Source organism: Magallana gigas, chromosome 6, assembly GCF_963853765.1.
Source record: "Magallana gigas chromosome 6, xbMagGiga1.1, whole genome shotgun sequence".
Lineage (NCBI taxonomy): Eukaryota > Metazoa > Mollusca > Bivalvia > Ostreida > Ostreidae > Magallana > Magallana gigas.
The window spans coordinates 19285670-19429848 of NC_088858.1; the positions used below are offsets into that span (position 1 = coordinate 19285670).

A 144179-nucleotide genomic window follows, 5' to 3' on the forward strand; every position below is an offset into this window, starting at 1 on the left:
TTATCACATTATCAACAAACCAAATATTTAATGAATGCATATACTTTATGAAAAAATAAAAACGATGACACAGCAGATTTTGCTGTATCACCCCATTTCCTCTTAGATAGAAAGAAATTGTAAATATTTACAATTTAAAATTTATTGATAATAGATGGTTATTTGTACTCATTGAAAATAGAATATAAATACATTTAGATATAAAATATATATAAAATTTCCGATAATGTAGCATATATTTGCAAAAATATATGTAGTTATGTAGTTTACCGGTTTGGAATTCTTTTCTATACAATCTTTTTACGAAAGTCTTGCTTTAAAAATTAACTAAGATGTCTTATACGAGTATTATATAATACGCTTAATTTTGCGCCTACAAAATCGAAATGTGTGGTTTTGTAAATGCGACCTTCAAAATTGAGATCTTGCATTATTTTACACACAACAAAGAACCTTCACTGCTCAATGTCTGTAAAGCCTGAACAATTGTCGAAATTTAAAAACGACCTTCATCAGCAGTTATGCGTGAAGAATGCTTGCTACGGTTATACGAATAATACAATCTGCATATAGAATTATCCATGAAGGAAAATTCTTGTTAGCCGTTTTGTTGCAATATATGTACTAGGTCATAGCATCGTATCTAAAAACCTTGAATATCCTGAATACCATATGGCCTTAAAATTGGTCGTCAATCCGGTTTTTATCCATAAATTTCGCGAATACATTTTCCGAATAAATGTTTTCAGAGAATAATTCATCCGTGTACTTTTGACTTTACATTTTTAGTTAATAAAATGAAAACTGCATATATTCAAAATATGGAAGACGTAGAGTTTTGATTGAGGATGAAATTTTTCACCAAAAGTCAAGAGGCAAAATTTTAATAACGATTTAGAGGTGAATACCGCTTGTTACGATACAAGCATTTATTTGACAAAGAATCTTTTTCATTTTCATTAAGAAATTAGATATATCAGAATGAACATTAATTAGTGACAACTGAATGTTCTTTCCAAATCAAAAATCTTCACATTTATTATTAAAAAACAACTGACAACCAATAAGTAGTACACATTTATTAACTCAGTATTCAATTAAGATTATATTTTTTTTTATGAAAGCTTAAACCATATCCCTTTCAATAACACACCTGCAAAATATTCAATATTATTTAAAGTATTCAGAATCTAGAATAAGGATGCTAAAGAAAAGCTGAAAGAAAGAGATAAGGATGTGTAAATAAAGATATGTTACAAAAAAAAAATAAGTTCTACGAAAAAGAACAGGAAGTGTAAACGATATCTAAAAACCGATGTCTAAGAAAAACAAACATAAGAACCTTTCCTTCTAAAAATAAAACTCCTTCAAAGAAATTTGAGAAGAGGATGATGTTTGAAATGAAAAAAATCCTTGCTTACATAATTACCCAAATTGATTTTTTATGTTTAAGTTTTAAATTTATTCTTGACACCAAATTTCAAATCTTTATTATGTATATGTGCAACAACAAAAAAAATAGCTTGATTTTGTCACACTATTTTGGCATCGATGCTTAATTTTATTTGGTGTACTTGAATTTAGGTTCATGATTTAAAGCTTACTAGTTTATATTCTCTTTGCAGATGCTACTTTTCTGATAAAATTGAACTTTTAAAAACAATCTACATTACAATAATGGTGATAATGATGGGTACATTTCCATTTTCAACCACAACTTAAAACAAATTGGGAACGATCACTGAACAAGTGAACTAAGATTCAATTATATTGTGGTTCTTTTCACGAATCAAAATGGCATTTGTATTGAATCTTGTGGACAAAAACCTAAAACCGCGGTAAACAGGAGAACAAAATTAAAGAAATTAATTAGAAACCTTTTTTATTAATACTTCCACAAGCATAGGAGCATTGCGAATAGTCAGTAATTTACTACCCCAACGTAGGTCTTTTTCTCCAGCGAAGATTAGCTATTTTGTGATCCCTGCGGCATTCTTTTACAAAGGTAAAAACAGCATGGATCGAGTTCGACATACTACAAACACGAGACGAATTTTTCTGAACGGTGTTATTAAGGTAGAAAAGGAAGAGAAAAAACAAATTATACGGAAATAATGTTCGACCAAGTGTTTACGCGGCTAATTTGCTCCGACAATAAAAGATAAGAGTTAGTATCCTGCAGCATCCCAGCCTTATTGTTCCGATATCAAATTTCTAATTGCAAACCCGATGCCGCGTGTTTGAGCAATTTTTTTCTTTCCTGGGTAAAACGATGCCTCTATGGTATTCTTTACGTAATAAGAAAAGAAGCAACCAAGAAGTTTGCCTATGCGAATGTGTCTTCATTTCGTTCTTGCCTAAAGACATAAACGCTTGAAGACCTCCTATATAAAGAAGATAAAGTTTTGAATCGTTGTCTAACAAATAATTTCTTTGAATTATGTACAGAGATTTCAGTTGGCACTACAGGTGCATGAAGGTTAATAACTTCAATTCCTCCGTGTACATTAAAAAAGGTAGACTGTCCCTTATTCTTCTGCTAACAACCCTTGACATTTGATAAGAAATTAAATATAAAAAATATATAAGGAAATATCCGATCTCAAATTTAATTTTTTTTCCTCATGAGAATTAAATCAAATCTGTTTTCCCTCCAAAAATAGCATTGCAGTTGTTAGCATATTCAGCCTAGTATTTAAGTTAATCAATGTTCAATGGGGCATGGTCACGATTTTAATCAATATATTTTTTTGGTTTTAATTGGTTTCGTAAGGTATTTCTAAAAAGCAACCAAAATTTGTATGTCTGTCGTCGAGTTATAAGCATAATACGGAGCTCACAGTTCTTTATTATGTACACAAAGATCAGGTCATGATTTTATTTACATTTTGAAGACTCCATGTTTAAACCTAACATGAATGTGAAAAACCCTTGGAACTGTATTTTTTTTTTACAATTTATGTTCAAAACGAGTTAGCAGATATAAAAAAGAATTTTTACCAGTACATGGTACCAATGTAAACAAAACATGGCACTTGCCTTGTTTACAAACATAACAAGGAATTGTTAGCTGTGTATTTTGGTTCATACCTCTTCAACTGATATCAAATTTTGGTCGATTATTAGAAATGCATTGATAAAGCATTGTTAACAATAAAAAAAAGGAAGTTGAAATTTGGCCAATATCGTGACCATGTCCCTTTAAAATACTTACCTTTTCTGTTGTATTCCCATTACACTGTTGCAAGTTACAGTTGAATTTGATAAAGAAAGCATGTAAAGAAAGTATGCCAAAGTACGACTTTTCATATGTATACATGGAATTCTCATTACTTGTCTTTACTGTGAGCGATACGTTGAGTGTAAGATCCCTGCATATTTTCATACTCCTTGATATAATTAAACATAACATAAATTTCTGTCGTAAAAACGCTTTTTGTCTATATGCATGAAATTAGATTAATTATTTTAATGAATTTGTCGGTGTATTCAACTAAATTTTAGTGCTATAACAAGACTTATCTGTCCTTAATAATGAAAATCAGTTCATTTACTTCTAGGAAGAAATCTTCTAACATTAAATATTTATGAAGAAAAAATTCAAATAACATTCATTATTTATCTAAATCGATGTGCAGTTAAGGTTATACATTATTAAATATAATGTCGTCTCGGAAATTCGAATTGCCCGTGTCTGCCTTAATTTCCATGGACAGCCTCTATTCGTTGCCAAGCATGGAGCATTAAAAGGAAAGTAGCTAGTCCTTGTCTGAGGTCTTGGGAACAAACAAAACAAGAAAAAATTAATATCATTTCTATTAATCATGTTATTTGTATTGTTCAGTGGCCATGAGAGTTTAAAGTAAGATGAAGTTTAAGGAGGATGTATGGTCATCTTGTATACGTTGATTAAAATTTAAACGTTTCTTAAAATGATTTGCTGATTAAACTGACCGAAACTGTTGTCAAAAGATACAGAAGCGATAAATACGAGGTTTTGCGTGTTTTGGGACAGAAATAAGTCAGTTCAAGAAATGTTTACATTTTTTGCCCTCAAATGTGTATCCCCTCTTAAAAATCCTAAGTTTGCATGTGGAGACTCAAATTAAAGAACATTGATACATGCACGTCAATGTAATTAGTTTTTCTTATGTGCATGATAAACATCAACATAGAGCATATAGTAAGTATTAAGTTATGTGTATTTACTTTGGGACCCTACTGGAATCTGTTCAAAATACGCGAAATTTTTACATTTACCTATGTTGTTTGTATTTCTGCTCTATGGATTCTTTTCCAAATGTATGAAAACGTTTTTTAAAAGACGCCAAATGGTAATTTTTAAAAGATGTTGACATCCTGGTTTGGTTCTGGGATTATATCAAAGTTTTTTTTCTCTCTAAAATTAGACATATTGCGGTGTATATATATATATATATATATATATATATATATATATATATATATATATATATATATATATATATATTGGCTTAAAACTTTTTTTTTTTTTTTTTTTTTTTTTACGTAATTACACTTTTTAATTCTAAATGTTTCTTTGATGTCATGTCAATTAATTCTTATTTTAAAAATCCATGGCCACTGTTATTGTGTCATTGGTTTTATGCATAGTTTACAATACCGGAAATCGATGACGCGTAATTAAGCGCCATTTTAACATTTAACCCTAAGAAGGTAAAAAAAAAACCTCAAAAACGTTGCATATAATATTTATTTTGTAAAAAAAAAATACAAAAGAAAAGAAAACTATAACATTGCACCCTATGATTGCATGAAAAAAAAGATGCGCAAAGTCAATGACATGCGCACTCAAACTGTACTCGGTCTCGTAAGCTTTTTAACTTAACAACAAAAAACAACATGCCCTTATACAAATTATAAATATATTGTAAAATATGCAAATCCAAAAGCATTGAGCTAAATTCTAAAACTACATCGCAAGATCAAGAAGAAATTGTATGAATTAAAGAGGAAATGAATTTAAATTGGTATGGGATATCCGTCCATATTAATGTGGATTAAAGTAAATACTAATTAGAATACTTTCATCGGTTTAGAACTTAAAAATTTTGCAATATCTAACATAAAAATAGCTTTTGAAAATATTTGGAGAAGTAAAAAATGTAAAACTTCCAGTGGGATTCGAACTCATCACCTACATAATCCTAGTAAACCCTCTAACCCACTGCGCTACACTGTTACATGTAAGTGACAATATCGGGAAAGAAACTGCTTATATAATTACGTTTCAGCTTATTGTTTATTTCGATAAACAGTACGTCACGACATGGAAGTGTCCAATACAACCTTAAAAAGAAAGGATAATACAAGGAACATTAGAAAAATATGTACTTGGTGAAAAAGAAGATTCGCCATCAACACAATATTTTGCGATAAAAAAGATGTAGAATCATAGGGTCGATTTGAACGTTTTATTTTATTTTATCACTGAGGCATTTCTGTAATCCAATTTTTGAAACAAAAACATTGATAACACGGATTATGGTTATGTCAAAAATATCAAAACAAGTAAACCTATAATTACAAAGTTCAATTTATACATCCTCTTTAATCCCTATTAATTACGATGTCTAGTTTGACCACGCTATAAAAGTTACCGATAAGTCCTTTTTCTCTTTGTGGCTTTGTGTTGTCCTTGCCGTTCGATTCATAGTCTTGAGACTACCCCAACAAGTTTCCAACGTCATTAATTAACTTTTTTGACATTCCTCTTCAGGCTCTTGCATTCTCATGCATATTCACAGTTTTGCTGATGTTTTCCCCAATGCAAAACGTAATGATATAACAGTTCCGTGAGACCCCGAAGCGTCATTTTTTGCGAGCTCGTCTTTCCTATTTTGGCCATAAATCATGCTCATTTGATTTACAGATCACTACATCAGTCCACAATTCGGCGCACGGAATATTAAAAGAATAATCAGTGTATGTCTTTCAATTTTATATTGATTCATTTTTTCAGTCGTTAATTTCAAGTAATTCTTAAATACAACATACTAATTGTTTAACTTCTTTATAAATCTAATTGACGAGATTGTTCAAAATGTTCGTTTTAATATTAGAATAATTTAAACGCTATGGCTTAAAGATACTTTCCCGTTTTTATTCGCAGAATTTGTAATAGCGGTAATAAATTTGATACATCCTGTTAATACTGCATATATTTAATATATTACGAAAAAAATTTATAATCATACGGAAATTTAAGGTAATCGAGTTTGCATATATTGTTATAAGAATTGCAACATTGTTAAATTTTCATTGTGTAGTGTTATATCCATACCAAAAACGGTTGCATATTCATTCTTCATCTGTTTCGTGTCCTGTTACTTGAGAATATAATGTGACGATAAACCTATGTTTTCTTTCCGTCTTTTCTAATTCAAAAAAATCAACAAAACAGTGTGTTTCAGATTTCAAAGCAGTATTTAATTCATCAATTACTTCAGGTTTGAAATGATATTACGCCAAATATTCTTTCTTTTTTTTATCAAATGCAAAAGTTTGACAATTTATTTGGACTAAAATCAAATCTTTAATTGAAACCCTATTTCTGTTCTTCTTTTCGATATATATATATATATATATATATATATATATATATATATATATATATATATATATATATATATATATATATATATATATATATATATATATATATATACACACACATTTTTGTTTTAAACTGAAACGTCGTGTGATGATATCGTGTAAAACGCTGATATTTTCTATGATGCCGGTATATGTGGCTTGTTATATACCGTTTTGTATTGTACTACATATATATATATATGTATATAGTATGGTCTTGTTTGTTACAACAATGAGATTTTCATTTCTAGTATACTAGTATTGTACATGTTTTATTTAATATTGTTCTATTCTGTATTAATATGAATAGTAATGCTGTGTAATAAACATTAAACATGGTTTGTTAAATACACTGTGTTCTTTTTTACCATGTTGTGTCAAAAACAGCAAGACTTTTACATTATATTTGATATTTTTCATGAGATTTAATATTGAATACATGTATGCTGTTTGGTTTATTTTCAATCATAAGCAGTGTTCCTTGCTTATATACATGATGATGTCTGTCAAGCAATGATATTTTTATCATTTGTCATATGGTAAATATTTTTTATGTATTAGGCTTTGTTGTTGTATAGATATATCTATTATAATCTTATCGTTTATTCGTATTAGCTTTCTCAATCTCAGATTGACAAAACCAGTGTGCTTATATTTCAAGGTATGTTTATATCAGTTCTATCTAAGGAATAAAGATTCATTCTTTATGTGGCGATCAGATCTATCAAAAAGCCTTTCAGATTTTATTGGATTTTATAGGATTTGATCACGCCTCAACCGTAATGATAACCTATAATTCCAAAGAATGATTCCTTATTTATAGAATAAAACTATTTATATAAATTTCAGCAATTGTGTGATTACATATTAAATTATTGAAATTTTAACGTTGTTTTGTTATGTATAATTATGCAAACCTCGTTTGCGTCCCAACTGCGTCATTGATATGACGTATTAAACTAAATTAAACTAAATTACAAGTTTGATTCGTAGTTTTATCATAAACAAAGACACTGGAAAATGTAAATATCTTGTTATATTTCAAACCTCTAATAACCTTAAAGTTATGTTGACTATAGAGACCAACAGGATTATGTTTATTTCTTACATAGTCTTGGGACCTTTACTTGTCTTTGGTTGTTATACTTCTGGTTTGTTCATACATGTATAACTACGATGTTATTACTCAGTAATTGCAGCATACCATCATTTAAATGGATTATTTAGGCAAAATTATAATCTTATTTTTCAAACAATTTACACTATGCCCAATCATTCTAACCAAATCCTTTCTAATTGATTTTGCATAAATTATATTCTGATATTTTGTTCGTACGTATAACTTGTGAATAGCATACAAACATGCATGAACACAATTGAAACTGAGATGAACACGCACCCGTATTTGATATGTCGCTGTGAAGTATCACATACGGGAGATTTAGACTGCCATTTACTTGTACATACATAAAAAATCTATGAATTGATACATTGTGATTTTTGACAATGTTCAGTGCCTTCTCCGTCGTGTGTTTAAAGAGATCTACATGTACTTTGTTGCAAAACTGGGAATTTGTGATTGGCCATGAACATTCATTAGAAATAAACTTTCGTAAGATATGCCCTCCTAACTAACCGTAATTGTCGGTTTTAAAAAAAGCACCTCTGTATCACGTAAATAAATACAGTCAAAAATAGCGGAATTAAGTTGCATTATTGATTTTACACATGTGTGCCGCAATCAACACTACTATGATATAGAGTTGATCCATTGGTTTGTTAGGATCTATTACCAATATACCAAGCTGTCCACACACACAAAAACATTAAGGTGTTATGAATGACCTAATAGTGCATCTCATTGCATTGAATTCATATTGCTGATTCATGGTGACAATATCCTTATCTAATTAATTATTTTTAATTTTGAAGAATTATGTCAAGATTTTTCTACATTGATAGTTTTTATATAGGTTCAGAATGTTTTATTTTACAACAGAATGGGGAAAAACCTACAATATATCAATTTCCCGTTTCTTTCAAAAACTTTAAAACATTTTTTCAGTTAATTAACTTCGAATCTATTGTGATCCTATTTTGGTGTCTGTATCGGATTACCTCTCTCAAAAATTGATAAATTACTTTGCTTTACCTCACAGAATTTCCTAACACCTTTGCTTTTGTGTTCGGTAAGCAGTTTGACACGTATTTTATAAGCCAATTCTCTCCTCCCAGATCAGACTGAGATAGGACGAGGCCCGATAGTAACACACCCGCTCATCTGACATTTTGAAAGACAATTGTCGGGATCGGGTTTCACCTCTATCTGTTAAACCGGTCTCCGAATGAAAAATGTATTAAAATTATGGCAATATATCCCGGATTGGGGGATTGATAAATTGAAATTTTTAGAGAAAATCTCAATACCTGGGCCTATCGAGTTACCTTATCGTATCGCATCGTGGCTTAAATCGGCCATTTTGTTTTTATTACGCCGTGAAATATGGTCGATATCTAAGCGACAAATTATTTTTCAAATCTAAAATTGTTTTTCCTGGATGAAATCTGGAGATGTTTATGAGGAAATAATGAAACGGGTACACAAGACCAAAACGAATCTTCTCGCCATAAATGAGATTTAGAGAGATAAGTGAGGTCATCCATCATATATGCAAATAGTAATCAAGCTATAAATACTCCTTAATTTTCATGAAGAACATACGCAAGGCAACTTACTGAATTTCAAAAATGCAATAATACATGTTTCCGGGGTAAAAATGTGATGTGTCGTTGAACTTTTTTGTTTACAACTAGAGAGATAATAATGAGGATAAGATTTGTTGTTTTTTTTTGGGGGGGGGGGTCTTTTTAAAAAAATATTTTTTAGAATGACTTTAGATGTAAAGTAATTTAGTAATCCAATGAATATGACTTTTCTATATGACAAGTGGCATTGAATAATTTGGAATAGTATTGTAAATGTACATAAATTAGCGCGAATAGAACTGAGTAGGTATATATTAATCGGTGCATTCGACGCCGATCTTTAATATCGATTAGTTCAATCATATTCAAGAAACATTGAGCTGACCATCAAACATATCAAAGTGAAAAAAATATCAAGTAAAATTGTTTTTCTACATCTGTCGCAGAATTAAGTCGGTATGGTGTGAGTTAGAAACATCCGACGAATATTATAGATTGATGACAAGACTTTTCTTAATTTATTAATTGTCTTTAATTACGAAAGTATGGGTGTACATTACATGTACATCACAATTCATTTTCGAAATGCTGTCTATGAACAAATCCAGACTTTACAACACATCACATTAAAGAGTTGTGTAATTTGAGCAACACCTTAATTTATTAATGTTCAAAATTAAGATCAAAATATTACATTATTATACATTCTCTCTCTCTCTCTCTCTCTCTCCTCTCTCTCTCTCTCTCTCTCTCTCTCTCTCTCTCTCTCTCTCTCTCTCTCCATAACTTATTCATGTATGTAAGTTAAACCCAAGAATCGTATCTTTCTTGGTAATAAACAATACAATATAACGTCTACTCTATATAGATATGTTGAACGCTCACCTTTCAGCAAAAATTGTTTTATCATTTTAAAAGCCTTAAGCATAGCTCAGCGCTTTATAGTTAGACTTCTACTTCCGGTGCATCGAATAACCGCCCCTATAAGCAGAAGTTTACACCATTTAAACTGGTTAGGAAATCAGTTTCAGGTGTTTATGCACATAACTGCACGGGCTTTTGTAAATCTCATGTACGGGCTAATGTGAATTTAATGTACGGGGATTACATACATCATTGGAGGGGCTGCCACGCAGTGATGAGGAAATATAGTGCGTATGCAGAAGCTGAAAAGTTATATATACATGTACATATATCTGTTATATACATATAGAAGCTGGGTTTGCGCTTTTCAGTACTATCAGTACTTTGATTTTTTTATCTGCGTCAAATATAATTGAATATTGTCAAATATAATTGAATATTGCCGATGAGCATCGGAACAGTAACACACATTGAAAAAAGTATTGACTTGATTCTAAACGAATATCTATGAAACACTTAATTTTTTGTAGTTTTATTACGGGCCGCCGGAAGGCGGTCCGTTATTTGATACACATTTAAATATTGTTACTGCGTTTCTGCGGGATAGTTCTTTTTTAATAGAATTAATACTATGCTTATTTTTATGAATTAAACGTAAATTTGCATGTAGAAATATGTTTTATGCCTTTTAGAAAATATCACATATTTTTTGTTTTACTCGTAAATGAAAAGTATGTCATACTTAGTAGATTGTCGTATTTGGCGCGTTTTTATCGAGACTTTAATCTATTCGGAAAATTTCGGAGTTCTTCATTCTTTTCAAAACAATGCATCAGGATCGGTATGCGGGACATACTAAAGACCTGAAATACGAAAGACCTGAATGTCATTAAATTTTATATAAATGATACATTTGAATTTCTAAGTGCCGTGTCAAATAAAATGACTATATAATGCATTAAGTTTTCATTCAATACAATGAAACAAAAAAAAATGGTTTGAAATACATAATCTCCAAGAGAAAAATGATAAGTTGAACTTTTTATTAGAGTAATGTAAAAATGAATGTGTTCTCCATTACTTCATACTATGGCAATGATCATACAATTTCCGTTAGAAATGCTTACAGTAACGAAATCGATTCTTTATGATAATAGTAAAATGTTAAACTTCAAAGCAAGTTGCTGAAAGTATATTAAAATTTACCATACAAATTAGTACAACCAACTCTTATTTTCTTCTTTGTGGTGTGTTTTTATGTAAACAACCAATGATTTATACAACAATTATATTTTTTGCGGCCCATTTGACGCTTGCGTCAATATGATATCTTGTTCCATTTAAGTTACATTAAATTTTATAAATTTCAATTTTCGATAAATGGCAGGGTTATTCGTATCGAGCAAATCCGACGACCGAACTTTTATCGTTTCCCATTAATAGGGAGTAAAGCGCAGTACATGTAGTCTATGAGCAGCTGATGAGACGGTAGCAGAATAATCAAGATTATGTCAACAAAGAACCTATTGCATTTATTTAAATGTTAAATTCAATGTATTCGAAAAAAAAAATTAAAATTATCTATTTCAAACATTAATATTATGATTTGTATACAACTTCGTTGGTCATCCGAGGGACTCAGGTGAGCTAAAAATCGATATGATTTTTAATTTTTTTATTCATGAGGAAAACGAAGAGGAAAACGAGCTATAATTATTAATCATAATGATGATATCATCTTACATCATTTGCATTTTTATTGTACAATTAAAAATCCAAACCTGCAAAATTAATGTGGAATACGATTGAAAACTTGCAATGCACAAGTATTGATTAAAGGTGTACCCGTCTTTCGTGCACAATCAATATAATTTTATCATTAAGACCCATTTTACAAAATAAGGTTATTCTTTAATTTTTATTGCCATTAATGATAGTTTAATGTTAATTTGTTTTTTCCGAATTTAAAATTTTCGTCGGGTTTTTTTTTTAAAACTTGTAAAACCTGTGATACAAAATCCTCTTACTTTATTATTTATTTCGAATGTAATTCACAGAAAAACACAATTTTTTTTACACAAATTTCTGCAAAATTAAATTAACGGAAAGCTCTTGGGAGATTCAAAAGATGCTTTTATTACCCTATTGAATTGACCTATCGTAGAATCTTGAGGTTATAGCAGACGACATTTGGTAAACCGCGTTTTCTGAAATGGGGGTCAACTTTATAAATGTTTAGAGGTCGTCCCATCTGCTCGAAGTCGTCACTATGACGCAATGAATATTCTATCACATAATACCGTGTACGATTACAAGATTAGGAATGGATGACTGCGAGAAACCCAGTCAAAACACCAGCAGTGAGAAGCGATATTTAAAAGAAGCTTCTACAGATCGGTTCATTAAGATGAAAATTAATATTAACGGATTTCCTCTCTCATTTAAGAAATCTTTTCATTAGAAATGATTATGGCATAATTCACATGTTATCTGTGAAACCAGTAACACATGTTCACCGAAAAGGATATAATCGACAGAAAGAAATTACTACGATTCGGTAACCTCAGTACGAGCAGAAAACAACTCCCAAAAATGACATAAGGAGGGAGCCAGCTCATATCAGAGCTTTCTCAATTAAAGATTGACAAGTGCAGGGTATCCATATAGAAAATGTTTGTTTTGTGTTCATTTTCATCCTTGCCTTAAGGTACAACAGTCTCTCTCTCTCATAGTCTCTCCCTTTCGCGTCAGCAGAATATATATATATATTTCAAACGGTGACGATGAAAGTTATATTTAATTAAGAAGACTGGATGACTGTGACCATTTTAGACTAAATCAGTTTCCTTTATATGAAGAGCTCTTTATAAAGGTGCAGGAAAATAGTTAAATTTTTGAATCTGTAATATTTAGATTTTTCTATAAGAATAAATAGGTTATAGCCAAAATTATCAAATTTTAAGTTTTAAGGCAGCTCTGATATGTAATTTGTTGACCACTTGACCTTCTTAATTAAGTTTCTATAATGAATAATGTTTACGTTGTTAAAGAATGCATGTATTATACTTTTGACTGATCGAAACTTTTAGCTAAATGAAACACAGAATGCACGGACTGTCGTCAACCATTGGAATGAATTTATGCCAGCCTGTTTTTATGTGGAAGAATGGTCTTTTTGTTCTGTGCAACTTTACATACTTATCGACAATATTTACATTTAGTGTATATTTCCCCTTATGTTTGCATTGGAAATCTGGACGTTCAATTTCCTGTGAATACACCTTCTTTTTCATGGCGCAAGAGCACAAATATAAACGTCATCACACGTTCTGAATACATTTATTATTGTAAGGTTAAATGAAACGTTCAAATTTACATCTGTTGGCATATTTGATGTGTACTTATGAAAAATAATCATTGAATCATATCCACTTGTTGATAAAAAAAAGAAGAAGACTTTTCTCTACAAAGTTTCTAAATACATGTAACATCAAACTAAATAACATCTTAATGTGGCTGTTCCATGTACGTTTCATATCCCTGACTGAGAGCGTAATACATGTATATAAACTTCAGGCTTTAGAGCGACGATACACAAATATTTCATACAAATAAACATCAATATGATTATAAATGTAAGCTAACGCGCGGTATTCAATTTGTCTGCACAGCCTTGGTGTGTCATAGGCAAAAATAAGCATCCAATGCCTAAATGACAATAATGTAGGTATATTTTACTCACTTCATATCAATGATTTAAAAGAGACAGAGAGGAATGTGTAAATATTAAAGCAGAAAAATTCATTCTTTGGTAGTTCTCTGCATCGCGCGCTACCTTCATACCCGCATGAACCATAAATAGAAAGCGTTTGATTGCGTTAAGGAGGAAGGGGAGGTAAAAACGTCAACATGAGCATTGTCATTTTTTTGTAACCAATACCGTTAAAGTCAGCAGCTTCTGGATATTTTTAATGTTTAAATCATAATACTTTTTCGTTTTAATTAATTGTTGTTGTTCCCCATCGTTTCTGAGATAATGTACAAACAAAAGGAACAAATATCTTACGATTTCGTTTTATTTTGAAAATACCATAAAACAGCAAACATCATTCCAATTGGTCTGTTAATGTTCTCGTCCATGACAAAGGTCATGACCTCTGATTTTGGGATTTCAATCACGTCAATCATCTCTCCTTCCTCCACGACACCCCCGCCCTTTCCAGTCCGCATTTCCTCTGTTACCTCAGCATAGAATAAATACTGCTTTGATCCGGTGGTCCCAACGCCAGACCTTTAGAAATAAAAAAAAAATGTCAGGGTTTGTAAAATATTAAAATATATTTAATCTGAACAAAAAAGAAAGTCTTCATTACATCAATTCATTGTTATTACGTATTGACCATAAGTCGATTTAGCTCAGATGGACATAGAGACATATTTATATAGGTGTATCTATCAACTTCACTAAAATAAAAAAAAAATTCTAATTTAATCAAATTTCTGGATTTCAACAAATTTACTGTCCTTTGTAAGACATTCCCCCTTTCCCTTGGAATAAGTTAAGGATAGATAACTCTGAGATGGAACTTTTGCAAAACTATGGACGAATATAATATAATTATTTTTACAGTCAATAAAAAAAATTTATAAAATATATTAAAATCACTAATTTTTATAAAATCAATAGTAACTTTTAACAAGTGACTAATGTACAATACGAGGAAAAAAAGAAATACGACATTAGATCATACTTTGTGATTTTTCCAAACTACAGTTTGCTCAACATAAATTTTATGTGCCCACATGGTATTAAAAGTCAATTACCACTTTTGGAAGTTATCTAGTTGTTTCAGTTAAATATTTCTAAATATCATTTTTAAAATATTGCATTGCATTTCAACTGGGTTTAACTTAATTGTGATTTAAAAAAAAAATAGTTTCAACCAATTTGAATAATATACTGCATGTCCAGGGGTACCTGGAAAAGGGGGGGGGGGGTAAGGAAGAAAAAATAAAAAGATCTAAAATTCATTTTAAATAGTTAAAATAAGTCATTAACAGCCCCCTTATGAAGAAAAACCTCCATCAGACACCCAAACCCTGCCCCAGGGGAAAAAATTATGGGATCCAAAAACCAAGTACTTTTATAAAAATTAATTCATAAATGTATATATGGTTGTCAGATTTTGTATGAACAGAATAATGTCTGCTACTACAAAGCAGTTTTGACAGATAGCTCTTTAATTCGTTAAAAAGGAAAATTTATTGGGGTTTTTCCTATATGCCACCAAGTTGACATGTTCAAAGATGTGAACAATCAATTGTACTGAAACTCACTGATATCAATTTTCAGACAGAAATGACACGAGTTTTAATTGAATCCTGAGAAATAAGTCACATTTTTGTTCCCAACAGAGAGAAGACTCATATAGAAAAGAAAATAATCTTTTTTTTATTCAAACTTGTGTATATAGATCTTCTGTATACAGAATTTCTTTCTGTAATGAAAAAAAAAATAACAAAAAATTAATTTTTGAGATGAACAGTATGTCACCATGAATTTAATTTCAGAGATGAAACCGGAAGTACCCCATTTTCATCAAATTTTTAATTACATTAAAATTAGCATAACTTTATGCTCAACTTATAAATATTACAATCTGCAAATGAATATATAATTAGAAATTTCCATTTTATCGTATGAAATCTATATCCCGCACGTCTATAAAAAGTGTCCTAGAGCTGACGAAGGATTTATACATGTTATATTTTTCTCACCATTCATAAATATCCTGAATGCCGAGGGTCGCATAATTTTGGATCTGTCAAATGATTGTCTGATATGAGTTGCAGTGGCGTAATCTGTATTCAAAGAAATGACCTACCCTATGGCTTTCTTTCATTCTGCACACAAATCCTTACAGAACTCTATTTCATGTTAATATCCGACATTCTAAACTTCAGGATTTTAGCGCTGTACAAGTAGACATGGATATTGAATCCAGACATTGTGTGTTGTGGCAGACATTTTAGATTTTATTGTTGTTATTCTATTTCAGTACATGTATTTTGAATGCTGAGTAAGGTTAATGAACTGTATATTACTTTTTTTAGCGCTATAATTTTAAAATACATGCATATTTATTCAGAATCCTACACAAGAAACTAGATATTTTCTTTATAAGAGTATCGTATTAATACCATTTTATCACTCATATGTATATTTCTACAATGAAAATCAACACATACTGTTAATTTAGAAGGCTAAATACAACAAGTCAATATTGAGAGAGAGAGAGAGAGAGAGAGAGAGAGAGAGAGAGTTAAAAAGTTACTTGAAATAACTTCTTTGATTAAGCATATACATAAACAATACAAAATATAAAAAGGATATATCTGCATTGTGCTATCTTATATATCGCTTTATACAAAGTGTTAAGATAATCTCATCTGTAGACACAAATAATTTCTTTGATTAAGCATATATATATAAATAAAACAATACAAAATATTAAAAGGGTCCCTGTATTAATTGTGCTATTTATATAATAGTGTTGTGTTGTGCATGTACTATGCCTAAATAGTAGTCAGGGTTTGATACATAGTGCATGAGCCGAAGGCGAGTGCTCTATGTATCAAACCCTGACTACTATTTAGGCATAGTACATGCACAACACAACACTATTGTTATTATTATGCCGACTGTTAAATATACTGACATGCTTTGCTATAAGTACTTATGTAGCTGTGACGTTCGGGTGTTGACAAGACCCTAAAAATAATTACCGGAAAAGCAAGTGTTTGGTTTTTTTTCTTCAAATTAATCAATTGATTTGATTGTTTATTTAATCAACAAGTTGTTGTACAAAAAAAGGTCAACAAAGGTTTATGTTCTTTTCAAGAAATGAGAGACGTTTGGCCTTGCCGAGAAAACTCGAAATGTTTAGCAGACGAAATCTCATTGAATTTTTTTCTTGTACATTCTTTATAGAGCGTCATTTAAAAAAGCGTTTTTGTGATTCTCGTGTAGAATTTCTTTGAAAAATGTTCAATTAATTTGTTCAAAAGTTTATAAGAAACTTTAACTTTAAAATTACCGTCAATAATGAATTGTTATTGGAAAAATGAATAATTTTAATTGCTTGATGTCAGTCGTATATATCTACGTTTTATATATATAAAAACGGATAGTTTTAATTACGGCTAATTTAGCGTAGCGGTAACGCGTTGGGCTTCAAGCTTGAATGATTTTAGAGTCGTGAGTTCGAATCCCGCTAACGGCGCTTGAAAGATTTTCGTTGAAAATATTTGCCGTGCTCTATTTCGGCATAGTATGCTTACGCTGTATAAATCCTTTAATACTATGCGAAAATAGATGAGTATTGAATATATACCCGGTAGTGACAAACTGACAGAAGGCATAATAATTTTATATATCGCTTTATACAATGTGTGAAGATAACCTTTAAGAGAGAACCCATGCGCGGATCTAGAGGGGGGGTCGGGGGGGTCCCGACCCCCCCTGGAAAATGAAAATTTATTAAATTTACATAGTAAAATTATCGCGAAAATATGCCTCGGACCCCCCCTGGCAAACACAATTATCCTTCGGACCCCCCCTGGAAAAATTTTCTGGATCCGCGCATGGAACCTGTGGACATATACCACAAATACAAACTACATGTACTCTCATGTGCTTTTGTCAGATTCAAGTTAATAAAAAATGCAGGAATTTTTTATCATAAATCTATTTCAGCCAATCACCTACCTGTATGAGGTCACATGTTCGATAGACTCCATTGGAACATCAAAGCCACATTCCTCATGGATTTCCATTTTGGCAATTTCTGTTGGACTGACATCTTTGTCGATCAGTCCAGCACAAAGCTCATACGTAATTCCCAGTGACCCAGGGAATTTATCTGTGTCAATTATTACTTCATCATTCTTCTGTTCAGTTTTGCTGTTATTCAAATAAATAGCTGGAAAAAAAATTAAAGGCAAATCAAGATGACTGAATAGCAGTAGTCATGCAACTACTTCATAATAAGAAATGATGATTGCTCTTAGTTCTTGATTACATTTATTACAAAAACATGCCTTTCGTTAATTCCAAATGACCTACCGGTATTTAACAGCTAGTACATGTATTTTGTTTATGCACAGACTACTTACATGGATATATAAGTTTTGCCTGTTTGCTTCAAAGGAAAATAAAAGATATTGCAATATATTTACCTGGTCTAAACTGCCTCACAAATATAAAAGAGTCCGTAGATTTGTTGAGCAGAAGAACAGCAACACTGTAAAAATTTGAATAGTACACAAATACATGTATATGTTAAAATGGGCAAGAAAAATTAATGCATTAAAAAATCTGTCAAAAGGAGTTTGATTTTCTGAAATTTAATTAACACTGGTTAAAAAATTATAAGTACCGGTATATAATGTTAATCTAAAAAGATAGTGAGCAAAGGCCAACTACATGTATATATTAAGTGTTTGCTATAGATGATGATTTCTACACCTATAATAACAAGGTCTCAAAGTAGAAACTTTTAAAATAAGAACTTATAGTTGGGAATTTAGGCTGAAAGATGAGAGTTTATTAACAGAATCATTTTTACAAGAACTTGGACCTATGGTAGGACACAACTATCTATTTCTTGAATCAAAACAAGTTGAAAATGACGCTGGTTTCGAGTGGAATATGCATAGATTGCTAATCTTAGCTCAAAAGTCGGACAAATATTGTTGATCTCAAAGAGCCATAGCTGACTATATTATCCAACAATGAAATAAACCGGCCTACATCACATCATTTTTGACACAACTACCCAGAGTCCAAGCCCTTATTAAAATGGTTCTGTAGGGGTTCCTTGTATAAATTCAAACAATAATAAAAATTTGAATATACTAATAGTCTTAAATGTTATCATGCAGTTAATTAATTACAAAGTATCTCAAAAGTTAACAGCCTTCTACCCAGTGAATTTTATTTATCTAGAATCTAGATCATCTAGATTTATTATAATATGTTTCAAATTTTACATTAAAAGGTTACATGTACTGGTATACCATATGTCTTGAATCGTTTCCAGGGACTATCAGATCAATATTAATTATAATGTAAAGTTTAATTTTACGTCGTACTTGAATATATAGAACATGGACCAAAGAAGGATAACTCTACTGAGTGACGAGGATTGAGTGATCCAGCAAAGTGTGTCAGATTGTTAGAATTTATAGAATTATGCACTGTATTTTATAAATCTAAGAAAATATTTGTTTCACATGTAAACATACCTATTATGTACTTGCATTGCATCCCATATTTTCCCTGAGCCATTCTGAAGAAATAATCATTTGATTTTTGTTACATATTTTAATTAGAAATGTTTAATTATTTTTTTTTCCCGTATATAATTTCTGTGTGTTTGCTTACCTGGTAATTTTTATGGTGGAAGTACATGTAACAAGTTTATACTGAAATATTAATAAATAGAAAAAACTCAAATGACATTCTTTGCAATGAATGTGAATGAATCTAAAAACTTTTTTGGATTTGAATTATTAAAGAATGCAGATTTTCAAAATATTTTTTCATTTAAATTCATATTTTAACAAAAGTCCTGTTAAAATTTAAATTGTACCCATTCTGATGCTAATTGCCATAACTAAATCAATTGAAAGTAATTAATTACCATAGCATAAATTCAGGTGTATATAGTACCCACTAAAGTATCATATATATAAAAGTTGGGTAAAATATCATTGAATATATACTGCTGTCCATATGTATAATCTGCACCAGAAAATGTCACCATACTGGTTAATTATTTTTAGTGTACATGTACAGTTGTAACATAATTTTAAAAAACAATCCTGCATGGGTTCAGTTTGAGTGTGTTGATGCAATTGCAATATTAAAGTACCTTTCAACAAAAATGACCTATTAATAATCAAAATAACAGAAAATTAACACCCAGTGAAAAAGCTCATGTTAGTTATTATACATGTATATATGTTTGAATTCTTTTTCTCACTGATTGATTTTAAGCATCATTATGCAAAATCAAAATCCCAATTAAGCCAGAGGAAAATGAGTGGACATCATCGCTCTGCCAGCTAGCTAGTACATGCCATGAGCATTCTCATTGGGTGTGAAATCCTCTGTTACTTACTCATCATGTTCAGATATCAGGTCCCAACACTTATCTTCTTTATTCTACAGTATAAAGACAACAGTCTCTTAAATTAGTTGGCCAGAATTAATTCCCAAAAAACTCTACATGAACAACATATATTTGCTATCTTGCTCATGCAGCCAAATTATTTACTAGTAAGTTATATGGTAATGTATGCTATCGATTTCTTCTTCATTCGGCAGTCGGCACACAATGTTGACCATAAGTACATGTATAAGTAAAACTGTATTTAATAGGATATAACTATTGTGTACACGCTACATCATAAAAAAAAATAAGAAATGATAATCGAAAGTTGTACATGTACGTATGTTACCATCTTTGAAATTCAAGGATTTAAGGTTGAATGGGCTACACCAAAATGTAAATTGATAAAAGTTAAATTTCTGCAAATTGATTTGATTGGTCGAGACACTAGATACATCTACATCATGTACATGCATGGATGCTCTATAAACTTGATTAATTTCAAGTGAAGAATTTTTTTAATTTTTCTATGAAAATGATAATAATTTAAAAACTGTTATCATTGCTAAGAAGCCACTTCAGTGTTGATAACAAATACATGTACATCATATTAATACATTTAAAATCAACATGTCCAAAATTCTGTTGTTCATATTATAAAACTCTTATCAACAATTATGATGTGATACTATATCTTAAACTATTATAAATCAATTAAAATATACCTGTTTATATTTCAAACGCATGGGTGTTATGTATCTTGATTTTGTACATTCTTCAACAGTAACATCTGATATATTTTCCATGGCTTGGTCTGTTACAGCTAAGTTTCGTTTAGAACAGTTTTGCTTTCGTTTTTTTATTATTTGATCGGGATCGGTCTTCATCGAATCAGAGGAATTGAAACGCTTGTAAACAAAGAACGTTGGAGAACTTTTACTACAACAGACCCGTTCGAAATTGATAAAGTTTCGCAAATAATGGAAAATGGCGATGAAGAATGTTATTGCAACGCCTGAATATAGGCAAGATACATTGTTAGAGGTATGAAACATGTCAATATTTTGCATTTTATATAAAAAGGCAATGACAGATATATTTTCCATCGTAATCACCTGAATGCTTGTGCAATCGCAGTTCTTCTAAATTTCGACATAGTAACAAAACCAGTTGCATAATTATCCTATGAAAACTGTTATAAATAAGTTTTAGTTTGTGGCACACTGTTATTATATCTAATGTGCTTACGCTGTTGATTCCGAAACCCTATTATACTTACACCTCTTTTATATTCCTCAGTTTCTAGTCTGCAAATTAAGTGCATTTATTCAATTAAATACTCACTGTGCTGTGTAAGTGCACAATTTTACACTTACATTAACTTTTTGACATTTAAATAGAAAGAAATGTCTTTGAATTAAAAAAAATGTTTAAGAATCTTCACATACTTGCAAGTGTTGTAAATTGTTCTTTTTTAAAAAAGGTTCATTTTAAACAATATAGTTATCATTGTCACATAAATTAATAATATAGTAATCAGTGTTGTGAGGTTTCTAATGTGCAAATTATTCCATCACTAGTACTTTTCCACAAATGTTGGTTCATATGGTACATGCAAGTAAACAACCTTTTTTGGCATGCAGCCAAAATGAGCACACTGAATAATGGTAAATTGAATGGTAGCTGCATGTATCTGGGAGGTCAGTGCATTTGCACCACACATGAGATATTGTAACTTAAAAAAACCCACATGATGTTCCTAAATATATTACCTTTAATGAACGTAGCAGTTGCTTTCATGTATGGTATGTGTGTTTGAAACATGATTTTTTCAGGAAAAAGACATACGGTAATGATATTCTGTTACAGGAATGGTGGAACAGCTGTGAAAAAGGAAACTTACTACCAGCGCTAAAGAAGCACTGGAGGATATTTGTTCTTAGTGTCTTTGGTAATAATCATGACCCAGGAAAAGAGGAACGTTTGGCACACAAGTTCTTGTTTCGACCGATGGAATATTTCCTGTGTCGACAAGATCCAGAGGTCGTTTTTGAAGAACTCAAAGCAAAAAACATGCCTTCACAGCTGTGTGGTAAAGTCTTCAAAACTGGAGAACCCACCTACTCTTGCAGGTAAAGAAGGAAGTTTCAGTCACACATAGAAATAAAATTATTATAGAGTATATGACCAAGCCATTTTGGAAAGGTTAGCAATTTGATATAATCTTTATCTGCATAATGAAATTTTGAAAGAATAATCTCCAAAAAATTGTGATAGCCATACACAATTTGTTCTTTTTCTTACTTACCCCTATAAAGTTTTCTAAAAAGTAATTTTCGAAAAAAAGAAAACAAAGAGAAGAAAAATTGACCTTTAGTACAAACCCATATTTATAAGCTTGTGTTAGATCTTTTAGTAAAGATATCTCATTTGCTTATTCAGATTGCATAACCTTTTATTTTTTTATTACAGGGATTGTGCCAATGACCCAACATGTGTTCTGTGCATAGACTGTTTTCAAAATGGTGCACACAAGAACCATAGATACAAGGTAACCTCAGCAAAAAGTAGCATCAGCCAAATTTGTTTCCTTTTATTAACCGGACTTTTCCAACGGAAAAATCCGGTTATTAAAATGGTGAAAATGGCGGGCGGGCGGCTGCCAAAAGGGTACCCTCATTGTACGGATAACTCCTCCTAAAGTTTTCAAGATAGGAAGTTGTTCTTTTGCAGATCAATTGTACATATATCAGAGGTGTGCATATTGCTAGGATTTTGATTTCTGATAATTTATCGAAAAAATACCAGCTTTTGAACTTAGTCATTTTTTGTCAAAATATTGCGTATAGGGTACCCTCATTGTACGGATAACTCCTCCTACAGTTCTCCAGATAGGAAGTTGTTCTTTTGCAGATCAATTGTACATATATCAGAGGTGTGCATATTGCTAGGATTTTGATTTCTGATAATTTATCGAAAAAATACCAGCTTTTGAACTTAGTCATTTTTTGTCAAAATATTGCATATAGGATACCCTCATTGTACGGATAACTCCTCCTACAGTTCTCCAGATAGGAAGTTGTTCTTTTGCAGATCAATTGTACATATATCAGAGGTGTGCATATTGCTAGGATTTTGATTTCTGATAATTTATCGAAAAAATACCAGCTTTTGAACTTAGTCATTTTTTGTCAAAATATTGCATATAGGGTACCCTCATTGTACGGATAACTCCTCCTACAGTTCTCAAGATAGGAAGTTGTTCTTTTGCAGATCAATTGTACACATATCAGAGGTGTGCATATTGCTAGGATTTTGATTTCTGATAATTTATCGAAAAAATACCAGCTTTTGAACTTAGTCATTTTTTGTCAAAATATTGCATATAGGGTACCCTCATTGTACGGATAACTCCTCCTACAGTTCTCAAGATAGGAAGTTGTTCTTTTGCAGATCAATTGTACATATATCAGAGGTGTGCATATTGCTAGGATTTTGATTTCCGATAATTTATGAAAAAAAATACCAGCTTTTGAACTTAGTCATTTTTTGGCAAAATATTGCATATAGGGTACCCTCATTGTACGGATAACTCCTCCTACAGTTCTCAAGATAGGAAGTTGTTCTTTTGCAGATCAATTGTACACATATCAGAGGTGTGCATATTGCTAGGATTTTGATTTCTGATAATTTATCGAAAAAATACCAGCTTTTGAACTTAGTCATTTTTTGTCAAAATATTGCATATAGGGTACCCTCATTGTACGGATAACTCCTCCTACAGTTCTCAAGATAGGAAGTTGTTCTTTTGCAGATCAATTGTACATATATCAGAGGTGTGCATATTGCTAGGATTTTGATTTCCGATAATTTATGAAAAAAAATACCAGCTTTTGAACTTAGTCATTTTTTGGCAAAATATTGCATATACACTGTACTTGAAGGGTACTCCATTTCACTGGATAAGGGTTGACATGGATTATGGATACAGTTTACATAAAAGAAAACCCGGTTTGCTGTCACATTGACAGCTTTTCACTTGTTTTACATTGACAGTATTTCTATCAGAATTTAATGTAAAGTTTATATGAATTTATAAATCTGAATTAAGAAATTTAAAATTGATTGTTAACTCTGCATTTTTTTGATTTCTCTCTCTCTCTCTCTCTCTCTCTCTCTCTCTCTCTCTCTCTCTCTCTCTCTCTCTCTCTCTCTCTCTCTCTCTCTCTGTACAGGTGAATAACTCTTAGTTTAAAATTGTTAAATGAAAGCAAGCAATTTTGTTTTCTGTACAGATGAATACCTCTGGGGGTGGTGGGTACTGTGACTGTGGGGACCAAGAAGCCTGGACCTCACACCCCTTCTGTAACCTACATTCTCCAAACGAGGTCAATCAGGATGAAAAGAACCCCATAGAGACACTGCCAGTAGACTTGACTGATCGGGCCAGTGCCCTCTTCATGGCTGCTCTGCAGTACATTGTAGAGGTTCTGACCTGGAACCAGTGTGATAATCTTCCGTCCGACCTCCAGGTGGAGGGCGAGCTGAACGATACATACATCACCATGCTGTTCAATGATGAAGTCCATACCTTTGATCAGGTGATTTGTTGTACATGTACTACATTTCACCTGTGTATTATAGAATTTTTAACCATAACAGCAATTTGATTCTTTAACTAACTTGATCATTGTAGTGAGAAAATAATACATGTATAATCTTCGGATTAGTAAGAGTTGGTTTTATAAATTGGAGATATCAGTCTTGATAGCTCAAACCAGGCAAGAGTCAAAACGAGGAATGTATTTAGATTGTTCTTACAAATCATAGATTTATCTCTCAAAAGGTTCTAGTCTAAGGACACTAAATAGAAGGGTGAAAGCATTGTAAGCTACATATTTCACATCTTACAGAATGTTCTAGTTTAATTATGATCAGGTTGACATATACAATGTTGCATGTTTCAGGTGATCAAGACCCTACAGCGGGCTGTCAAACACTGCACGGCCCAGCAGGCCAGGGAGTTTGCCACACTTGTGGACAGAGAGGTAAGCTGTCAAAGACTTAAATCATCAGAATCCATTACCTATACAATAATCTGTGATAAAACAAACTTTGAATATATGTTCAGCCAGGTTTGTTGGTTGATGCATGCATGTACATTGAGAGTTCCATGCATTTAAGATGCATGTGCTGGTTTGGTAATTTTGTAACAGTAGTCTGGACAAATATATATGAAGGAAAATTAAAACATGGTCAGAGAAAAGATAAGTTCACTGATAAAAAGTACATGTAGATTTGATGGTATTTTCACTCTCTATTGTTTTGAGTATAATCAATGATTTCTTTAGTAATTTGAGCTTGTAACTTTGTTTTTATAGGGCCGTGCTACTGTGTACAGGGGATGCTTCACTTCCTGTGAACAATGTAGAACTATCATAGATGTAAGTACTTTTCCATGTTTGATTTATAATGGGGATGCTAGTTAGATGATGCACTGTACCATGTTGGCCTACCTTACACTAATTGAATCAGTATTATTTTTAATCTAATATGTAGTTTGTTTTCACGGAGAAGAAAATTTCAGGTTTTATTAATAGGTTTATGTGGAAACGGCCATAAAAATCTTTGTAGTAACAAATGCAATTTTTGTTTTGCAGCAGAGTACCTCCAGACACGGTAGCAAACCTTTGAAGGTTCAGGTCATGCATACAGTAGTGGTGGCTCATCAAACATTCTGCCTTAGGTTGATGGTGTGGCTCCAGAAAATGATTGAGAAATCAGGTACAAGACCATAAGAATCTGATCAACATATGTTACACTTTTACTGCATTCTGCTGTGTGAAGTGTATTATGTTAACATATTATATTCATGAACATATAATTGCAGGATTATTATACATGTACAAGTATGTGCATTTTAAATGTAGGGTGTATTTTATGAATATATAGATGGAGTGTATGTTATGAACATATAACTGTATAGTGTATTGTATGAACATAAGACTGTTTTTGTGTATTACATAGTGCAACAATACATAGTGTATTTTATGAACTGTATAGTATAACATACTGTAAGACTATGGGGTGTGCTTAATGACCATATAACTACTGATACACTCCTGTGTACTACCACTATCTGACTGGTGACTCGTTGCCCTGTAGATGGATTACGTAGGCTGTTCTGCCTCCTGAGTATGAAGCCACAAGAAGATGGGAAATCCTTGATGGAGAAACTGCTACTCCATGACACTCAACTGTGGAAAGGTATGAAACAGAAGACATAGGAGGGCCATAATGCAAGCTTTTACTCTTAAAAATTCACAAATGACACCTGGTCTACACATAGTAGTTTTCAATTGATATAATGCTGTTTCATTAATTGAAGTTAAGTTTTCATCAGAAATCCAAAATTGTTTGTAAATAAGGCATATAGCATGGGTTTCTGACAAAATTTTGTTTAATACATGTATATGCTGTATGCTTTGATATTGTATTCAACACAGAGTTTTTCCTTTTGTACATTTGTACTTTAAATTGATGCATAATTTAATTTGTACTTTCAGTGGCAAGGATTCTGAGTCATCAACTGTTAATGGCTGGGTAAGTTCATATTACAATTACCGAGATATGTAAGATATTTATCATATTTTCATGTAATAACACTAATTTGTTTATAAGCAGTTGACAAATTTCATTTTAACACTGAATGTTTATAAGCAGTTGACAAGTCATTTATCTTGTGTATGGCTTGTTCATTGTACATATTGACAGAGTTCTGATGGATCAGGAGTGCAAGAAGCAGTTTGCTGTCATATTTACTAAGGTATGAGGTTAACTTTTTAAAAATTTTTGGTGAAATTAATTATGAGGAACTTTCTGAACTTTTAATTAAATTGAATTCATTAAGTTAAAAAAATAGAATTTATACTAATAAATATAAAATAATGCAGTGTTAATTGTAGATACATATGTGATATAATATCTTTTATTTTACACAGGAAATAAAACATCTATTAGGTAGACTTGGTTAAAAAAGTAAAAAAAAAAAAAAAGATTAAGTAATTAAGAAATTTCAAATGAAGCTTAGTATTGCAATAACTGTTTTAACAATAATATCTTGGTTCTTCATGTAGCTACAGTATTGTTTTAAGTCATAGTACCATCCCCGTTTCCATCCAGAAAGGCAATCAGGAGAGTTGGTAAAAAAAAAATTGACGTCCAAGAATATGCTATATACATGTAGTTTGTGGTTATCGTTAACAGTGGTATCCGAATGTGATGCGTGACTTTGCTCGTGACGACCACGATCACGAAGTGTGTGTTGCCTCTCTCTCAGTACAAATTTACACGGTTCCTAGTCTGGTACGTGAACTGCTTAAAGTCATTCAGCATTTCTACTTTTTGTCTAATAAAACAGACTGATTGTAGAGCCAGGTTTATTTTTTTCACACCAAAATTTTAGTATTAAATATTTTGTGTATGTGTGAGTGTGTTGGTAGAGGTATTTTGCTGTAAAGCATGCATGATACTTTTAAGTGGAATATAAAAATAAGAAAATGCATGAATCAACAGATGGTCAAGAACTTTCAGAGCTTTCAATAGTTGCTTCTCATGGCCTCTGCAATCAGCTGCTTTCAGGTGAAAAGTAGAAATGGTGGGGGACAAAGAAAGGGGAAGGAGTGAAGTGGTTGGATGAAGTCCCGACCGGTAGATGCACCCCCTCCCCTTTGGTTTTTTTCACTGCTTTGTTTGATGGTATGTTTTGTTCTTGTAGCATTATTCCATGCTAATGTCGGAGTTTTTGCTGGACACCCATTATCGCCCAGTCTCCATTACCTCTTTCTCTGTTCAAATTTTTGCCGTAGGAACAGTGGTACGTCTTAGAAGTTTGTACCCCACCACATGCGCGCTATATGCATTTTCAGGCATCTCCTTTGAAGAACAATCTCTATTCCCAAAGTTCTGATCTGTTTGAATTTGGGAATTACTTTAAATCAGGGGTTTGGAGGTTGTGTTTCAAACTGTAATTATGTGGAGTTCTCATTTCTCGTTTCCATACCTCAGTGTCGTAACCACTGTAGTTGCTTTTAATATAACAAGTCAACCAGTAACTGTGAACATTAACTACCCCTAAAATTTACATTTACTAAATGTATTGTTTGCATGTTGTTTTTGGTCAATTCATTTATTCCGTTATTGCAAAACTTAAACTGTCTTCCTATTTATGTAATTATGCAGGGCAAAAATTTCAGATAATTTTATAAAATTAAAATCAGATCTACAATGACCCAGGTGTCCAAGTAGCGCAGTGGACAATGCACTCACTTATCAGCGCTGTGACCTGAGTTCGATCCCTGTGATCGACAGTGGTTGTATTTGACAGGGTATGGTGGTCGCCCTCTTGGACATGTGGGTTTTCTCTGAGCACTCCAGCTTCCTCTCATATCAATGAAATTTTTGTCTTATTAATGATGACTGTTAGATTACGATTTTAAAAGTAGAATGTTTACTATAGAGGACCATTATATTTGCAACACTGGTAGATTTAGTGTAAAAGCACCACATATGTAATATTTTTAGCTCACCTGAACTGAAGGTTCAAGTGAGCTTTTCTGATCACCCGTTGTCCGTCGTCCGTCCGTCCGTCTGTCTGTCCGTCTGTCTGTAAACTTTTCACATTTTCAACTTCTTCTCAAAAACCACTGGGCCAAATTTAACCAAATTTGGTACAAAGCATCCTTATGGAAAGGGGGTTATAAATTGTTAAAATAAAGGGCACAGCCCTTTTCAAAAGGGAGATAATTGCGAAACAGTAAGTTTAGGGTGCATGTCTTTAAAAATCTTCTTCTCAAGAACCACGGCACCAGAAATACCAATATTTACACAAAAGCTTGTATATATAGTGAAGATTCTAAATTGTAAAAATCGTGACCCTCGGACCAAAACTGGGGCCCCAGGCGGGGTTCAAAGTTTAACATAGAAATACATAGGAAAATGTTTAAAAAATCTTCTTCTCAAGAACCACTGCACCAGAAATGCCAATATTTACACAAAAGCTTTTATATATAGTGAAGATTCTAAATTGTAAAAATAGTGACCCTCGGACCAAAACTGGGGCCCCAGGCGGGGTTCAAAGTTTAACATAGAACAACATATGGAAAATGTTTAAAAAATGTTCTTCTCAAGAACCACTGCACCAGAAATGCCAATATTTACACAAAAACTTGTATATATAGTGAAGATTCTAAATTGTAAAAATCATGACCCTCGGACCAAAACTGGGGCCCCAGGCGGGGTTCAAAGTTTAACATAGAAATACATAGGAAATTTTTTTAAAAATCTTCTTCTCAAGAACCACTGCACCAGAAATGCCAATATTTACACAAAAGCTTGTATACATAGTGAAGATTCTAAATTGTAAAAATCGTGACCCTCGGACCAAAACTGGGGCCCCAGGCGGGGTTCAAAGTTTAACATAGAAATACATAGGAAAATGTTTAAAAATCTTCTTCTCAAGAACCACTGCACCAGAAATGCCAATGTTTACACAAAAGCTTGTATATATAGTGAAGATTTTAAATTGTAAAAATCGTGCCCCTCGGACCAAGACTGGGGCCCCAGGCGGGGTTCAAAGTTTAACATAGAAATACCTTAGGAAAATGTTTAAAAAATCTTCTTCTCAAGAACCACTGCACCAGAAATGCCAATATTTACACCAAAGCTTGTATGTATAAGAAGATTCTAAATTGTAGAAATCGTGACCCTCGGACCAAGACTGGGGCCCCAGGCGGGGTTCAAAGTTTAACATAGAACTACATATGAAAAATGTTTAAAAATTTTCTTCTCAAGAACCACTTCACCAAAAATGCCAATACATACACAAAAGGTTGTATACATAGTGAAGATTGTAAAAATCGTGACCCCCGAACCCCAGTAGGGGTTTAGATTTTAACATATGTAGGAAAATGTTTTAAAATCTTCTTCTCAAGAACTATAGTGCAACTGTTTGGGATATTACTATGCATACATGTACATCCTTAAATAATGTAGATTCAAAAAATTGTAACTCCCGGACAATTGATGGGCACCAAGAGGGGTTCAAAATTTAAACATTTTAAAAAACATAAAGGAAAAGTTTAAAAATTTTCTTCTCAAGAACTACAATGTTTTAGTTTGTGGAATTTCTATGCATGCATCCTTCGCTTATGTAGATTCCTAATTGGTAAAATCGTGACCCCCGGACCAATACTGGGGCCCCAAGATGGGGTCAAAATTTATTAAAGAAATATAAAGGTAACATGTTAAAAAATCTTCTTCTCGAGAACTACAATGCTTCAATTTGTGAGATTACTATCATGCATACAACCTTGGATAATGAAGGTTCGACAGTTTTAAAATAGTGACCCCTGGACTAATACTAGAGACCCAAGATGGGTTTAAAGTTAAATGTAGAAGTACCGGTATATATGGAAAATGTTTAAAAATCTTCTTTTCGAGAACTACAATGCATCAATTTGTCAGATAACTACGTCAGCACCCTCAAATAGTGTAGATTCGAAATTATAAAAGCCGTGATCTCAATCTAATACTGGGGCCCCAAGAGGTGTTCAAAGTTTAGCATAGAAATGTAGAGGGAAAATGTTAAAAAATCTTTTTCTAGGGAACTATAATGCTTCAGCTTGTGAGATAACTAGGCAAGCATCCTTAAATAATGTAGATTCCAAATAATTAAAACTTTAGCACTGGACTAATACTGTGGCCCCAAGAGGGGTTCAAAGTTTAACATAGAAAGATATATTGAAAATGTTTTTAAAAAGTTTTTCTCGAGAACTATAATGCTACAGTTTGTGAGATTACTATGCAAGGATTCTCAAATTGTGTAAACTCTAATGTAGTGGAACCAAGAGTTATCTTTCTTGTGTTCTGTACAGTCTGAGAGTTATTCCTCTTGAAGTGGAACTCTGCTATGTTCAGTTTTTCAGGTTGTGTACGTGCGGTCCCACCGCAGTGCTTCACATTTTCATTCCTATGTTACTATTTATGTTGTTCAAGCCAACCATAAACCTCGGACCATAACTGGGTCCCCAGAAAGGGGTTCAATGTTTAAAATAGAAAAAGCATATGCTACGAAATGTAATGTTACAAGGAACTGCTGTTCAGGTGAGCGATGTGACCCATGGGCCTCTTGTTTAGAAATTAATTCCATAGTTAATACTAACACTTTCTATGGCCAAAATGAAAGGCCTGTCAGTGGATAAAATGTTCATGCTTTTAATTCATTTCTATGAAAATAACAGAATCTGGATAAATTACCGGTATGCATGCTTTTACTGGAAATAACAAAATTCAAAGTTTAAGACTTCAGCATTTATACGCCCTAATTATTAGGCAAACTATTAATCACATAACTGGCTAACAGTCACATGGTCTGGTAATATGTCATTGGGATTATACATATCCTCTTACATAGTTTCATAAAGATATAATTGATAGCATGCTGATAATTCATTGTACATGCTTGTTAAGTGAAGGAAGCAGAAAGTTTAATTTACATGTATATGATATGTGATGAGAGCTCTACATATTTACTGAAAAAGTATGCTATAGATATGCATTGGTCATGCTGCTGCAAAATTTCAGGGAGAGGGTGCAGGGCTATGCACTATCATAGATGGCTGCTAACTAAATATTCACCACAAGTATGTTAATCAAGAAATCTTGTTAGTTGGGAGTACAAAATGCTATGTTCATTACCATTTATTCTATAACAAGCCAGGGTTTTGGGGTTTTGTAATTATTATTTATCCTGGCTTATCCCTACTTGCCAACATGCACAAATAAGTGTCATTATATGGCACTGTTGTTAATTTGATATAAAGAAATTTAAAAAAAAAATGAAATCCTCTTAATTTAAACAGCAGATAATTGATACTGTAACAGTTAAGTAATTTTTCAAGATTAGGAAAAGTTTGAAAAGTTAGGGGCAATAATGTTTTTCTGATGTCATGATTGGCAAAAAACTGGCCCAAATCAGGAGACAAAAACCAGATTGTGTCCTTATTGACATGTTCCTGACGTGAGTGTCCATTGTACTTGTTTATGTTTGATTTCTGTAATTGGTAATAGAATGTCAGAATTTTGTCCAACTGAACAACTTTTATATAACGGCATTAGGCATAATTATAATAATATTGTCATTTTGAATACTTTCGTAGGCAGTGTACTGTATACTGGAAAATTTTTAAAAGACAAAATCTCCTGTTTATTTGTAGATACTTTCTATAAGTGTACCCTGGTGTATACCAGTTCTATGTTCATGTACCTGTTAAACACCTAGTTGTTGCTAGTTGTACTGTCTTATCAGTGTGCCTGTATAATCGGAACAGCTTCAGTGTATTCCTATACAACTCACACAGAAAAACCTGTCAAACCTTTGATATACAATTACCTGTTTATATATAGATATGTGTGTAATCTGTGTATACTAGTTTGTGATAGAGTGGATGTAGTTGGTGAAGCCATTAGATAAGACTCCATCTTTTTTGTTCAGGCTCGGATGCTGGTTACTGATCATGATTTGTTGGACGTCATTTTGGTTCCATTCCTGGCAGCTTGCGAGGAGAAGAAAAATGGTACGTTCTGGTTGTGTTTGTCATGCATCGAGTAAGGAGAAAATGTGTCTCCTTTGTATAATTTTCAATCAATTTTTCCTGCAACTTTACAACTGCATTGTAACTGGTAATGGCAGACAAAAATGGGATCCTTTGATGAGCAGTTCATCACTCTGCTGAGGACAATTGTTCTTGTAAACAACATTGCATGTACTGGGTTTTGCTTCTGTTGCAGCTAATGGTGTGTTGTCCTTGAGTAAAGCAGACCGGACTCCTTCATTCAAACGGGCCTGTTTCATGCTCTATGATCTCAAGTTAGTGCATCAGCCATTTACAATTCTCAAACCTCAAGAGGAGAATAGTTACAAGAATTAGATCATACACTTATAGATGTGCATGAAGGCAGATGATGCTGTTTGATAATGATAACAATTGTCAATATTTACCTTAATGTTTCATCTATATTTCACTGAAACTGGATTGCTAGATATAGATATTCATTTGATGACTTGTGAATGCGGATGTTGTAGATACCTTGATGTGTTGTAGATATGCCTTACTGTGTAAGCCAACATCTGACGAGTGGTCGGATAAGTTGAGGGAGAGCTTTCTGAGAGGTCACCAGTCCTTTCTCAAACTTCTAAAAATGATGCAGGTGGGTAATTTCAATAGTAAAAGTGTATCCCATCTTGGTTTGAAAGAAACTTGAATTTCGTAAGTTTTGATGATGAGTACTCTTTACCAACACCAATCACCCCACACAGTCTGTACAGTCAGCAGACTTTTGAATCATACTTGAGAAAGAAAGAGATACAGAGAGAAAAAAGGAAACGAGATAGTACACATCTGAAAAATTATTTCTGTTTTTTAGGTCATCATAATATTATGTGTAATTAAAGTGCCCTTTGGGCATTAGTTAGGCAGCTTGCATAGTTAGGCATCCATCCTAAAATATTTTTCGTGATATGCAGTCTGCATCATCAATTTCATTCTAATGTATATTTTAATGTAATACTTTTTCTTGTTTATTGGTATTTATTAATACTGTGTTAAATTACTTCTACTGTTTTTATTTTATTAATATTTTAATAGGGAATGGATGAAGTCAAGAGGCAGACTGGAATGCATTTGGAGTATGAGCCGGAGTGGGAGGGAGCCTTTAACCTCCAGATGAGAGTGGATGATGTCATCTCTTCCTTCACTGAATGGTGCAGCACGGATGTAAGAACGTTTTTCACTTCATATGGAACCTTATTATTGTTGTTGAATCTCAAAATTGTCTGAACACTCCACACACTAAATAAATCAATGAAGATAAATTTCATGTCGACTGGAACAAAGTTGAAGTATTCTTAATTTTTCAAAACAGAAATTGTGCCATTTTTTTGTGTGTGAACATTTAATCTCAGGAAATAATATATTCACTCACTCACAGTACTTGTTTGAAAATACCCTCTAATATATATGTTTGTTTGATTTTCCAGAGAACTGTGTATATAGAGGCCTACAAACAGGCAGCCCAAATGTTGTCCCAGTGTAGAGACACCACGCAGAAATCTGAGCAGCACACAGGTTCGTTGTGTATACATCTATATATGTATACATATGCAATTAAGTATTTTGCATTCTTAAGAAATCCAGCTTATACAGACTTTGTCAAGTTTGGCAGAAAAGATATAGAAATACAATTTATATATACATATAATATAAATAATGTATAGTACATTAAATTATGCAAATAATATTATATGAACCATTACAACATTATGCAATGGACCTATATGAATTTTTTTGGTCTGTTCCGTTATTGTTATGAGAATAATTAGTTAAGAGGTAACCTTACGTGCTAATCATTTCATTGCAGTGTGTGGACACACAGTCAAATGTTTGAAATATGACGTACAAAGTCAACCTGTCTCTATTCATCTACCACTTAGTCGTTATCTAGCAGGTAATTTGCTTCTTTGTTTTCATGTTAAAGTTTCCAGTTTTCCCCTCATTATAATCATCATTAATTTTGATTATCTTTATATTGAATGTTCAATTATAAATACCGCAGTATCTTGATTTTCAACACTGCCTTTTTTTTTTTTAGGACTTCATGTTTATATGGGAGATTATAACTTGCAGTTTGGATGCCCAGAATTAAATGTTCAGGTAAAAATGAAAAAGTTGAGAATGAACTGTTCACAAAAAATTCCTCTGTATGATTGATAAATTTTTAGATAAATTGGGTTGCAGCACGAGTAAATATCGAGTAAAATTGTGTACCTTATTTTCTTCATCTTTGACTAGGGCTTGGACCCGGTGAAGATGATAGAGCCGCCCCTCAAAGTACAGGTGTTGATCGCTCAGAGCCAGGCCGGACTCTGGAGGAGGAACGGATACGCTCTGTTGAACCAGGTACAGTGTACAAGTGGTCAATATGTACATGGAATTTGTGCTTTCAGTACATACATTCCCATGGATGTCTGGAGTGTATGCATTTATACTCTGAAGTATGTTATGCTGAAGTTTATGTGTTTAATTGTGAGATGGTTACAATTCTGTTCAGTTCACGTCAGTGCACAAAACTTTTCCTGTTTTGAATTGATCAAATTGAGGTTGGTTGAATATAGACATCATCACTTATTTTTGTACTTTCAGATTTACTTTTATCACAATGTGAAGTGCAGACAAGAGATGTACGATAAGGATATTTTAATGCTTCAGGTATGTTAAAGTTCATGTTGATTTTTCTTTTTTGATGGGTGCTAAGCAGCAGGCAATGATTTTTGACTCATTTTAATGTTTAACGAATATCAGTTTTTACATTTATCTACAACTTAATAAAAAGAAAAAGAGAACATTGAAATTTAACTTATAAAACACAACTATTTCCCAATTTGTAATGAACCAAACATTCAAAAGACACGCTTATTCTAAACTAGTATAAGCAATGCATTCTGACATGCCTTAACATTTCTATGTGTACATGTGTATTTTAAATCTATTATCAAGATCGGGGCCTCAGCTGTTGACAGCAATGAATTCCTGATACACCTTCTGAACAGATACGGCCTGCTTCTGTGGATCAGGTCAGTGAGATATTGTGTATACTCCAATGTATAAAACATGTTCACAGGGTAGCTCTGTAATTTCTAGATTTTTTGGATTTGACATGATTGTCCTTGTTTTTTTACAGGCCAGAATATGATGTACCCACAGGGCAGGACGATAATGTTCGCCAAACTATCATGTTAGCAGAGGAGTTTTTAAACCTTTTGCTCATCATCTTAGGTAACATTTTATTGCTATTTTGATATTAATTGTGTTTAAGAAATACATCTAACAATGCTGGCTTGTCGAGTCATTGGTGAACCATTTAACTGTTTATTTTGCATTTCATAAGACAGGAGACTATGCGTAAAATAATGTCCCCATAATCACATAAGATTGGTCAAACTATCAAAATCACTCCCTATAATTTGAAAATTCATCTATGAAGGTTTGACTGACCTTGTTGGTACATTGTACCAACTCATTGTACTAAGTGTAATGTAGACATATCTCTGTGTTGTGTTTCAGGGGAAAGATATGTGCCAGGGCTGGGGCAGGTCACCCATGAAGACACCCTCAAAAGGGAGGTCATCCATCTCCTGTGTATCTCCCCAATGTCCAACAGTGAGCTCTCCAAAAACCTGCCAGACAGTGTGAGTTCATAGCCTCATCATACACCTGTAGATGCAAAGTACATGTACAAGTTAATGTGTAGTTATAAGTTCATAACCTCATCATACAAACGTAGATACAATGCACAAGTCAATGTGTAGTTGTGAGGAAGTGGCTCTAATGTATAATGAAATACGAAAGATATATAGGGCCTACCTGCTTACGTTCTGATGAGTGAATGGGACACTGCACCTATATTTACTTGTTTGTCTGTAATTGTAGACCAACCTGAAGGCAGACATAGAGGATGCCATTCATGCAGTTGCTAACTTCAGGTATGTATATGTTCTGTAGAAATACATGTGCATGTTAATGTACTGCATGTAGTAATGAAATCAAAAAATGAAATGATAAATCTTTTAAAATGTATGGTTGTTTTGGTTTTATTTTTTTGGTTTGATCTCTTGTCTCATAGTTTTTTCAATTGCTCCTATGTTTGATAGAAAGCCAACCTCAGTAGGTACTGCTGGGTCAGGGAAGTTTGAACTGAAGAATGAGTGTTATAAGGAGTTCAACCCTTATTTCTACCATTATTGTCGAACTGACCAATCACAGGTAAGATAACATGCTGTGTTTTGAGATAACTCATTCTTGACAAAAATTAGAACACTTTTTGATGCACATTTTAACCGTTTTCAATGTTGGTTTAAATATCAACCGAATGTCTTGTTTTTGTCATTTTATAGGCAGAAGAGACACAAATCAAGAGAAAAAAAGAGGAAAAATCTGCAAACCATAGTAAGTGTAACTTATATGGAATGGAAAAGTCCACAGATATTATTATGTCTCATTGGCAAATGTTTGAAAGCATATTTTATTTTGCTGGGGGAGGGGGGGGGGGTGGCTACATTTACAGTATTTGATCAAAATCACTGCATCTTGTATTAAAAATTGACCAAATTGAAGGAGCTGATTGAGTACTTAACAGTTAAAAGTTATCATTAGAGTCACATGTCTATTGAATCATCTTTACGCTTGACCAGTTCATACATACCTGGTATATGTTTGTTGTATGTCATATTAGGCTTGCAGGGAGGAGGCACACCTACAGGTTAATGTAAATCTATGAACTATTTACAGCTCTACCTCCCCCAGTTCCCCCCAAGTTCACCCCCCAGTTTGCTCAGATCTCCAACCTTCTGCAGAGTGATGTGTTAGTCCACATTCTGAGCCTTATTCTACAGAGAAGTGTAGCAGTCAGGTCCAGATCCTGGTCAGAGACTCAGCTAGATAGGGTAAGAATCGGACAGTTTAATCTAGTATACATATCCTTATACTACAGATGTATATATATCTACTTTAAGATACTTAATGAACTAGTTATCATACTTAGTGCTCTCTGGCTGCTTCTACTGTCCATTATTAAAGCAAACTGGAATAGATGATTAGCGCTAAATTGTGAACAAACTAATGAGTGTGGATGATTACTAAAAATAGAATGGCTTTGTTAATGTAAATTCTTAATATCATGCTAAATTTTCTAAGCAAAAAGAAAATGATTCTGACAAACATTGAATGGCAATTTTTAAATGGAAAAAGAAATTTAATGTTAATCAAAATGTATGATAACATGTTTTAGGTGTTGCATTTGATTGGTTTGGCTCTCCATGAACAAAGAAGAAACATTCACGAGGGAAATCACAACTTTGACTTCATTGGCAAAGCTCTGAAAGGTACTGTCACAAATCCAATTTTGGCTTTCAAGAAGATCACTGTAGTTCTATATACTGAATTTTGATGGTGTAGAATTTAACAATATCCTAAGTTTAAACATACATTTCAGTTTTAATTAGATTTATCATATTTAGAGTACATTTATGCTGGATACTACATGAAATAAACCTTTTACAGGAGAACCAAACTTTACGCAACTACTGGAATCCTTGGTGACTGATCCTAAGAATATTTCCCACGATTCCACAAAGGACTTGCTGTCTTGGATTCTTCAGGTATCAATAAGGGTTTAATGCAAGCATTAACAACTAACAATCAATTACAATAACTGTACACTGTATATTTTGCCCCATGTTATTTTTGCCTTCCTTGCTTTGCAAAAGGCTTTGCCCCATCTTGAATTTGTTCAGATAGAGTTGTGTTTAAAGAAAAATAAGTTAAGACATTAGAATTCGCCTATTCTTAAATTCCTTCATTGACAATGAGGGCGAAAGGGCGAAAATAAAATGGAGCGAACATTTCCCTGTATACAGTGTATTGAATGAACTTATCTCTGTTTATATCTTTTTACCCTTATTAACAATTCTACCTCATTTTCTGTAGAAGTTTATAGAGGTGAGGCAGATGACAAGTTCTGCAGAGGCCAATGGTCCTGTAGAACAACTTGCCTCCTCTAGCAAAGAGGAAAACGAGGCAGCAAAGAAGAGGAAGGCCAGACTGGCCGCAAAGAGGAAAGAGAAGATCATCGCCAAAATCTCTCAGATGCAACAAAACTTCATCCGAGACAATGCTGATCTGTTCGAGTCCACTGATGCAGATTCCTCACTTACACGGGGAACGTCAGAAATGGACATCAGGTAAGTTGTTAAATCCTGAGTGATAGATTCAAACAATTAGAGCAATGGGAAAAACATTTGATTCAGAGTTTTGTGTGCAGTTGCTCAGAACATTTGGTTACATTAAGTATTCATATGATACTGTGGTTTCATCAATATTCGTTAAATACCAATTTTCATTGATTTCGTTGTTAAGTTTATCCTTGAAATTAAATATTCATTGAACTGCAATTTCCACTAATATTTTGTATTGATAGGGTTATTGGCCACGAATTTACGTATCCTTGAAACTGTGATTTTCACTTTATCCACGAAAATTGATACCCTTGAATATTAATGAAACCACAGTAAAACATGTGGATTAGTATACTTCTTTTAACAAATATGTTGAACATTTTTTAAAGGCCGAACATTTTACAAACGCCCCCTTTTTTACCTGTACAAACTTCAAAAAGATGCCGCTTGTCAATCAAGTTTGAAACAATAGCACCCAGTTTGATTGACGTGATCGTCCGAGCGTGATCTTGCCAGGTTTACTAGCAATTGTCAGGTTTACTAGCAATTAACAACGTTATCTTTAATATCTTCCGTGTCGTATTAAAAGGGGGATTGAAAATTGAGTTCTTAACACTACCAGTATTAACATTGATTATGAAAAATAATTATTCAGTATTTGAAAATACGCAATTTATATTTCAATCATGTTGAATGCATGTGATCTAATAAATTCTACGAAGATGCATAAGCAGCTCCAAAGCACATACACTCTTCTGAGCTACTAAAGCTGTATTTACTGGTAATACACTCAAACTGGAACTTGTTGCACGAAAACGTCACTCCATGGAAAACGAACTCCATAAATTGTCACTGTGTAATGGCTGCTTTTGCATTCCACATTCCAACTGATCGTATGGTTTTCTTATACGATTATATTTATTAAAATTACCTTCCTAAACAATGTCAAGGGCTAAACACAATGTACCGACTTATATTTTTAAAGCAGAATTAATTTACTGAATTTTTTTCATTCATACTTTACACACGTGTGCTTAGAGAAAATTTGGAGGACGCAAAAATCGCTTCGTATGGTAATTAGAACAATAACATATTCAACTTAAGACTAATTCTGACTTATTATTTATTTCCTGTGTATTAATTTGCTTCCTGTGTATAGTGATTAGCAGCGTTCACGACCGCAGGTAGACTGCAAGCCCCGAAGGCTTTCACACCTCTAGAAATTAAGCCCCGCCCTCACCTGAGATTTACCACCCGGTAAAAATGTTCGGCCTTTAAGTATAAAAATCGGTAACTGATTGGGTCACGGAGTTAGTGTACATCAGGATGACTCAAGGATTTAGAACTTAATTAAGAGGCACATTCTGTACTTTTTCCTTCATTGTCTAGTGAAAGTGCCCACCATGAGACCCCTGTAGCTCTGGGGAAATATCAAAGTCTTCCCTGCAGTATCGGCATTACCAAGGCAACCTGCATTCTGTGTCAGGAGGAACAGGAGATTTCTCACAATTCCAGAGCCATGGTGCTGGCTGGATTTGTTCAAAGGTAAAAGACTACAGTGACTGTTCATCTTGTATATCTACATGTACAGTATAAGCAAGGTGCCTAGTATATGATTATGTATGTCTTGAGCTAGCAACCTGTGTGCATCAATAAATCTTTAACTGAGGAACTTGAAGCAAGAATGGTCATTTTGACTTTGCTAATATATAAAGTGAGGTTTTTTTACACCATATATTATGAGTAATGCAATATTTATTTAAAAATACATTGCAAGAAATCAGTTAATATTGCAATTTACATTCATGTTTGTGATATTTTTTGTTTCAGATCTACAGTGATGTCACAGTGTAAAAGTAGAAACCCTACTGATGGAGAAAACTTGGATCCTCTGTTCACGAGTTCTGATCTCCATGTTGGAAGTTTTACTAATTCCTGTGGCCACACCATGCATGCTGACTGCTGGCAGAGGTAGGTTACAGTTACAATATCAGGTCACAGGGGCCTCAACTTAGTAAGGCATTGATACATGTAGTCGTCCGTTAAAGATTTCCATTGATAATATGGTTTGTCTGTTCCCAGACTTTAACCCCCTCCCTTCGACAAATATTATAATGTACATCTACATATACAACATACCCAGTTACTTTTTTTTAAAATTATAACTAAAACATATTAAAAAAAAACGTTACAAATAATCCGTTCTCAAATAATGTAAATTTACCAAAAATAATGTTAGTCTTTGAAACATTAAGATCTAAAGCACTTGTCCTGTTCTCTTTCAGCTTCTTTCAAGCCATTCTAGTCAAGGAGAGGCGGCGTTTGTCTCGGATCCCTCACTCCCTGAGTTATAACATTGTCCAGCTGGAGTACCTGTGTCCCCTCTGTGAGAGTCTAAGCAATACTGTGATACCCCTAGTTCCTGCTTTACACAGTCTGGTTACTGACAGGTCAGTTTGAAATAGAAGATCAAATGTACAGGATGTAAAGTGTATGGTCCAAGTTATCATAATGTTTTCATTGTTAACATACTGCTTAATGAGATGACATAATATTATTCTATGTTTCAGTGATCTATGTGATGTGAATTTGAGTTTTGGAGACTGGTTAGACGGATTGCAAAAAACTGTAAAAAATGCCACGAAGCAGGAAAGCACTAGTGCCAGTAAAGGTTAGAGACAATTATCTCTTACTTGATTAAAGACAACTATCTCTTACAACTACCTCATTAAACAAAGCATTGTGAAAAAACATCATCATTATACCCCCCGCAAACAAAGTTTGGGGGGGTATATAGGAATCACCTTGTCCGTCCGTCCGTCTGTCCGTCTGTCTGTCTGTCTGTCTGTCTGTCCGTCTGTCTGTGCAATCGTGTCCGGTCCATATCTTTCTTTTGGGGAAATATTGGAAGTTCTTACTTCATACAAAGATTGCTTATGACCTAAGGGTGTGTCATGACCTTGACCCAAGGTCATTTGGGCAAGGTCAAGGTCACTGGCAGAAAAAGTGCAAAATTCGTGTCCGGTCCATATCTTTCTTATGGGGAAACATTGGAAGTTCTTACTTCACACAAAGATTGCTTATGACCTAAGGGTGTGTCATGACCTTGACCCATGGTCATTTGGGCAAGGTCAAGGTCACTGGCAGAAAAAGTGCAAAATTCGTGTCCGGTCCATATCTTTCTTATGGGGAAACATTGGAAGTTCTTACTTCACACAAAGATTGCTTATGACCTAAGGGTGTGTCATGACCTTGACCCATGGTCATTTGGGCAAGGTCACTGGCAGAAAAAGTGCAAAATTCGTGTCCGGTCCATATCTTTCTTATGGGGAAACATTGGAAGTTCTTACTTCACACAAAGATTGCTTATGACCTAAGGGTGTGTCATGACCTTGACCCAAGGTCATTTGGGCAAGGTCAAGGTCACTGGCAGAAAAAATGCAAAATTCGTGTCCGGTCCATATCTTTCTTATGGAGAAACATTGGAAGTTCTTACTTCACACAAAGATTGCTTATGATTAAAGGGTGTGTCATGACCTTGACCCAAGGTCAATTGAGAAAGTTCAAGGTCATTGTTTCAAAAAAGCTAAATCCTGTCTGTGTCATGTTTTGTATTAATGGAAATATTAGAAGCTAAAAATTAACAGTTTTCAAAAATAAAGCAGTTGTTATTTATAGAAAATGGACCGTGAAATAGATTCATCCAATATTTTCTATAATAGCAAAAATACACGCGTTATGATTTTTTTATTTAGCGGGGGGTATCAATTGTGAGCTTGCTCACAGTACCTCTAGTTAATTCAGTTTCAATTTAGTGTACAATATTTCATTTGAGATTGTTTTCTCTCATTTCTATAAATGTAAAGACATTTTGGTTTCCCCTTCAGGTGACCCCTTTCCGTTTTTGCCCTCCTCACTCAGCAGTATCACAAAGATGATGGCTGACAGTGTGGCCAGCAACTTTCAGTTACTATGGCAATATGTCAACAACACAAAAGGGTAAGTTTGATGATTTGTCTGAGATTACTATGTACATTTTTGACTCGGTTTTAAGGTACCAGTATCATAAAGACTTATCATCAGTTCGTCATGGTGAATTTATTTTCCTAGTATGTTAGGTTTACTTTTATGCATGTATATTCATGAATGCCAAGCACTCTAAGAAGAAAATTTATTTTGATACTGTAATATTTATACCCCCGCTCCGAAGGAGAGGGGGTATACTGTTTTACCCTTGTGTGTCTGTCTGTCCGTCCGTCTGTCTGTCTGTCCGTCTGTCTGTCTGTCCGTCCGTAACAAAAATTTCTGTCGCATTTATCTCAGCAACTATTTATCGCAGATGCTTGAAATTTTAACACAGTGTGTGTTAAGGCATGCCATATCGTGGGATATATTTTTGTACCAATCGGATGTCAACTTCCTGTTAAATGACGACTTTGCTTATTTTTTAACCAAAATTTTCAAACAAATTTTCGTCAAAGATTTCTCAGCAACTGTTTATCGCAGATGCTTGAAATTTTAACACAGTGTTTGTTAAGGCATGCCATATCCTGGGATGTATTTTTGTACCAATCAAACGTCAACTTCCTGTTAAATGACGACTTCGTTTATTTTTTGCCAAAATTTTCAAACAAATTTCCGTCAAAGAATTCTCAGCAGCTATTTATCGCAGATGCTTGAAATTTTAACACACTATTTGTTTAGGCATGCCATATTGTGGGATATATTTTTGTATCAACCGGACGTCAACTTCCTGTTAAATGACGACTTTGCTTATTTTTTAACCAAAATTTTCAAACAAATTTTCGTCAAAGATTTCTCAGCAACTATTTATCGCAGATGCTTGAAATTTTTACACAATATTTGTATAGGCATGCCATATCGTGGGATATATTTCTGTACCAATCGGGTGTCAACTTCCTGTTAAATGACGACTTTGTTTATTTTTAGCCAAAATTTTCAAACAAATTTTCGTCAAAGATTTCTCAGCAGCTATTTTTCGCAGATGCTTGAAATTTTAACACACTATTTGTTTTGGCATGCCATATCCTGGGATATATTTTTGTATCTATCGGACGTCAACATCCTGTTAAATAATGACTTTGTTTATTTTTTGCCAAAATTTTCAAACAAATTTTCGTCAAAGATTTCTCAGCAGCTATTTATCGGAGATGCTTGAAATTTTTACACAGTGTTTGTTAAGGCATGCCATATTGTGGGATATATTTTTGTACCAATTGGACGTCATCTTCCTGTTAAATGAGTACTTTGTTTATTTTAGCCAAAATTTTCAAACAAATTTTCCTCTAAGATTTCTCAGCAGCTGTTTATCGCAGATGCTTGAAATTTTAACACACTATTTGTTTAGGCATGCCATATTGTTGGATATATTTCTGTACCAATCGGATGCCAGCTTTCTGTTAAATGTCGACTTTGCTTATTTTGCATATTCACATCAGAGCGGGGGTATCACTAGTGAGCATTGGCTCACAGATATCTTGTTTGTGATTTGATACATATATGTGTGTTTTTGTACATTCTAGTGGACGGTTCAGTGAAAGTTTGATGGAAATGATGAAGAAGTTTGCCAAAGATGTGTACTCAGTAAGCACACAAAACTTCATGTTATTGTTGTTAATTTGTACATGTTATGTGATACGATTTCATTGCACAGTGAAATCTATGTATCTGTTGCTCTTGGGTAGTAATAGGAATATACATTGTAAGCATATTGGACAAGTACAGTACAATTAAAGATTGGATTCAAGTTAATTATGGTAGGCTAAATTAATTTGTAATTGTAATTGATACATGGATAATGTTAACATTTATATCTGTGATTGACAGTTTGGACTGGGGGTGGACCCTGATGACATGAACCACAGGGTCTCGATTGTGGCCTGGAACACCTGTGCTTATACAATCATCAACCTGGGTAAGACACACCTTAGTATACTATAGGGAAGCTTTGTAAGGTCTGCTGATGAATTTGTAACATCATTTGATAGCCAGATCCTTGAAGCTTGTTCTCAGTTAACCTTTGGTTAGAGAATACTTATTGCTTTGCATGATGCAGTTGTAGTTTTCTATTAAAAAAATAACCTGGGTAAGACACACAAGTAAAACTTGTAAAAAAAAAAAAAAGAAAATATTTCACATGTAAATTTGACTGTATACATGTATGTAAATGCATCCCAGAAAACCAAAAAAATGGACATGTACCTTAAGGATGACGTTTACTCAGAATGAAAAAAAAATCCACTGATGATAATGAAAAACCATCTATTGTGTGTTATAGACCTTTGCTTGTATTGTTATTTTTCACTTTCAGAAAAGTAGGTCAATGACCTACTTTTTGAGTTAATGGCCATTGAATATTTATTGAAAATTCAAGAAAAATCCCATAAAATTTTACACTACGTTTGAGATTTTCTTAATTATAAAAATATTACAAATAATTAAACACTTTAAAAAATAAGATACAGTTAACGAATGGTAGTGGCACTAAATAAGTACACAACATTAAGATTTCAGCATCAATTTTTAAAAATAATTCAGTCCGAATTTCCTCTATCAGTTTTCAAAATCCTACCCATTTTTGATTCAATTTTACAAAAAATTGAATGATGATAATACAAAAACATTTATGATATTAAACTACTTATATTGACCTTATTCTGTTGGCATAAAAATTATATGAGGTCAATGATCAAAATTTTGAGATATGATGCCTTTTATCGTTTTTAAGCATTTTTCAATATTATTATTATTCGTGCCATAAGATTATTTTAATGAATAAGTGAGGTAAAACCAATGGAAAATATGCAAAATTACGTAGACTTAAATATAAAATCCTAACTTTTAATATTAGACTACTGCCAAAAAACTTTTAGCAGAAAACAGAATTTGCAAAATTTAGTCCGAATTTCCTCTGTTTGGCTAAAAGTCAATTTTTGTTTGAGCATAATTCCATAATAAAGTAAAACTATTGAATTTTTTGTCAATAATAATCCATTTCATAAATACTTTTTGTGTTTAGAACAAATTTTACTCATTACATTGAACTTTTTAACAATCGGAATTTGAGAACTCAAACCCTGAGTAAATAACACCCTTAAAGTAGATCCTGTGTTCTGTGACGTCACACTTTTTTGTAAAACTTTGAATTCTTTCAAAATTGTGCAAGATAGTTTTATTTATTTTATGTGAATATAATCACATGGATGTAATTAGAAGTATTGGTAGGTTAAAGATATTTTCGCACTTAATACTAAATTTCCAAATTTTGATATATTTTATCTATGCAAAGGGGAAATAACTCTTTTTCTGACTTTTCTCTCAGTTGTATGTCTAAATGCTATAGTTTTTCTTATTCCAACGATTAATTTTAAAATATTTTTGTAATTTTAGTTTTCTGATAAAGTTGACATTAAAATTAAACAAGAAAAACAAATTTCTGCATACAAGTTTTTACTTTTAACTGAAAAAAATACATTTTTCTAATGCTAAAATATGCTTTAGTTTATGTTTATCTGGCATCTCAAAAAGTGTGATGACATTTATATTTTTTCTAACAATTGATGACATTTAAGTCTATTAAGTCGAAACCAGTTTGGTTTTTCAACTTTCCTCAGAGAATTTTACGAGTATGGAGCTACCTTAATCCTCTACATCTAATTTTAGAGCAATACCTTCGTTATGAGAACAAGCCTTTGTTTGGGGCCTCCCCCTCCAGAAATGTGGACTGTATCAATGCCCTAGTCAAGTTCGCTGCTGTCTGTAGTCACATCATGCCTCAGGAAGTCATCAAGAAGCACTGCCTTAGACTCCTCTCAGGTGAGTACTTCACACAAATCAGCTGATCATAGGCCACCCTTTAACTGTATGCAGTTTGAAATTTTTGAAAATACGTGAAAAAAAAGGATACTGGTACATTTATATTAATCTGAATTTAATAATATGGAAGTTTAAAACAAAAAAGTGATGAAATTAATTTATTGATAATACACATGTATGCAACAGTACATGTATAAGTTGTAATGCTTCCTAATACATATAGTCTACCTTTCCTTTTTCCTGTACATGTACATATATGTTGCAAAGAAGTTCTTACTGTATACACCCGTTTCAGGTTTACTGAGCAATGGTCTTGGGGAGGGAGACGACCCCCAGTGTATCATTGACGTTGACATGTTCCACTACCTGGTGGCGGTCACTATGGCCCTCCCTAGTCTATACACCGAGGGAACCACCGCCAGCAACCTGCCCCTCAACAGCCTCAACAACCAGTACATACTGGAGCTGGTGCTGACCGCCCACATCGTGCAGGTCATGCTGCTGCACGACCGGTCACAGGATGGAGAAGAAGGTAAGGGCTGGGTACTGCTGTACGACCGGTCACAGGATGGAGAGGAGGGTGAGGGCTGGGTACTGGGGGTTTTACCATCCGCCCATTTCCTGTCGACTTCTTCATCACAATATTCTTGAAGTCCTTATTAATCTTTTAATGTTGTGAAATCCACATTAATCTTTAATAAAAGTATAATTAAGTGAAGAATCAATTTTTTTTTGGTTGAACTTTTTGAATTTGAGCGACATGGATTATATATTTTTGATTTTATGGCTATTTCCTTACTTGTTGGAAAATTTAAATTTCAGGTGGTATGGAGATGGAGAATGATGCAGACTCTGTAGCCCTGATGTCTATGTACACAGAAATTAGGAGGAAAGCAGGGTATGGAACTTGACTTCATTTCTTGTTTTTGATTCATAAAAGCAATTGAATAGTGTTGCAAGTGTTATGGTTGTTGCAAAGTTTCTTCTCCAATCTCAGGGAAAGTTCATTTTCAATTAATTGCTTTGATAGTTACTTTGTAAAATTTGTGAGGAGTATTCATTTAAAGTGTTGAACTATGATTTATGTGACTAGCAAACACCGTTTCATCTGTTGTGTATGTCGTTATATTCACATTTTTTTCCAGTGATGCTAATTACCAATTTACCATAGAATTTAGTTGTTAGTTATCACTTAAACATACTGCATCTCCTGTGAATAGTATTATATGCACAACAATGTTGTTATTTTATTTACCAACTAAGTATTGATTTCTCAATTTGTAAACAGGTGTCTACCTCCAAGCAATAATGACCCATTGCCGTGGCAACTGACAAGGCATATTAAGAGGGCAGTACTCCCCTTCCTACGCTGTGCCACAGTTTTATACCACAATCTGACCGGAGTCCCCATCCCTGCCCAACTCCAGGGTAAGTCAAGCATACAGTGTTTTACCACAACCTAACCGGAGTACTCATTCCCTCCCAACTCCAGGGTAAGTCAAGCATAACAATTTTGTACCACAACCCAACCGGAGTACTCATTCCCTCCCAACTCCAGGGTAAGTCAAGCATAACAATTTTGTACCACAACCCAACCGGAGTACTCATTCCCTCCCAACTCCAGGGTAAGTCAAGCATACAGTGTTTTACCACAACCCAACCAGAGTCCCCATCCCTGCCCAACTCCAGGGTAAGTCAAGTATAACAATTTTGTACCACAACCCAACCGGAGTCCTCATTCCCTCCCAACTCCAGGGTAAGTCAAGTACATGTATAAGAATTTTGTACCACAACCTGACTGGAGTCCTCATTCCCACCCATCTATAAGGCACCACACTGTGACTGCCCAAATCCTGGGTAACAGTGCTACAATGCATCTTGTCTAAGTCCCCATCCTTGTGCATTTGTAAATATTGTTTGCTACAAATGTGACCCAACACCAAAAATGGCGTTCATGGGAATATTTATGTACTGTACATAAATAGGAAAAAATATATTATACAAAAGAAATGAAATATTGTGTGTTTTAAAAATAATTTCCTCCCAAGAGAATGAAATCCCAGGATTTACATGTAAATCACTACAATGCAAGTGTTCTGATTACCTTATTATTTATCTAAACAGAATAACGGTCTTTATTCTTACATTTTCCTGATTGTATAGTTTATTTACAAAAAGAAATTTTTTTGGAGAGTAATTAGATCTCCATACATGTATTTCCTGAATTTAAATGTGACTGTGTTTAGTGTTTGCGTAGTCTATAATATTCCCCATCGTGTTTTCTGTTTTAGAATGGACAGAGGAAGTTGAGCCTTTCTGTTCCTATCTCTCCCTGCCCACGAGCTTTTCTGAACTCTTCCTGAATCAAGGAGAACTTCTTGAAAGAGTTGTCAATCAGTAAGTTTCTTTCAAAAATAGTGTACCTTTTTTATGCCATATTGACTGTTTTGAAGACTTTACTAAAAAAAAGTTAAGTATATATTACTTGTTAACCAATCAAATTCCATCTACACAAAAGCTACCTAGGAATAAGTTATTACAGATATCTTCTTTGTGTTACAGGTGGTGCAGCAGTGATGTCCTGAGGTCCCGCCTGTACTCCGCCTCGTCGCGCTCCGTCGTCTCCTACCCCCTGCCTGTCAATCATCTCATTGACCTGCCGGACGACTACAGCCAGCTGATCAATCAAATCTCGTCCTTCACGTAAGTTTCCTCATCTAATTTACATGTATTTATTTATATTAGGGAATTTCTGCATATACATGTATATATTTCCCACTTTGTTTAGGAGCCCACCCGCAAATAATAGGAAATGTTTTATACCACTAGCTTCTAAACCATGATGCCTAAACTTAACAAATGTATTGTAGTAGATTGTATCAAACACTGTCTGTCATTTTTGTTCACCACATGAATATTAGGGTAATAATTTAATTACAATATATTTTCTTGATTCATTCTGTAGCTGTCCCAGCTCTAAGGGCAATGACAGCCAGCTACCCACCATGTGTCTGGTATGTGGGCTGGTGGTCTGCTCCCAGAGCTACTGCTGTCAGACAGAGATCAAAGACATGAAGGTGGGGGCCGCCACAGAGCACACCTACAGGTGCGGTGCAGGTGTGGGAATCCTGCTCAGGTAAGTTCTTGCACCTGTTTTGTTGGAAAAAGTTATCATACTGTCTACTGTATTACACTTGTTAGTAATTATTGATGACCAATGTTTTTGCCAATTTACATGAAAAATTTTTGGTACTTGTAATTGATTTCAGTAAATTCTAATTCTCCTCCTTTTCCCTTTGAGAGTCCCTTTTCATACTTGTTTAATATTTGATAGGCAATATTTAATACAGTGTACTGATAACAATGTTTGACATTGACAGGGTTAGGGAGTGCCAGATTGTTCTATTGGCTGGGACTAAGGGCTGTTTCATCCCGGCCCCATATGTTGACAGCTATGGGGAAACAGACCAGGGATTAAGGTATTGAATAAAATGCTATAATGGGATGTTTTTTGTCTCTCTTTTATTAATCTCTATGCATTTTTTTCTTTCGACAATGTACATGACAGTTTGTTATCTTTTGATGTGTTTCAGACGTGGAAACCCTCTCCATTTGTGCAAGGATAGCTACAAGAATCTACAGAAAATGTGGTTTACACACTGCATCCCCGAGACGGTGGCTCACAACATAGAATCTCACATGAACTTGATGAGCATCCACTGGCAGCATCTCTGATGATGTCTGCTTTGGTAGACCAAGGCCTTGCAGATTCCCATAATGTTATGACAACTGAGAGCCAGTGCATTGACAGTTTATTACAATGTATAATGCAGGGAAACTCTAATAAGGCCTTTATTTGGGGAAATGTAAAGGGTTATCCCCTAAGTAAACCATGTCAACTTCTTTTGATTTGACATAATTCATTTAATAATTAATTTTTCAGTTTTTTGTTGGTGTTTATTATGTTGTTGATTAATTACTAGTATATTTTTTGTTATGAATGGAATTATTTGGAGCATGTAAGCAGATTTCTTTCCTGCAAAGGTGTATGCTTAATCAACTTGCATTAACTCTTCAGATTTTTGGATATCAAAACTTATTTTGTAAATATAATCTCAATTAAAGAAAAAAAAGTCTTGTATCTGAAAAAAAAAAATTTAAAAAAAGCTATATTGGTTTCATTTTAATAATTAAATCATTGTATGTTTCGAAGACTTTAATCACAAGTTTTAAAAAAAACCTGTCTTTTTGAGCTGTGAATGCAGATTATAAGAAATAACGTATGACAATGATGTGAATGAATTAATATTAAGCAAACTCCTTAACTACGGGTTGACTGCCAGTTCAGTGATACATATCATATAAATGCTCAGGATGGACTCTTGAGTATGAAGCTGAGTCAAATAGTTCTGGTCATGATGAGAAGATAGTGCTAGAATATTAGTGGTTTTTGAATTGTTACAAAGGATATTGGGAGCCCATTCAATGAAAGTTTAATTATAATATTAATGCAAAGTGCTATGAACTGAGAGTGCAATGCCTGAACAAATTTACAGTTGATGCAGGAAATGGGTTGATTTTTTTCTCTCCAAAATCTGTTTGTATCATATCCTAAAATTTGTTAACTTTTTGACAATGACGTAGATTTGGTTGCCGGATTGTTATATTTTACTTCTGTAATGCTTTGTTAATTTAAAAGTTGTTGTTAAGGATGCAGTTTGCATTAATTAATTTGTAGGCATTTGATTCATCCATTATTTTACTTGAAAATATAGAACATTATTGTCTTTACATGATGTGTTCTAAACCATTTTTTTTGAAGATTATTATTTGTAAAATACAATTGTATGAGTTTTATAATTTGATTTCTCTAAAATATGAAGAAATTCTGTGTGGCATATGAAGAATTTACCATAGTGGCATATGTAAAGTAAAGAATTATTTTACATTTTTAAAAAAAAATAATGCGCCTCATTTGAGATGTGCATACATGTCAGATGTATTGTTGCTGGTTTGAGGGATAGTTAAGATGCTTATTCCATATTTCTATGTTATTCACTGTATTACAGTACAATGTCTTTTACTTGTGAATGCAATTATTGTTCGTTAACTTTTTAATTATGATGTATATATTGAGGAAAACCTATAAGAAGTCTTTCAGTAGGTAAACATTTGCATGCCCTGACTTGTAGAGAAATATAGGTTTAATATATTGATATTTTGTTGCTAAAAATGGCACACCAGTTGTAACAGCTAATACATATTGCTGTATTTGGTATGACATATTTTTTCGCTTTTTTAAAAATATGTACAATATGAATTACATGTATCTTCACAAAATTGTTATTTTTCAGTCTTTTAGATGTTTATTCAATGTATATCACCCAACATGGTATTAATTCAAATATAATGACTTCTTTCATTGCTTAGTTAAAAAACTCACTTCCTTTTAAACTGAATGGAATTTTAAGAAAGACACAATGTCTAATAAAGATGTGAATGTTTTTTGTTCTTTGTTTTCTTTTGTAACATCACAAGCCTTTCTTAGGAGGAATATTTATATATAAATATATATTGAATATTTTTTTTAGCTCACCTGAATCAAGGGTTTTCTGTCATTTGTAAACTTTTCGTTGTTGACTTCTTCTCTAGAACCACTGGACCAAATGTAATAAAATATGTGTTTATGGAAAGGGGATTCTAAATTGTTAAAGTAAAGAACAAATCCTTTTTAAAATGAGAATAATCATGACACAATGAAACAGATTAAGTGCATCTTAAGAAGAACCTCTGCAGCAGGAATGTCAATATCCCAGAAGTTTCAGTTATCCTTTATTTATTCATTGATTTATATATCTGGAATACATGAAAATTATGCAAGAATCACAAAATTTAAGAAGAGTCATATTTAAACATTTCATATTTTCAAAGGAGATAAAACCACTGTTGTTCAAGTGAGCGATGTGGCCCATAAACGTACGTCTTACTGTTAATTTTCATCAGGTGAGGGAAAATTGTAAACTATAGAGGTAAAGAAACACCTCTATAGCCCATAAAAATAGTGTTTTCCCTGTATAATTTTATTATCATTTAGCATTCCATATGTTTTTGATACCGTCCTTGAATCAACATTATAAGACGAATAAGTTTGTGAACCATCTGTTAAATAATATATATCAACTTGTACATGAAGTAGCTGCTGCCAAAGGTAAAATTCAACAAAATCGACTATGAATAGTTAGATTTGGGTTATCTACCATTTTCTGTATAACTTATAGATTCTTTTCATTAATTACATTTATTGAGCAATCGTTTTGTAGAGCTAAGATGCAAACGTTAAAAGTATCGAGGAAATTTGGGCTGTATGTAAATGCTATGAAATTCATTTAAAACTAAGTCAGCTGTAAGTTACGTATTTGTATACGCATTATTATATATTTGTAGATCATGAAAAAGAAGGCTAAATATAAGAAAAGCAGACGCTCAACTTCAGATAGAGTGTCTAAACCAGCAGTTATCGCTGAAATTCAGACTGAGATACACTGCGACGATTTGGATCAACAAAAGCAAACAGATAAGAACACAGACACAGTGCAAGATCGAGGATCGCAGTCTATAAATTGTCATGACGATGAAAGTGAAAAGGAACAAGCTTCTGAAATCTTTAAAGAAAACAAAAACAAGCCCCAGTTGAAACGAAAGGGACGACGTGGATCAATCAAGCAAGAGAAACCCTCTGGCCTTTTTGTCTGTGGCGTTTGTTCTTCCTCTTTTTGTAATAAACGAAAATTGACCTTCCACATCAAAAGGAAACACAATCAACACAAGCCAATTCCTGAATCAGATTTGACATGCTATTTATGCTATAAAACTTTTGCCCAGCGGTATAATCTCATGCGCCACATCAGCAGGGTTCACAAGAAGGAGAAGCCTTATGTTTGTGATCGTTGTGAGAAAAGGTTCTCAGAAAAAAGAGCGATGGTTCACCACCGACTGTATCAACATTCCAATCACCGCTGCACGCTCTGTGGGATTTCATTCGATAACCCAGAGGATTTTGACAAACACCAGTGCTGTGCAGTGTTTATTGAAGGTTCGGAGAAACCTTATGGATGTAAGACATGCAAGAAATGGTTTGGGAACGGAAGTAAATTACACCTGCACGTGAAAACTCATTCATTTATGGAGGATGATTCCACAATGCTCACACATTACACCTGTGGTATTTGTACAGAAATCTTCAGCAATAGAGGTGACTTCAACGAACACATTAAAATTCACAAGAAAGACTTGCAAAATGTACCTCCAGAAAATCCAATAAATGAGGACACTTTCATCTACCAGCCAGAGCAAATAGTGGTAAAAAAGATTGACCCTGAAAATGGGATGGTGCTTGTGGAATGTGATGTTTGTGGGAAGACTCTAAGTATCAATTCCATTCAAAAGCACAAGAAAATTCACAGTGGAGAACTCAATATGTCAAGTTGTACAATATGTGGGAAAGTACTCTCAAACTCGTATAATCTAGGAAGGCATATGAAAATTGTTCACATGAATGTGAAGTCATTTTGTTGCGAAATTTGTGGAAAACTGTTTGCTGAAAAGCGGACTATGACTTCTCATATGCATTCACAACATGCGAGACATGCTTGCAGAAATTGTGGGATCTCTTTTCAGAGTAAGTTCAGCCTTCAGAAGCATGAATGTCTTGCAAGATTTACTCAGGACACTGGAACAGGCAAAATCCTTTATGGCTGCAAGAAATGTGAAAAGACCTTTATTCATAAATGTAAACTTCGACGCCACATTGAAAAACATATTAACATAAAAAAGAGTCCAGAAATGGTAACTGCAAGAAGGAAGCGTTTACTGGAAAAATATTCAAGCTTAATTGAAGAAATGGACTATGTTGAAGGTAATCAGGCGGAAAGTGGAAATTCTCAAGAACTAGAAATGAATGAACAGAACGTGGATTGGGAAGAGGAAAGGGTGAATTACGCAGAAGTGAGATTTGATAAAAATCCAATAACTGAGGACACTTTCATCTACCAGCCTGAGCAGATGGTGGTAAAAAAGATTGACCATGAAAATGGGATGGTGCTTGTGGAATGTGATGTTTGTGGGAAGACTCTCAGTATCACTTCCATTCAGCAACATAAGAAAATTCACAGTGGAGAACTCAACATGTCAAGTTGTTCAATATGTGGAAAAGTACTCTCAAACTCACATAACCTAGAAAGACACATGAGCACTGTTCATATGAATGTGAAGTCATTTTGTTGCGAATTTTGTGGAAAACTGTTTGCTGAAAAGCGGACTATGACTTCTCATATGCATTCACAACATGCGAGACATGCTTGCAGAAATTGTGGGATCTCTTTTCAGAATAAGTTCAGCCTTCAGAAGCATGAGTGTCTTGCAATTACTCAGGACACTGGAAGAGATAAAATCTTGTATGGCTGCAAGAAATGTGAAAAGACATTTATTTATAAATATAAACTTCGACGCCACATTGAAAAACATATAAACATGGTAAATAGTCCCAAAATGATAACTGCAAGAAAGAAACGTTTACTGGAAAAATATTCAAGCATAATTGAAGAAATGGACTATGCTGAAGGTAGTCTGGCGGAAAGTGGAAAATCTCAAGAACAAGATATGAATGAACCGAAAGTGGATGGGGGAAAGGAGAGGGTGAATAATGCAGAAGGGAGCTTAGATAATAAAGGAAATGTTTACTTCTGTGAAAAATGCAATTCATTGTTTGCCTCATTTGAAGATTTTAGTTGTCATCAGATGTGGCATGAAGATGCAAACGATGACACGTATGAAGACTTTGAATGAATGAACTTTGGATTTCAGTAGGGACTATAATGTTTATTTTGGTGCCCAACTTTCATAACATTGGTTTAAAGAAAATGGATTCAGGATTCAGGAAGATCTTAGATCATCTAGGTTAAATCAAAATTCTGATCATTCATAAAATGCCTGCCATTATTTATCATAGCTAGATCAATAGATCATTTAGATCATATTATGTGTGTATGTTAAAATGACTTTTCAATCAGTAAACAATATCAGACAAATTCGGGACCCTTCATGATTGTGGGACTTGTTAATTTTTTTTTTTACCTAGATTGTATTTCTACTTTTCACATTTTTATGTTTCAGATGAAATACTTTTGTATTACATTCCACTATTTTTTGATTTATTTCATTAATACATGTACTTTCCAGCCCTGTAACAATTTTCTGATCTTTGTTTTCCAGACACTTGTTTTAATATATTGATCTTATGATAATTTTAAAAACATATACATGTTCTGTTAACCAACTTTAATGCAATTGCAAGAACATTTCCTGGGTTATTAAGAACATTGGGCATGTACTCCTCTTTATTCTTTCCTGCAAACCAGTCCTTTATACTTAATGTCTCTTGTATTTTTAAAGATTAATATACACAGATCTCGGTGACGAAATTAGTTCTTGGGAACCAGCTATTTTCTCACTCGCAAAGTATGAATAGTTGTCAGGAATAAAAGTTGATTTACATGTAAGAGCAACAATTCAATGTTACCGGCAATTTAATTTATTTTTTGATTTTTAATGCCAGAATGGCAGAATCAAAGTACATGTATTGATATTAGCTGGCACATTTTACACTAGCACATCCAAGTAAACCAGAATTTTTACAGCACATAATGAGTAACCCGGCAACATTCCACATACCGGTACTGTGGAATCATTTAAATTCCTGAGGGCAAATTTTCATGGATTGTTGAGGATTTGTGGGGATGTAATTTCATGGATGCATCAGTTTCAGAGAGAAAGATAACTCTTTCAAAGTTAGTTTTCGTTGAGGATGTAAATTTGTGGAGTTGGACTATCCACGAATGGCACGATTGAAAATTGAGCCACCACGAATTCTAATGATTTCACAATGGTTTTAAAGATATATAATTTTACACTAAACTTCTTGTTTGATTTTATGTATTTCCTTTTACATTCCATTTTAAATGCTGTTTCAGAATTTAATTAAAGGACAAAATTATTCTTTGAGATGACTGAGTTGTAACATGTCATATGGCATTTCTTAACAGAACCAACTAGGCCTCTTATGAGAGATAGTCACATTAAGTTTTATGATTATCATTTGTTTACAAGAAATTATAGAGAAAAACATTCCAAAATGAGTGCTTTGTCAAATTCCTTAGTTCTACAAGTAGTACTAATACTGGAGAAAATAAGTTAGAAACATACATGTAAGAGGGGAGTGTGTTTTGATTGTATGATGAGTTGGGGTTATTTTGGTAAAAATAAGTGATTAAATGTAGGCGTAGAAGCTACATTAGAGTTTGAACCTCAAACTGGTTTAATGGTTTTATGATATATGATAAACTTGTATTATTGTTAGTGTCGTGTAAACTTTTCTAGTCATACTTTTCTAGTAAGTTTTTGAGCCAAGTTTGTCAGCTCAATCAGTGTTGTTTTATTTCATTGTTTATGCCAGAGCACTTTTACATTCCACGTTCAGTTAATTTTTTCAAATATTATTGTTATTTTTCCATCAAGCTGTGTATAGGGACAATTATAATGGCAATTGCTTTTTTTCTAAAAAAATCTCTAAATTGCACAAAAATAAATTACAGTCAAACTTGTATTTAGCAGTCACCTTTGGGAGGCACACAAAGTGACCTCTTAACAGAGGTGACATTTGAATAGAGACTTAGGAATTTGCCATCGTTAGTTACCTTATCTAAACAAATATTAGAGTTTTTATATACTTGCAATTTAGCATACTGATCAAAATTATGAATTAAGTTACTCTTTGGATTTTTATAGCATTTATTATACATGCATTTGCAAATTACATGCAGTGCAATTACAAAACAAAGAATTATGCAGGCAATTTTTAATTTATTTTTTAATTAAAAAAAAAGTCACTTATTTTTGTCTGCACTCCTGACTTGCACTTGATGTATTCTTCTGTTATCATATCATCAATAACTGTAAGTTTATTTAAAATTTGAGCATGGCCATGAACTTTTGCATAAACTTTAATATCTGCCAAATTCTTGCAGAACTTCTCCGACAAATAACAGATTCTTACTCCTCACTCTCTTCATCCTGATAATCCTCATCTTCCTTCTCATTCATTTCCCCAGTCCCTCTCTTGATTGTCACATGTTTCCATATTCGCGTCCATCTTGACTAACGCTAGGAAGTCTCAACCGAAAAGTTCCCTTGACAGCTGTAGGACAGCAAGTGGGACATCATCATCTTCATCATCATCACCCCCATCATTCACATCCACTTCAGTGGTTGGAAGGTTGTCATTTTGCATATCAACAAAACCACATTTTTTATAACACTTCACTATAGTTGATGTTTCAACTTCTTTCCAACGTCTGTCAATCCAGTAGATTGCATCCAACAGAGAAATATTTTTCAGGATTTCTGATCCACATTTGGAGCTGTGATCCATTTCACGAACCATTTTCTAAAGTTGGCGATTTCTAAATTTCAGTTTGAGGGTTTGAACAATTCCTTGGTCCATTGGCTGTAATTTTGATGTAGTGTTTGCTGGGGAAAACTGAAGATTAATGTTAGACAGATTTATTTTCAGGTGTGATGGTGCATTGTTAAGAAAAAGTAAAAATTTTCCTTTTCTGGCGGACCATTTTTCTGTTGACTGACTTAAACTACTCTTCAATGATGTGGAAAGTCATCCAAGCTTTTTTATTGAACTTGTAGACAACAGGTTGTGCACTTTGGTCCACCCTATTAAAGCATCTCGGCTTTTGACTCTTTCCTATGACTAGAGGGGGAGTTTTTAACCTGTCATGCTGGCACATAGGGCTACGGTGATCCTTTCCTTTGACCGTTTTCCTCCAGCACAGTCTTGTCCCTTAACATGAAATGTTTGTCTTGTTGTAGCTCTATCAAAATGAAAAAAAGTTATGTTCTATACACCAACTATTTTGTTTATGAATTATTAAAAAAAACCCAAACATGTACCTGAAGAAAAGGCCCGTCTCGTCCATATTGAAGATATTCTCTCGGGTTCGTATTCCTTGATAAGATCTGGAATCCTTTCCATCCAAGATTGCACAAGGCCATTGTCAACATTCCCCCGCTCACCATTCTATATAAGCTATCATGTATATTATAACTTATGACCAACAAAACTATTCAATTAATTTTGAGAACGTTAACAAAAGTATTTGTAAAAAACCCTCTTTTATTCTAAGATAAGGGTACTAATTATTGACTTGCAAGAAATAGATATACAAATAGTTACATTCTTTGATGTTTTCATTCAGGAAATATATGTTTGTTTTTAGAATTTTGGTGGCTCACGCTTTTTATACACCTTGAATTAGTTTCTCAAATCACCAAAAAATAACTTGTTAAGATTGCCATTCAATCTTTAATCAAAAGAATGATGTTTTGTTAAACTGTTTGTATCAATCGATTTGGTTAAATATTATCATAGATCAGTGGTTAAAGCATCAGGTTTATGAGCCCTAGTTCATGAGTTCAAATCCAAATGGGACTTTTGTTCATAGTTACAGAACAATATATTTTTCAAACTCAATTTTTATTCAAAATTGCATATCTTTCGACTATATTTGACTTGAATATACTTATACATCATGCTATCTATCATAATCAAGTATCTTTTCCTTGATTTTGAGAAACTATTTCAAGATGTAGTGAGCCACCCTAAATATTGTTACTTAAGTCTTTATAGCCTCAATTGGAGGTCTACATCATTTTGGTTAGTTTGATTAAAAATAAAATGGAGCTAATGAATGTTTGGATTTAATCAGACTGCATTTTTGTGAATGAAATTTAAAGCAGCTTTATAAAACGATTCATGTACATGTAAACTGAATTGTAAAATGATCTTTGGTCTACACATAATTCTTTAACATTCCAGACATTGTACAATTACATGTATTGTTCTAATTATTTTGTTATATTTTTTTGGTTGTACTTTGTATTCATCACATGCTGATGTGAAACTCTTTCTGTATGATGGAATTTGGTACTGTGAAATAAAGAGATATTTATCTTTTTTTGTCGTTTATGGCTTTGAGTTATTTCATGGTCTTTGCAAGTAAAGGGATCTTACGCATGCGCTGATCTAGGTGGGGGTTCAAAGAATATCACTTGTATATAACAAAAGAATTGACCTCTAGGGCCGGTATTGGTTTTTGTCTTTACAAGAAAGCATATCGATTTCCGTTCCACTTCTTGATTTTAGGTCAAACATTGTAAACTCTTAGGTGTTAGTTCTCATAAAATTCAACATTGTTTCGTTATTCAAATACAAATCTTTCGTTCTAGAAAACATGGTATAAATACCCTTTTGTCCTTGTTCTGCTCTCTTTTTCAGTTTCTAAGAATGTACAGTTATACAGATACTAGTAACACCAAGGTAAGTTAAGCTATCAAGTTAAGCTATCATCATCTAGTAACAGTCCGTTGTATGACCAGAGTTCATTCGTGGGTAATTTACCTCCATTTCTGAAAACAACAAATTTAGTTTTTGCCATATTAACAGTAAGAAGCCATTTAGTAGTGTATTCATATGAATTATCATTTTTTGTAAACCATCTACAGATTCTGAGAAAATAACCACGTCATATGCATATAGTAGTACAAACGAGTTTAAATCTTGAATTATCTTAGGAATAGTGTCAAGCTAGAGTGCTACACAAGAATTCAGACATAAAAGAGAGAACAGAATAGGTGAAAGAACTTCACTTTGCATCCAACTTTTTAAATTTTTTAAAAGTTTGTAATGAAACCATTAACACGCGCGTTTGCGCGGTTTGATAATTTGTCTGCACCGCTTGGTGGGTAATAGGACCGACGACATCTTGAAATAAACATTCAATGCTTAATATATTTATATTCATGATGTCTGATTGTTTGAAATATATGTGTATTTTCGCTGTAAATCCATTGTTATAGACAATGAAAGCAAGTGTAAGTTCATAAATTGTTTTATTCTATATATTTTGGCGATTGTGGCACCGACCTCCATAATATAATCTATGTAATATTCACATATATATTTTTGCAATCTGATTAAAATCAGCTGTTCTGATACGCTACCGCTCTCGAGAGCGGTAGCGTATCAGAACAGCTGATTTTAATCAGATTGATATTTTTGGTACAAAATGTTACAACATATTGAACCTTATAATCCTTATCCTTATAAAATAAATACCATTATAATGCTTAACCTTATAGCAGTTTTATAATACTTACGAGGGTTGTCCCAAAATAGCGTAGACAAGTGGCGTTATTCAGTTAATCGAAGACAAAGGAAGATGAAATTTGTGCCACAAAGGGTTCAAGAAATTTGCATTCAAATAATGTTTTAAAATCGAATATTGTTTGAGATTAAATTAGTGAAATGAATGCATGTTAGATCAGAAATTCTACATGCGGCGCAATGTCAAAAACAAAAAGTTAAAATCAACATAATGAATTGAAAATTGGGCGGAAAAGTACTTTTCGAATGAAAAAATTCAAATAAAACATACACCGATATTTGATAATAATTCTATTATTTACTCAGAAAATGTTTTGGCTATAACAAAACTTTTAAATATTTTATAGCGCGTTTTGTGACAAGTTGAAAAGTTAAGTGGTAATAAAATGACGTTTTCAGCGTTTAAGGCGGCGCAGCAGTAACTGATTCAATTTTGTAAAGACCATGAAATAAATCCTAAGCGGCTTTGGAAGTAAATGAAATTAACAAAATCGATGAGAAATGCGTTTTGTGAATAAGTAGTTAAACAACATTGAAAATATTTGAACAAGTATGATGACAATAAGTGGAAAAAAGAAACCCCGAATGATATCAATGGACGTCAAAATGTTGAACGACACATTTCGGTAAGACGGACGTTAGACAACAAGTAATACAGGGCAAGTTTGGAGCCGACAGATCGTTTGCACTTAGAAAATATTTAAAAACAAAACAAAACTAGAAATATGTATTGAATGTGCACGCAGAGTACATGTTCATAGATAATATTTTTTCTAAGACTTTTTCGGAAATAAAACGTAAATGTTATCGTGAACGAGGGTTTAGCAACAACGTAATACTGGAAATTTTTGACGTGGCACATTGCGCCGCCTGACAAAACTTGTTGTTACTAATTATTCATTTTCTCGAGAAATAAATAAAGTACAGATTTTAAACTTTTCAGCATTGTTTGCCAAAGGGTCATTGAAGAAAACATAGACGTCTAATGAAATTGCAGTGAACAGATTATAAATTATGTGTCCTGTCTACATTATTTTGGGACAACCCTCGTATTTCATACTGATACTGGGTGAGCAGATATAGAAGGTGTAAGCTCTATAAATTAGATAAAATGCGTCTCGAATAATCGCTAAATGGTTGTCTATTGAAAAGACAACCACCGTCAACAATGTTTAGTGGAATGAGCGACGCTTAACATAATTATGTAGGTTTGGCCACAAGAAAAGTCAAGCTAGCTAATATATTTTTTCTGGAAAACACTTTTGTTGCAATGTCCTTCAGTTTGTAAGTTAAATAGCAGTACACAATTACCAATGTTCGGCACGGTTGAACTTCATCACTACAAAACATCTCTTTTGCACGTCACGTGATTTCTGTGTATTTAATAAAGAACACACCATGATGAAAGTTCACATCAGATACAATAAATACAACAACCACAAAATAACAATTGATGATTCAGTAGACTGAAGTGGTTGTGATTTTTTTTTTATATACACTGAATGAATTAATTATGGTGTTATATCAGAGAATGATTACTATGTATTTCAAATAGTCGATGGTGTTATTGACTAATTAATGATACTATTAATTGAATACTCTTTTACGTACTTCAAATAATCTTTTTTAGTTAACAAAAACTCTTAAATATATATATTACATAAATATTTTGGTCTATATACATAACATTTACATTACCAAACTGTCTCCATTACATACTGTTAATCAAATCTAAAAAAAGCAATGTTTTATTTAAGGAATAAGGAATCATTCTTTGAGTATTATGAGGTGATAATATCGGTCGGGGCGTGGTCAAATCCAATAAAGCCTGAAGGGCTTTATGATAGATTTGACCACGGTAACTGGTCACGGTTAAATAGAGGGAATTTGCAAAATTTACCCCAAACAACTACAATTATACCAGCTGGTGTACATACTTTTGCAAGATTAAATTGATATTTGAATTTGAAAATGATGTGAACTATGTGAAATGTTAATTTTAAATCTAGTTTTGTATCATTATTTACTCTGTAACCAAAAATAAATAAAAAACAAAACAAAACACAAACAAAAAAAAAAAAAAACAAACAACCAAAAACCCAGATTGATTCTTTTAGTTCTGTACAAATTATATACATTTATTCAATACAATATATATTCTTTGGGGAAATGAATCCCATACATAATGAGAAGAAAAAAAGGTATAGATGATATCTGGTGTTTTGAGAAAATTTACATCATAGAATGTGTTAATTCTCCAAAATATTGTAGATAAAAACTTTCATTTAGTGTTAATTTACCCTAATAAATACAATTATATCAGTGCCAATACTTTGGCTATATTGAATGAAATGTCCTCTGTTCATGATAAATTAAAATGTAATGTTGGATCAAGTATATTCTACATGGATTTTGGAATTACAGAGTATGTAAAATAAGGTGTTTTATCTGCAATTAAGTATACTTTAAACAATATTTTATGTATTTACGAGTCAATTTTAAAATTAGTAATCCCGGACTTGTGTACGTATTCTGCATTATTTTGAGGTAAAACGTCAAAAAGAACAAATATATTTTCTTTTATCATTTTGGAATGCGTTAATTATATCAAGATTTTCAAAATTCATATTTCACATCCAGGAGTTACAACTTTATCGAATAAATCAAATTGACAGTCAAAAGGTAGATCATAGAATCGTGTATTTCTAACAATACCGTACATGTGTTTTTGTACTTGGTTACAAAGAGCATATGCTTTTTTGCCTTGCAGAATGATCCTGATTTTCATTTTAAAAAAAACCCAGATAGTTAAATTCTTTGACTATTTCTATATCCTCGCCATTGAATTTAAATGTATGTTTAGGAGCTGGTCCTTTAGAAAATATGACAGTTTTTTTTAACATTTACATGAAGTTTCCATGTTTCACAGTACTCAAAACATTCGTTAAGTGCATATTGAAGATTACTCGGGGTTTCAGATAATATTACAGTGTCGGCCGCATTGAAAAATATTAATAGTTTCATAAAAATACACAGATCATCATCAATATCGTTAGAAAAACTCTCTAAACCACTAATTTTATTTTCAATAAGATGCTTCTCTATGTCAATAATATAAAGTGAAAATAGAAAAGGCAAAGGGAGAGGAAAACCAAACAGACGCACGGACGAGGAAACTAAATAGTGTAAAAATATTTTTTATAGGAAAGTCCATTTTATTTGCTTCCTGGAACTATTTTGAATTATTTCTCAAACAGCTCTTATAAATCCTAGCTGTGAAACTTCCTTCCCGCTCTTAAATCCTAAGAACATGTTCTAAAATTGCATATGGTAAATCACAATTTTTAATCTATTGATGAAATAAAAATTATAAGTAGAAAACATTTTGTAAATAATATTTTGATTATTTTTCAGCATAAATAAGGTACGATGTCATATTGGAAATGTTTTTTTTCTCTGCTTTATGGAAAATTCAATGTTTTCAGCAGAACAGATACAGGTTTAAATAAGTCAGAAGTTTTATTTTTTAAAAATAAGACCATAAGTTGATTCTTTCAATTTTATTAATGCAATTTAAACAGTGGCAAATCTTCAGTTTCTTTTGATAACAATCTTGCCAACTTCAATGTAAAATATATAAGGGGAATCATTCTTTAATTTAAAACATCCACAGGTACAACCGCTACTACAGTCGATCGAACATGTTCTTTTCTTTAAAAAAAAAACCAATCAAACAGATCTATAACAAGTTTGAATTTTTATTAAATATCACATCAATCTATAAATATTTGTTTTCTAGAAGAAAAAACCCTCCAAAAAAAAATAAAAAAAAAATTAAAACAACAAAAGCAAACAGCCACTCATCCCAACCCCTACAAATCTCTTATTAGATGTATCGAAACATCCACAAAAGAATAGGAAACCCTAACATTTTGTACGATTGTTTTTCTGGTAATATGAAGTGAACAATTCGGCCATATTTATTGGTTCTAAAACTACAGTGTATGGTCAAATGCATACGTCAATGTTTGACGTCACTACTGAAAGCGGATTTGGTTTATTCTTACATCACCCATGATCTTCATGGTGTCAATTTTTTTCAGTGGTTGCAGACGATGGCCGTACTCCACCAAATGCTGGTTGTTGACAGCAATCTGTCCAATAAAAGATTTAATGAATAAGATTACTTTGAATACAGTATATATGATATTACAACAAAAGACAAGACTGTCGTGTACCATATAATCACCTTGAATTTGTCCTTTTCTGCAAGTATAATCATGTCGAAGCTGCCATTGGGAACGAAGGGAAAATATGGACACGGTCTCTCCTCACCTCCCCAGCCCCCACCCAGCAAAGAATTCCTCACAAAGACGTTAACATCACTGCCAAATCGGAGGCGTACGTCACAATGCAGGGCGATGTCACTTCCGTCATAGGGACCGCACATGAAGTTAATGGTGAACCTTTTTAAATTTCAAATTATGATAAGTATATAATTCAATATCAGATTACTCAAGCTATATTTGTTTTATTAACAAAGTGAGCCTGGAGATATGTTCCTACATGTAATATAGATTTTCTAAAAATCTCTAAATTAGGATAGTGCGCAGAGAGTTTGCTTTTTCGTTTCTGGAGTATTATAAGCTCTCACGTTGCTTAAATGTTTATTGTAAAAAGCAACATAAATCCAATTTGCCTAAAACCTTCAAACAAATAAGCTTAATGCATAATACCATTTAAACTGATTTAATTAATTTTGCGATGAAAATATGGTGTGGTGTTCATTATAACCTTTTACTAGTATAAAGGATATAAGTATTTAACATTATGAATATCTTATCAAATTATTGAACCAAAAATCGATCAAATTCCGTATCGTAGCAAATGCCTAAACGGTGATATCATAAGACACCTTTATGACAGTTTTTCGTAGTTCATACTTTCTCCATTTGTTAGACAACCCCATTCACAAAAGAATGACTACAAAATTCGTGTACTCGGGAATAATAGTACTTTTACTCATTTTCTGTCAATTTCATGCACTGACTAGAGGTTGCTATTTATCAGTGAAAGACCGAGTTTCTTGCACACAAACGACCGACACGAAAATACTTTCAAGAGAAAAATTAGTCTTATATAACGTTATATTACTAGATTCTTACAAACATCGCGAAATTATCATGAAACCATGTAGATTTTGGTTCAAATTTTTGATGTTTGTTTATTAATGATCATGTAATTTGCTAATGTCCTGTAAAAGAAAACATTAATTTAGAAATTACAGAACGCAATTATCATTGTACAATTGTATATTGAGGAACGGCTTTCGGAAAAAAGAGAAACATCTACGGGAACCTAGTAAGCCAAACACTGTATCGTACGAATCTTGAGATGAATTCGAAGTCGCACAAAAATTTTACCTTGCTGCATTGGGATTTAGTACTCCACTTATGAAAATCATTTTCCCTGGGAATATTCCTCCAGATATTGGTGCAATAACGGGCATCGGCTAATTATAATAAACAAGAAAAAATACAAAAAACCAGAACGATAACTTAGTATATAGCAATCACCAGATATTTAGGTTGTCTATGACCAACATTAAAACTAAATTTACACCTCGTACTCACAGGGTCATAAATACGGTAGGGTCCTCCTCCCGGGTACCCCGTGGTCGGATACCCTCCAGACGAGGCATTAGCTACAACAGGCGGTGTGGGTGGAGGCATGGTACACTGTGAGGCATCGACCGTCGGACATACACACTCGTGGCGGCCCTTACAACGACGACACTTCTTTGAGGCTTTGGACATGATAATCTATTACGCGATGTTTGTCTATGTCGTAGTGCTCGAATAAATTTTTTCCAATTCAAATTGGCAGTTTATAGAGAGATATCATGTCATCAACGGAAAAAGGAAATTAGTTCAGTGGTTTTTAGAATTATTTCCTTTTTTTAATTTTGTATTTTACTAGACTGAAAAGCACCTAAAGCTATCAGACATGTAGAGTTGATAATCAGTAATTGAGTAAGTACAGATTTTCAAAAGTTGATGTTTACTTATTGAATCTTGTACCAACACACCTGGAACACTTTTTTACTATATTTTTTTCATATTAAACTAGATACTGGTTTAACGAAAAAAAATTACAATGTTGTATTGTTAATCTGCAAAATATTACAGTGAATATTAAATGTAGTTTCTAGTGATTGCTATCTCATTGAGTCTGCCTTTTCTTTTTTTCTAATTCTGAATTTGTACGTGAAAAAAAAATCACTCGCTGAGGCCTTCAACTCAGCATTCAGGTATATTGACGACGTATTATCAATTAACAACTGTTATTTCCATACTTAAGTCGACTCAATATATCCTAGTGAACTTGAAATAAAAGATACCACTGAGTCTGCGTCATCTGTTTCATATTTGGATATTTGACTGGAAATGGACATTGGTGGTAAACTAACAACAAAACTCTATGATAAACGCGATAACTTCAATTTTTCTATTGTCAACTTTCCTTACTTATCAAGCAATATACCTTCATAACCTGCATATGGTGTTTTTGTCTCTCAGTTAATTCGATACACAAGGGTATGCTCTTCGTATGAACAGTTTCTAAGGCGAGGCAAGCTACTGACAAACAAGTTGATAAAACAGGACTATCAACAGTCTCGTTTGAAGTCATCTTTTCGTAAGTTCTATGGTCGATACAACGACCTTGTCAGCAAATACAATCTTCCACTGGGTCGCATTCTGACTGTAAATTTCATTCAAGCTACTTTTTTAAATAAAAGGGATTCGTTGCGATTTAATATAAATGATATAACATCATTTCCAAATTATTATCATTTTCAACATTTATAGTACTAGAAATTGGACGTAAAATGCATTTTGAATATTCTTTTAAGGATTACGTTTACTCAGAATGAAAAAAATCCACTGATGATAATGAAAAAACCATCTATTGTATGTTATAGACCTTTTATAGTAGTGTTATTTTTCACTTTCAGAAAAGTAGGTCAATGACCTTTTTGAGTTAATGACCACTGAATATTTTTTGAAAATTTAAGAAACTTCCCTGAAAAGTTTACACTTCAATTGTGTTTCTTAATTGTGAAAATAATACAAATTTTGAGGTATGGTGTCTTTTATCGTTTTTAAGCATTTTTCAATATTTTTGCAATGTGTATCGTACGTTTATCTTAACGAAAAAGTGAGAAAAATCCAAAAGAAATATGCAAAATAATGTTGACTAGCAAATAAAATTTTAACTTTTGATATTATAATACTGCCAAAAATATTTCAGTAAAAAATTTGAAAAATGTAGTCCAAATTTCCTCTGTTTTGCTAAAAGCCCAATTTAGTTTGAGTCCAATTCCATAATATAGTAGAATTATCGAATGTTATGTCAATAACAATTCATTTCAATAACACTTTTTGGGTTTATATCAAAGTTTACTCATGACATTGAACATTATAACAATCCAAATCTGAGAACTTAAACCCTTAGTTAACAACGTCCTTAAAGGTAAAAATTGTAAATTCCCAGGCAAAGTTAACTTAAAATCATAATTGACAAAATCCTATTAAAAACCAGCAGAAAGTACTCAAGAAACTGAAGAATACAATCCCTCCTTAGCACTCTAAGCCGAGTGAAAAGGTCGGCCATATAAGTAAATGACCTCCTATTATCAGGCCATACTGTAAGATGCTTATTGCTCATTCATCGTAAAATTCTGTCCGGTGATATTTTGAGGAGATTAAGGCACGATGTTAGTGTTTAAAAGCAGCAATGTGAGTTTGTTTTATGCATATTAAATGTATTGTGGATATTGTAAATATTTTTCTGTCAATACCAAATACATTGGTAAAACATATCTTAGTTGGGTGCCCTTTGATAAATAAGAGTAGCAGGTTGGGCATACATTGTTGCTACGTGGCCAAATTGTCATATTTCATTTATAAGAGGATTAAGACGGAAAACAACTTCAAGCTAATCTTAGCATAAATTTAAAGTGATATGTTTATAATTAAACCTTTAGGTATGCTATGCATTTGCTATGATTTATTGGAGATGAGGCGATTGATAACTTCATATTCTGATTTCACTTTAGTTCTGCTTAGTTGGTTTTGAGATTCTTCAAACACACTTATACCAGTGTATCTAGTAACACTAGAAAAAAATAAAACAAAATAACATCATAACCCAACGAACATTTCTTATGCCTTGATGTGTTAAAATAGCGGATAAGGCCATCGTCATTAAACTGAGCTGTACAGTTCTTACATTCTGTTTCTCCGTTTATATTGCAAATTTGTTTCTTCTGGACTATTTGTGGTCATGCAATTGTGGTCATGTAAGGACTATGTGCGGTATGGTCAAATATCTGCCCCCGATTTCAACCAATTTTTAAATGGTATCGTATAAAAATAAAATCTTCACAAATCAGTGTATAGAGGATGCCTATAACTTTAATATTGATTTTAGTCATCATTGCTCATTCGCTGTTTATCTATGACGTCACCTAAATGACCTTATTCCCGCAAATTTGCAAACAAATGAAAATATTCTCGTTTTTGCAATATATTTTGCATTCGGAAACATAGAGCGCAGGTCTGCTCAAGTGCGATTTTAACATATGTTTTTCTTCAGATAGTTATACACGTTATACTAAAAAATGGTACTTGAGCAAGCCTGCGCTCGATGTTTCCCAGTCGAAAAACCATCGGAAAACACCCATATTTTGCTACAAAACACCAATTTATCAAAATAATACAATCTCCATGACGTAATTCCTACATTATGACGTCACTGTGGTGATAACCTCTTACACCTTTATTTCCAATATGATTTTAACTATCTTTCACTTTAATTTTAAAGCTCTTTCTAACACTTTGATTTTGGGGGCAAAAAATGCATAAAACCGCACATAGTCCTGTGTTTTCTGCAGAAACAAGTTTAAGATTGAATTAAGATACTTCAATAAGCAAGAATGGGTGACTTCTTTAAAATTAGATCATATGTTGATTCAAGTTCATTAATGCAATTTTAACAGTGATGAATCTTCGGTTGCTTTCGATAACAAACTTGTCCACTTCAATGTAAATATATAGTCGAGTCAGTCCTAAATATCACCTACAGGTACAACCGCTCACATACTCTCGTATCGAACGTGTTTTTTTAAAAAAGAACAATAAACCAATCAAAAAGATCTATTAGAAGTTTTATTAAATTTTATAAAATATTCCATCGGCATATCATCCTATTATTTCTTTAATTAAAAAACCCAACAAACACCTAAAACAACAATAACAACGACAACAACAACAAACGCCACTCACCTTCACCCCCACAAACCCATTTCTATTAGATGTATCAAAATATCCGCAAAAGAAAAAGAAAAAAAAACCTATTATTTTGCATGATTGTTTTTTGTTAATATGGAGTGAACAAGTCGGCCACATTATTAGTTTTGTAACTACAGAATATACTCGTAGTCAGATGAACACTACAACGTTTAACCAATGACGTCATTACTGAAAGCGGATTTGTTTTATTCGGACATCACCCGTGATCTTCAAGGTGTCGATTTTTTTCAGTGGTTGCAGACGATGGTTGTACTCCACCAAGTGTTGGTTGTTGACAGCAATCTGTTAATTAAAAGAATTCATGAATTAAATTTCTTTGAACCCAGTATGACATTTCAACAAAAGACAAGACTGTTGTGCCATAAACTGTATAAAGGAAAATGTTTTGCCCCCGTGTTATTTTCGCCCATTTCGCCCTTGTTGTCAACGGACGAATTTAAGACTGGACAAATTCCAATGTCTCAAATGATGTTGCTTTAAACGCAACGGAGTCTGGGCGAATTCAGGACATGGCGAAACTGTTTGCAAGTGAAGAGGGTCGAAAATTACACGGGGCGAAAATAACACTGTATATAATAATTACCTTGAATTTGTCTTTCTCTGCAAGTATGAGCATGTCAAAGCTGTCATTAGGCATGAAGGGAAAATTTGGGCTGTGTGTCTCCTGACCTCCCCAGCCACCGCCCATGAAAGAATTCCTCACGAAAACGCCAACCTCGCTGCCAACGCGGAGGCGTGCGTCACAATGCAGGGCGATGTCACTACCGTCATAGGGACCGCACATCAAGTTGATGGTGAATCTGTATAAAATTCAAATGGTGTTTTTATTTTAATAAAAATCAAATAGGGAATCTTCTAAAAATTCAAATGACGAATCTTATTAAAATTTAAATGGACATCCATATGATGTTGAGAAGTATCTTTCAATGTTAGATGACTCAAGCAAATATCGTCTATTCAACAAAGTGAGCCTAGATGTATGCACCAGGTGTGGATTAAAAAAATCAATGAAAATATAACGTTGTAGGCAGAGTTTGCTTTTTTGGTTTCTGGAGTATAGAATGTGTATGTTGCAGTAACGGTTCTTGTAACGGTGTATATGATGACCGGTAATATTGATAGTCATTTGATTTTATGAATATCTTATAAGCGAAATAATGGGAAAAGGCGCTATACTTCTTTGACATATTTCGATCATACTTTCACCATTAGTTAGAGACCCCTCTCCACATAAGAATGACTACAAGATTTGACTTTTTGTAAATACTAGTAATAATCTCTTAAACTCAATATCTGTTAATTTAATGTAATCCAAGTTAGTTATATTAGGTCGGGCGTTTAATGTTCCGGACTGAAGTTCTTACATAAGATCGACAGTCGCGATAATACTTAAGAAATATTGCGACGACCGGGTTCTTACAAACATCGCGAAATGCTCATGCAAGCAAGTAGAAGTTTATTTTCGGATTTCTGATATATTATATAATATATAATTGGCTAAAGTTATATCAGAGAAACTATTTTACTTTTAATATTACAGAACCTACTTAGTTATCTTTGCATACTAAGGAATGTCTTTCGGAAAGAAAGAAACATCAATGAAACATATGCTAAACGCATGGGTATGCATTATAAATACGGTGTTTGAAAGAAGCTCAAGCTATTTAGTCGCACAAATTGTACCTTTCTGCATTGGGATTTAGTACTCCACTAATGAAAATCATTTTCCCTGGGAATATTCCTCCAGATATTGGTGCAATAACGGGCACTGGCTAATAACAATAGAGAATAAAACGATAATTAGTATAGCAATCACCACATAGTTACGTTATCTATGTCAAACATTGGAACTAAATTTACGACTCGTGCTCACAGGGTCGTTGATACTGTGGGGTCCTCCCCCCGGGTACCCCATGGTCGGATATCCTCCAGACGAGGCATTAGCTACAACAGGCGGTGTGGGTGGAGGCATGGTACACTGTGAGGCATCGACCGTCTGACATACACACTCGTGGCGACCCTTCTTTGAGGCTTTGGACATGGTAACCTATTACGTGATGTTTGTTTGAGTCGTGGTGATCGAATGAATTATTTCCAACTAAACTTGTCAATATATAGAGAGATATCGTGTCATCAGCGGAAACAGGAATTATTTACAGGTTATTTTAAAACATGACTATTGTTTTAAGTTTCTCAACATTTCTGTATTTGAATTTGACCACAAAATGTAGTTTGAATATTTTGGGGGGGGGGGGGTGAAATTGTAAATCGCCAGACAAAGTTAAAATCATGATTAATTATATCTTATTCATAAACCAGTGGAATGTACTAAAGAGACTGATGTGTCCAATCCCTTCTTTTGTAACAGCCCCAAACTGCATGAATAAGTGAATGGCCTCTTATTTTCATGCCATAATGTCATATTTTTATTGCTCAACCATTGTAAAATAATGTTCGGTGAAGATGAAGGCATGATATTAGTGTTTAAAAAAGCAGCAGTATACATCATTTTTTAAAAGTGAGTTGTACAATTTTTAGTTTGTTTTATACACACATGTATAATGGATCATTGATTGAATATCTTCCACATTTAATACCATATCTCAATAAATACCAAAACATTGGTATTGCACTTCTTAGTTTGGTGCACATTGATAACATAAAGATTTAAGTTGCCCTTACATTGTTTCTATGTGGGCCAATTGCCATGGTAGCAGAGGATAAAGACCGGAAAACTGACAATTTTAAGCCAATCTTGGATTAAATTGAAAGCCATATGTTTATAGTAAAACGTTTAGGTATGTTACGCCTATTTTAATGAAATGATATTTAATAGAAAAGATTAGGAGGTGCATGGGGGTTGGGGTAGATTTTTTGTTTTATATGCTGGTATAAATTGTTTCCATTATTTTCTTCTATTTGCTAGCTTTATGACCAGAAAAAAAATTCACTGTCAAATTTAATTTTGTTTATGAACCTGATCATTTCTATTTAGACGTAAATGTTTCTTGACCATTAGAAATACCCTAATGTAGCATTCATTTGTTAACAATAAAATGGGGAAAGTAAATCAAAATTTGAAAAATTTCAGCTAAAATCGTGACCTCGCCCCTTTTAGATATTGCTTCCTGACACTATTTTTAACAGTTACTGTTCTCCATTTTGGCTCTTCTCTTAGGATAGCTTTTTATCTTTCTTACTGTTATTTTTTGTAAATCCGAAGAAAATCTTTTTTCTGATATAGTGAATGCTTAAAACACTAGCATTACATGTATAGATATATACTTGTATGTTCTTCTTAGTCCACAACTATTTGGAATTATAAAGGGGGTTAAGAAAGACTAAACGTAATAAAGGTCTTTTTTCAAAAATGTCATTTCTGATTTTTGGGCTTGATTTAAGGATCTTAAATGATAGAAATAAAAAACCATTTCTTAAAACAAACTTCATTTCTGAGTATATTTACTGTCCCTTACCAAAATATTGACCTTCTGGCAACACATTCTGGCATTATTGCAGCAATACTGCAGCAACATTCTGGCAATACATTGCGGCAATGTTGCTGCAGTAGCGTTTTTCGTATGCAAATGAGATTGCGGCAATATTGCCAGAAAGATGTTGCCGCAAAAGTTTTGCTGCAACATATTGTTGCGACAACACCTTTCTGGCCATACATTGCGGCAATGTTGCTGCAGTAGCGTTTTTCGTATGCAAATGAGATTGCGGCAATATTGCCAGAAAGATGTTGCGGCAAAAGTTTTGCTGCAACAACACCTTTCTGGCAATACTTGAGATTGCAGCAATATTGCCAAAAAAGTGTTACAGCAAAAATTTTGCTGCAACACCTCTCTGGCAATACATTTGCATAAGAAAAATGACATTGCAGAAATATTGGTTCAATGCATTTTCTGTGCTCTGGCATCAATGGTACAATATATGCAACATTTATAAATTATAATGTATAAAGTAAAGCAGTCATGTATATTATATTAATCTACAACCAAAATGGAAAAAAAAATCTTTAATTGCCATTACAGTTTTATTTTTTTAAAGATGCAAAAAGGTTACAACAAGACTAACATTTCACATTACATTAAATTTGGACTTTCAAAAATAAAAAAATAAAAAACAGTTTGTGATTACACAATATTACAGAAGTAAAAAAAGTTATATTATTCAATGTAACATGCACAAAATAAGTATCGAATTAAAAATATAATGTATAATATTAGAGACCTGAAACTGGAATTTCAACATGCTTATAAAGGACACCAGTTAAAATTCATAATCTTTAAATTTAACACATAAATACAATAAACACAAATATGATGAACAAATCATGATGAAACTTGACTTAAAGTACTCAGCCAATCAGTGACAATTTATTGCTGCAGAATAACATGTATTGTAGTTTGATTGACACAACGCGCACAGACGGATTGACACAATGCGCACAGACGGATATGGACAAAAGTTCACTGTTTACCGTAAGCAAAGCTCAAACCATATAGTTCACAAGTCCTGCACAACCACTTGCTGTATTACGACTGATCAAGGCATTCGTCCTAGGCATTCTAAATGTCCTTTTTTTGACAGCCATGTGGGCATTCTGATTTCACACATAAACAATCACAAAAACAGCTATCAGAATATCACAACAATATCCACATTGGAATTAAGCACTGTTGTGTATATGTTCCTCTCCATAATCTTAAACAAATTACGTCATCATTCTTTTTTGGTTGCCAGTTCCACCATTCATTTAATCAGTAAGGTGACAGCTTTTTTCATGGTTTTCAGGTCTGTGTAACCCAGACCTACTGGGAAGATAAATGGATTTCATATAAGCACATTGGCACTTGTTTTCAGATTTTAAGCAGTTTCAAGGGGGGTCAGGGGTGTCCAGACCCCCTCCCCCTTCAAATTTTTTAAAATTACATTATAAAATTACCAAAAATATGCCTCGGACCCCCTTCCCCTGGCAAACTCAAATAATCGTCGTACCCCCCCCCCCCCCCGAATAAAATTCTAGATCCGCGCATGGTTCTTAAACAGTGTTAAACCCATTGGTATAATGGTAGATCGCAGTCTTACGGTTTATATTCTTATAACAAACATGTTTAAACCGCCATTCAATGAATATATTTTTATTGCTAAACTTACTTTTTCAAAAACGTGCTCATGCAAATGGTGCAGGGGATGTCAACACTCGATTCGTTCACTCAGATTCGTCCTCAGTTCAGCCGTTGATTTTTTTTTTTACAGATAAACACTCCATTAACAGTGTATTTTTTTTTACCTTGTATACAGATAATTCCCGTATTTCATTCATTTCACCATCTCCAGTGATGGCAGGAGGCTCGATGGCAGACAACATGGCAGCTTCGAATGTGAAAATTGGCGGCTAGCGATTTGATCGACCAATCAGCGCGAGCGTAACTTAACATTAAAACGAACGTAAAAGTGGAAACAAACAGCATACGAACATTCTTAATTCAACATGCATCGAGCAGTTTAGATACTCAAATCTAAGTAGACTGATATTTTAACTTAATAAAAAAGAATATACCGTTACAAAAGAACAGACAGGTCGGTATTCACGTAAAACATGAGTTGGGGATGATTCAAACAGTCTTTTATAGTGAAACATCGTAACCATGCATAACAGTTATATATATGCCATTGAAGGGAATATCCCTGGATTTTTTTAATTGAGACTTTCTTAGAATAAGACTTTAATCATAAAATATTTATTAGATTTAATTTTTTCGACTTATTATTATTTTTTTGGGAAAAATATTTATACAAAAGCAATTCATGCAGTTTTAGACTTGTGCTAAATGTGTAAAATTTTATAAGGCTAAATTCTGTTAAAGCTTTTGCAAGCTCGGTAAGCATAATACATCAGAGGAAAAAGAAAATATTGTGGTAAACTTCTGGCAAATTTTGAGGTGTTATAACTAAAATCATATCTAAATAATTGACAATTTTTTAACCCCCCTCCACTGCTCGGCTTCCCCTTAAATTATAATTAAAGCAGAAATCAAATATGATGCCTAGCAGTATTGCCAGATCGAATTATATATATTATGTATAAATTAGTTCATGATTTAAATGATCAAATACATGTAGATGTTATCAGAAAATTATTTCTGGCAGGATGATACTGAGTGTAGCCAGAATATTACCAGAAGTCGTTGCAGCTAGTGGCAATATTCTAGGTGGATGTTAATATAATTTTTTTACAGATTGAAATAACTCTAATAGTATTGCCAGAATGTTGCCAGAAGTTATTGCCGCTAGCGGCAACACTCCAGCAGTATTGCCAAAATGTTACCAGAAGTTGTTGCAGCTAGCGGCAACATTTCACTAGTCTCAAAATCTGGTTTCTGGTAACAAAAATGTGTTGCTGCAATATTGCCGCAATATTGCGGCATTGTTGTAGCAATAATTTTAATTTGGTAAGGGGTTATTTGTACCAAAAATACTATACATGTATTTTTGCGGAGGCTGTTTTTATTTTGTTCATGTTTTACATTTTACCTTTTTTCTTCTACCTGCATCAATTGAATATCCTGCATCAACTGAATATCTAAAAAACCTATTTATCAATAAAATTGTAATTTTATAAAGTATATTGCAATCCTTTACTTAGATACTTTATTTGAGTATCATTTGCGTCTGTACAACAGATGTTTGAATGCACGCAGATATGACTGTAAAGAGAGTAAACATGTGAACATTTCTACGATGTGTGGTGTCTTTAATAGACGTTTTTGAAATTTAGTTTCAATGCAGAATGACTTTGTTGTAAAAGTTCTTAAGAGAAAGGCAGACGATATGAAAAAAGAAAGCATCAGGAATTGAGAGGGGAAAGATACACTAAAGTCTTAAACTAAAACATGGTCGAAATGCATTGCTAACATCAACAAATAATGTATTAGTTTTTAGCTCACCTGAACCGAAGGTTCAAGTGAGCTTTTCTGATCACCCGTTGTCCGTCGTCCGTCCGTCCGTCTGTCTGTCCGTCTGTAAACTTTTCACATTTTCGACTTCTTCTCAAAAACCACTGGGCCAAATTTAACAAAATTTGGTACAAAGCATCCTTATGGAAAGGGGATTATAAATTGTGAAAATAAAGGGCACAGCCCTTTTCAAAAGGGAGATAATTGCGAAACAGTAGGTATAGGGAGCGTGTCTTTAAAAATTTTCTTCTGAAGAACCACTGCACCAGAAAGGCCAATTTTTACATAAAAGCTTGTATATATATAGTGAAGATTCTAAATTGTAAAAATCGTGACCCTCGGACCAAAACTGGAGCCCCAGGCGGGGTTCAAAATTTAACATAGAAATACATAGGAAAAATGTTTAAAAAATCTTCTTCTCGAGAATCACTGCACCAGAAATGCCAATATTAACACACAAGCTTGTATATATAGTGAAGATTCTAAATTGTAAAAATCGTGACCCTCGGACCAAAACTAAGGCCCCAGGCGGGGTTCAAAGTTTAACATAGAAATACATAGGACAAATGTTTACATGACTTTTGTTCCATATATTCAACTAAATTGTGCACCAAAAAACCCAACTGTGTATCCCTGATTATTGACAACTCATTGCATAAGTATATAAGGTTGTTTAATCAAGAAATGACGGATGAATACGATAAAGTGTAAAAATTCATTAAATGTTATTTTAGTTAATCGCTTACATTTTATTTGGATACCGTGCTCGATAAAAATAAAAATTAAGATGTAAATTTATTTGTTATCGGGCACAGTCTCCAAAATAAATGTAAGCGATAAATTTATCTTGTGATTTTGTTGCAATATTGCAACTAGTTTGGTTGAGCATTATAGATACGGCAGATCAACGCACGTGGTGTGGATTTATTTGTAAACAAGCATCCCAAAGATAATCTTGTTTTACACGGGAATTGAATAAATTAAAGTATGTTTTATTATAATAAGGGAAATACTGTTAATGTTTTTCCCTCGTATACAAATGATGAACCCGTAAAATTTGTTCAAAGAGTTTTTAAAGCAGAAAGAGGATAATTTATTTTTGAACTTTCTCCGATTTTTGTAACCATGATGAGTTATGATTCATTGTATTACAAATGTATCACTACGTATTTTATAAGGAAATAAACTGAGTATACAATCATATGGTGATGTAAAAATTGCATATAAAAATATAGTTGCATATTGTGATATTTATGTACTTATTGTACGTACGACCTAACTCAGACAGCGCGTGCAGGGATCTCTATCTCGCGGGCTCCCTGGTCGAGAACGGATGTGTCCCTGTGCATGGCGAGGGCTATTGTGAACTCTTGTTGATGAACCCATGTTTTATGTGTATTTGTATGTTGTCTGCTTGGCAATAAATACTATAATACGTACGAATTTAATTTCACAAAATATTTGATATACGACTTTTGCTACAGAAATTTAAATTAATGATACCTATATTAAAGAAAATGTCAGCTCGAGGCCTTTGTGGGCGTTCCGGCCTTTGATATGTATAGTGAAGATTCTAAATTGTAGAAATCATGACCCTCGGACCAAAACTGGAGCCCTAGGCGGGGTTCAATGTTTAACATAGAACTACATAGAAAAAATTGTTAAAAACTTTCTTTTTAAGAACTACTGCACCAAAAATGACAATATTAACACAAAAGATTGTATATATAGTGAAGATTCTAAATTGTAAAAATCGTGACCCCCGGACAAAAAGTGGGACCCCAGGAGGGGTTTTAATTTTAACATATATAGGAAAATGTTTTAAAATCTTCTTCTCAAGAACTATAATGCAATAGTTTGGGATATTACTATGCATACATGTACATCCTATAATAATGTAGATTCTAATTTGTAAAAATCGTGACTCCCGGACAAATAATGGGGCACCAAGAGGGGTTCAAAATTTAAACATTTTAAAAAATATAAAGGAAACGTTTAAAAATTTCTTCTCAAGAACTACAAAGTTATAGTTTGTGGAATTATTATGCATGCATCCCTGGCTTATGTAGATTCTTAACTGGTAAAATAGTGACCTCCGGACCAATACTGGGGTCCCAAGAGGGGGTGAAAGTTTATTATAGAAATATAAAGGTAACATGCTAAATAATGTTCTCCTCGATAACTACAATGCTTCAATTTGTGAGATTACTATCATGCACACAACCTTGGATAATGTAGGTTCGATAGTTTTAAAATAATGACCCCTCGACTAATACTGGGGACCCAAGATGGGTTAAAGATGGGTTAGAAGTATATATGGAAAATTTTTAAAAATCTTTTTCTCGAGAACTACAATTCTTCAATTTGTCAGATAACTACGTAAGCATCCTCAAATAGTGTAGATTCGAAATTATAAAAGCCGTGGTCCTCGATCTAATACTGGGGCCCCAAGATGTGTTCAAAGTTAAGCATAGAAATATAGAGGGAAAATGATTAAAAATCTTTTTCTAGGGAACTATAATGCTTCAGCTTGTGAGATTACTATGCAGGCATCCTTAAATAATGTAGATTCCAAATAAATAAAGCTTTGGCACTGGACTAATACTGGGGCCCCAAGATGGGGTTCAAAGTTTAACATAGAAAGATATATTGAAAATGTTTTTAAAAAGTTTTTTCTCGAGAATTATAATGCTACAGTTTGTGAGACTACTATGCAAGGATCCTCAAATTGTGTAAACTCTAATGTAGTGGAACCAAGAGTTATCTTTCTTAATGTTGTTCTGTACAGTCTGAGAGGTATACCTCTTGACGTGGAACTCTTCTACGTTCAGTTTTTCAGGCTGTGTACGTGCGGTCCCGCCGCAGTGCTACACATTTTCATTCCTATGTTACTATTTATGTTGTTAAAGCCAACCATAAACCTCGGACTAATACTGGGGCCCCAGAAAGGGGTTCAATGTTTAAAATAGAAAAAGCATATGATACGAAATAGAATGTTACAAGGAACTGCTGTTTAGATGAGCGATGTGGCCCATGGGCCTCTTGTTGTATTTCTGTCCAACGGTTTTTTTTTCTTTCACAAGTAAGACAACTGTTGTTCAATATAAAATTGTTTTTTCTTTTAAATGTCGATTATATGGCTTAAACTTTGATTATTTTTTTCAGCGCACTATTAATCTTTGCAGTAGTCCCGTATGTTTTAGCATGTTACCCGATTATTGTCTCAAAAGAGATTATTTTGTCATTTCAATATTATTGTTATTAATGTTTATTTTGATTAAAAACACAATACTTAAGAATGTTTTTTAAGGTTTCATCAACGTCAGCATGAAAATAAAAGACTGTGTAACCAACTGTCCAGTCGCACGCACTACGATTCTACTTGGCATTTGGTTGTAAAACAAAATATACGTTCTTGCCACGTCAAAGGTGAACTTAAGACATTTAATTTTTTGTTTTAAGAGTATGACAGATCTTAAGATAATCATAAGTTATGACTTTCTGTGACATAGCTATGGTAAGATCTTATGACAATTTTTTGTCTCAAGATAGATCGTAGCCATAAGATACTTTTATGAAACGGGCCCCTGGTATTTAAAAATACATTTCACTTAAATAAAACATATATGTGACAGATATAGAGTTTCTGTATATAGTGCAAAAAGCTATTCGTAGAATAATACGAGTGGTATGTTAAGACTGACACGGAAAGTGTACATTCAAAATAAATTACATGCAGCATGTTTATGGGTTTTTTTTTTTTAAATCGATATATTATATCATTGGTTAATAAAACTTTGAGAGTCATATAATTATAAAGTAGTATATATATGAACAAAACATTGAACTGTTTAGATTTAAAGCCCCTTTTGTAGACGAATTTATTTAATTTTGATTTCTGTTTGTTCATATTGAATACCGTAGAATATACTAACAATATTTTATTATTAACTATTGATGTTCAAATTGCCACAATTTTTAATACTGAGAAATGTTTTACGTAAGATATGTGTAACACTGTCAAATAAATTTGCTATAGCAAACAATTAAGAAACAGTAGCTTTACAGAATTAATTTTTGTTGTTGTTTTTTAAAATTGTTTTACGGCCTATCGGAATGTTAGAAAATAGGGGCACGTAATTAAAATATCTTTATCTCGTAATTACGAGAAAATATCTCATTATTACTAGTTAATCATATCGTTATTACCAGAAAAGATCTCGCTATTGATGAGTTATCAATGAGTTAATTATCTCATAATTGCGAGAAAATATCTCGCTATATAAATATATATACATGTAGTAGTTGTTATTCGATTTATTTTTGTGAAAAAAACATATATATAACAAGTGTTCCTAGTTCATCAGATCTAGACCTCCCAAGTCGATCGGTTCACCCTTTCAGTCTACTTTTTTTTCTTTCCAGAAACGTTAAATTTGATATTTGATTATTTTTGTAATACAACGATTATTTATGAATAAGTGGAAAGAATTTTTACTTCATCAACGTATATCACAATCCCGTTTCGAAGTAATTACCAGGTTTTCCTAGTTAAAGCGACATTCCATTAGTTACAGATAACTATATTTTTCAATCATGGATAAGACTGACAGCTCCAGATTGAAAATCATTATCCTATATATACTGACTTCATGATGATTAAAGCTTTTTTTTGCACAGACACTTTTTTCTGCAATAAAAGTTTGCCTTACATTATAAAATCAAATATGATAGTAATGTAAAAAGATCAGAAATATTTGCCGAAAAAGAATTAATTTTTTTTATACACTATAATAGTATCAGTTGAAAATCATTTATTAATTTGATTTGAAAATAATGAAATTTATATCATACGTTTATCTGTATCTCAATCCATTCCCTTGTACTTCCACTGATCAGGTTACCTGCTTTAAAGGTTATTACATGTTATTGTATTCTTTTGATGTTTAATGTTTGGTACGAAGGGGAACAACCCTGATTGTGTGATAAAATGATAGTTATACTGAACAATTTGTCATTTATAAAGTATCGTATTCTATTGTTCCATTGTACTATCATGATACTTGTATTTTATAGATATCAATCAGTTTTATGTTATGTATTTTTTACTTGAACATCATAAAATAATTTGCAATTTGACCAATATAGAAAGAAAATTTTAAATTCAAATTCTAAATTTTAATTTAAAAACTATCGAATACAATGTTAGGGGGCACGTCTATATTTCCATAATAAACGTTAGATCGAGTTAAACAAAGTCTAGACCATTAATATTTTTCTTCAATGTTAAAGAAAATGGCAGAGGAAATGAGATTTCATTTCGCAGTTGCATTTAAATGCATTCATTACTAATGTAGACGAAACTAGAATATTGTCTAGGGGAACGACCGTACCATCTGTTACAGCATCCCCATGCTGTCTTTCATAAAGACGGACAATAATGAAAAAAATCAACTATGCAAAAGTAGGCGTATAGTAGTTTTATTGGATCTCTATTTAATTAAGTGTACAAATAAGAAAAATCACAAACAACCCATTAATCGTTTTGATGATGCTTCATCATATAAACAAATAAAAAATCAATTCATGATTGTTAATTGATGCTTTGTATAAAAAATGGACAATTTTCACTATATTGTATTCATGTTTGGAACAATGTCAACACGTTCCGAAGCAGACGTCGTCTGGCGATGACGTCATTACTGAAAGCGGACTTGAGTTAATCGGACATCACCCTTGATATGCAAGGTGTCGATTCTGTTCAATGGCTGAACACGGTTTCTGAATTCCAGCAAGTGTTGATTGTTAACAGCAATCTATTTCATTAAAAAAAATTAATCCAATTTCTTTGAATCTAATAATTCATAATGCTGAAACACAAGACCAACCATAGCTAATACATTTTCGGTACCTTATATGTATATGTATAACAAATATTTAAATGTATGTTTTAAAGCGGCACTATTTGGACCAAGGTTGTTCATTTTATTTTCAATGCTAAAGATGCTTTGATAAGGTATTTCTAATGCTCAACCAGATGTCGAGTTACAAGCAAGATTAGAACTCGGAAATTTTTATTATGTAAACAAGGTTTGTGTTATGTTTTTATTAAAGAGGCATGGTCACGATTATGGTCAAATTTTATTTTTATGTTTTTATTATTTACAATGCTTTAGAAATGCATTTCTAATGATCAAATTAAATTTGAGAGTCATTCGTAGAGTTATAAGCAAGATACAGGGCTCACAATTCTTTGTCATGTAAACAAGGCTCGTGCCCTGTTTTTGTTTACATAGGTTCAATATACCAGTAAAAAATCGTTTTCCAGGTTATTTTTCTTTTTTTTTAATTTATTTTAAGGATAGATAAACAGTTCCTAACGTTTAACACATTCGTTTTAGGTTTAAAACTGAAATTTTTACTTCCACGTTCAAAATGTAAACAAACGCTTTGTTTACAAAGTGAAGAATTTCAAGCTCTGTAACTCGCTTATAACTCAACAAATGAAACTCAAATTTCGGTTGCCCATTAGAATTGCCTTTCTGAAGCATTGTAAATATTAAAATTGGAAAAATAATTTTTGATCAAAATCGTGACCATGCCCCTTTAAATATTTGTGTGATATACTTCAAGGAGATTTTTTTTTCTACTTGCTAAATATTATAATAAAAACACAAAAACAGTGTCTACTGTTCTTCGAATTCAATGTTGTTTTAAGCCTGATAATTTGTTTTCTGCAGAAACGAGTATTAAGATTGAATTAAGATACTTCAATAAGCAAGGATGGGGTATTTCTTTAAAATTAGATCATATGTTGATTCAAGTTCATTAATGCAATTTAAACAGTGATGAATCTTCGGTTGCTTTCGATAACAAACTTGTCAACTTTAATGTAAATATATAGTCGAGTCAGTCCTAAATATCACCTACAGGTACAACCGCTCGCATACTATCGTATCGAACGTGTTTTTTTAAAAAAAGAACAATAAACCAATCAAAAAGATCCATAAGAAGTTTTATTAAATTTTATAAGATATTCCATCGGCATATCATCCTATTATTTCTTTAATCAAAAAACCCAACAAACACCTAAAACAACAATAACAACGACAACAACAACAAACGCCCCTCACCTTCACCCCAACAAACCCATTTCTATTAGATGTATCAAAATATCCACAAAAGAAAAAGAAAAAACCCCTATTATTTTGCATGATTGTTTTTTGTTAATATGGAGTGAACAAGTCGGCCACATTATTTGTTTTGTAACTACAGAATATACTCGTAGTCAGATGAACACTACAACGTTTAACCAATGACGTCATTACTGAAAGCGGATTTGTTTTATTCGGACATCACCCGTGATCTTCAAGGTGTCGATTTTTTTCAGTGGTTGCAGACGATGTTTGTACTCCACCAAGTGCTGGTTGTTGACAGCAATCTGTTAAATAAAAGAATTCATGAATTAAATTTCTTTGAACCCAGTATGACATTTCAACAAAAGACAAGACTGTTGTGCCATAAACTGTCTAAAGGGAAATGTTTGCCCCCGTGTTATTTTCGCCCATTTCGCTCTTGTTGTCAACGGGCGAATTTAAGACTGGACAAATTCCAATGTCTCAAATGATGTTGCTTTAAACGCAACGGAGTCTGGGCGAATTCAGGACATGGCAAAACTGTTTGCAAGTGAAGAGGGTCGAAAATTACACGGGGCGAAAATAACCCTGTATATAATAATTACCTTGAATTTGTCTTTCTCTGCAAGTATGATCATGTCAAAGCTGTCATTAGGCATGAAGGGAAAATTTGGGCTGTGTGTCTCCTGACCTCCCCAGCCACCGCCCATGAAAGAATTCCTCACGAAAACGTCAACCTCGCTGCCAACGCGGAGGCGTGCGTCACAATGCAGAGCGATGTCACTACCGTCATAGGGACCGCACATCAAGTTGATGGTGAATCTGTATAAAATTCAAATGGTGTTTTTTTTTTTATAAAATTCAAATAGGGAATCTTCTAAAAATTCAAATGGCGAATCTTATTTAAATTTAAATGGACATCCAAATGATGTTGAGATGTATCTTTCAATGTTAGATGACTCAAGCAAATATCGTCTATTCAACAAAGTGAGCCTAGATATATGCACCAGGTGTGGATTTAAAAAAAATCAATGAAAATATAACGTTGTAGGCAGAGTTTGCTTTTTTGGTTTCTGGGGGTATAGAATGTGTATGTTGCATTAACGGTTCTTGTAATGGTGTATATGATGACCGGTTATTTATGATAGTCCTTTAATTTTATGAATATCTTATAAGCGAAATAATGGGAAAAGGCGCTACACTTCTTTGACATATTTCGATCATACTTTCACCATTAGTTAGAGACCCCTCTCCACATAAGAATGACTACAAGATTTGACTTTTTGTTAATACTAGTAATAATCTCTTAAACTCAATATCTGTTAATTTAATGTAATCCGAGTTAGTTATATTAGGTCGGGCGTTTAATGTTCCGGACTGAGGTTCTTACATAAGATCGACAGTCGCGATAATACTTGAGAAATATTGCGACGACTGGGTTCTTACAAACATCGCAAAATGCTCATGCAAGCAAGTAGAAGTTTATTTTCGGATTTCTGATATATTATATAATATATAATTGGCTAAAGTTATATTAGAAAAACTATTTTACTTTTAATATTACAGAACCTACTTAGTTATCTTTGCATATTAAGGAATGTCTTTCGGAAAGAAAGAAACATCAATGAAACATATTCCAAACACATGGGTATGCATTATAAATACGGTGTTTGAAAGAAGTTCAAGCTATTTAGTCGCACAAATTGTACCTTTTTGCATTGGGATTTAGTACTCCACTTATGAAAATCATTTTCCCTGGGAATATTCCTCCAGTTATTGGCGCAATAACGGGCACCGGCTAGTTACAATAGAAAATAAAACGATAATTTGTAAAGCAATCACCAGCGATTTACGTTATCTATGTCCAACATGGAACTGAAAAAAACACCTTGTACTCACAGGGTCATTGATACTGTGGGGTCCTCCCCCCGGGTACCCCATGGTCGGATACCCTCCAGACGAGGCATGAGCCCCAGCAGGCGGTGTGGGTGGAGGCATGGTACACTGTGAGGCATCGACCGTCTGACATACACACCTGTGGTGGCCCTTACAGCGACCCTTCTTTGAGGCTTTGGACATGATAATCTATAACGGGATGTTCGTCTAAGTCGTGGTGCTTGAATGAATTACTTCCAACTAAACTTGTCAATTTATAGAGAGAGACCCTGTCATCAGCGGAAAAAGGAAGTTATTTCAAAACATGATCATTGTTTTAACATTCTCAACATTCATAGTATTTGAATTTGACCATAAAATGTATTTTAGATTTTTTTTCAGGGTAAAAATTGTAAATAGCCAGACAAAGTTAAAATCATGATTAATTATATCTTATTCATAAACCAGCGGTATGTACTAAAGAAACTGATGTGTCCAATCCCTTCTTTAGTACCAGCCCCAAACTGCATGAATAAGTGAATGGCCTCTTATTTTCAGGTCATAATGTCATATCTTTATTGCTTAACCATTGTAAAATACTGTCCGGTGACTTTTTTGGGAGATGAAAGCGTGATTTTAGTGTTTAAAAAAGCAGCAGTACACATACTTTTTCAAAGTGAGTTGTACAATTTTTAGTTTGTTTTAAATACACATGTATTGTGGATCATTGATACAGAATCTTCGCACATATAGTACCATATCTCCATAAATACCGAAAACATTGGTGTTGTACTTCTTAGTTTGGTGCACATTGATAAATTAAAGATTTAAGTTGCCCTGACATTGCCAATTGCCATGGTATCAGAGGATAAAGACGAAAAAACTGACAATTCCTTGGATTAAATTGAAAGCCATATGTTTATAGTAAAACGTTTAGGTATGTTATATCTATTTTAATGACTGATTTAAAAGAAAAGATTAATAGGTAGGGGTTACTGATAATTCTATAGTTTGATTTCACCGCAGCTTCGCTCACTTATTGTAGGTTTTAAGTTCAAAGTTTGAACTACAGTTTCTTCAGATACATCTATCACCACAATTTCTAGCCATTTAAAGAATGTCAGTCCGAAAATTAACATCATAACAAATATTTCTTTTCCCTTGTTGTGTAATAAATGCAATTTAAGATGAATTTTATTTTATTTTTAAATCAAATATCGAGTTATTAGCAAGATATAGAACTCACAATTCTTTGTTGGATAACAAGGCTTGAGTAACTTTTATCTTTAGATGTTTTATATGCTAGTATAAATTCTGTTTCAAACATAGTTTGTTTTTCTAGATTTGTGAACAAAAATTTAAAATTCAATTTTGTTTCTAAACCTGATCATTTCTATTCAGAACTAAATTTTTCTTGACCACTAAAAATACTCCAATATAGCATTCATTTGATAACAATAAAAGGGAAAAGTAAATTAAAATTTGAAAAATTTCAGCGAAAATCGTGACCTCGCCCCTTATGTATTTCTTCCTGACACTATATATTTTTAACTGTTCTTCATTTGGCTCTTCTTTTAGGATAGCTTTATATCTTTCTTCCTGTTACTCTCTGTAAATCCGAAGAAAATTTTTCCTTCTTATAGAGTGAATGCTTAAAACACTAGCATTACATGTATAGATTTATACTTGTATGTTCTTCTTATTAGTTCACAGCTATTTGGGATTATAAAGGGGGTTGAGAAAGACTAAATGTAAAAAGGACTTTAAAAAAAATGTCATTTCACATTTTTTGGCATGACTTAACGGTCTTAAGTAATAGAAATCTAAAGACATTTCTTAAAACAAACTTAATTCTTGAGTATATTTACTGTTATTTGTAGCCAAAACACTGTATTTTTGCGGAGGCTGTTTTTATTATGTTCATGTTTTACATTTTAGTGTTTTTATTCTACCTGCATCAACTGAATATCCTGCATCAACTGAATATCTTCAGTTTCATCCATGTGAAAATTTCTACGATGTGGTGTCCAATTTAACAGACAAGTTTGACATTAAGTTTCAATGCAGAATGTCTTTGTTGCAAATGCTCTTAAAAGGAATGCAGAAGATATGAAAAAGAAAGCACCAGGAATTGAGAGAGAAAAAGTACACTAAAGTCTTAAAACTTCAACATGGTCGAAAAGCATTGCTATCATCAACAAATAAATTATTAGTTTTTGTATTTCTGTCCAAGGGTTTTTTTTATTTCACAAGTAACAAAACCATTGTTAAAAGTCCAAAATTGGAATTGTTTTTCTTTTAAATGTCGATCATATGACTAAAACTTTGAATATATCACTTTTGCATATTACCCGATTAATGTCTTAAAATAGATTATTTCATCATTTCAATGATACGGTTATTAATGTTTATTTTGAATAAAAAACACAACACTTCAGAATTTTTTAACGTTTCATCAACGTTAGTAGGCATTTGGTTGTGAAACAAAATATACGCTCTTGCCACATCAAAGGTGGACTTAAGACATCTATTTGGTTGTTTTAAGATTATGACAGATCTTAAGATAATCATAAGCTATAACAGTGTTGTGACATAGCTATGGTAAGATCTTATGATTTTTGTCTGAAGATAGATCGTAAACATAAGATACTTTTATGAAATGGGCCCCTGGTATTTAAAAATACATTTCACTTAAACAAAACATATATGTTATAGAATTTCTGTATATAGTGCAAAAAGCTATTCGTAGAATAATACGAGTGGTATGTTAAGACTGACACGGAAAGTGTACATTCAAAATAAATTACATGCAGCATGTTTATTATGGAAGGGAATTACCGCCAAAATTCTATGTATCTTGCTTTTATTCTTATTATGCTTACTTCTTTATTCTTCATTACATTTACACTTGCATGTCACTTTATTGTTTTCATATTCATGCTTATCCAATTTCACTTTGATTCTCTTTGATCCTTCATTGTTTGCTTAATTCTATGTTGCAACATGCTCTTATTATTTGTGTAAATTCTTTCTTCTATCTCTGTTACAAACGTGAATTCAAACACGCAAACCATAAAGCACTTTCAATAAAGACGAATACAAGTTGCATGAATTTATTGCTGCATTATGACGCCAGGCGGCAGTGTGCGCGCTACAATCGCTGCTCCCCGAAAAAAAACCAACGTAGCTAGCTAAATGTGGGATGTTTCGCACCATGACATTTCGCTCCAATGTTTATATGTTCAGATCAAGAAATGGAGGGGAGGTTAATGTACTAAGGGATAATTTATAATTTTGTTTGCCGGGGAGGGGGGGGGGGGGGTAGGTCGAGTTCTATTTTCAGTAGGTTTACTTCATATGTGAATTTAAAAAAGTTTGAATATTCAAGGGTGGTGGGGTGACTGGACCCCCCTCCTAAAATAAAATAAAATTCTAAGTCTACCCATCAGTTAAATTTATGAGATGATATAATCTTACACTCATAATTAGCACCCGTATCATAATTATCATCATCGCAAGCTTGATATGGAAGTCGGTCAATTCAACTATTCATTTAATCAGGACGACATGTATGAGGTTCATGTCTCAAAGTTACATGTATCATAGCCTAAACACCTTCAAATCTAAACATGGACATTCAGTTACATGTACATGATTTTTATTAAAATAAACAAACCTACAATAAGCATGGTTGTGAGTGATACATACACATTTTTATCACTTCAAAAATCGGTGTAAATAAGAAGCATACATTATTAATCAGGCTTGGGGCGAATTACATTTAAAGTAATGCATTACATTACCATTACTTCATGAATTTGGGCATTAAATTACCATTACCATTACTTGATTTTCTTGAAGTAATGCATTACATTACCATTACATGAGTAAAGTAATGCATTACCATTACCATTACTTTGTTTTAAAAAAGCAAAGCTAATAAAGAGTTTTTGCAAATGTTTCAAATAAAAAACACTCTTTAACATATCTACTGGTTCATGATCAGTATCAGGTTCAAATGCAATGACTATACAAGAGTCATTCTTTATTTGCTCAATATATAATCATCTTGTGGCATTATGAACAACATGCGTATCAAATAAGTAAAATGATATTTATTGACATTTGGCTTGATACAATGTAGGATACAAAATAGAGACACAGAATTACATGCATAACAAAAAACAATTTATGGAATAATGTTGCGGTTATTAAAAGCTAAATAGAGATATTTCCCCAGATTACACAAATCTCTGGACACTTAATTGTATTAATTCATAAACAGATGGTTTTTCCCAGTTATATTTCTTAAGATACGATGTTTTAATCGTATTTCTTTCTACTGAGGACACTTTAAGACAAAAGATTGCTGTTGCACTTTATGATCGAAGTTTCAAAGGGTTCATCTTTTAACTGCATCCTGTTAGTTTGAAAATCTTCTGAGCTATACTAAATAAATGTTTTACAGGAAAAGTCGAAGCTTGGACTGAAAATATTAATGTTTTGTATTTTGGAAGAAAAAAAATATTTTATTTAGAACTTTATATAAGAATTTTTATTTAGATTTTAAACCAAAACGCATAAACAGTCATATCACATACCGTATTTTAATCTCTCTGTCTGGTTTGTTTTCGTATACTCATTGTGTAATTAATTCACTGATAATTTAGATTCGTTAATTTTACCGCGTTTACTTCTGCGACTCCACCGTTCTGTGCCGAATCGCAAGAATATAAAATCGCGTGCACCAAACTTAGTTTTCATATCACAAGTTCAAAACTTTAAGAAAATAAAATAAGTGAGATTTTAAATCCTGCAGTTTTATGTTTTTTAACCCGGAATTTCACGCGGATATTAATTCATCGCATTTTATCAGGGATACACAGTACTGTAGCCTAACGAGAGGTACATAGTGATTCATGCAAGTGAAAATTTTCACACGTACTGGAGTACAAGAAAAGCTACTTCTAATTATTTCGTACCCCAGTCCTTTTATTGTTTTTCAAAAACATCTTTAAATTTGGTTTAAATTTATTTCTATTTCATCTACATATTCCGCGGGTACCTGTGGACAGAACCGTGCATCACCCCACCTCTTTTCACCTCAAATGAAAATAAAGTCCTGTCGACAAGTACTTGTGACATGTTCCTCTTCTAAAAATTAAGCGTTCCTGCAAATAATTTGCAAATAATTTGTTACTGCATATATATATACGGTACATCATTGCATTGCGGATCTAGAATGAGATCAGATCCACCCCAAATGGAAAATTCACCCTTATTTAATCAACCAATAAAAATGTTACATTAAAAGTTTAAAAATTTATCAATTTAAACTTAAGTGTTATATAAACTGTTATAGTTAAGTTTAGATTGATAAATTATAAACTTTTAATGTAACAAAAACATTAATACAAAATTATCTCTCAGATACCCCCCCCCCCCCCCCCCCCTCTGATTTTTTTTAGAACCGCGCGGAGGCATTTTACATGTACACAAAAAAAACTCTGTATCTTTTTAAGTCTGCGTATATCGTGGCTTGTTAAAAGTTAATTATATTAACATGTATTTCATATTCCTATACTAAGCCCTTAATTTGAGATGTTTTCACGAATTTATTAAATTTATGCCATTTGTTAGTTTCGTTTTAATAAATCTTCGGGAGCAGCAATTGTAGCGCACACACTGCCGCCTGGCGTCATAATGCAGCATTAAATTCATGCAACTTGTATTCGTCTTTATTGAAAGTGCTTTATGGTTTGCTTGTTTGAATTCACGTTTGTAACAGAGATAGAAGAAAGAATTTACACGAATAAGAAGAGAATGTTGCAACATAGAATTAAGCAAACAATGAAGGATCAAAGAGAATCAAAGTGAAATTGGATAAGCATGAATATGAAAACAATAAAGTGACATGCAAGTGAAAATGTAATGAAGAATAAAGAAGTAAGCATAATAAGAATAAAAGCAAGATACATAGAATTTTGGCGGCAATTCCCTTCCATAGTTTATGGGTTTTTTGTTTTTTAAATCGATATATTATATCATTGTTTAATAAAACTTTGAGAGACAAATATTTATAAAAAAAATATATATAAGAACAAATATTTGAACTGTCTTCCATTTAAATCCCCTTTTATAGATAAATTAATTTTGATTTCTATTTGTTCATATTGAATACCGTAAAATATATCAAACAGCATTTTATTATTAACCATTGATGTTCAAATTGCTAAATTTTTTGTGCTGAGAAATGTTATAGATAAGATATGTGTTACACCGTCAAATATATTTACTATGGAAAAAATTAAGAAACAATACCTATACAGAATTAAGTTTTGTTGTTTTTTGTCTTACGGTTTATCGGAATGTTACGAAAGTCGAATAGGGACATGTAATAAAAATATTTTTATCTCTTAATTACCAGAAAAGAAATCTCGCTTTCAATAAGTTTTTAATGAGTTAAATATCTAATACACTGTAATAACGAAAAAATATTTCATTATAATAAAATATATAGTAGTTGTTATTTGATTTACTATTGTGAAAAAAATATATATCAAAAAGTTCCTCGTTCATCAGATCTAGACCTCCAAGTCGATCGGTTCACCCTTTCAGTCTACTTTTTTTCTTTCCTGAAACGTTAATTTACTTTCGATTATTTTTTAATAACAACGATTATTATTTATTAATTTCTAGATTAAATGATCGGATCTGACATTTTATCTTTTATGAATAAGTGGAAAGAACTTCATGTATTTTTACTTCTCAACGTATATCACAATCCCACTCCGAAGTAAATACCGGGTAGTCCTAGTCATTAAAACACAATTCCATTAGTTACAGATAACAATATTGTTTGAATCATGGATATACGGGATTTTCCCCGTATTGTGTTTTATGTATTATTCATACACAACCTACATTGAAAGTATTTTTTTAAAATTCATTATATTTACATTTTGGACTTTAACGAATTGTCCTTCATAATAATAAATCGGTCAATTAATTTATGAAGCAATCTGCTTTGCTCTTTCTTCTGAAAGTTCTCTCACTAATTTAATTCAATATATGATCATACATTTTACATAAAGAGACTCAGAGAGTACATGTCGAACAATGAAACGCACCATTTAACATAAATATTTTCTCGTAATTACAAGATCTTTTCTCGTAATTACGATATATTTTCTCGTAATTACAAAATCTTTTCTCGTAATAACGAAATAATTAACTCGTAATTTCGAGACTTTTCCTCGTAATAACGTGATAAAAAATATTTTTTGTAGCCCTATTTGTCTTTTGTAGAATGTAAGATTATGTACTTGAATCTCCTGGTAACTATCCACTTCTGTACCTAGTCCGAAATATCTGACGTTTTTCTGGCTTTTTTAACGATTTTGATATTTACTTGCCAGGCCTGAGAGAAATTTTCCTGGCAAGTAAATATCAAAATCGTTAAAAAAGCCAGAAAAACGTCAGATATTTCGGACTATTCTGTACCTAACTACTTAAACGTTGTATCTGTAAACCCATGATAAGCTGCAAAGCTTAACAGATTAACCTGTTAAATGTGTTATAGAAAGATTAGGTGTGTTTAGTGAAAATGCCAGTTTTAGGTTCCTAGGTTGATTTTTTTTGGTATAAAATCACACTGAGCAAACCCAAGGGTCTTAAAATAATTAGATCTCTTTTATTAATATAAATCTCTCCATATTTGGTTTTTATAATACATGTACATGTAATTAGAATGGAACTAACCAATGAAAATTTTAAGTAACTGGCAGCTCCTGGTGGCCAGTCCTTATTCAATATACACTATAATTCATGATCATTAAAATGTTATTATTGCACAGAAACTTGTTTCTGCAATAAAATTTAGCCTTACAGTATAAAATCAAATATGATAGTAAAACATTATAGGGTGAACTTTTTTCACAGAAACAAGTGCCTGTGATTTTCTGGTGTGTAATGATAATTTTAAATGTAAAAAGACCAGAAATATTCGCCGAAAAAGAATTAATTTTTTATACACTATAATAGTATCAGTTGAAAATCATTTATTAATTTGATTTGTAAATAATGAAATTTATATCATACGTTTATCTGTATCTCAATCCATTCCCTTGTACTTCCACTGATCAGGTTACCTGCTTTTAAGGTTATTACATGTTATTGTATTCTTTTGATGTTTAATGTTTGGTACGAAGGGGAACAACCCTGATTATGTGATAAAATGATAGTTATACTGAACAATTTGTCATTTATAAAGTATCGTATTTTATTGTTCCATTGTACTGTCATGATACTTGTATTTTATAGATATCAATAAGTTTTATGTAATGTATTTTTTACTTGAACATCATAAAATAATTTGCAATTTGACCACCATAAAAAGAAAATTTCAAATTCAAATTCTAAATTTTAATAAAAAAAATATCGAATACAATATTAGGGGAAGGTCTATATTTCCTTAATAAACGTTAGATCGAGTTAAACAAAGTCTAGACCATTAATATTTTTCTTCAATGTTAAAGAAAATGACAGAGGAAATGAGATTTCAACTTCATTTCGCAGTTGCATTCAAGAACAGTTTCGTCATTACTAATGTAGACGAAACTAGAATATTGTCTAGGGGAACGACCGTACCATCTGTTACAGCATCCCCATGCTTTCTTTCATAAAGACGGACAATAATGAAAAAATCAACTATGCAAAAGTAGGCGTATAGTAGTTTTATTGGATCTCTATATTTAAGTGTACAAATAAGAAAAATCACAAACAACCCATTAATCGTTTTTATGATGCTTCATCATACATTTATAAACAAATAAAAAAATCAATTCATGATTGTTAATTGATGCTTTGTATATAAATGGACAATTTTGACAATATTGTATTCATGTTTGGATTAATGTCTACACGTTCCGAAGCAGATGTCGTCTGGCGATTACGTCATTACTGAAAGCGGACTTGAGTTAATCGGACATCACCCTTGATCTGCAAGGTGTCGATTCTGTTCAATGGCTGAACACGGTGTCTGAACTCCAGCAAGTGTTGATTGTTGACAGCAATCTATTTCATTAAAAAAAATTAATCCATTTTTTTTAATCTAATAACTTATATGCTGAAACACAAGACCAACCATAGCTTATACATTATCGGTACCTTAAATTGGTGCTGTTCTGCCATTATGATCATGTCAAAGTTGGCATTGGGCATGAAGGGAAAATATGGGCTGTGTCTCTCCTCTGCCCCCCAGCCACCACCCTGGCAAGAATTCCTGAGGACCACGTTAAAGTCCCCGCCGACCCGGAGGCGTACGTCACAATGCAAAGCAATGTCACTTCCGTCGTAGGGACCACACATCAAGTTAATGGTGAATCTTATGAAATTAAAATGGCAAAAATTCAAATTGCGAATCTTTGTACAATTTAAAAGGCGAATCTTTATAAAATTCAAAAGAAGATTCTTTGTATAATATGACAAGTCTTTATAAAATTAAAATGGTGATAAAAAGTTTCATTTAAGGTCGAATAATTCACGAGTACAAGTATATATCTCCGACTGAGTCCGTAAAAAGGTGGGGGGGGGGGGTAATGAAATATAAAAAATATCTTTCACAACGAACTGTTTAGTATTTTTTTTAAAATTTGCAATACGAATTGAAATGTGTTTGAATAATGATTTGAAAATGTTTTTATTTCCAAACGGATCCTTCAATTTGCAATCGGATTGAAATTTATTGCGTATTTGTTAGACTATTTATTACAATTTTGTTGCGTGTATACATATATCACGATCGAATAACGAATAGAACGAAATAAATTCAATGGTACCTAGAATTTACTTGAGCCAGAGACATGCTATACTAGTATATATCTCTTCTGTAGCTGATTATATTATTGTATATTTTTAATTAGTTATTGTAAGGAAAAGTGAAATGGTGGAAATTAACTATATTGCAGTTATTTAAGGAACTATGATAAACATTCCCTTGAAAGGTTTGCTCTGCGTAAGGTTTACTAAATGCCACTGAAAAATTGAAACATCAAACTAAGGGCATTTATATACCTCTCCGCATTTGGATTTGGAACTCCGCTAATGAAAATCATTTTACCAGGGAAAATGCCTCCAGAAATTGCCGTAGTAAAGGGCACCGGCTAGTTGAAAAAAAAGATAAGATGACAATAATTACATTGAGTTTACGATGTCTTTAACAAAGTTAAGCCTGGTTCCCGAGGCCTTTCGACTGTGCTAGCATAATCGGAAGGCCTCGGGAACCAGCAATAACAAAGTAACGTTTCGTACTTACGGGGTTATAAATAGGCTGGGGTGCTCCTCCCGGGTATCCCCCGGCCGGATACCCTCCGGACGGGTTGTAGGCTCCGGCGGGCGGCGGGGGTGTGGGCATGGCGGCCTGCAAAATACCGGAACTCTTACTTTTATGCTCACGTTTACAATGACGTTTGCAATGGCTGTTCTCCATGACTGTGACTTTTGAAAATAAAAGTCAAATATGTGATGTCACACTTTTTTAACGATCAAATGGCTAATTTTCCTCATAGTCTTTAGTTTTTTTAATACTTATCATGCGTCAAGAGAATAAGGAAGAATTATTATTTCAATCGAGATTTAAAGAGGATTTCAATTTTGTAACTTATGAGTTATGAAAGACATACATTGAGAGAACTTAAGAAGGAATGCAATCTAATTAAAATTAGACGTTCTGAATCCGCTACCGCTTCTCAAACATCAAGCGGTAGCGGATTCAGAACGTCTAATTTTAATTAGATTGGAAGGAATGAGACATTCTAAGATTAAGAAAAAATGATATGATTAAGAATACACCATTATCAAAATACAATCACTGTTATATATATTTTTAAAAATTGCGTTCAAATGCTCATTTCAGGCTTTGTCACGTTAAGAGCTGAAAATTTTCAATTTTAAAGTTTGTTATTTTTAAAGCTTTTAACATTTGACTTGCTTAACCAGATTTCGAGTGTTACAAGCAAGACAATTCTTTGCTACGTAAACAAGGCTTGTGTCATGTTTTTCATGTCAAAAATATTGCTGAAAAGAAAATTAACATCTAGCTAAAATGGATTAGCGTGGAGAAACAACACAGTTTTGCCAGTTCTATATATATTATTTTTACTAGCAAGCAGGAAAAACTCCAATAAAACAAAGCGTATAGCAATACAAGTTTGTTTTACCCTGCCCCAAGACCTTAAACCGACAATAGATTTATAGTTGAAATTTCAAATTCAATTTTTGAAGAAAAAAAATCAATAATGAAATTTCAGCAATGTTGGCACAGATTTCAAACAGAATACCTTCTGATATTCATAATTCTATATAACGAAATATTTGAAATATATTTTGACTTAAGCATTTTTTTTACTCATTTTATTGCTTTGAAGCCTGTTAATGAAGCCGGATAGTCAATCAATTAGCCATCAGGTCTATCTTAAGATTTTATACATGATTTTGAAAGTCGTGAATGAAATTAGTAATGAAAAAAATTATAATATTCTTCTTCGAAAGGAGATTGATATAGTTACATGTTGTCTTAAAATGGCCATAACTATCCAGCCATCTTAATCAAAAGATATGGTACAAGTACTGAAGGTATTGGATAAGCAAACTTTTACAGCTCTCTTTCCAGGTGGGAAAAGTGCACATGGCTGTGAAATGTAGCCTTGCTTGCTTTACAAAATTATTGCTTTTTAATTCAGATTTTATAAAACTTAAAGAAAAAACTCAAGAGGAAGCATTGAAGCCCCCCCCCCCCCCTTTAAAAAATGGAAAAATAAATGTACAGCTTAAATCGTGATTCTTCAAAGCATTTGCAGATTTAGAGATTATAAGCAGAAATGTCAATCGTGACACATGAGCAGTCAAACACCTTATTCGACAAAAATGAGGATTCATCCTTTTATTTGTTTTAAAAAGGCACGTATTGGTCAATAGAAATGTCTCTTTCCTTCTAAAAGTCTTGATTAAATATAAAAAGTTTGAGACTAAGCTGACCGAAGGATTTAAATACTTGCATGCTTCAGAAAATTGACAATTAATTTCAATCCTATAGATCTTGTGGATCGTTATTCAATATTTGTGCATACCGGGAAAAATATTCTTAGAGGTTTATTTTATTCAATAAGTAAGTGTGAAAAGTTGTGATTTGCCATTACTAAACTCGCCAAAAGAAATGGACATGGACACACAAACACAAATTTAGTACGGAGTGAACATTCATAGGGTAGGGTCAGCTACTGTCTCAAACCTTCGCAATCTCTCCAACTACACGACCAAGAAATCCCCCTACACCATGGGCGTGGCTATGTGCTCCATCAAACCGGATGCTGTGGATCTGAACACCGCCCTCTATCGTCAGAGTGTTTACGTGATGTTTCTCGACCCTGTGGCGGAAGTCGCAAAAATGTCTACCATTCACGGAAATCTAAAACGAAAAACCCAGCATGAAACAGGATGCCCTAGAAGTTAATGCAAATTTCCTTCTGCTATTTCATAATGCGTATTTTTAATGTTAAAAATAAAATATGTCAACAGGACATCATTTTTTTTATTCGAGTAGAGTTATCCTATTTAGTATCTGCAACATCTGGATCCGTTAAGCTCTGTATTAGCTTAGCTTGTTTGTGCAGAGAAGTTGTTCAAGTGTTCGCCAAGATTAACATTGTTGACAACCTTGTAATGATGATGCTGACAAAGTATGGTGATTTCAAAGGGCATCCCCCTCTGGAAGGGCTGGTACCCGCCCCTCTCCTCCCCTCCCCAGCTGTGGTGCTGGTAGCTGTTCCTGACCACACAGTTGTCGTTTAGCCGTGGGTTGAAGTGGAGGGCGGTGTTGGAGCGGGGATTTATGTTTGGGCCAGTTTGTAGGTTGATTGAAAAACTGAAATTGTATGCAAAAATAAAGTCAAAATAGTTCAGATTTAAAAGTTTTAAAATTTGTTTTGAAAAAAAAAACCCCTGAAAAAAACCCAAAGTTAAATAATATAAAGTATAAAGCGTCTCGATATTTTTTATGAGCACCCCCCCCCCCCCCCGCCCAGAAATTGAACTTTGTTAACTTTCCATCCCTAAGAGTAAATATCACAAGTACCGATGCAATCAACAGATGTAATAACACACTAAAACGGGAAGTTGATATGAATGGTAAATAAACATTTTGATTGAGGAAATAGATCAAAAGAAATGTTTTTCCATTAAAAAATACATTGCGACATCTACTAATGCATCCTTGTGAACAACACTTGAGGGAAAAACCACAGCAAAGTTCACTGTTAAGATTTAACAATTCGCTCGTTCACCAAAATTAATGGAAATTGAACCTTGCACTTTGATACGGAAAAATTCATATCTAGACAAATGATTGATAAGATTTTAGCGCAATTTACACAATGCCATGTGTCCGGCCGTTGATATAAACTGAAATAAAATATATATTTAAAATATATTTTTATATATCATCATTATACCTCATATACCTTAAAACATCATATGAGAGGTTTAGCGCACCAACGGGTACTCGTACGTTTAGGTTACGAATTGGAACTACACGTATCTGCTATCTAACGTGTACTTGTATTAAATGAAATTCTTCTCTTTTTCCGTCTAAAATGATATGTTTATTGTACGCGATCTTTCAACGAAACATGTTATTTTAATTGTCACAGATAATTTAAAAAGAAATATTGTTCTGAATCGTGTATATAAAACCCTCCTTCTTAAGGAAATTGGAATAGTGTACAAATGACCATAACCATCCATCTCTCTAAAAAAAAAAAATAAGAATATATTTGTGAATTAATTGCACAGAATACTTGTTTCTCGTTAGCATGCGTGCACGAGATTGGAAAAAAATAATGCTTTTCAATCGTCAATTTCTGACGTTAGATCTAATACAGTATATCAGCTCTTCTCAAAGAATGAGTTGATATCTCCCTCTTAATAGGCCCATTGGCTGATATGTTATCGCTATAATTATCTGATACGGATTTTACTGTATCAGCTTGAGAAATACAAACAACAAAATTCTTACACGAGGAAATGATTCATTCATTCCCATTACAAGATCTTGCCTTAGTTTTTAAATGACTGTGAATTTGCTGTCATCTAGACTTGTCTAACCGTTCGATCAAAAAATGTTACAGGACAACATTAGTATAGATACATGTATCTGGGTGAGTGACCTTCACATTGGTTACACAGGTGTGTGTGTGTGTATACCTGTGCTCGTGGTGGGGCACCGTCCCGTTGATGACGATTTGACGTCCGTCCCTCATCCCTCCGGGAATTCCGCCCACATAGGGGATACCCTAGTAAAAGTTGTATAAAAAATGTATCATAAAACTTATAGTTGTTATTTATGCGCGATAGTGAGAGATAAATTTACACTCTACACTCTTAGCTAAGTGGTATCATCGATCCACTTGAACTTCGACAACATTTCGGTCCCTGACATGTAGAGGGTATGGTACAGTCATATGATAGGTGGGGATGGGGCTTCTTCGTTAGGCTATTACGGACCATAGCCATTAAGCGCTGAATACATGTGCACTAAATCAAGATCGTTCTCAGAATGTTTGTTTACACGGGGCAACAAATATTCTACCGGGAAGATAGAATTTGTAGACGATGAACAGTTATCTTCGACATTTTCCTGCTAGCTTATCTCCTTACATGTGACTAATATATATATTGCTATCTGAAGCTTACATCTTTTTTTGTATCACATGTTGCAGAGATATTGATTTTTTATATCAGTAATAATGAATTGCTCAAGCTTGCTAATCTTTACAAGTAATAAAATTCCGTTTCAAACGAACGAAGCCTTGTTCATGATAGTTATGCATTAGTTACGAAGAGTTAGTAATTATACTAGTAATCTGAAAGCATAATACTTACAGGGTTCATAACAGTTGCCATGCTAGTTTCGCTTTGAGGTACCGTGTTCCTCGGTGTGTACAATTTAAGTGAATTTATAACGTGGATAAATACACGCCCCCTCACAAGTCATGTCAGGTGACTCCTCACGGGATGTTGATTTGTTTATTTACAATGGCTCTTAAAGACGGCGTAAAGGTAGACTCTTGATAACATCGCAACAAGGAAATTGCAAAATGTACATTCATCTAAAATTGTTTAGCAATAAAAATAACGTCCTCCTTCTGATAAACCTCCCAACTCGTTTAATTGTCTGTCTGTCTGTCAATTCATCTCTCTCTCTCTCTCTCTCTCTCTCTCTCTCTCTCTCTCTCTCTCTCTCTCTCTCTCTCTCTCTCTCTCTCTTCTGTCACTGCCCTCGCCTTCAAAGTTGCAAGTAGTGGTAAGCAATCACATTAATTTTATAATAAAGCATTTAAAAATTCTTTATTATGACAAATACGGTTTTGCATTAAATATTGTAATAAAGTGATACCTGTTCTGTTTTTAACCTTTTTTTTATTCAGTCGAGTGTAATTTACACCTCATAATAAATTCATACATGTATGACAATTGAATAATAATTATTTACCCCCCAAACAGGGACTTTTAAAAGAAAATTGAATTTTTTCAAAAAGAATAAGATGTACTTGCATACATGAACCTCAATTTTACTTTCGCTAAACAAATCAAATTGAAATTGAATGAAAATGTGACTTTTGGAATTCATTCACTTATTTATTTTGCAAGTACATCCCATTGTATATCCCATTCAGACTGAATTTCCCTCTTAATGCTTGACACTGGGACAAATGAAGCTCGTCGTGATTAAGTTGCCTTTTACATTGTACATATATGTATGTATCTACCAATTCGAGTGTTAATTAATTGTATATTTAAGTCAGTGTACGTATGACGTTTTGTTGTTGCGGAAATCATTTGTTAATTTGTGATCTTAATTAATTGTTGAAATTCACTTTGCAGTCTGTTCATAGGATGAACTTCTCCAAGGGTACTGTATATAAACAGCTGTTCTGTGGAATCTGGAGGATTTGTACGATAACGATAGAAGCAGCAGCACTAGAAAGAAAAAGAATAGAAAGAAGATGGAAAGAAGGATGAATAGGTAGAGTAAAGTACAGTGGCAACTAACTCAGTATGAAACCATTCTAGAATAAGTACTGACAAATAAGGGAAACTCTCAAGTTTCTCCATAAACCATACTTGATGGAGTACAACTTTTTTAATTTACATAATTGTTTCAAAAGCTTCAAATGAATACGTTCTATAACTTGTACATTCATAGCCCTATACTTTACACCCATATAATAATACTGGCATTTCAACTTTATCGAAAAGATCTAGCTGACAGTCGACAGTTTGCTTTATTTTTCTGGTGACCCCTGACCCCATACATGGCCTTTTTTGTTTGTTTGTTTGTTTGTTGTTGTTTTGTTTTGTTTTTTAATTTTTTTGGGCTTTTTGATAGACTCTGAACTTGAAAAATTATTCTAAGGTGTTTCAAATCTTTTATATTTTCTATCATTTCATTCTTAAAAACACAATGCTGTTTTATCATTGGGCCTAGCTGTAAAAAATACCAATAAGAGTAACAATACGCTTCTTATAGACTGATTTAGCAAGTGTAAAATTTTGCGTTTTGATTGCTGAGATTAAGCTATTAATTTGAATTGAAAGAAATATTCTTTAGTCGGACAAAGAATTTATGACGTTACATGTAAACACATGTACCTGCTTCAATGTACAATGTAATACGGGTTAAAGTAAAATACACTGTCTATAATGCTTTTTGCGATAGTACGTCTCTTTTCGCTTTATGATCAGACACGTAGCATCGGGGGGGGGGGGGGGGGGGGCAACAAATTTTTTAAAATTTACATATAAAAAATTGAATTACCATGGAGTTGGCCCCCCCCCCCCCCCACTTTTTTGGGAGTATGTTAAAAATTGAAATCGAAATAAGGAAATGACGAGTGAAATTGAAGAAGTTATATATTACGCCATGAACATGGGTATTCCGTTCCATGGCTTCAAGCGCATTATATTGATCGCATTGTTAATGTTCCTTGACACTTGGACAAATGAATTTCACTTAACAAAATACATTGTATGCGATTTTCAATAAGTGGAATGAATGAATACATCGAATTGAGTGTTTGAATTTTATTGGAAATGATAATTATTTTGAGGTATTGTTGAACTTTAGAGTTACGCTGTTATATACATGTTTAAAATACATTATATTGCGCTAATATACAAAACATCGCGAAATGATTGAAAACAAAAATGCATTAATTTTGTTTTATAACCCCTAAAATTCATTTCAATAGAAATGCGCATTGACAAACAGCGACAAAGAACAGAAAATTGGATGTAAAAATCAATATGACAACTTGTAAATTTACACCGACCCAGTAAATTCAAAATTTTCAATATGATAAATACAAGAATTTATCAAATCTTTAGTATTTTTAAATAAGAATTATTACAATTATTATAATTGCTAGTTCCTCTAAAATTGATCATATTTTCATATTTTCACCGCGGGGCCACCTTATACTATGTACTTGGTAGTATAATGAATTATTCTATTTTTCTTTAATGAGGACTCATTAACACACGTTCATGCATATCCTTTATTAGCAATGCCTGATCGACACTGGATCTGTTTCCATAGAGAAATTATTGGTAACTTACCCCCCCCCCCCCCCCTTGCAGACTCATTTTATATACATGCATATAGGACATTTGTGATCTATGACACGAACGACGAGGTTTTAGGCTTACAATACTCTATAGTACGACCTTAAAACTTAAAACTGGCATATAATTAAGCCACTTTCAGGATATTTTTGATAATTCAAACTTTTTGCCTTCATATGAAAATGAATTATTAATGCCAACAATTAGCATATCCAAAGTCCTTTTTTATGTATTTTTAACTCTCAACTTTGAAACTTGTGGAGTTTGACTGTTAGAATTTTTGTATCGTTAAGTGGTGAAGTACCAAATAATCACACTACAATGAGAGACACGAGGAAGAATAAATGGATCTTATCATTAATGAATTTTTAAAAATTGGTATAATGCAATGTTAAACCTTCAATATTTCTCTGCTAAATATCTATGCAGGCTTATAAATAACTGCCACAACAATTTTTAAGCGGTTAGCTTCATAGAGTTTCGAAATGTAGATCAAATTATAGTTGGAAAATTGGTAATAATGCAAAGTTACATGTAATTGGAGAGACATACATAAACCTGATTTGATGTTTCTTTTGATGTCCTTTAATGTTTATTTTTTTGAATATAAAATGAATACCTAAATTTTGTACAAGTTATTATAAGTTTTTAAATTTCTTAAGTTAAAGATATGTTATTAGGTGTCAGCATCATTATTTTGTTCGAAAAGGAAAAATGATTTTAAAACAATCAATGAGTACTCAATTATTGCTTATCAAAATCCATCCAAGTAAAACAGTAAAAAAAAACTACATCGTCAGTGATTTTTAAAGGTTTAATTCTTAATTTTGATGAGATTGTTAAATTGTTATGGGTAATCATTGATACGACAAATTAATTTTGAGACAGAATGTACATTATAGACTTTTTAGTCGTTTTATGCATGTTGAATTCACAATAGGATGAGTCCTGTCCTTAGCTATTCAAATGTAAATTAAATTTCTTTCAGCGATCTCCAATTCATACTTTTTAAGCGGTCAGCGTATACGCTAAACACTTCATTTTATGTAACAAACACCATTACATAATCTGGAAGCTTCCTGCAGAAGGTTCTGCTTCCCGCGGAAGGATAAAACGTACGCTCAACTAGCACCTTGGGTCACCCGAAAATAGTTCTCCAAAATTTGAAGATGGGTGGATAAGGCGTGTGAAATGCCCATACGCGATCGGACAGGCTACTGAAAAATTAAAGTATCAATAAATCTGATGGGTTCTTTTAAAATCATTTAAAACAATATATATTTAACGAATCATTGATTTTTAACCTATAGGTATGTTCAATACTTGGAATATGTTGACTCAAACAGGCGTATACGTATCAAAACCTGCAAATACTGTCATTTTTTAGAACTTCAAGGCATTTTCTTTTAAAGAGTGGGTCTGTGATCCATATTTTTCTCATAGTCTAATTAAGGTCTATTGGAAAAGCGATTTCAATCAACAAAAACGTGGAGAGATGACCCCATATACATTAAAAATATCATTTTGTATCCCAACACTTGAACGTTTTGAAAAAATAATACAAGTCCGGTAGTTCGTGACCTTAGTCACACATAATATTTAAAAAGCCAACTTTGTTGTGTCTGGATTGGCTCAGTGGTTAGAGTACCTGGCATAAGCTAACCTTATATAATATCTAGGGTTTTTATGTTACGGGTTCGATACAACCAAAATTTCCGACAATATTTTTTTTCTTATTTATTGTTAAATATATCAAAAACTGAGTATAGTTAGAAATTTTGCTTTTGCAAAGTTGTATTATAATATATTTGAATTGATTTAATTGGGGAAAAATAAATTTAAAATTGTATTTTTAGTACTAATCCGAATTGGCATTTGCGCCTCCTATTCCCCCATCTTCTTTGTGTATGAATGAGCACTTATGGAACTCTTTTACAAGTAAAGATAAGAATGTAAATCTACTTTCTTTTTTTTCTATATCCATTAGAAAATTAGAAAGTTAATGACTAAATTTGACTTTGAGAGAGGAGCCTCTCCGAATAATATATTGATTACATTTAAACCAACTCTATTTGAGACAGTATTGTAAATATGCATACTCAAACTATTCCAGATAGCAAGTACAGTAGGACAAGATGTGAAAATATGTTCAATGGTTTCAACTTCACTCTTGCAGAAAGTACAAGTGTCATTATCAACTAATTTAGCTTTTTTCAAGTAAGCTTTAACTGGAAGAAGTCTATGTAATGTTCTATATTGTAACCATTGTATAGAAAGTCTTTTGTGACATTGAAACATATTTTAAACACATCCTGTAAAATTAATTCAGGATATCCTCTTTGTTCTTTGTACAATAGTGGAATTCCCTCTTATTAATTAGTTTGTAAATATGCTTGGTACATTTCTTGTATAAAAGAATTTCAGCACAATGATAAGGAACAAAAGGACCAATAATATTGCTGTAGGTTTCCTTACAGAAATTTAATCTGAAAATTAATTCAGGATATCCTCTTTTTACAATAGTGGAATTCCCTCTCATTAATTAGTTTGTAAATATGCTTGGTACATTTCTTGTATAAAAGAATTTCAGCACAATGATAAGGAACAAAAGGACCAATAATATTGCTGTAGGTTTCCTTACAGATCTTTGAACTTTTTACAAACTTTGCTACAGCACTGATCATACTGTTGTATTGCATAAAACATATTTCAAAATTGAATTTCTTTTCAAAATCAGATTTTGATAGAAATGATCCATTTTCATATAAAAAGTCTTTCACAATTTTTACACCTCTTCTGTACCATTCTTAATAAAACACAGGCTTTTTATCCACCTTAATTTTAGAATTAAACCAAACTGAAGCATATGTTATGTAATCATTTGAAATTTGACTTTGGTTAAAATGTGTATTCAATACAATAAGCCATGACTTCAGAACATCTCTCCAAAAAGTGTTGGTACAGTTGTTCAAAAGATTTTCAATAAAAACATCACCAAAATTCAAAAATCCAGACACAATATCTCCAAACACTGCTTTAAAAATACTCAACCAAGATTATCCCCCCTGCACTAGTCTTTGTATCCAAGAACACTTTAAAGAAGTTATAAAATTATTCAAGTTCACCATATTCAGACCTCCTGCAAAGAGGTTTTGTGTCACGACTGAGCGTTTAATTTTATCACACTTGGATTTCAAAATAAATCTAAAAAAAAATCATTGTTCAAAAAATTAATTGTTCCTATTCTTGGATTTGGTAATGAAATAAGTAAATGGTTTATTTTTGGAATAATAAGACTTTTAAGTACAGTAAGTCTTCCTATGGGAGTAAGAATTCGCCTTTCCCATTGTTGGATGAGTGCAGAGATTTTCGGAATTTGAATATTATAATTTAATTCTGGAATTTGTTCCAAGTCAACAGAAAAATGAATACCTAATAATACAAATTCACTTTCTAGAGTGATGAAAGACTTCAGATGAAATTTTTTTTAACCAAACCATATAATTTTTGTTTTTGAGCTATTAACTTTCAACCCCGATAATTTTGAAAATAATTCTAAAGTTTCGAGAGCATTAAATAAAGATGAAGCAGAACCGTCAAGGATGAGGCATGTATCATCTGCATACTGGGATATTTTATGTTCTCTATCATGCACAAAAATGACTCTAATATCTTTATTTTGTTTAATTAGTACAAATAATGAAAAGATATGGGGCTACAGGGTCACCCTGACGACATCCTCGCTGTATTTCAAACTGTTGCGACAAAAAGCCGCTTTGGAGAACAGCCGCTTTGAAATTTGTATTGAGAATTTTTACCCAATTGATGATATGAATTCCAAATCCACAAAAAGTAACACCTTAGAAATGAATGACCATGAAATTGAATCGAAGGCTTTTTCAAAGTCAATAAGCATGAGTAATCCAGGGATATTCTTGACTTCTGTATAAGACATAAGATCATAAATAAATCGTATATTTTCACCAGTGTATCAACCCTGTATAAAACCAGTCTGAGTATTAGAAAAAAATTAAATCCAGAGTAGATTTTATCCTAAGACTGACACATCCAGATATTAACTTTGAAAAACATTAGGTGGTCACCTTACTTCGAACACCAATAAAGAATACAGGTAACCAATTAAATAATTTTGTTAATCTAAAGTGAACCATTTATAATGACACCAGAGTTCATCTTTGGTCCTAGATCACTGAAGTAATAATTTTTTGTTAATCTATAGGGAGACCGGAGGTCACATATTAAGGAGGCTCGATGGTCGTGACCATTTTTATATTATATTGATCTCCTTTATAATAAAATTCTACAAAAAGATATAGAAAAATATTCAACTTTTAAGGGTATATATATATATATATAAACCAGGTTATATATATATATGGAATTTTTTTTGACCAAATAAAAGTTTATAGATTAAAACATAATTTATAAAATTTAAGGTAGATCTGATGCTTTAACGTTCACCACCCAACTCTATCTTTAAAAAAATGTGTAAAGGAGGCTGCACCAGAAGGCATCCACTGTAGAGAATTCAGGGGTCACTTTAAATAGATTATCCAAAGGAAGACCAGAGGTCACTATAGGTCCTTTATCAATGTTGTTATAATTTTAATAATTTATAGAAAGACCAGGGATCACATTTTGTCATTTTTGGAGATGGAGGTTCACCAGAAGTCAGCCACTGTAAGGAGCCTAGAGGTCACCTTTGGTATTTAATCAATCAAATAAAAATGCTGTTCACCTTTAGGGAGATCAGAGTTCATCTTATGTCATTTTACAAGATTTTACTAGGTGGAGAGCTTCAACATAATTCAGCCACTGTAGGAAGACAGGGGTCCTCTTAAGTGGAATATCCATTAGGAGACCAGAGGTAACCTTAGGTCTTTAACCAATATAATGATTTTGTTAGTCTAAAGAGTATGGGTCACTTTAAGTAAACTTTTCAAAATTACACCAAAGGCCATATTAGGTCCTAGATCAATGAAGTAATAATTTGTGAATCTATAGAGAGACCAAAGGTCACCTTAATGTAGTTTTGAAGATGGATATTCACCAAAAGTCAATCACTGTAAGAAGGCTAAATATCAAATTACATTCACAAGGAGACTAGAGGTCAACGTGGATCTGATATCAATGGAGTAATAATTTTTATTTATAGGGAGACCAGAGGTCACCTTAAGTCATTTTATAGTATGGGGAGTCACCGGTCATTTGATGCATTTTGCAAATTGGAGATTAATCAGTCTTCATCCATTCATTGACTACCTGGTGTTACCTCAGATTATTTTACAAGATGGAGATTCACTAAGGTTATTCACTGTAGGATAACCATAGGTCACCTTAGGTAAAAAAAAAAAGAATAAGTGACGTCACCAATGGTTTTAGATTGATGTTGTAATTCTTTGAGTCAATATTGAGACCAGATTTAATAAATAATTTAATATACAAGGTGAAGATTTACCAAAGCCAGAGGTTACCTTATAGGGGCATGGTCACGATGTTGGTCAAAAATCACTTTTCCTATTTAAATATTTACAGTGCTTCAGTAAGGCATTCTTAATAAGCAACCGAAATTTGAGTGTAATTTGTTGAATTGTGAACAAGTTACAGAACTTGAACTTCTTTGCAAAGTAAATAAAGCGTTTGTTTATATTTTAAATGTTAAAGTGAAAATTCGAATATTAGACCTCAAATGAATGTGTTAAACGATAGAAACTGTTTATTTATGCTTAAAATAAATTAAAAGATAGACAAATCAGGTTTACAATTTTTTTACTTGTATATTGAACCTATGTAAACAAAAACAGGGCACGAGCGTTGTTTAAATTACAAAGAATTCTTAGCTCTGTATCTTGCTTTTAACTCCACAATGACTCAAATTTCATTTGATCATTGGAAATGCATGCCTAAAGCATTCTAAATAATTAAAATAGAAAAAATAGAAAAGTAGAATTTGACCAAAATCGTGACCATGCCCCTTTATTTGAAATATGCCTAGGGGACCAGAGGTAACCTAAGTTTTTTTTTATCACTGTTGTATTAATTCTTTACATCAATACGGAGATCTCGGGTCACCTTATGTCATATAACAGGATGGAGAGTCTCCAGTTATCCGCTGCAGGGTGCCCACTAGTAACCTTATATCATTTTACACAATGGAGAGTCACCGGTCAACCACTGTAGGGTGACCAGGGGTCCCCGTATGTCATTTTACACAATGAATAATTGAAATATGCCTAGGGAGACTAGAGGTAACCTAAGTTTTTTATCACTGTTGTATTAATTCTTTATATCAATACGGAGATCTCGGGTCACCTTATGTCATATAACAGGATGGAGAGTCACCAGTTATCCACTGCAGGGTGCCCATAAGTCACCTTATATCATTTTACACAATGGAGAGTCACCGGTCAACCACTGTAGGGTGACCAGGGGTCCCCGTATGTCATTTTACACGATGAATAATTGAAATATGCCTAGGGGGACCAGAGGTAACCTAATTTTTTTTTTATCACTGTTGTATTAATTTTTTATATCAATACGGAGCTCTCGGGTCACCTTATGTCATATAACAGGATGGAGAGTCACCAGTTATCCACTGCAGGGTGCCCACAGGTCACCTTATATCATTTTACACAATGGAAAGTTACTCATCGGTCAACCACTGTAGGGTGACCACCCTTCAGTGGATGATTGGTGACTCTCCATCATGTACGATGACATACGGAGACCCCTGGTCACCTTACAAAGGATGAACAATGACTCTCCATCGTGTAAAATGATATAAGGTGACCCCTGGTCACCCTACAGAGGATGACCGGTGACTCTCAACCGTGTAAAATGACATAAGGTGACCCCTGGTCACCCTACAGTGGATGACCGGTGACTCTCAACCGTGTAAAATGACATACGGGGACTCCTGGTAACTCTGCAGTGGATGGTGTACTGTAGGGTGACCAGGGGTCACCTTATGTCATTTTCACGATAAGGAGTTACCGGTCATCCACTGTAGGGTGACAAGGGGTCACCTTAACAGAAATATCATGAGAAAAAGAGAAGTCACCTCCTTACATGTATTTCCCACACAAATGTCGTTATGATTATGTGGACCTTATGTCATTTTACACGATGGAGAGTGACCGGTCATCCACTGTAGGGTGCCCAGGGGTCACCTTAAGTGAAATATCATGAGAAAAAGAGAAGTCACCTCCTTACATGTATTTAATACGCAAATGTCGTGATGATTTTGTAAATCAATATATACCGAAACTGGAAGTTGGCTGATGCATTTTGCAGAAGGAGATTAATCAGTCTTCATCCATTCTTTGACTACCTGGTATTACCTCATCAGATCATTTTACAAGATGAAGATTCACTAAGGTTATTCACTGTAGGATAACCACAGGTCACTTTAAGTGAAAAAATGAATAAGTGACGTCATCAATTTTTTTAGATACGTGTTGTAATTCTTTGAGTCATTACAGAGACCAGATTTAACAAATATTTCAATATACAAGGTGAAGATTTACCAAAGCCATCCAACGTAGGGAGACCAGGGGTCACCTTAATTGAAATATGCCTAAGGGGATCAGAGGTAACCTAAGTTTTTTTTATCACTGTTGTATTAATTCTTTATATCAATACGAGGACCATGGATCACCTTATGTCATTTTACAGGATAGAGAGTCACCAGTCATTAGTGTAGGGTGCCCAGGGTTCACCTTATGTCACTTTACACTATGGAGAGTGACCGGTCATCAACTGTAGGGTGACAAAGGGTCACCTTATTTCATTTTACAATATAGAGATACACCGGTCATTTACTGTTGGGTGACCAGGGGTCCCCGTATGTCGTTTTACAGGATAGAGAGTCATCAGTCATCCACTGAGGGGTGCCCAGGGTTCACCTTATGTCATTTTACACTATGGAGAGTGACTGGTCATCCACTGTAGGGTGACCAGGTGTTCCCTTATGTCATTTTACAGTATAGAGAGTCACTGGTCATTTACTGTTTCATTTTACAGGATAGAGAGTCACCAGTCATCCACTGAAGGGTGACCACGGGTCACCTTAAGTCATTTTACACTATGGAGAGTCATTGGTCATCCATTGTAGGGTGACCAGGGGTCACCTTATGTCATTTTACAGGATTGATAGTTACTGGTCATCCACAGTAGGGTTACCAGGGTCGCCTTAACAGAAATATCATGAGAGAAAGAGAAGTCGCCTTCTTACAGGTATTTCACGCACAAATGTCGTGATGATTTTGTGAACCTTGTGTCATTTTACACGATAGAGAATGACCGGTCATCCACTGTAGGGTGACCAGGGGTCCCCTTATGTCAATTTACAGGTTTGAGAGCTACCGGTCATCCACTGTAGTAATTGAAATATCATGAGAGAAAGAGAAATCACCTCCTTTCATGTATTTCCTACACAAATGTCGTAGTGATTTTGTAAATCAATATGGAAACTGGAGGTCGGCAGATGGAGATTAATCAGTCTTCATCCATTCTTTGATGATTTTACAAGATGGAGATTCACTAAGGTTATTCACGGTAAGGGTGACCAGGGGTCACCTTAAGTAAAAAATCGATAAGGGGACCTGAGGTCACCAATAGTTTTAGATTGACGTTGCAATTCTTTGATTCAATATGGAGACCTGAGGTTTAACAAAATATCAATATACAAGGTAAAGATTTACCAAAACCATCGACAGTGGGAAGACCAGGGATCACCCAAAAGGCTACCAGACGTCAACCTGGGTCTAAAGACAATGTAGTTTTAATTTTCTTAAAATGACATGAAGTCCAGATGTCAACGTATGTCATTTACAGAAACACCCATAAGGAGACCAGAGGTCAGTTCATGTCCCCTATCAATTAAAGGATTATTTTCCTTATCTATAGGGAGACCAGAGGTCACCTTATGTCATTTACATGATAGGTATTCAGCCATGGTAGGGAGATCAGGGGTCACCTGAAGTAAAAATATGCTCAAGGAGACCAGAGGTCACCTCAGGTCCTTCATCAATAAAATAATTTTGATATAAAAACGGTCAGCTAAAGTCATAACAAGATGGATATCCCTAGAAGCCATCCACTAAAGGTCACCTTTTGAAAGCGATATCTGTCTTTATATTTTTGTCAATTAATAACGGAAATCAGGGGTCACCTAATGTCATTTTACAAGATGTAGATTCAAATAAGGCATTTACTGTAGGGAGAGCAGAAGTCACATTTAGTAAAATATCCATGAGGAGCCCTGAGGTCCCCTTATGTCCTACATTAATGTAGCAATAATTTTGTTTATTAATAGGAAACCAGAGGTCCCCAAATGTCATTAAACAAGATGTATACTCACTAGATGTCATCCATTTGTTAGATCATGGGTCAGCTTGAATGGAATTTCAAGATGATAGGTCCCGATATGTCCTAAATTAATGTAATAGTTTGTTAATAAATACGAACACCAGATGTCACCTTCTTTTCCAAGATATACATTTACCTGAAGCCATTTACTGTAGAGAAACCAAGTGGTCATTATAAGAGGAATATCTTAAAGGAATTTAGAGGTCACCTTAGCTTCAAAAAGGTTTAGATTTAATTCAAAGATCAATACGTTAACCAGAGGTCAGCTAATGCCATTTTACAAGATGGAGATTCCCGACAAGCCATCCATTGTAGGAAAACCAAAGGTCACCTTCGGTAATCGATCTATGTCGTTATATTTTTTGTTAACTAATAACGGAGACCAGAGGTGACTTAATGGCATTTTACAAGATGGAGATTCAAAAAGTTCATCTACTGTAGGGGACCCAAGGGTCACCTTAAGTGGAATATCCAAAAGGAGACCATAGGTCACCTTATGATCTAAATTGATGTAGTAATTATTAACTCTGTAAATCAATACGTTGATCAGAGATCCGTTAATGTTATTTTAAGATGAAGAATCATAAAATATCATCTATTGTAGGTAAACCAGAGTTCGTTTTAGGTCTTGGATATGTGTCGTAATAATTTTGTTAATTAAGAAGGAAAATCAGAGGTCACCGTATTTCATTTTACAAAGTGGAGATACCAAAGTAATCCACTGTAGAGAGACCAAAGTAATCCACGGTAGAGAGTGTAGGGATACAATTTAATGAATTATCAATAAGGAGATGAGAGGTCACCTTTAGACCTAAATTATTGTTGTAAATTGTTCATCAATACAAAGACCAGATGCCACCTTCTTTTACAAGACGGAGAATTACCATGCAGAATTCATCCACTGTACAGAAACCAATGTCTATTGGGAGACCAGAGGTCACCTTAGCTTCTAAATCAATGTAAAGGGAAGTGGTGAACTCCAACATTCATGCAACACCTGTAGACAGGGGAACACCTACTCCGTAAATGACATTAAAGAGATGTTAGCTAGAGCATTAAGTTTATAAGGTTGCTTTTGTTGTATGATGTATCTTTAGTTAGAACACAAATTTGATGTCATTCCTTTGTTCCAGCAGTCTAAAATTTTACATGTACAGTCCGATATAAGTGAGCTTCTTAAAATAAGACCTTTACTCGTGGTTACAGTACTGATATCCTTCAAAATCAGACTGTCTCAGGTAAATCAACAATGAAATTCAATAGCAGTGTTTTACATGTAAGTACGATGTATGCCGAAAACAGCTCTGTATGAAAAAAAAAATATATCACACAGTTCTCATCACTAACGGGCTCGAAAATGTCAGATATTTTTTTTTATACAAAACTGTTTTGGCATGTATCCATTACGGAAACCAGAGGTCATCTAATGTAATTTATTATCAAATCATTTTACCATTATATTAAAGTATCAGTAAAAAGTCTATGGGTGGGTGGCTGGGGGGGGGGGGGGGGGGGACTACATCTTTCTACAGGCTACACCTACGTATACAGAGTAAGAAGGTGAAGTACTTTGATATTTTAATGAGGAGGATTTTGTGTTACATTTAACTTATATATCCTTAGGGGGGGCCACAGGTCACCTTATATCTATATAACGTATATCATATATCTTTCAAATAATAGTCAATGTTGATTTATTATCCTCTATAGCGTATTTTCAATACTTAGAGGGGTATTCTTTAAAAAAAAATACATTTCTGCCTGTTGTATATCATTTCGAAAGGCTAAGTAGTGGTACTAGTTATTCTACTTCACTTTGCGGTTGTAATGCACTACATTTTGTAGCGGTGTGCACAGATTTGGTAGTTGTGAATAAGCAGGTGACCTGGGGTCCTAGTTGAGCGTTCGTTTTATCCTCCTGCAAGCTTCCCGGACGCACCACCTATGCTGAATCAAAGTATTGAGAGTGTTAAAAGCTTTTTTTTAACAAGAATCACAAATTATCTCTATTTTAAAGCAATGTAGCAATGGTACATTTGATTGAATCCGGCATTTTACTGAGTTTCTTTCCAGAGTTGTACAATCAAACGACATATTTAATGACATTACAACTAACTTAGCTACTTGATCTGCAGTACTTTGGAAGAAAAAGTCGAAGGAAAGGAATATTGTAGTACAATGCGTAAAAAATGAAATCGCACTCTGGTTCTCTATGTTTCAAAATTAGGTTCATTATGAAAATGCATTGTTCATATCAATAAGAAAATACGAAATACGTATACTTTCTGTCGTATGACCAAATCTCGTATTAATTCTTCTTTTTTCCGTGGTAATTATAAAAAAAGTTAATTAATTATTTTCTTTGAGTCACCGTGTCGCTTTAATGGACGTATTCTCAAACGATTGAAAACAAGCTTGCTATCTGATTTTTAGTACTTTCAATACTTTGATTGTCTAATATTGTAATCAGTCTTTTAATATTAAGTGAAGTCAAACTTAAAGCGTGTCATTCCAAAATCTTACACAAGATACAGTTCGTATTGCATTAAACATAATTAATGTTTACTCCACAAGTTTTGAAATATTTTCTTATTAAGGTGTTTGTATCGTTTTGAAATCAGCACTAGCAGATAAAAGGGACAATGTAAGGAATAAAGTATATTTCGGTTATAATTAGAGTTATAGAAAGAACTATATATGATATAAGTCACATTTGGCCCCCATAATTCGCTAATTTTAAAGTGAATTAGGTACATTAAATTGTTGTGTTATTTTATAAAAAAAGTTGACATAAAATATGTTTTTCACCTATTTATTCGATTTATATGCACTCACTGGCAGTATATGACGTCAGAAGTGACGTTTTTTTTTTTATTTCAATCAAAATCAGTCAAAAATTGACATTTTTCGTAACTTTTTTCGAATCAGAAATTTAGAGCGACTCTTTGAACAAGAACGAACTTTTTGTCACTTAAAAGTACTACAAAGATACATCTTTGGTGAAAATATTTTGTTTGTTCAAGCAGTCGCTCAATGTTTCCTTAAAGAAAAACTGCTTCAAAACAAGCCGATTTATGCTAAAAATGCAAAAATGGCGGGAAAAAGTAAACTTTATAATGTCATATATTTAAATTGTGGGCACTAAAATCAAAATGAAAATTATGAAACAACTTCAAATGTATATTTGTTAAAAAAACTAAGAATTACAGTAAATGACAATGTTTATATAAGGGAACCATTTTAGGCTCAAACCATATATAGTCCTTTATCAAAAGATATGTCAAATCATATACATTTCAGTGCATGAAACTAAACTGTTGTGATTAAATTGGATCACCATCGTCTTCCGATAAAGTGCAGGACTCCTTATAGTATCATCGCAATTCAGTTTCAAAAAAGGATTGATTTCTCCGTGACATTAACTGATTACCATGCATGATAGTATTTTCAATGCTGAATAAGTCTTTTAAAATACTGTATTTTGTTCGAACTGGCCAAACATAAAAACACCCTCTGGTGTTAGCTTTTACACGTAGCTTGGGTAAATGGGTAATACACTGTATAAATCTATACACTGTCTGGATATTGATAAACCATCAGCACAATTGATGGTATAGATAAATAAATCAGAGTTGAAAGCGGCCAACTCATCGTAACGGCTAACTGCAATATGAAATCTGTTTTCAATTTTTTATTTCTTCAACGTGTGGTTGTTCACAGTATCTTGTGGATATGTATTGTCGAGATGCAGAACGCAACCTTCCGATCTTCAACCTTTGTCCATTTTCCTGAAGCAGACGACAGAGAACCTTTGGCGGGAATTCTACATGACCGCGGGAATGGCGTAAGTTTAGATGGATGTGGTGTATTGTGCTTGTCCAGCGCCCAGTGCTTTTCGTTTTTCCATAACCCAACACAAGAAAGATGTATTTTATCATCAATCATAAACGTAATGTCCTTTCGTCAGACAACAGGATTTTCCCAGTTTATTACTAACGGTAGGTTTTATTTACAAATGGTACATTAACTCTTATGAACACTTGTTGAGCACTTGTTGATAAGCCATAATTATTTCAGGAATAAGGAAACGTTCTTTGCGTATTAAGAGGTGATCGGGGCGTGGTCAAATCCAATAAAGCCCGAAGGCTACGATGATCACGCTCCGACCGAAATTATCCCATACAAAGGCACTGAAAAATGTAAATATTCATTGATAAAGTAAATATTATTAATTCTACTTAACACTGTATATCCGATAAATAATTTTCGCGGTGATCTAATTTTCTTTTTGCGACCACTGCTACATCCCAAAATATTCAATACGTAACATTGAAGATTAAATCTGGCATTGCTTGCTATAAGAAACTTTTTGAATCGCAAAATATGACTGGCACAAGTAACAAAACGTTGCAACCCCCACCCATTTTTGCCAGTTTTGTGACATGCGAAAAAAAATGAATATTCGGTATTGCTACTGAAATCACAAAACATCAAACTTATTTTGTGAATGTTACGTCTTCAAAATACGTCTTCAAAACATACCATATTTTGTCTCAAATGACATAAAACATATGATATATAAATTTAGGCTTTATCACTTTGAAATTTATTGATTTTAGGATATGTTAAACAAAAAATCTTACTGTATACATGGTTATTTTCGCCCCCTGTAATATTCGCCCTTCAACACTTCCAAAGACTTTCGCCCCGTATGAAATTCGCCCAGACATAGTTTGGTTAAAAGAGAGATAATATGATACAGTTGAATTCGTCCAGTCCTAAAATCGCAATGGGCAAAAATAAAACGTGGCGAATATTTCACTGTATACAGTTATACATGTACATACAATATGCTTAATGTATATCGATTAAATGCTCTAACTGATACAAAAATTGTTTTCTAAATGTTTTGATCATGATATTTATTGAGTCCTGCCTTGTTTTATGACTTATGTATTCACCTAAAATGTTGAATGTTAGATTGAAGAATTGATGATGTACATGCATTTGATTATGAAGTATTAACTACTAAAGGCTAAAAATGAACTAATGTAAATTTTAGGAATATGTCAGGCAAATTCATTTTTCTCTATTCAGAATGCGTTCATTCAAAAGCTGGATGGGAATACATCGGAAATCGCCGCACTACAAAATATGGACTAGAGTGCCAACGATGGGACCGACAGAGCCCTCACACTCATACTTACCAAAGCCTGGGGAACCAGGAGAACTTCTGTAGAAATCTAGCCAATGATAAAGAGGAGGAGGCTGGTCCCTGGTGTTTCACCGTGGATCCAGACATTAGGTGGCAGACCTGTTATTCCTTTGTGCTGTAAGTGTATACTGGTGGGGTATTTATGCAATTGCGTAAATCCCAGTGGCAGAGTCCTACGTACTAGTATTATGACCATCCACATGTAGTTCTAGCATTTATGCAGTGTCGTTGGGGATTGTACAAGTCTGAGTTATCGTAGGTCTACACTTAATTATTTAGGTATAAGCTTCTCATATCATATTACATGTATATACGTGCTAACTGTTTCGGTGTCATGACAGTTTAGTTTTTGCATTTTTGTGAAAAGAAATAATATGTTGCACATAGTCGGAAAATAAAATTGTAATGCAAAAATTGACTTTACCAATTCTTACCAGATCTTTTCTTAGGTGTTTCCTGCAGGAGAAATAAGTATCGATCCATCTTTACATTTATTTATCTTATCTATAAATCTATCACTTTCAGTTGATCGATTTATGTATTTTTGATAATTTACTCTGAAACTTTTTTTTCATTTCCATTTTTTTTCAGATGATTTTTCAAGAAACTGCAAGAAAACAGCAAGCGGAGTGGATTACTATGGAAGAACCAATGTGACCAAATTAGGGAGTCCCTGCAATTACTGGGCGGATACCTCCCAACAAAACCACACCTACACGTTTCTGGACGACCAGTTCAACTACTGTAGAAACCCATTTGGTGAATACAATGACCCATGGTGTTATTCCGGTACATCCTGGGATTACTGTGATATACCGATGTGTAATTGATAACCTTTGATAACCTTTTACTTGTTATTTGTACCATTTCTAACATAGTTAATTAATTTTAAAAATATTATAACAAAAGGAAGATCAAGTTTTTTTCATAATATCATAAAAAGTTTAATTTACGTTAGTATGTGTCATTTATTCATTTAATTGAAAGTTCAAATTTTGCTTTAATTGATCTTGATTTATAATTGTTATTTGGTTTCTTTTTGATGCGAAATTTGTAGGAAAAAAATTAAATTGCAAAAGGTTTAATCATAATATGGGTCTTAATATAGAAACTCGACGCAATTAATGCAGAACTCGACTTATTTACAGCTTTTTTAAATAATTTTGTTGCTTCTGGGTCTTTTCTCCCCGAATTTGAAAAGTGTAAAGACAACTTATTTCAACATAAAAATGCTGCTTTTTAAAAAAAGATGGAGAGACGACCCAGAGATGACTAAATATGTACTTTTTCCAAAAAATGTTCTGGCATGATATTAAACAAAGACCATAGATATGACAAAGTTGTATTAAATGCTACATTATACCACATGTTATAGTAAAGTCTTGCATGACTCACTGGTCCCGTCCCTTACTTCTGAATATAGACATGTAGTGTTTTTTGGGTTCAAATCCTGCTGGTGATTTTATTTTTATTTTTTTACTATTTTGTGTTTCAATGTATGTTGATAACCGTATTAAAAGAAATATATATTCATTTACATATCCTTTATAATTATTTATCAGATTATCCTTCATTTGCCTTTTAAGAAAGCTTGTAATAAATTTGAAAGTCGGATTAGACATGTATTTCAACTTACAAGATAATATATTGCGTACTATTTGAGTAAGCAGTTTTTAGTCAAGTTCTGAAAAAGAGCTCTTTTAACGGCAAATAACTTTTATTTGGACCAGCATGGTTTTTTAAAATCATAATTATGGTAGAGTCTGAAAAAAATATGCTGCCCTTCATGAAAATGGCATTAAATGGGAAAGGTCAAAATGGCGATTCAAAATGGCGGACAGTCAATCTTCAAATTTTTCTCTTAAAGTCTCTTCAATGGTGAAAAAAAATAATGACGCATGTATACTAATGAATTGGTCCAGTATAGTATTTCATCATATTCCATGTGTGCTGCATGGTGAGTGCTGGCCTTCCACAAATGAGGTTTATTAGGTCAAATGGCGATTTAAAATGGCGGATAACGAAATTCTTCCTGTTTCACTAAAATGGACAAAAGCGTGAGACAAACGCTTGAATATTCAAAGCAAAATTATTAATCATAACTCAGGTGTGGATAGTCAAAAATAAGTTGCTATCTTTGAGAAAATTGCGTAAATTTACCCCCCCCCCCCCCCCACACACACACACCGAAGAAAAAAATCCAGGTTTTTTCCCCCACAAGTCTGTTAAATAGAGAAAAGGCGAGAAACAAACGATTACAATTTTTTTCCTCAAAATTTGAAATCATAAATAAGACGCACTAAATCTAAAGAATCCTGCTTGTCTCCACTAAAACGGTGCTTTTTATGTCAAAATGGCGGACAGTCAAAAATCATATTTTTAAGGTCTTCCGTTTCCAACGGAAGACCTTGTACTGATTCTGTTGGAAATTCTTCATTATTATTTTTAGGGTCTTCCGTTTCCAACGGAAGACCCTCTTGTTATTCTACGGTTTCTTTTTCTTTATTCTTATTATTCTTTTTTTTCTTTTTCTGACTTTTTTGGAGCGTTATTTCTCAAAAACTACCCAACCGATTTGCACAAAATTTTTAGGAGTGATAGAACATCATCGTCGCTACATATTATTAAATTTTTGCATGATGACGTCACTTCCGGTTTCAGATATAGATGATTTTGTAAATTTTTAAGGGTCATTTTGTCCACGCATCTCCTCCGAAACTAAACAAGATAGAAGCTTGAAATTTTCAGGGGTTGTAGATGAATGTCTGTAGATGTACCCCCATGCTTCCAATTATGAAAATTGCTCAAGGCCTCGAAGCTCGCCTGAACCTGAAAATTAGCACAAAATTTTTCCACGAAATTTTTGCACATTTTCTGTAATACCTTTCGATGTGCACATAATTTGTTAAAACATGTAATGCAAAAGTTGTTTCAATTTTCACGAGCTTGCCTTTGATATCAAGAAAAAGGGACTGACCCCTCAAATTAGGGGCCAAGGGGGCTCTAAAGTCTTCTTACAATAACTCTTTACTGAACAATAATTTGTTATTAATTATATAAGCAAAAATGTTCATTGTACAGCTGTTTATCTATACAGTATCATACTGAAGTCATATGTTACGTAATTAGGGGTTTCAAGGGGCCAGAAGTTCAAAACTTTGATCATTAATATCTGAAAAAGGAGAAATATTCTTAAAAGCATTGAAGAACAAAAGTTGCTTAAAATGGTGTTCTTGTCAATATGCAACCTTAACTGCTTTTGTTTATGACCCCATTTAGGAGTTAAAGGGTCGGCCCCTAAAACACATTCGTACAGATATCTCAAGAACGGTTAACATTTCATGAACACTTGTTGAACAAAATATGTTTAAATTTGCAAGACCTTAAATTTGATATCAGGAAAAAGGGGCTGGCCTCTCAAATTAGGGGCCAAAAGGGCTCTAATGTCTTTTAACAATAACTCTTTACTGAACAATATTTTGTTATCAATTATAGAAGCAAAAATGTTCATTGTACAGCTGTTCATCTATATAGTACCATACCGAAGTCATATATTACGTAATTAGGGGTTTCAAGGGGCCAGAACTCAAAACTATGATCATTAATATCTGAAAAAGGAGAAATATTTTAAAAAGCAATGTAGAACAAAAGTTGTTCAAAATAATGTTCTGAACAATATTAAACCAAAAGTGTTGTTGTTAGTGGCCCCTGTAAGGGGTTAAAGGGTCGGCCCCTAAAACATATTTGTACAGATATCTCGAGAACGGTTTACAATTCATGAACACTTGTAGAACGAAATATGTTTATATTAGCGAGACCTTTTATTTGATATCAAGAAAAAGGGGCTGGCCCCACAAATTAGGGTGTACAAGGGCTACTAAGTCTTTTTATGATAACTCATTTCTGATCAATAATTTGATATGTATTATAATGCAACAATGCAGCTTTTATTAAGCTTAATTAAAAACTGAAATCCGTTTTAAAATCAGACGATGTATTACAGAGATATCGGAGTCTAAAAATTGATTTTTCCGGAAATTTTGTTTCCGCGTCCTTGGTTTAAAAAATAGCGTAATGTTTATAGTAAAATTAACTCGTACCAAAAAAAATTGTTAAGTCGTACTTAAACACATTCGGATTTTTTTGTTAAGTCGTTCTTGAAATCAATAAGGTTTTTGTGAAATCGTACTTAAAATCATTCGGGTTTTGTTAGGTCGTACCAGGAATAATTCGATTTTTTTCATCTTTTTATTTTAGTTACTCTTGTTATTGGTTTAAGAACTCTGCTTCTTACAGGAACTTCCAGCTTTACTTCCGACATTAACGGAAGACCCACTCGTTGCTTTGCAACGAGCTTTGCTCTAGTTCCCTTTTATTATTTTTTTTTTCTTACGCTTTTTTGTACAAGCGATTTCTTGAAAACGACTTGACCGATTTTCGTGAAAATTTCAGATCTTGTAGATATTGATAAAAACCTTATATATAATTTTTTATTTTAATGACGTCATTTCCGGTCGGGAGATATTGACGTTTTAGTGAATTTTAGAGGGTCATTTTGTCCGGCTATCTCCTCCTAAACGAAAAAAGATATTGAATTTAAATTTTCAGGGATTGTAGACAAAAGATTGTAGATGTGTTTAAAGGCATTTATAGTTGTCTGGCTTCAAAGGCGTCGAAGCTCGCCTGGACCCGAAAATCGGGCTTGAAAAAACGACGTAATTTTTAATGGGTTTCGTTCTTTATCTCCTTTCCTGAAAATATTTTACCATAACATATAGAGCAAATAAAATTAATATTTACAAGAGCTTTCGTTTGATAACAAGAAAAATGGGCTGGTCCCTCAAATTAGGGGCCAAAAGGGCTCTAAAGTCTTTCTTCCATAGCACTTTACTGAGAAATATTTTGTAATATGTTTAAGAAGCAAAAATGTTTATCTTTCACTAATAAAACTATACATTATAAAATTTTTATTATGCGTTACGTAATTAAGGGTTTTAAGGGGCCAGAAGTCCAAAACTTCGATCGAATATATCTCAAAAAGGACAAATATTTTGAAAAGCAATATAGAATAAAAGATGCTTAGAATGATGTTTTAAACAATATTCAATCATAAAAGTTTCGTTATCTGGCCCCAATAAGGAGATTAGGGGTCGGCCTCTAAAATGTCATATCCCAGATAGCTCTAAAACGGCAAAGAATTTCTAAACACTTGTTGAACAAAATATGTTTAATATCAAAAGAACTTTCGTGTGATGCCAAGAAAAAGGGGCTGGCCCTTCAATTTAGGGGCCGAAAGGGCTCTAAAGTCTTTCTTCTATAGCACTTTACTGAGAAATATTTTGTAATATGTTTAAGAAGCAAAAATGTTCATCTTTTACTAATTAAACTATACATTATAATTATTTTATAATGCGTTACATAATTAAGGGTTTCAAGGGGCCAGAAGTCCAAAACTTCGATCGAATATATCTCAAAAAGGACAAATATTTTGAAAAGCAATATAGAATAAAAGATGCTTAGAATGATGTTTTAAACAATATTCAATCATAAAAGATTCGTTATCTGGCCCCAATAAGGAGATTAGGGGTCGGCCCCTAAAACGTCATATCCCAGATAGCTCAAAAATGACAAAGAATTTCTAAACACTTGTTGAACAAAATATGTTTAATATCAAAAGAACTTTTGTATTATGCCAAGAAAAAGGGGCTGGCCCTTCAATTTAGGGACCAAAAGGGCTCTAAAGTCTTTCTTCCATAGCACTTTACTGAAAATTATTTTGTAATATGTTTAGGAAGCAATAATGTTCATCTCACATTTATTTAACAATATATTATAATTATTTTATCATGTGTTCCGTATTAATGGGTTTTTAATGGGTTTAGGGGCCAGAAGTACAAAACGTTGATAACATACCTCAAACAGAACAAATATTTTAAAAAGTATGAAAATCAATATAGAATAAAATGCTGAGAATGATGTTCCTAACAAAATTCAACCATAAATTTTTTTTTTTGCCCCGATAAGGAGATAAAGGGTCACATATCAAAGTCAAGGTCATATTACCTTCAAAAAATCGCACGGAAGACCTCCTCGTTGCTCGCAACGAGATCGTGTCTAGTTCTTCTTCTTTTTCTTCTAGACGTTTCTTTAAACTGTAATATCTCGCTTGTTTGTCATTAGATTTTATTTAAATTTTCAGGGTTTATTGGAAATGACAATCGCTTACTATATCACAAAATATTTCGCAATCGCTGCTTCCGGTTTTGAGTTATTCCCCTTTGAATATTTTTTTAGTGGGTCTCGTGTACCTGCAAAGGCTCCGAGTTGATCCGTAGCAAGTAGTTTTAATTTACAAATCTTTAAAGTAGACATCTTGAACGTTGTCCTCCTAGTTTTACATGTTTGATTAACCCACGTTTACTTCTTAAAAAATTACATCGAAATTTATGTTTCAAAAAATGTTAAATTTTGCTTATATCTTTGCTCAATAACTTTTTAGTTGTAAATTTTTTCCAAACACATAAAGAACAAAAGTTGTGCAGAATATTAAGAGCTTTCATTTGATACCATAAAAAAGGGGCTAGCCCCTAAAATGAGGGGTCTAGATTCCTTAAAAGTCTTTGCTTCATAACTCTAAAACGGTAAATTTTTCGATATCGGCGTCGCTGCAAAAAATGTTGTTTGTGACTTAATTGATCTGATAAAACTGTTTTTGTGTTCGGGTATTGCATAATATGAGGGTAAAAAGTAATACGTGTTGACCAGTACTCGCCGCAATTTGGCCAAGTTAACGAAACTCTCCCTCGCCCGCGGCCGAGAAAATCGGTCACCATGGTCGCGGCTGGGCTACCTAGCGGTCAGCGGTTATCTAATACACGAGAGTGCGTCTCTCATATATGAGTTTATTTAGCCGCAAACTCAAGAATTGTTTTAGTTTTGATTACACATAAAAGTTTATGGACTAAACGATTAGGTGTCAATTAAGAAATCGTTCAGTTAATTAATAAAAGCAATGTCATTCTCAATCTAAAGCAATATGTGACATATATCAATTGTGGGTTTCAAGTTTAAAATAAAGAAATTCTATTTGATAGAATATGGTCATTATACTGCAAACTTCTCAAATCTTCCTGGGTTCTGAGCTGTGCGTGTCTGTGCGTTGTACCTTTACGTAATCTATCCTTCGTCCACGGCCGAGGTGATCAGCCACGGCTGCACTAGCTAGCGATAAGCGGTTATCTAATACATAAGATTCGCACAGCGCGACGCACACTTGATGAATATGAACGTGTTTGAGTTTATATAGCCGTAAATACAAGAACTGTTTTATTTATGTTATAAAAGTTTGTCCATCTTGTATTCATTTTATCAAAAATTTGAGTGTAAGTGAATATCAATGAACGATATTATTCCAAATCGGAAACATCGTCAGACATAAATTAATGGTTGGTTTGTATATACAAAAATTTTTTAACCCCCCCCCCCCACACACACACACAAATATTAAATGATGATCATCCCTCGCACTTGGCCGAGGAGATCCAGAGTGAGTGGACAATGATCCGCGGTCGGCTCGTGTTATTCTACATGTACCTTATCACGCGTTCATGTTTCATATTTTGCACGGACATAACTATATTTTATTATGTTTCAACTATTATAGGTTTAAGGGGAAAAGATAAATTTATTTTACTTGTACAGTTGATTAAGCATTGATTTAATTATACGATAGCGTACAAGGTAGTTTAAAAATCAAATCAAATCAAATTATAATCAAAGTCCCATGTTACATGTTTGCGGTAGGTGCTAGCACGATAAAAGAATGTCCTGAATTGTCCTGAATTGAGGCATTTGATGATTATTTTAAAGAATATTCACATGAGTTTTAAACAAATTAAGATTAGATTCTATCGGCCACATATTAATCACTCTGTAGTTTTTTCTACATGGTTGTTCGTTTGCTGCGCCCCCCCCCCCCCCCCTCCTCCCGCCCCGCTGACAAGTGCTCGCGCTGGATTTTTTTTAAGTTGGCGAAAAGATATCCAGATCTGTCGAAAATCATATTTGGTGACTTCTCCTTATGTGTAACATTTTCTCCTCAACGTGTATCGTTTTCCCACTCGTTTGTTTATTCGGTCAGTCTGTGTTAATTCAATCGCCACGTGCGACCGAAAATCTTGTGTCGCTTCTCAGAACATATGTAATTGAGTAACAGTTGGAAGGGTGCTTTTATAAACAATAAGACTATTGTTCGAAGTCAATCATCTTCACATTGAAGATGTGAAATCGTAACCTGAGAATGTGGCTAATAAATTAACCTGTTAAACACGCTAAACTTCTATAGTTATGAACAGAATAATTCATAATGTATTATAATTAAAAGTTTGAAGTCAAAGGAAATTTTGTTCTTGGGAAATACGACTACATTATGCAATGCAGTCGATCGCCATAGAATTCATCAAATTACTGCAAGTGTCGACATATTTCCTATTTCTTTGAAAGACCATGATAATTCACTTGACTTGCAGACTATAATATAGCGACATATCTGCCTCCCAAAAATATATGCGCTTCTCAAAGTTACACTTAAGTAAGGTAGATGTGCGTTATTGGGGATTTTATTTATTGCTAATTGTATGAAAATTGATAAAAAAAACTTTAAATTGAAGTTGTGTATCATGAGGTTGTAATGCAACTTAATTTACTTACAAGGTTAGCTACAGCCAGTGGCATACTAATTTTAGCTGAACAATGAATATCCGATGTACATACAATGTATGACTGCTTATACGGATTACGGACCGTGGGCAGACGATACCCATGAAAGTCCTTTAATACATCAATGCGCAGTTTGATCTAAAAACTAACCAGTTTCATAACTTCTTCGAATTTCTCTAACACGGACTGTCTAATTCCTTCCCAGAATTCCAATTTACGCAAGCGCAATTGAAGTTTTTTTTCAATCTAATTAGTCAACCCACTGACATAAAAATAAGGATTTTTCATATGATTACATTGTCGAGAAAAGTAATATTCATTTCTGTAAATAAGGTTATTTAATTCACGTTACATAGCGGTGTCTCTATGAAACAGCACCATCTGGTGTAAAATTTAGATGCTCGCTTTTGCATAAATTCTCCCGCTTATCTTTTTTTTTTAGCTGATTATATAATATTTTCTATGTCCAAGTCTACTCGTATCATTAAATAATATCAGACGACACACATTTCCCTGTAGAAAAGTTCAGAAAAGCCATCAATTTTGACGTAATACTAAATTTTGTCAGCACGTAATAATTCTAAACTTGCACATAGTCTTCAGAAATTTAGAAAGATTTAAATAAAGAAGTTATCCCATAGAAAAGGTTACGTGTTTTGTAGGCGGGTTCGGTTTTTAAAAAAAATACAATTCCTGACATGAATCATGAGTACATACTGTTTATAACAATGCTTGCTACCCTTTGAAAATTTAACTCGCCATTAGACATCTCATTTTTTGAAGAATTTTTGAAACGATTACACAAACTGTGTTCGACAAATAGTTTTTCTTAAACATTTTCTTCCTTTCTTTTTCAAAACACGTTTTATATAGAGGCTTTCAATCACAACACGTTTTTATAACAAAAGCAGAACTGAAAGTTTAGTCATTATAATCGTTTGACACCATATCACATATATTTCAACCCGCAGCAACAACGGAAGACCTACTCGTGGCTTTGCCACGAGCTCTGCTCTAGTTTTCTTATAGTTTTTTTAAAACGGGAAAAAGCATGAGATAAAAAAATTCGATAAGGTCTAACAAAATTTATCGATATAACTACTGATAACATGACTACTATAACATGCTGAGTTTTAAGAGATATGCTAGGCTATGACGAAAATTGCGATAAATGGACAAAAATTACGTAGTAACACATTCTATTTAAGTTTTTAATTTATACTAAGAGCATACTGAGTTTTAAAATATTAGGATTTAACCATTCAGGGTTAAATCCATTTATCGAAGGGCCAATATGCTTATTTCAATATTCAATGGGTCTTGCCTTGAATGTACTATTATCAGTGTTCTCAGGCTCTTTTGGCCTTTCGGATATTAGTAACCTCAACCAAATCTGTGACGTCATACGCAAGTTCGTCAGTCTTCTCGAAAAAATTCACAAGGTAAGATGTCTTTAAATTTCGCTTCACAAATCTGTATTTCGGCCCGTAATTTGTCAAGATACTAACGTTCAAGTAATTTGTGGTGACAAATATGATTGTTGAAGCGGTAATTAGGTAAACAAAATGATCCGATGACCGATTATTCTTGTCGATTTGTGAGGATGGTATACAAGCTTCATCCGCGTGCAGACAGCAGCATGTCCATCGGTCTACACGTAATTTCTGGCGTATTGATGCATTTTTCTATTTCTTAACCTGATATATTTTTGTTTTGTATTTACATTCCGAGCAATTCGGCATGCCAAAAAGAAAAAATCGAGAGCCGGCCCAGCCAACGACGAGGTCCAAGAGGCAACCCAGGCACCACCATGGGGCAGTTGCTGCTAACCCCCAAGCTCAGTCAGCACCCATATCTATTGACCCTGTGGCACCAGCACAGACGACAACATCGTTGCTCTCCAGCGAGCAGTTGCAACAAGTGTCCCAAGCGGTGGCGGATATTCTAGGCCAAAATCGGACACAGCCAATGCCCATCGAGCCGCTACAGCCAGGCATGGGGACGCAACCAATGCCCATCGAGTCGCTACAGCCAAGCATGGCGGGCCCTGATCAATGTACAGGTACAGTGCCTGAAATTATTTCTGACAATTGTTTTGCCCAAACACAGAGTTACGAAAGTGATTTGGGCCATGTGGTGCCTAATAGATTAAAAATTAAAATCGCAAATGGGGAGTATGTCAATTTGGGCCTTTTAATTGCTAACTTAGATGGGGGTGACCCCAATGATGACATAAAATTATTTTCCATGAAAGAGGGTAACCTCACCTTGGCACCCAAGTCAAAGGCTAAGACCATTACTGATATACAGGTGTGGACAGACGCATTTCTTATTTTCGCCTCCATATATACATCAGCACATCCCGAAGCAGCTGTACAATTGTTCAAATACATGCATACAATTAGGTTGGGGGCAAGTAGAGTTAAGACATTAGGATGGCGGGATTATGATATACAATTTAGGCTGAAAAAGGAGGCTAACCCCTCCATGTCATTTGCCATTGTTGATCAAGAGCTATGGCTCTTGTACATGTACAGCACACATATAACTGGTACCCAGATACAATCACAGCAGACCCCTCTATTGAAGTGCTATGATTTCAATTATAAGGGGCAATGTAGCAAATACCAGTGCTAATACAAACATGAATGTATTTTGTGTTCACTCAATCACCCTTACATTAGGCATAAGACACCTTCAGGATCTAGTTTGAATTTTAGGTCTGGTGGTGGGCAGACAGCATGGCGGCCTCAGCTCCCAAGGAGGCCCTCAGCCCCAAGTGCAGCCAGTCGTGCCCCTTACTCCCAGTCATTTAGACCTCAGTAACATTGCTGCTAGCCCAGTCAAAGTTTCAAAATTACGGGAATTTTTAGTTGATTATCCACTCAGTTTAGTGGCCTTAGAATTAATACAGGGATTTTCGTTTGGCTTTAAGCTTTGTTATGAGGGTCCACGAGTAGCCACTGATTGCAAAAACCTCAAATCCATGTCAGGGTTAGAATATGAAGCAGTTCAATTAGTATCACAGGAAATTACATTGGGCAGAGTAGCAGGCCCATTTGATGACCCCCCTTTGAAAGACCTAAGGTTGTCACCAGTAGGCATGGTACCAAAAAAGGGAGGCTCATATAGATTAATACACCATCTATCCCACCCCCCTGGAGCCAGTGTAAATGATTTTATAGACAAAAAGTATTGTTCAGAAGGTATTCTTCTTTTGATGAGGCGTTAAACATGCTCTCTAAGCTAGGTCATGAAGCGCTGGTAGCACGTTTAGACATAAAAAATGCTTTTAGATTATTGCCAGTTCACAAATCTGATTTCCAGTTACTGGGGTATAGAATTCAGGGTAAAATATTTGTGGATAAGTGTTTACCTTTTGGGTGTTCTATAAGCTGCTCAAAATTTGAGAAATTTTCAACATTTTTAGAGTGGGCCCTCAAGCAGCAAGCCAAGAGCAATGATGTTGTTCACTATTTGGATGATTTTTTGGTAGCAGGTAGAAAGGGCACTCAGGATTGCGCTAACCTTATGTCAATCTTTAGTTTTATCTGTTTAGAGTTGGGGGTGCCATTGGCACATGAAAAAACCCTTGGGCCCACAACCAATTTAGTTTACTTAGGTTTAGAAATTGACACAATCAATATGTCAATCAGAATACCTGTGGAGAAATTGCAGCAACTCAAAGCACAGCTTTTGTCCTTATTAGATAAGCGTAAGGTTACATTGAAAGAGCTTCAATCTCTCACAGGTTTGCTCAACTTTTGCATTAGGGCTATCCCAGCTGGTAGGGTTTTTGTTAGAAGGCTTTACGATTCTACCTGCGGACTATCAAAACCACACCACAAGCGCAGGGTTAGCTTAGAAATGAAGGCAGACATACAGATGTGGCTAGTGTTCTTAGATTGTTTCAATGGAATCACATCATACAAAATTATAGATTGGTCCAATGATTACGAATTTGAGTTGTTTACAGATAGTGCAGGGAATATAGAGTTAGGTTGTGGGGCAATCCTGCAAAAGCAATGGGCATTTATGCGCTGGCCAGCACAGTGGGAAGGGACAGAAGTCATTAGGGACATTACATTTCTTGAACTAGTACCAATCGCCATGGCATTTAGTATTTGGGGTACAAAACTAGCTGGCAAGAGAGTTATTCTTCATACAGACAACCAAGCCCTGGTATCAATTCTCAATACTCAAACATCCAAGTCTAGTAGAGTCATGCACTTGTTAAGGAAGTTAGTTTTGCAAGGGTTAGTGTACAATATCCAGTTCAAGGCAACACATATAATGGGTCTCGATAATACTAAAGCTGATGCTCTTTCTCGACAGCAATGGTCGCGTTTCCAGGCCAGCTTCCCAGACTCAGAGGAAGAGCCATCAGTAATTCCCCAGTCCTTTCTTCAAGTCATCTCCAACTTAGATCTCAAGAGCTCTTGAGATACTCCATGTCTGACAATACAAAGAAATTGTATGACACTGCAATCAATGCTTTCAACTCCTTTCGTAGGGCTTATTATCAAGTAGAAGAGTGGCCTCCCCATCCCAATCAGTTGATTGATTTTGTCGCATACTTGTCTTATAAGCAGTTTTCACCTAATACAGTTAAATCATACATATCAGGGATATCATACTTCTGCAAGATCCGCAGCCTGCCTGACCCAACACAGGCGTTTGTACTTAAAAAAGTCTTGGTTGGGCTTAGTCGTAGGAATGGGCGGGTTGACGACCGAAAACCACTTTCATTCGAAATCCTATCCAGCATCATCCATTTAATGCCTACAATATGTAAATCAACCTATGAAGCAACTCTGTTCTCAGCCATATTCTCCACAGCATTTTTCGGGTATTTTAGAATGGGGGAGCTGGTACACAACTCGTTGCAAGACCCAGGTCATGCCATTCAATATGGGGATGTAACCTATCTCGCACACAACAATACTGTTCACATTTTTCTTAGACATTCAAAAACTGACCAGGAAGGAAAAGGTTCAAGTATATCGCTAACCCCCACACTACTGCCAATATGTCCTGTACGCATAGTTCAATCATTCATGCAGGCAAGACCCACCAACCCGGGGGCATTTTTTTGCCACCTTTCAGGAAGACCAGTCACTAGGTACCAAGTTGCATCAGTATTTAATTTAGCACTCAAAAAATTGGGGTTAGACAACCAATCATACAAACCTCATTCGTTCCGCATTGGGGCAGCGTCCGCTGCTTGGGTCTCGGGTACCAGCGCACATGATATTGCTAGCAAGGGGAGATGGAAGTCCCGTTGTATGTACAGGTACATAAGAAATTAGGGCTGATGTCACCCAACACAATTAGTATTTTAAATTTTGTTTAATAACCATTTTTTAGGTCCTAGAACGATATGGATCCTTGGTTCTTCCATTGTCAAGCATGCATTTTGCTACGCTAGAAAATCCCAGTATGGTGCCAACCTAGAGCTAGATCGCCATAATGCTACCATATTTTGGCAAGGCAAAGGGGGAATGAGGGTGGAAGAGATTTGTTCAAAAGTTAGAACACTGCTTAAGGTACAAAATGCACCCCATATGTTAGTCATCCATTGTGGTGGTAACAACATCCCCGCTTCCAAAGGGGCCGAAATAGGTGATAGGCACGCTAAATCAGCCGACCTGCGTGACAAACTAAAAACCGTGATAGAAAAACTAATTCAATTACTACCTTCCACCATAATTATATGGTCCCAAATTCTCCCACGCCTGCATTGGAGGGGGGGGGGGGGGGTGTTAATCAGCCGGCCATGGAGAGAACTAGAATGCGGGTTAATAGTTATGTGGCTACTCTTTTAATCGGGTTGGGGGGAAAGTACATCAGGTACCCTGAATTACATAAAGCCAACACAGGCATGTTTTGCAAAGATAAGGTCCACCTTTCTGGAATGGGAAATGACATGTTTTTGTACAGATTGCAACAGGCATTGCAAGCATTTTTGAATGATTCAAGTGTCAAAGTGTCACCTAGAGTTGGGCAAAATGGGCCATGGCTGCGCTATGACTAATTGTTGGGTCATAGATTATTTGTTCATAGACTATTGAAGGTCTATGGTATTGTAATTTTTTCACACCTAGTATCATTTTGTGGTATTGTCTTGGTCATGTGATAAGATCAAGTATTTGAATTTGCCTTTATTACAATTTTTTGTGGCAAGCTATTTCATTTTCTTGTGGCATGAGTGCCATTTTGATTTTTGACAGCCCATTATTTTGTTTATAACATACAAAATTTACTCAAATTGACTTTATTCTTTATTGGGTCCAAGCTTAACGGTCGGGGGATTGCCCTACTGGTGGCGCAGCCTATGCCTTGGCATAGTCTCATGGCGTCTATTTGGCTCACCAGTAGTGCTCAACTATCTCCTATTTGACATTGTATTTGCATTTTTATCTATACTAGGTGATCAAGCAGGAGAGCATCTGTTCCCAGGGCTCACCATTCTTGCTTGTATTGTCTGGGGATGCCCAACAAGGCAATAATTGATGCCTGGCTCCCTTATTGTAAGCAGCCGTGGCCTAAATCGCCAATAAAATCATTATGAGGTTATATTTGTATTGTTATTTTTATTACTCCTATGCATTAGGCATCTTTAATTTGATAAATGCTGGCTTTTACGTAAATGGCGTTATTTAGCTAAAAAAGGCGATTCTAAATGGCCAACAATCAGATTTCATAATTTTCTTTCAAAGCCTTTTAGAGGGGTAAAATGTGTAAGTAGTACACGACAATTTAGATCTAAACGCTTTAACGAATAAAAACCCCACTTCTACTTTATACTAAAAATTGTTGATTCACCCCGTTTGGTCTTATTAAGGCGTACATCTTAATTAATTAAACATTCTTTGTCCATGCGTTTTAGTATCCGTCTTATTACTAAACCTCTCTGGATTTGTTTTATGACACTTGATGAATTGATTTCTTCGACCTGCCACTAGAATAGTTACATAGATATGGCACACTCGGCAAGTTCATGTGATATATGACAATGCTTACAAAGTTCTAGAGAGGAGAAATATTTCTGCACAATTATATTGGTTTTAAGGCTTCAGAAAAATAAAGACATTAATATCATAAGCTTATATGATAACATAGATACAATCGGATACTTTTGTACGACATAAAGAACTATTCTATTATATGTCTATCTCTTCTTCTAGCAAATAAATCTGAATAATATATCATCAAATGCATGATTCAAATTGAGCCCGAAATCAGCATATCGTCTATGATTTATATATACAAGTAGTAATACAAATGTAAGTATTCGCAATATTTTATCTTAATATGATATCTTCTTAACATTACTAGGGTCAATCTATATTTTGTATAAGGAATCAAGCTGTCTATGTATTCTTTAAGAATAAAGTAGCCTCTTGCAAAATTGTCAACATGTGTTTGGCCATACGTAAAAAGCAATGCGTGTCCTTATTCGTCGGAGAAGTTTTATTTTATATGCTAGACCATGCCAGTGTCAATTTGCAACATATCATCACAACTAAGCTTGCTGATGGATGTTCGAACCTCTTTAAAGCCGATAACATCCCTGTCAATGTTGTTTTTTTTTTAAATTTTATAATTTTAATTTTATATAAAACAAATTAAAAAGTGTGGTCATTAATTCCAATTCAAATCATAATTCAATTTCAAGTATCAGTATATACGTGTGTATTATTGTGCATTTTCCAAATATTGTAAGTTTTTTTCCAAGATAAATATTCAAAAAACATTTCAATTTCATGAAAAATTTTCATTCAGTTTTTATTGTAACACTCGATTGTCATGACCAATGTGTATACCTAAGGTAGCAAGGGACAGTTTCGAATAAAGTACCCGTCAATATTTTTGTAAAATTGAGAATTGCTGTACTTGAAGGCTTATGAGTGTTGCTAAAATTCATGAAATGATTTTTATTGATTATCATTAGTTAGAGGGGTGTCTCTAGTTGAAATTGATATGCTATATGTAGGCCCCTTATGTTAGGTACATGAGAATCAGAAGTAAAATGCGAAACCTGCGGCTATGACTGTTGTGCTGACTTTACACAGTGAAATTGCAAGTTACAGACGGGAGGTAAAATAACACGAAAAGTAGGTGGACGGGACATTGTAAACTATACACCGGTAAGTTTCTGACATGTGATAGTGCAACATGCACGCGGTACGGAAGGTCAACCCTCTGCAGGGAATTAGCTGGGGGAGGTCTAAAAAGCTGAAAAATCATGAAAAATTAGCAAAATATGAAAGGGTCAAAATCTCATAAAAACCAGTATGTAGAGAATTTTACAGGTTTTGACTAGTAATTTTCTTCAGAAATTGGTGATTGGCCTTATAAAGTGTGAATTAAAGGTATTTGTGCTGAATGGGAACTGAGGAAATTCTAGTTACAGAGTTCCGAAGACATGCATCCCTTGGCTACAATGAACCGTATCAAAAATACTGTCCCCTGCCACCTAAGCATTTAACTGATTGGTTCGAATTCGTTACACGTATTCCTTCGACATTAAATATGCCAAGAAGGACGCATTTTGTTTTAGATAAATCTATTTTTGACCCATTGAGTTTACAAAAGATATAAAATGTTTTAATGGCTCGTTTAAAAGAATCTACATTCTTCAGTGATAATGTCATATCATCTTCATGCTGTACGTTTTTAATTTCTTTTTCTAAGTTTTTCACATTAAACCCGTTTATTAACGCCTTGTTTTTATATTATCGAAAAGATTTTAGCGACAAAAAGATATAATAATGCTGAAATAGGACAGCCTTGTCTAATTCCTCTAATATGCATTTGACTTGTTCTTGAAATCCATCCAATATTTTCCTCTATCAAAATATAATTGGTTCCGAAATTTAAAGTCTTAAACATTTTGAATAAAAAATTCCATCCAACAGAACTGAAAGACTTTTCAAAATCCAAAAAGAGGAGTAGACCTCCTTCATTATTGTTTTCGCAATATTCAAATATATCTAGAATTAGTCTTGCATTTGTACCTATAAATCTTCCCTCTATTTACGCTGTTTGCTCGTTACTTATATATTCATCTATCACTTTTTGCAATCTGAGTGCAAATATAAACGCAATGGTTTTGTTTGTCAAGCTGATAGATCTATAGTTTTAATAGATATTCATCACCTTTTAGTGCATATAGCCGCTAAGCGTTGAGAGAACGACATTTTATTTGACTGGAAAATTTCTTTCAGCATATTAAAAAAATGGAAGATAGTTGATCCTAAAAACATTGATAAATTCTACAGACAATCCTTTAAGTCCGGGAGCTTTATTACTTATCATCTAAGGTTGGAAATTCATCACAATTGTCTTTAGTTGTAGTAGAAAGAGTTTTCATATTACTAGATTCTAGATAATTTTCAATATCAAAGTCGCATACATTTTTGGATGTATAGATTCTCATAAAAATAACACAATTCACCTAAAATTTCATCATCTGTTGTTAAGTTTTCATGTTTTCCTTGCGTAGTTCGTACATTACGTTTTGTGTTAAATGCTTTTTTCTAGACTTAAACATATCGATCATTTTCATTGTGACGTTAGATTCTATAAATTCAATTTTCTTTTCTATATTTAATAATTTCTTTTTGAATCTGTTTGATTGTTTTACGGAGAAAATTATAGAGAACTTTGTAACCTCCTCCTCAAAAATTCCCATTTTTGTATAAGTGTTTCAAATATATTGGAAATTTTTTTATGATTTCAAAATTGCCCTCTAAATATTTTCGAAAATAAAAAAGGGTTTTGTTATTGGAAACTTAATACGTCTTTTTTTTTAAAATAAAGAATACAAAGAGCAAATTTCTGGAATCATAAAAAAACCATTTACAATACGCAGGAAACATTTATACAAAAATGGGAATTTTTGAAAGAGGAGGTAAAAATTCTCTATAATTTTCTCTTCTTTATTAAATATAGAAAAGAATATTGAATATCTAGAATCCTTACCTTACGATGAAATTGATATGATTAGAAAAAGAAACTTAGAGACTCAGCTAAAGGAACTCTATGATTGAAGATCGAATGGTGTTCAAATTAGATCACGTGCGAAGTTGATTAATGAAGGTGAAAAGAACACAAAATATTTTTAGGTCTAGAAAAAATTCATCAAATACAAAACGTTATGTACAGAACTACAAAACATGAAAACTTAACAACAGATGACAAAATTTTAGGTGAAATGTGTTATTTTTATGAGAATCTATACGATACAAAAAATGTGAACGACTTGGACATTGAAAATTATCTAGAATCTAGTAATACGAAAAATCATTCGACTACACGTACAAACAATTAATGATATGAATTTTTTGCATGTTTTCAATTTGAAATTGACCGAAGAAAATTTCAAATTTCGGGGGAAAATGAACTTTTTAAATTTTATCGCTGTGCACGAAAATAAAAATCCCTGCATTGTTTGAACTAGAAACCTGCTGGTTGGTAGACCGAAGCAACACCCATTGCGCCACAGAGATGGACAACAAACTCTGGTGATATAAAATGTTTCACAATGCGCTAAAATCGCCATGTTATGACGTACTGTCATAAAAAGTAGAAGTCACGGGGTGTCGAGGATCCTTGATTTTTTTAAACCATAAATTGAAATGCCGTTTGGTGTGAAATGCGCTATAGGGTATGCGAACTAGTGTCCAATTTCATTCACAATCAACCTCAGTAGTAACAAGTTATTTATTGGAAAGATCCATAAACCAATGCTTAGTGTTAAACATGATGTAGCAGGAAGCAGGAATACCTAACACACTTTGCTTACTAATTCAAACAAAAATATGTTGCCTCGTATTAATTTCTTACTTTTTCAATGTATCGTTGTTCAAATTATCTTTTTATATGTATTTGCTATACGGGCACAGAATACAAGTTTTCGATCATCAACCTATGTACGAGTTCCTGAAACCGACGATAGGGAGCCAACAGAGGGAATTCTACATGACCGCGGGAATGGCGTTAGTTTAGAAAGATCTGGCGTGTCATGCTTGTCCAACGACCAGTGCTTTTCGTTTTTCCATAACCCAACACAAGATAGGTGTATCTTATCATCAGTCCTCTATAACTCGCCATTTAGTGTGACGTTTGGATTTTCGCAGTTTTTCACAAAAGGTATTAACATATAACTAAATTCAATTTTACCATAAAAAATCAATTAATGGTAAAAAGTCTTGCATTTAGTAATTTTGTTTAAATCGAATACTTTGAATTGCTCTGGATTCCTTTAAAAACAATTTGTTAAGATACGTTGATATTCTTTAAATGTTGATAAAACAAAAGAACAAAGAAAAAACAAATTTGTCTGAAATTCGATTATATTTTGTTCCATTAGTTCGATAGAGCTGTATCAAATATCCACATGTATCTCCAGCTTACATGTTTCCAGTTATTTACTTGACACAACTTAACTGCCATTTATTTGCATTACCTAAATTGCACAAATCCTTTACATTTTGTGTTGACAATAATAGAATCAATTTTAAGACAGAGGGTTTAATATAATAAAACTTCTTAAGGAATTTTTCTCTTAAGTTACAATAATAGGGACATTTCAATATAAAATGGTATTCTTCTATATCTAAAGTACATAGAGGACATAAACGTCTTTGTAATGGAACATTGTTATATCTGCCAGTTTCGATGGTAAGACAATGAGATAATAATCTTAATTTACATATGTTTCTTATATTGTAAATTCCTTTTGTTAGATATGACTGCAAGGTACAATGATCAACTAAATATTTAGAGATTGTACATTTGGAAGAGGCATTTATGTCAGCTAGTAGAGATTGTTTAAAATTATCAAAAATACGTTGCTTGGCGATTGTTTAAATGATTTCTGACTTTTCAAAAAATTGGTTTTTCCATAAGTTCATTAGCCCAATACTTGTCAACATGTTCTTGATCTCTGCAGCCCAGTTCTTACATTTGTTTTTACCTAAAGTTTCATTATACATATTAACATAACATGAATTCAAAATGCAATTTTTTGATGATAAAAATTTCATCCAGTATCTTAAAATACGTATTTTTCTGATACATTGCAGAGGCATTCTGCCCAATCCACAATAAATAACTGCATTAGATGTGCCCCTTTTAACATTTAGTATGTTTTACAATAATTAAGATGCATTTTTTCTATATCTGGGGCAGAATGAAAGCCCCAGACTTCACAGCCGTAGTAAGCAATGCTTCCTACATAAGTGTCAAAAAGGGACAAAAGCGTAGTAAAATTGAGACTCATATTACAACATTTCCTTTTCAGTGCAAAAAGCACCTTCATACATTGTAATGACAATTGTTTTTGCGTAACATGAAATTTGCCATTGTATTTCAACAAAAGTCCGAGATAACAAAAACTGTTCACTACTTCAATTTGTTCACACTTTTAAAATCACACATCTTCTGTTCGTAAAATTCCCCCATTTCTGAAAACCATTATTTTTGTTTTGTTTACATTAACCGTTAACGATCATTTTTCTGTATAATTTTATAATATAAGTATTCAACATTGACTGTAAGTCAGCAGCAGACTGAGAAAAAATAACCAAGTCGTCTGCGTACATCAGTAAAAATAAGGATAGCTCTTGTAATTCAATTAGAGTATTTCCATTGCTTAAAAATTCCATTTCGCAATCATTGACATAGAGGGAAAAAAGGAGAAGGGAAATTATTTCCCCTTCCCGAACTGTGCGTCTGTGATAACATCATTTCTCTCGGCCCATGACATAAATCTCTTATTCAAAATTGAAGTAAAAAGTTTTGTCATACAACTAATTAAACTAATTCCTCTATAATTGGCAGGATCAGTTGTCTCACCCTTTTTATATATTGGTACAATAAGAGACTCACACAGTATATGTGGAAAATGACCTGTTGTAAACAAAGCATTAAAAATTGTGTGTACAAAAGGTACCAAAATATCCTTGAATTCAATGAAATATTCATTAATTATACCATCCAGTCCATGACTTTTACCTGGTTTTAAAGTCTTTATAGCATCTTCAATTTCATTTAAAGATATGTCACTTTCTAATTCTTCAAAATTACCTCTTTTTCAACTTCGACCATGTCATTTCCCACGGCTGTATGATAAATACAAGCAAGGGATTTGAAATTACTGTGTAAATCTACAAGTGAAACATTTACTTTGTTAACTTTTCTCCTACTAAATTTTGAAAAAAAAACACTTTAGGATTAGATTTCCTTATTGTTTCTAATAAATTACCTTCTTCATTAAGATATTCTCTCTTGATTTTTCGTTCCAATATATTATATTGCCTTTTACTTGATTTGATTTTACATGATTTTCTACAGATTTGTCAGCTAGCGATTTACGATGAATATCATATAATCGCTTACATTCAGCAGTAAACCATGGTCGGTCATGTCTAGGTTCAACATTACCTATTTGTCTACTACTCTTATTGACATGACGAGGACTGGTCACCTTATGAAAGTCAGACATCAGAAAAAACAATTTGTTCACAAAAGTTTTGACACCGTTTTCTAACCCTGTATTACTAGATAAATCATTCTGTACTAAACATTCCTCTAATCTATACACATTTTGCTGCAGTTACTATTTACTCTCATTTACTAAATCTTCCTTCCAGCGATATCTTACAGGATCATGAAAACTGAATGAATTCCCTTCTGACTGATTCAATGCTATGTTTATACCCGTTCTTAGTTCGATGTGCAATGGTGCGTGATCAGAATAAGTGCTAAAATTACAAACTATGAACTTATAAAAGTAACTGAATATGTCAGGGGTGCTCAATACATAATCAATAACACTACATCCATTGGCACCACAATATGTAAAATCGTTAGCCATATTATCTACATGTCTGCCATTTAGAATTCGTAACCAGTTTCAATATACACATCTGAATCAACTTTAGCCCATAGGCATTCACTGTTGTGTCTGGACACACACGGTCACTTAATCTATCGTCCTCCGTGTAATTACAGATAGGCGATATAAAATCAGAGTTTTGTTCATGTACATTGTCACATTCAATATAATCATTTATTGTAATATTTTTCCGAAACTCATCCCTTATACATAAAGTCATCCCACCTCCTTCTTTAGATCTAGAAAGTGCTCTTGGTATAAATCTACATGTAAACCCCGGTACATCAAAAACAAATTCATTCTCTATCCAACATTCAGACAAAAATATAACATCGTATGTACATATAAAGTTTAAAAAAGCAGGGTCGTTAAGTTTTTTCTCGAGTCCCCCATTAATGTTCCAACTAAGCAACTTTAACTTAAACTCACTCTCCGTACATGTAGGTCCCTGGCCCTCTTGTCTGTGCTAACTGGGTCCAACCCTCGGGCGTTTGCGATCCTAGCGGTGGCTAGGCGACACAGTGTGTTGATGCGCGGGTTGGTCGCGTCCTTCGCTCGGTGTATACTCGACTCCGTCGATAAAAAGTCTATCCCGCATCAGCCGTACTCTCTGGTTCCGTCTGCGCGCTTCCCGCATCACTGGAAACAGGGCTCTTCTACGCTGGTCGATTTCGACAGGGAACTGTTCCTGAACATAGAAGTTGGTCCCCTTCAGCGTTTTTGGAGCCTGCTTTCTCACTAACTCTGTCCTTTAGGTGCGAGAATTTGGCGACGATATTGCGTGGTCGCACATTTGGGTTAGAAGATCTTCGTCCGATTCTGTGCACTCTTTCAAAATCTTTCCGGACACGCATCTTGTAGCACATGAACCTTTTCACAATCTCCTCACAATCTTCTGCTTCTTCTTCCGGTATGCCACAGAAGAGTAAGTTGTCTCTCATGGAACGGCATCGGAGATCCAGCATATCCTCCTTTAGCGCGTCACGTAACACTTCCAGCTCGGCGTTAATACGGCCTATCGCATCACTATTTGAATTTAATTTTGTTTTCACATCCGTCACATTCTTCTTCATGTTTTTTGTTTCTCCTTTTACTTCTTTTTGGACAAGAGTGCCAACGATGGGACCAACAGTGTTCTCACACCCATACAACCAAAGTCTGGGGAACCAGGAGGACTTCTATAGAAATCTAGCCAAGGATGATGAGGAGGAGGCTGGTCCCTGGTGTTAAACCGTGGATCCAGACATCCGGTGGCAGACCTGTGGTATTCCTTTGTGCTGTAAGTTATACTGTGGTATTCGTATTGCGTAAGTCTAAGTAGCAGAACCAATTAGTATTATGACTATCCACATGTAGTTCTAGCATTTTTGTAGTGCCGTTGGGGATTGAATAGGTTTTAAGAATTGTAGGTCCTTACACTTAATCATATAGGTATAAGTTTCTCATATCATAATAACTGTTTCGGTTCCATGGCGGTTTATATTTTGCATTTTTGTGAGTATTAATACTATTTTGCACACGGTGGGAAAATAAAATTGTAATGCAAAAAATAGATTTTACGAATTCTTACATGATGTTTTCTTAAGGTTTTCCTACAGGGGAAATAAGTATCGATCCTACTTACATTTATTTATCTTATCTATCTATGTGTCGGTTTTTAAGTTGACCGATCTATGAATTTTTTATAATTAACGCTGAAACTTTAATATTTTTGCCATTCTTTTAGATGATTTTTCAAGAAACTGCAAGAAAACGGCAAACGGAGTGGATTACTATGGGAAAACCAATGTGTCCAAATCAGGTAGTCCCTACAACTATTGGGCAGATACCTCCGAACGAAGCCAAACCTACACGTTTTTGAAGGACCAGTTCAACTTCTGTAGAAACCCATTTGGTGATGACAAAAAGCCATGGTGTTATTCCGGTTCAACCTGGGATTACTGTGACATACCGATGTGTAATTGATAACACGTTACTTGTAATTTGTTGTATTTTTCTAACAGGATGAGTGAAACTTTCATCGATTAAATGTGCCCATTTTTCGAATTGTAATTGTTATTTAGTTTTTTTTTTAGAATGCAAAAAAATTGAATCATAATAAGGGTTTTAGTATAGCAACATGACGCAAATCATGCAAAATCCTACTAATTTAAAACTGTTTTTAAATAATTTTGTTGTCTCTGGGTCCTCTCTCTCAGAATTTGAAACGTGTAAAGACAACTTATTTCAACATAAAAACTGCTGCTTCGTAAACAAAAATTGAGAGATGACCCAGAGATGACTAAATATGTCCTTTTTCAAAATACTTTTGGAGGATATAAAACAAAGTCCAGAGATATGACAATGTTGTTTAAAATTCTACTTTTAACCCTATGTTTTAAAGTCTCGCATGGCTCACTGGTCCCAGCCCTCACTTCTGAATATAGACATGTAGTGTTTTGGGTTCAAATCCTGCTGAGTTTAACCAACCTTAAGAGCAAACATCAAAAGAACTCACAAGATCCTAGTAGTCAACAGGAATTAGAAACTTTACAAAATCAATTAAGAGAGAAAGACAGAATGTTTAA

At 33.5% G+C, this 144179-nt stretch overlaps 5 protein-coding genes, 1 long non-coding RNA gene, 1 other non-coding gene and 1 pseudogene across 15 annotated transcripts; 3 read left to right on the forward strand and 5 right to left on the reverse strand.

The window, feature by feature from the left end:
• Positions 1-14260: 14260 nt before the first annotated feature.
• On the reverse strand, positions 14261-21271 carry LOC105322760 (uridine diphosphate glucose pyrophosphatase NUDT14). 3 transcript variants are annotated; one of them, XM_066088926.1, is made up of 6 exons: positions 21104-21265; positions 20388-20431; positions 19510-19553; positions 18442-18506; positions 17972-18185; positions 14261-14494 (listed from the first exon to the last, which is right to left on the reverse strand). In XM_066088926.1, the coding sequence occupies exons 3-6, from the start codon at positions 19524-19526 to the stop codon at positions 14266-14268; spliced, it is 525 nt and encodes a 174-aa protein (XP_065944998.1). In that variant the 5' UTR covers positions 19527-19553; positions 20388-20431; positions 21104-21265; the 3' UTR covers positions 14261-14265. The 3 variants fall into 3 exon arrangements, with proteins under 3 accessions (XP_065944998.1, XP_011419933.2, XP_011419932.2); XM_011421631.4 differs by lacking the exon at positions 19510-19553 and having other exon boundaries at positions 21104-21271; XM_011421630.4 differs by lacking the exon at positions 20388-20431 and having other exon boundaries at positions 21104-21267.
• A 10-nt stretch (positions 21272-21281) lies between these two features.
• On the forward strand, positions 21282-52568 carry LOC105322761 (E3 ubiquitin-protein ligase UBR2). Of its 4 annotated transcripts, none has more exons than XM_011421633.4 (46): positions 21282-21422; positions 22248-22510; positions 22851-22929; positions 24674-24979; positions 25346-25426; positions 25760-25822; positions 26039-26162; positions 26544-26645; positions 26945-26981; positions 27153-27204; positions 27645-27743; positions 32932-33013; positions 33228-33306; positions 33542-33647; positions 34085-34213; positions 34477-34564; positions 34857-34943; positions 35088-35149; positions 35288-35395; positions 35639-35704; positions 35993-36069; positions 36177-36271; positions 36560-36684; positions 36926-36978; positions 37147-37258; positions 37390-37441; positions 37784-37938; positions 38283-38376; positions 38555-38652; positions 38981-39234; positions 40618-40773; positions 41059-41199; positions 41514-41678; positions 41799-41899; positions 43116-43227; positions 44772-44832; positions 45076-45163; positions 46912-47064; positions 47360-47644; positions 47887-47962; positions 48353-48492; positions 49356-49461; positions 49627-49767; positions 50030-50200; positions 50445-50543; positions 50658-52568. In XM_011421633.4, the coding sequence occupies exons 1-46, from the start codon at positions 21366-21368 to the stop codon at positions 50797-50799; spliced, it is 5322 nt and encodes a 1773-aa protein (XP_011419935.3). In that variant the 5' UTR covers positions 21282-21365; the 3' UTR covers positions 50800-52568. The 4 variants fall into 4 exon arrangements, with proteins under 4 accessions (XP_011419935.3, XP_034324457.2, XP_011419937.3 ...); XM_034468566.2 differs by having other exon boundaries at positions 47360-47596; XM_011421635.4 differs by lacking the exon at positions 27645-27743 and adding an exon at positions 28156-28254.
• A 586-nt stretch (positions 52569-53154) lies between these two features.
• On the forward strand, positions 53155-58112 carry LOC105322762 (zinc finger protein 665). 2 transcript variants are annotated; one of them, XM_011421637.4, is made up of 2 exons: positions 53155-53272; positions 53509-58112. In XM_011421637.4, the coding sequence occupies exon 2, from the start codon at positions 53512-53514 to the stop codon at positions 55906-55908; it is 2397 nt and encodes a 798-aa protein (XP_011419939.3). In that variant the 5' UTR covers positions 53155-53272; positions 53509-53511; the 3' UTR covers positions 55909-58112. The 2 variants fall into 2 exon arrangements, with proteins under 2 accessions (XP_011419939.3, XP_034324456.2); XM_034468565.2 differs by lacking the exon at positions 53155-53272 and adding an exon at positions 53310-53426.
• A 179-nt stretch (positions 58113-58291) lies between these two features.
• LOC136276570 (tigger transposable element-derived protein 4-like) lies at positions 58292-59108 on the reverse strand (annotated as a pseudogene).
• Positions 59109-65096: 5988 nt separating this feature from the next.
• LOC105347705 (galectin-4) lies at positions 65097-72832 on the reverse strand. The gene is made up of 8 exons (XM_011456876.4): positions 72602-72832; positions 72412-72500; positions 71312-71528; positions 70897-71010; positions 66988-67176; positions 66778-66866; positions 65604-65820; positions 65097-65508 (listed from the first exon to the last, which is right to left on the reverse strand). The coding sequence occupies exons 1-8, from the start codon at positions 72767-72769 to the stop codon at positions 65392-65394; spliced, it is 1200 nt and encodes a 399-aa protein (XP_011455178.3). The 5' UTR covers positions 72770-72832; the 3' UTR covers positions 65097-65391.
• Positions 72833-75091: 2259 nt separating this feature from the next.
• Positions 75092-76154, reverse strand: LOC136276314 (uncharacterized). The gene is made up of 2 exons (XR_010714801.1): positions 75892-76154; positions 75092-75548 (listed from the first exon to the last, which is right to left on the reverse strand). It is a non-coding gene; the product is annotated as an uncharacterized lncRNA (long non-coding RNA).
• Positions 76155-84690: 8536 nt separating this feature from the next.
• On the reverse strand, positions 84691-101801 carry LOC105322757 (galectin-8). 3 transcript variants are annotated; one of them, XM_066086851.1, is made up of 8 exons: positions 101642-101801; positions 100964-101052; positions 99419-99626; positions 98994-99170; positions 97020-97124; positions 96779-96867; positions 85435-85651; positions 84691-85134 (listed from the first exon to the last, which is right to left on the reverse strand). In XM_066086851.1, the coding sequence occupies exons 1-8, from the start codon at positions 101660-101662 to the stop codon at positions 85018-85020; spliced, it is 1023 nt and encodes a 340-aa protein (XP_065942923.1). In that variant the 5' UTR covers positions 101663-101801; the 3' UTR covers positions 84691-85017. The 3 variants fall into 3 exon arrangements, with proteins under 3 accessions (XP_065942923.1, XP_011419929.2, XP_011419928.2); XM_011421627.4 differs by lacking the exons at positions 84691-85134; positions 85435-85651 and adding exons at positions 95424-95779; positions 95873-96089 and having other exon boundaries at positions 99036-99170; positions 101642-101799; XM_011421626.4 differs by lacking the exons at positions 84691-85134; positions 85435-85651 and adding exons at positions 95424-95779; positions 95873-96089 and having other exon boundaries at positions 101642-101799.
• Positions 101802-102658: 857 nt separating this feature from the next.
• Positions 102659-119099, forward strand: LOC109620054 (uncharacterized). The gene is made up of 3 exons (XR_010714728.1): positions 102659-102785; positions 117494-117771; positions 118871-119099. It is a non-coding gene; the product is annotated as an uncharacterized protein (transcript).
• Positions 119100-144179: the final 25080 nt, after the last annotated feature.

What these genes read in the sequence shown, in the direction of transcription:
- LOC105322761 (XM_011421633.4), top strand. Translation starts at nt 21,366, where the DNA reads ATGGCGATGAAGAATGTTATTGCAACGCCTGAATATAGGCAAGATACA. An exon ending in CATTGGCAAAGCTCTGAAAG is followed by an intron (nt 38,377 to 38,554) that starts GTACTGTCACAA and finishes AACCTTTTACAG; the next exon opens with GAGAACCAAACTTTACGCAA. An exon ending in CTGGCTGGATTTGTTCAAAG is followed by an intron (nt 40,774 to 41,058) that starts GTAAAAGACTAC and finishes TTTTTGTTTCAG; the next exon opens with ATCTACAGTGATGTCACAGT.
- LOC105347705 (XM_011456876.4), bottom strand. Translation starts at nt 72,769, where the DNA reads ATGTCCAAAGCCTCAAAGAAGGGTCGCCACGAGTGTGTATGTCAGACG. An exon ending in TAAAACAAATCCGCTTTCAG is followed by an intron (nt 67,177 to 70,896) that starts TAATGACGTCAT and finishes ATCGCGTAATAG; the next exon opens with ATTATCATGTCCAAAGCCTC. An exon ending in CCTACCGTATTTATGACCCT is followed by an intron (nt 66,867 to 66,987) that starts GTGAGTACGAGG and finishes TATTATAATTAG; the next exon opens with CCGATGCCCGTTATTGCACC.
- LOC105322760 (XM_011421631.4), bottom strand. Translation starts at nt 21,265, where the DNA reads ATGAAGACCGATCCCGATCAAATAATAAAAAAACGAAAGCAAAACTGT. An exon ending in TGTGAGGCAGTTTAGACCAG is followed by an intron (nt 18,186 to 18,441) that starts GTAAATATATTG and finishes TTTTTTTTCCAG; the next exon opens with CTATTTATTTGAATAACAGC. An exon ending in GAACATGTGACCTCATACAG is followed by an intron (nt 14,495 to 17,971) that starts GTAGGTGATTGG and finishes TTATTTCTAAAG; the next exon opens with GTCTGGCGTTGGGACCACCG.
- LOC105322762 (XM_011421637.4), top strand. Translation starts at nt 53,512, where the DNA reads ATGAAAAAGAAGGCTAAATATAAGAAAAGCAGACGCTCAACTTCAGAT.
- LOC105322757 (XM_066086851.1), bottom strand. Translation starts at nt 101,662, where the DNA reads ATGGCAACTGTTATGAACCCT. An exon ending in GTGCCCCACCACGAGCACAG is followed by an intron (nt 99,627 to 100,963) that starts GTATACACACAC and finishes ATACAATTTCAG; the next exon opens with TTTTTCAATCAACCTACAAA. An exon ending in GTCAGCATCATCATTACAAG is followed by an intron (nt 99,171 to 99,418) that starts GTTGTCAACAAT and finishes TTTTCGTTTTAG; the next exon opens with ATTTCCGTGAATGGTAGACA.